General features: G+C 33.4%; 2 protein-coding genes across 2 annotated transcripts; both read right to left on the bottom strand.

The window, feature by feature from the left end:
* Positions 1 to 647: 647 nt before the first annotated feature.
* Positions 648 to 49194, bottom strand: LOC140449602 (lysosomal alpha-mannosidase-like). Its single transcript, XM_072542822.1, has 16 exons — positions 48896 to 49194; positions 47060 to 47141; positions 40273 to 40458; positions 39442 to 39647; positions 32256 to 32392; positions 27617 to 27750; positions 25287 to 25497; positions 24931 to 25136; positions 23680 to 23861; positions 12592 to 12931; positions 7442 to 7633; positions 5891 to 6179; positions 5598 to 5733; positions 4686 to 4801; positions 2211 to 2360; positions 648 to 1038 (listed from the first exon to the last, which is right to left on the bottom strand). Exons 1-16 carry the CDS (start codon positions 49086 to 49088, stop codon positions 739 to 741), a joined length of 3060 nt encoding a protein of 1019 aa, XP_072398923.1. The 5' UTR covers positions 49089 to 49194; the 3' UTR covers positions 648 to 738.
* A 15100-nt stretch (positions 49195 to 64294) lies between these two features.
* Positions 64295 to 136272, bottom strand: LOC140449603 (lysosomal alpha-mannosidase-like). Its single transcript, XM_072542824.1, has 17 exons — positions 136075 to 136272; positions 125941 to 126043; positions 125807 to 125888; positions 122888 to 123073; positions 115239 to 115444; positions 109556 to 109689; positions 106933 to 107066; positions 103756 to 103978; positions 100107 to 100321; positions 97986 to 98185; positions 95875 to 96074; positions 84115 to 84470; positions 79497 to 79779; positions 73637 to 73769; positions 70342 to 70448; positions 69757 to 69918; positions 64295 to 64593 (listed from the first exon to the last, which is right to left on the bottom strand). The coding sequence occupies exons 1-17, from the start codon at positions 136159 to 136161 to the stop codon at positions 64438 to 64440; spliced, it is 2967 nt and encodes a 988-aa protein (XP_072398925.1). The 5' UTR covers positions 136162 to 136272; the 3' UTR covers positions 64295 to 64437.
* Positions 136273 to 144179: the final 7907 nt, after the last annotated feature.

Here is a 144179-nt window from a genome sequence, read left to right as displayed (position 1 = left end):
GAATCAAAAAAAGTCAGCAACTTAAGACGTAGTTAATAGAAATTTCAAAAGTATAATTCTGTATTGATAAGTAAAAAAGTATTGAGTCAAAAATATAGATTTTGAGTGATGAAGTTTTTTATTAACCTTAAAAAACGATAAGAAGAAATAGAAATCGACTGCTTTTCATCTCTATTTTGAAATTAACTCTCAAATTCAATAACTTTTTATCCGTTCTTTAACGTACTTACCTACTAAAATACTTTTAGTACGGTAATTTGTTTGTTAAAAAAAACCAATCGATATTTTTGACCTATTTGACCGAATTGATGTATAAGTTATATTAAATTTTACAGAAAAAATACAATTCATACAAAACAGATTCTACTTTAAAAAATGATTAGTACGTTTCTCAGTGTAACTATAATTTGACTATAGTTTTGAACGACTTTCTCATTACTTTTCTTCGTGTACTAAGTAGTTTATCTGTCAATGTCACTCCGAAATTTCTGTCCTCCGAACATCAAAGGTTCCGACAAAGCTTTCGCTTCTGGTTGGGGTGGTGTATTCTGTGCTGTAACCATTAATGTTTTGTAAACCCTATTTACAAACTGTCAAATATGACATTCTTACCTAATTATGAACTTAATAATTAAATAAAAATACTGTTTAGATTTAAGTATCTATGTATTAACTATAGTACAGCTAATAACCCAAAGTGGTTGATGCTCTTATTAATATATAAAAAAAATATGGTGCTTACAATAACCGTATTATAATCAAAACAAAACATAATGAAATATGAGGTTTGACATAAAATCCGGAACTTGAAGTATTATCTTTTTCTTTTAATCTAACAATGAAGGTTCGTATCTGCATCGGTGATAGAGATACAGATTTTGGGGTGCCTTCAATGGGCTCTACTCTCTTAACATTTTTGGTTGTGAGATCTGATGTTCTCCAGACATATTTACTTTTCTTTTGGTAGTCTGATAACACTTGGTTCGCAGACAATGTTGTTTCCGCCATGGCTTCTATATCGAAATGTTTGAAAGCTTTCTAAAATAAAAAAAAACGAAATAAATAGTTTTGGATTCCGTGTAAAATAAAGAATCAGTGTTAAAAATTTTGACTACGCTTTTTTGTAAAGTATATATGATGATTTGATATTTTATTTTGAAAAATGATATTTCATTTATTTTTAGTCACATTTTTTTTAAACTGTTTTACTCAATCCTCTTAATTTCTATTAATTTTTTATTTCTTTCAGTTTTTTATTTAGTTCGCTCAGCAAGGTTTTAAAATTACCATGATCTTCTAGACCACTTTAAAAAACATATAATCCAATAGAGAAAAACCCCGTTGTTCTGATTCTAGATAATCATGTATCGCACACAAAGCTTCAAGCAGCAACATGCAAAAGATAATTTCATCCATTTATTGGCAGACCCAAGTCTGCCACATTGCAGTCATAAGACCCAGCCACTCGATAGGGCACTTTTCAAACCATTAAAAGCTTATTATGAGAGCCCCGCTAACAGCTGGACCAGTTTTCGTCCAGGACAGATTCTCTCCATTTACCATGTGGCTGGTCTCTTTTCCACAGCATTTGCAAAAACTGCTACTGTAGATATAGCAAGAAAGGGGTTTCATTCTACAAGAATCTACCCACTAAATACAAATATTTTTCCGGACGTAGATTTTATGCCGGCGGAAGTACAGAGCAAGATTTAGGTGAAGATTCAGACGATGAAGGTCATGTTTTAATTAAGTGTCAGCAAGAAGAAGAAGAACTTGTTACTGATTCGATAGAGCCCCAGCCGACATCTAATAAGGAGCGACTTTTAGAAGAACAAGAAGAAAAGAAGGAAGCAGAAAAAGAGAAGAAGGGAAATGCATTATTGAAGAATCAAAAGATTAAATCTCAAAATGCTAAAGTTTGTGCAGCCAAAAGGAAAGTTTTCGACGAATCATCATCTGTTGAATCAGTAGCACTCTCCTATCAAGAAAGTATTGATTCTTGTGACATTCATTCTATATATAAAGCTATGAAGTTAATTTATAAGGTAAACATTTTTATATTTTTTAATGCTAATCAACCTTTGGAAAAAGACGTAGTCAAAAAGTAAAAATGTAAGAAATCTATTAAGAAACAAAATTAATACATTAAATTATTTGACGGATTTCTTGGAATACAAAAACTAATAAATAACGAAACCAATAATACCTACCGCTATATTTACACTAATAGGTTGGGATAATTCAGTATCATCGTCTTGTTCCATAATATGCTCCAAACGAAGGAGATATGTACCATTTATCCATTGCTCAAAGGTCAAGATATTCACGTTTTCTGGTAGAGATTCATCTAAACCTTCATACTATAATATAACACAACTTGAATGTCACACAGAATGGTAATATTTTAATAATAATATATAACTATAACAGGATAACGATATATATATATATATATATATATATATATATATATATATATATATATATATATATATATATATATTTGAAATTGAAGTTCCCAAAACACCACCTCCAGTTTTTTTTGTTAAGTGCTTTTGAAAAAAAATCTATATTTATAAATAACAAATATATATTCTGTAAAAACATAATTAAAAAAACAGTGAAGTGCTTACGAAAACACTTAATTTTTGTCACTTTGCTTTTTTTCGTCACGCTTCATTCATTTTCACCTGCAGATCGTTGAGATCGTCGAGAACTGTCCGAGAAGGTTTATTTCTTCCTCCCTTTCAGTATATTGTGGAAATAAGCTAGGCAAATTTTGTTAAACAACTCCTGTGCACGACCAGTTACATCGGCGAACATGATTTTTATCGACGAACTCAACGACTTTCTCCCACATTTCCAAGATCTTCTTTATATTTCTTGTAAAGATAACCTCTTCTATCTCTGGCTCCTCTTAAAAAATAATTTTTAGATGAACCACCGAATGTGCATCATGTAATTCCTCGGTTGCTAGCTCCTGAAACTGTTCCTCGACGAGTTCGTTCACATCTCTCTCATCTACCTCCAGTTCCATGGATTTTCCCAGAGAAACAACCTCCTCTACCAATGACACTTAATGTGTCGAATCCTTCGAAGACCCTTTTAGCTACAGCCTCAGGCTGTAGCTTTCTTTCATGCAGAGGTTAAGATCCTCGTTGTGATACACAGCCACGCCTGATCAATAATTCTTAGGCATATCACGTCCTTCCAGAACTCTCGAAGGGTAAGTTTGTGTCCTCCATCACCTTAAAGCAGCACCGAAAAATGTGCTTATTGTTTAACTTTTTAAGATTAAAAATCACCTGCTGATTCATGACCTGCAGGATAGGAGTGGTGTTGGATGGTAGGCAGAGAACCTTTATAAACTTGAACTCTTCAATTAAATTATCATCGAGATTTGGAAAGTAAGCATTGTCGAGGATGAGCAGAGGTTTTCCTGTAGATATTTTTTAACAGCAGGGCCAAACACGTGGTTTATCCGCTATGCAGAGAATTTTATGTTGACCTACGCCGTCGAATTTGTCCTTCAAATTTTAAAATCTTATGTGACTTAAAGACTCGGGGATTTTCCGAATCGTATACAAGCAGAGATTCTAGGCTCGATTTTGCAGTCGGCACTGGCATTAATGGACAGTGCTAGAGTTAATCTGTCCTTCATAAATTTACGAACTGACATCGTCTTCTCCTCTGCCGTTATGTAAGTCTTATTTAGCACCCTTTTCCAGAAAACCCTGTCTCGCCATAGTTAAAGACTTTGTGGGAGATATGTCCTTTGGCGTCTATCAGTTCGACGAGTCTCTCGATTCTTCGTTTTTGAAAGTGAGTGGGATCTGCTTCAGCAAATCAGCGTAAATTGCTCATACCTTCTAACATATGACGCTTTATGTTAAGGTTCCACCTTGAAGCTAATTTTCTGTCACACACGCTTAGTAGTTTCTTTTCCTACACGCTCAGTAGTTGCTCCATATTTTTATCGAGAGAGATCCAGAGAGGTATCACCTTTATTAATTCCTCCTGTTTAAGCACAGTACATATTATTGATGTACTACGCCCGAACATCCTCGCTAAGTCAACTACTCGCACACCTTGCTCATGTTTTTCTATAATTTTACGCTAAAATTCAATAGTTATCATCTTCTTCTTTTGACCTTCGGCTATAAAAATAAATGTGATAAAGTTTTGTAAATGTACAAAAAGCAAAAAACGCGAACTTAACTTATCAAAATTTCTTCGAAAACGAGGGAAACAAATACACAGACTGAGGTGCGATAAGCTGTTAAACATTGTAAGCTACCTCAATATACTGGGCGCATGTTGTGGTCGTGTGCAGCGGTGTAGTGTGAGATTTCTCGTATCTCAAATCTTGCTTTCATATCAAAGCAAAATATCGCTCGCTTTTCGGCTCGTATCTCAAAACACTTGTTTATTAGGGCAGTCGTATATCGAAATATATTAGTAACAGTAATTTCCAAAATTTTCTTCAGCTCTATCTAATTGATTGTTTACTGAAAATATTTTTATATTATCTATAACTAAATTTAATTTAATATACACTCATTCCATGTATCTGGAATGTCTGAATACTCTGCTTGGGAAGATAAGAATCGCATCGCTAAATTCGGAAAGAAGCATAATAAATATATGTTTATGCTAATGTACACTAATAAAAGATTGTTGCTTACCACCAATTCAGATTTCTGTAGATCTGTATAGGAGATGTTTTTTGCAGATAAGCCAATCCATGGTTGAATCAATTTTTGTTGTGCAATAATACGTTCAAGGCTTGCAGTAGATTTACCTGTAACGGAGAAAAAGATTCTCAAATAGCGTCTGAGCCTATGACAATGAATAAAACGATGTAGAAAAGAAGTAGAAGCCAACTTCATCGAAGAAAAAATTAAGTAACAAAGTTCACATTTCTTGGCTTTAACATTCTTTTGGTATATGGTACCATTTTTACATAGTAACATGATAAATGCTTTTAATATTCCATATCCCACTTTAAATAGGCTTTACACATTTTTTTTTACTTTTGTGTTGGTCCTTGCTCTATTCTCTATTGTTTCTGCCATGAATATGTTTTACTTAAGTAATACAGTAATAAAATTTCTTCATAAAAGATTTTACTTCTTTTCAGTGGTAAGTTTTTTTCTGCTAGATGCCGCTACAATATTTTTTTACCATATCTGGCTACGTGGCTACCCTTACTTATGTTAAGGCGCGAAAGTTACCAGAGTGTGACATGTTGAGTGAAAAGTAAGAGTTAACTGCCTTAAGAGGACTTTAGAACATATGAACTTTCTTGATAATTTACTTCTTCTTCTTAAGGTGCCCCCTCCATTACTGGAGGCTATACCTACAGCAAATTGCACTCTATCTTGAGCTGTTCTTAGTATCGAATATGTGTGCATGCCTATCTAGTCTTTTACATTCTTTAGCCAGGAGAATTTTCGTCTTCCTGGATCTCTGTTTCCTTCTACTTTCCCTTCCATTATCAGTCGTAGAATGTTATATTTTTCTTCTTTGTAAATATGTTCTAGATAACACGTTTTGCTGGTTTTTATAATATTTTACTTACTTGATGATTTACTTACCATCTAAATTAGCACGTTTCGCTTTTCCGATAACCAAATAATGTGTACCTCTCACATAAACTCCTTTATCAAATTCTATCTCATTCAGATTTTCATCTACACCTTTATGATCATCATGCAGTATTCTTCTGTGTACCTTAAATATTTTTTATTTAATCTGTATACTAAATATAACTATCTACATATTTACTACGTTCTTAGAAATGAATTTGAACAACGTAAAATCAAGTTTTTTTGCAAATATATTTAACAGTATTTTATCATTTTTTGATAGCATCTACAGTAGATCTTACCATTAGCTCCACTTCATTTTGAGAAAGACTTGACCCACCTTCAGATCGGTCAGTGAGTATAGCAACTTCAATATCTTGATCTTCATCCTTGAGAACAATTCTGGAGGTTACTGGATAGTAGTTACTGGATACTGTTTCCACCTCAGGATTGTAAGTATAATCAGACCGCTTATCTTTAACTCTTTTGATGAGTTCTCTTCCATTAGAATCAGTATAAAAGACATTTTTGTTGTTAAATTTGCTGTTTATTGTATATCTTGAGATGAACTCCTTTCCTTTCTTGTCATCACTAAAATTGATTATTTATTATTAGTCATGTTAATAAATCTTATAATAATACCCATTACCTGCTCAAGGTCTAATCTAAAGAAGGATGTGCAGAACATGTTTTCTGCAAAATTAAAAAAGACTACACTGGTTACCATCTGCCAGTAAAAATTGCGAATATTTTCCAAAGCAGTAATAATCACTCCCAAAAAGTACATACCAAGAAACTATCGAAATAAATATCTTTTTGGTTAGTTGCGTAACAGCAAAAACTATAGAAACACTTTCTGGAACGAGAAGACTATCAAGAGATAGAAGACAAACTGCTCCATAAGCTGGACGGATAGTACAACAACAGTAAAACAACAAAAATGGACCATAACAGTAAAAAGTCCGAACTTTAAAATATTAATCAAATAAGCGCAGAGATACCACAGTAGAAATTGGGCTGCGAGGAGAATCATATAACAAAAAATAACATGGCGATTAACCCAAAACACCATCAATCGACATTTAGAGCACTCAAAGACAAGCCACAATATAAAGGTTAAACCAAAGGTCAAAGCCTTAAACACAGAAGCCACAAAGCTACAGAAAGCTGGACAACTTTGATGATAGCAAAAAAAAAACAGAGAAAATCCTTACAAATGATTTAAATACAGTGTGAATATACTTCCGCGAATGAAGGCTTTAACCAAACGTCACTTCCACGTAAGTAACAATTCAACAAATCATATGTGCAAGCCACATTTCTGAGCCACATCTCACCACATAAATCATAATGCATGACCTTTCTCAAGGGTATAAAAAAGATCTATGACAGTATAACCTACGAATCCGTTAAAATCATAGATTCTGCCAGTTACAGCGAACTTTCACCAAAATCAGCAGGAGACTTCAATTTAACGACTGTAAGAACCTTAGAATCGAAAAAACAACAAAAAAGCAGCATACCTCGTTTTTTAGAAAATAACCAGGATTCTACCCTCCATGCAACATATTAACTATGCTAAAGAGAATAAGAGTCAAATGTGGTATATATCGTCACATTATGGCCTGATGAAAGTGTGGTATCATTCACGATAGCTTTCAACATAAATTATGAATTTTTAACATCTGGTTTCTCCACATTCTTGTTGGGTAGAGAAAGAAAGTGGAACTGGGCATTTTATTGGTTGTGATCTAAGTTCCTAAGGAAAAAGGTATTAAAGAGCATAACCATGAGCTGGCGAAGGCAGGTTTGCTATTCCCGAAGTAGATCTGTCCTAAATTATTATTACTTACATATTAATGTTACCAACGATCCAATCAAACTCAATATAGCTCTCATTTTTATAGTGTCTTATAATTTGAAGAATTTCAGCGTCCTTGGTAGTCCATACTTGATGCACTTCATCAACAACTTTACCAGATTTTTGGAAGGTAACGTCTATTTTTGCGGGCGAAACTTCATTAGCAGTACCTGGTGCAACAGGCCTAAAATTAAAGAACAATTTATTTAAATAAAACTCCAATCAAATCGAAAATTTTGGTAAGTTAAAAGACTTACTCCTTATTTTACTCTCTCTCTCTCTCTTTCTTTATAAAATAATGAGTATGACCAATTAATTTCTTAATTTATTTACAGTTGTATTTGCTATTTTTCGCTAATTTATTTACAAACAAAATATCGCCTTTTTTCTTCATTATTATTTATCTAATATCATTTAACCAGCGACCTCTTAAGTTTTATACAAAACAACCACTATGCACAGTAGGGATGGGAAAAACCTACCGGTTTTAACCGAAAACCGGTTTTTTTACTTCGCAATAACCGGTTTTATCGGTTGTTTTTTTGTCCCGGTTATAACCGGCTTTTTATTTTTAAAGTATAAACCGGTTATTAGGTTTTTACGGTGATTAGGATTAGGTTAGGTATTATTTTGGATTCCAATCATATTTATTATTTTCAAGTAATTATTCCAAACAAAACCATAATAAGTTTTATTATAATATTTCGTTGAAAAGGTATTAGTAATCATAATATTTACATAAGAAGTGATCTGGTACATCATCTATTTTTCACACTTGACTCTTGACATTGAAAGTGGGTGAATGGCTGTTTCTGATTATCAAAAATATTGTTCTGACTATAAATATCGAATTACCGATTACGAATACGAATCTCCAAGGATTTCCCTACGTTTTCAAAACGATACACCCATACAGGAAGTATTAAATGAGTTAAAATAAACCTATTATACAAATATACAAACGTGTTAAAAGTAATACATGATATTTGTTTTTTGATGGTAGTAAAAATAGAAGATGAATTGCATTATTCAATTTATTTTCAAGTAAAATATTTATGTTAATATTATTTTTTTTAAATCCCATTTGAAAGAGTCTTGGAAATTTTTTTATAAGTTGAAATGGTTGGGGTGGGAAATTTTTTGGGTTTGGGGGAGAGGAAAATGGGTGGGTATTTTAGAGGATTATATTTTTAAATGGTAAATTAAATTTGCATCATTAATTGAATACAATAATTGCATATTATATTCTACTCTCATTATATTCATTGACAATAGAACCTGAATTATACTAATCACTGAAATTGTAAGCATTTTATCGCCTTTCAAGGAGGCCACAAAGGAGATCTCGGGTTCCCAGTACATTACTGCTAGCCTTGTTATCCCCCTTATGTCTATTATCGAAAGATTTTTAAAAAACCTCAAGCCAAACCTTAGTACAGCTCAAACGTTATGCCAAAATCTTATAACTAGCCTTCAAGAGAGGGGCACTAAGCTTTTACGAAATACCCTGCTTTGCCATGCTAGAATCACGCATCCGAGGTTCAAAAAACTATATCTGAATCCGTATATAGTGGAGACAGTCACATCCAATTTAGGCTCGGAAGTTAGGACGTACCTTACCGAAATCGGAAAACTTTCTCCTTCCTGCTCCTTCCAGAATGAAGAAGTAAAAGTGCGTTTAAAATCAAACCCTCTTTGGTCTTCACACGATCTGGAGTTTCAGTTCAAGTTCTCAGGATACACAGTTCACTTTTTCAAATGAACTGACTCTATATCTGCAGCGGCTTTTGCTGCCAAGTGATCAGTTTTCATTCTGGGATCAGAACAGAACCTGTATGCCAGGCTTGGCTTTTATAGCTAAAAAATACATGTCGTTGGTCGGAAGTTCGGTGGCATCAGAGAGACTGGTGTCATCATTGAATGATATTGTGTCAGCTGAGAGAAGCCGCTTAACCGACCAACATATATATGAACGAGTTTTTCTCAATAGGCTTCATGAAAAAGACTGGCTAACATAATGCTAAATCCATTTCATATAATATAACCTATTTGTAACCTTCTAACCTATACTTTTTTACTTAAAATATTACTTCATATTCTTTTATGTATATATTAATCTTACGTTATAGTATATTTAATATTAATCACTAAATATATATTAATAATAAAATAATAAATAAATATAATAATTAATAGAATAAAATGGTTTTATTAAAAATTGTGTTTTATTTATATTGATATTGATGTTTTTTCGATAGTACTAATTTTGATCATATTGATATCGAGTCGAATGATGTATCGCAAACTAAAGTGCATTGTAAATGTAACTTTGTAACTATTGGATTAAAAAAACCGAAAACCGGTTTTTGGAAAAACCGGTTTTTTTGGCCGGTTATAACCGCCAGGTTAAACCGTAATAAAAAAAACAGGTATAACCGAAAACCGGTGTTTTGTCAAAAACCGCCATCCCTAATGCACAGTTCTATTTAAAAGCTATTTTTCATTTCTAATTTTTTTCCATTACAAATTGTCGCCCATTAACAGTTGTAAGTTTTGTAATATCTCCAACTCCTGGAGTTTGTAAACGGATAGAACATAGTACGTTTGTTTTTGATATTTTGTATTTCATTGTTATTATTTATAGTTGTATACTGTTTATGGTGAGACAACAATAAATATTAAATTTTTTTCCTAAACCATTTCGTTTATTTCTTTTAAAAAAGTTTCTAACCCCTTTTTGTGTTTTTAGGAAGGAAGAGCCTTTTCTTTCATCAAGCAGGAAGATTCTTCAAAGCGGCGCCCTTATTTTAAGTAGCTTAAGAACCTTCTTGTGTTTTGTTTGTCCAGGAGACATATGTAAGTACCCCTTTTGTTTCATTTTTGGTAGTTACCCCATTTCAGTCCCCTCGTTATTCATTTATCCACGACCCAGGTCTCTAAATTAACCCTGAGTAGCCGTATGCAACATTTCATTTAATTTGCTTGCTCTATCTCCACCCAACTAATTTCTGTCCCAAATTTTCAACCCCCTATAATATTACCCTATGTGGTAGGCTAAATAATCGTTACGCGTACTCATTTAGATTTTCAGGGTTTGGAAGAGAAAATATTTGAGCTGTGTTAGTTTTATTTCGAAGATTGTTTATTATGGACCAAGTTTCTCTTGCAAAATCTTTGGATTTTCCCAAACCATTTTGATAGTACATTTTTTTAGCTGTTTTGATAAGTTTTAGATAGGTTTCTCTATACTTGGAGAAATATTTAGTGACAAAGACGTTGGTAGTAAATTTCTTGATGTATAGTAGTGAACGCATATTCTTATGCGTTCTCTGATATGCGGATACCTTTGGTAATCCAGGGTTTGTTAAGTTTTGACTTAATTGTACTTAAAGCAAATGCCTTATCGAAAATACAGAAAAGCCTATCTAAAAAATCACTGAAATTAGAATCCACGTCCGTAGAGGGAAAGTGCCACCCAGCAGTTTGGAATTTTGCACAAATTTTGGAATTTACGAAATTTCTAAGCGGAAAAAATCCTACCTAAACGTTGGGGTTTCGGATATGGTTTGTTAAGAGTGCTAAACTTATATATGTATATACTACTTCATGATAAGATAGTCCTGCATTAATAATTGTAGAGCTCACATCAAGGGGTGAGAAATTTAAGAGAATATAATCAATTATGGTACGATTGGGTAGCACAAGCACCAGAGTAATTAGTCAACGCATAGAATTTTTCTGTTTTTATTGGGCAGGTCGTTTAACAAAGTTAACAGGTTCTGAAAAAATAGTTAAATGAAAAAATCAGGATATTTATAAATGCAGAAAATGTATAAATTAAGATTCTTAACTTTGACGATCATTCCTAGAAATTGTGGTATATTTTTCTACAAAAAAAAGGCTCGTTGACTTTAAACCAGGTAAACTCAGCTATCGAGGGAAATCCTAATTCCTCTAAAAACAAAAATAGTTCATCTGTTTTATATCTTATAAAACGAATATTAATCAGAACCATGCTAAAGTTGTCATCACTAAAATAATTTGAGGTTTCTAGTCCCACAGAACATGTCATATTATTTTAAATTTCGTTTTGGAAAGGCAACGAAATAATAATTTCGGTGACCTTTCCTTAATTTTTGCAGATGAGTAATTCTTTTCGAAGTAAGAAAGGACCTATAAGCAGCAAGATCAGCTTCCACCTCAGTTAGTTCAATTATAAAAACATCTTTAAATTCTAGAAGGACTTTTCTTAGATCCTTAGTCTAATTGGGAAGTCCTTAGGAAGCCAAAAAGAGTTTAACGTTTGTGTTGGTGAATGCTTCGTAACATGCTGAAGCAAGTTGGTCGTGTAGAAAAGCAAGATGTAGCTTAATGGCTTTCAATATATCCGATTCCCTTAATCTTGCTTAAAGATAACAACTCTTCGAGTTATTGGTTAGTCTAACTCTTGGTGGGATTAAAGGATCCAATCGACGGATCCAAAGTATCTTTGTTAATGAAGTTGTGTATATTTTTGTATTTTTCGTTTTACTTTTGTTGTTGCGCTCAATGGTAATTGGATTTTCAAAGATAACGGGGCATCTGATGTTCTTCGAACTCATATTTGACTCAAATAAGGGCGTGTGTTCGGAATATAAAGATTCTATAGACCAATAAATGTTTACACCAGGTGGCCAAACCTTCTCCTGATTTTTCTCCATATATTTAGTGACTTTATTATGTATACCTGGTAACAGCACTGATGATGGACTTGTTAGTCCGAAAACGTTCTGTGATTAATTTAAATATCTGATGATCCGCTAAAGTATCTCAAGAAATTAGGTCTGAACTAAAAATTGATAGAAGGTAAGAAGGGAGTGGACCGATGCAAAATGTTGTAACTTCATAACCGATTGGTAATATCCAATTTCCATTGTGAAGATAACACTCCATGACAAAGAATATTGTTGCCTTAACTTACGTTAGAAACACTTTTTTTATATTTATTTTATATTCAATTTAAATTCTTTGTAAAAGACTCAAGGTTTGAATATTTGATCACATTTATTTAAATAATTATTTATCTTTCTGGAATATTGTTTAAGAACAGCTCAAAAAGTTAATATTGTGAAATAGATTTGTTAAAACTGGAAAATATTTTACCTGAAAATGTATGCACCAGACGCCACACCAGAAGAATTTGTACCATCTTCACTCACGTAATAGTAAAAGTTTTGTGTAATGTCTAAGTTTAAACCATTTAAGATGACAGATTGTAAAGTATTATTATCGTCCATTACAATTGCTGTAATATCGTCGAAATCACTTTCCTCTTCTTGGGTGAAATCCCTTGTTTTGTTCGTTTTTTGTATATGATATAATTTGAAGCCCATTGGTGGAATATCTTTAGCAGCAAATACTAACTCAAAAGCACTAGGTGTTTCTCCTTTTATTTTGACGTGACTAAAGTTGCTGATCGTAGGAATAAGATCATATAATTCACCTAGAAGATATAATTTTAAAAAATTTTACTAAATTTTTCAAAGCCAGAACAACTAATAACATTCAAATAAAATATAATAACCTGATACCTAAGATAAAAATTAACGATTTAACAGAACACCACATAAAACGATATACAGTGAACGGCTAAATTATGGAATATTATCAATATTTCGAGAACCGTCGAGTTTTTAAGGAAATCCCGAAACAGGTCGATTTATGTTATAACTAGACTTCGGCAAATATGCAAATAAAAATGTAGAAAATATGCGCATAAATATGCACGTGTTTACCCGAAAATATGCAAATATTTTACAAAATATGCATACAAATAAATAAAAAAATCGTAAAATAGTAACAATTTTATTTAAAAAAAAAAAGTGTACACAACTAAATATTTCCTTCTATTCATTAAGATTTACATTTATTTTAAGTAACTACATCATTTTTAAGTATGAATAAACTTATTTAGAATTATGGTAACAATAAATGACCAAGTGGTGTTCAAAATTTTCTAACAAAAACTTGTGGCTTCTGTCTGAGTACATATATTTATATATGGAAAAACTTCGTTCAACATCAACTGATGTAACGGGAGCATTTTTCAAACTAACCAAAACATTTGGTTCTAAATTAATTGTTTCCGAAATATTTCCAGCTAGAACACTGACTACTTCAGAAAGAATATGGTAACCTTTATTTTTTTCCATAGTAGCTTCAAATTTTTTTAAAATATCTTTTCCAATATTACCTCTAACGTTCCGACAACATGACGCAAATTCTTTTATTAATGCTGTACTTTCGAACAATGACAGTTTTGGTGATTCTAACTGAGTAATTGTTTTTTGAACAAAACTAAAATTTGATTTTATAAATGAAAGTTCTTGTTGAAGCAAGTTACTCTGAAAAGTTTGTTAAGAGTCCAAAAGAGATTGGGAACTTTCATCTGTTAACGTATCAATTATGTTCTTTATTTTAACAAAATGATCTGCATAAAAATTAGCTGCTTCTAACCATGTTCCCCATCGCGTTAAAATAGGTTGTGGTGGAAGAGGAATGTTAGGTAGCATTTCTTTATAAAGTTGAATTCTTATAGGAGATTTAAGAAATACTTTTTTGACACTGGATATCATGGTATTTACAAGAGGAAACTTTTTTCGTATTTCCTCTGCAACTCTGTTTAATCCATGCGCTACACAAGTAACATGTATTAAATCTGGGAAAAATATTTTTAAATTTTATCCTGCTTTCACCATATAAGGAGCAGCATCCGATAAAATAAGCAGTAATTTATTAGAAGGAATAGTTGTCGGAAGAAAAAAAGTTGCTAATGTTTCTTGTATAAAACGCGAAATTGTTAAAGCATTTGTTTTCTCAAGTTGCTGGCATGAAATAAGATGAGATTTTGGTAAGGTATCTTCTTTAAGAACACCAATCAATAAATGAGCAATATACTTTCCTGAGGAATCAGTGGTTTCGTCTACAGATATGTAAAAATAATTATCTGCAATTTCTTCCTTAATATTAATTAACACCGACGAGTATAGCCCGTTCACATTATTTCTTCTTAGAGACCGATCACTTGGAACATTAAGTTTGCAATATTTTTGTAGAAACGAACTAAAATTTACATTTGCTAATTTTGAAAGCGGTATGTTTGCAGACACTAATGCGCGACACAAGTCTTCATTAAAAGTTTCTTGCTCATCTAATTTTTTTGAAGTAGATTGGAAACATTTAGCCATTGAAGTTTGATGTTTTCCTCCTATTTTTCCTTTTTTTGCAATGTGTGAAGCAGTTCTCACATGTTGGTCTATCTGAAATTTCTTCTCACATGCTATCTATAAATAAAAATAAAAACCTTTATTTTAACCCAACCTTTAAAATATAGAAATATACAAGGTGTTAATCAAATAACTGGTTTGGAAAAAAAAACACTCGCTAAGTGTTTTAAATGCAGTATTAATCCACAAATTAGTTTTTGTTACTAACCATTAGTACATCATATAACTTATTTTAAAATTCAACAAAAGTTTTTTTTTTGTTAATTCAATTACAATAAAAATAATTGTCTTTTAGAATAGCTGACTTCATAAAAAAAAGTAAAGGTGAAAAATTTTTCTAAATACACACCATTGTATTGTACCATGGACAATTTTTTCTCACTAAAGGAAGCTATTTTTCATTTAAAAACAACCTACGAGTACTAAATTTCAAGTAAATACGTTTATTGGTTTTAAAGTTATTGTTGTTATTAACTAAAAGAATTTAATTTTTTTTAATTTTAACACCCTGTATCTCGAAAAGTAAATAAGTTTGACCCCTCATTAACTATATCGTTTTGTTCAATTTTTCGAGAAGTATCTACAGTCAAACGTTGTAAGTGTCATTTGGAAACACCCTGTATGTATGAAATATTAGATATTTAATAGAAAATATTAGATACTTACAATTTTGCCACAGACTGAACAGTAGATTTTTCCCATATCCATAGACAGCTCTTTATAAGGTTTAATCCAAGTTGAAGCACTGGTTGTTTTAGGCATTATAAAATCACAATCTTCCTTTTTGTTACGCACAACGAGTGTTTCGGCTTTGAATATCAAAACAAAAATGATTTACAAATCTGAGCATCAAATTAGAAATGTTTAGGTACCTAATTCAATAAACTGGGAGATTTTGGAAAATCCCTAAATTAGGAACAAAACTATTAGCCGTTTACCTGCTGTTAAGATACAATAAATTGTAGATAGATTTGGGGATTAGATCATAAAATGCAAATGAGCGAACCCTTAGCGATTATCCAATAACTGAATGCCTCAGTGACCGAGACTTTCTAAGAATGTTGAGGGCTACTTAAATTGATCTTTGAAATTGTAAATGTTTTGTACCTGTAGAGATTACGTACTTAGATCATTTCTTGATTAAAATGACTACAAAATTTTATACAAGAATTGAAATAAATTGGTATGTTTAAAAATTTTCAAATACAGTATAAAAATCTGAACTTTTATGCACTTTATGCAAACTTTTATACAAATATGCCAAAATATGAAATATTTGCATAAAATATGCACAATATGCAAAATATGCAATATGCATATTTGCCGAAGTCTAGTTATAACATACATGGAGTAGGGATGACGTCACCGGTGTGGGTGTAGTGACATAACCGTTAATTTTTTTAAATAGAAATCGGTATAATGAGACACCTCATTTGAAGGAGAATTTAATTCTCTATTTAACGACATTACATTTTTAACTAAAATATTTTTTAAGGTTACAAAAACAATTTTTTTTAATTTAAATTCAACTAAATTACAACTAATGATTTAATTCATAATGTACTTTAAAGTAACCAAATTATGCATGACAATTATTTTAAATTAAATGTTCGAAATGCCATCCATCGGTTCCTGCCATGACTTTCTGAAGTAAATACTTAAAAAAATCAAAAATAAGTAAAAATAATAATGGACACAAAAGTTATCTCATAAACACTGAAACTTTTTGTCAAATATTAATTCAAGCAATTAATAGTTTTTTTTACTAAAGACACAGAAGTGTACTTACATTAAAATCTGGTCAGTAAGACCAATTATTAATTTGTTTCTAACTTAAATTACTAATGAAATCTTAAAATTAGGTGTCTACTCACTAGTATATTTCCTATTATTTCTAATAACTAGCATTAAATTTAGCATGCATACTCGCACAACACTTTACTCTGCTTTTCACTCACTCATTTAACAGTTCAAACGGCTTTGTTCTTTTGAGCCTTCTCTCTAGGTTCGTATTGTCGAGGAGCTGGATAGCCTCGACGTTTACATGATAATGGAGTCGTTGTTCATGGCTCCCTGCAGATTTCTTGATTATCTGATTGACGTCTTCCATCTTGAGGTCCCGGTGAAGGTCGTTGTTCCTAACGTACCAAGACGCATCTACGATGTTCCTCAGCACTTTATTCTGGAATATCTGGATTACTTTGATGTTACTAGGCTTGGCACAGCCCCAGAGTTGGCAGCCATAGGTCCATACTGGTCTCAGTATTTGTTTATAGATTAGGAGTTTATTATTTATGGATAGAGAGGAATGTCTTCCCATCAACCAATATATTTTCATGTAGCGGATGCCTAGTTCTTCTCTTTTCTTCTTCACGTGAGCTTTCCAGCGAAGTTTCGCATCAAGAGTGATCCCCAAGTACTTTGCTGATGTTGCAATAGGCACTTGGACATCATTTATTCTAATTGGAATATTATTAATTCCCTTATTGGTAAAATTTATATGGACTGATTTATTCTCATTCAGTTTAATTTTCCATTTTTTGGTCCATTCATGGATTTTATTTATTGAATTTTGTAGTTTTTCTGTAGCTTCTTCGGCGGTGTCACTTACCGCTAAGACAGCAGTGTCATCTGCGAAGGTAGCTATTGTGTCGTCTTCTAGTTCAGGTATATCACACGTGTATATTAGGTATAGGACTGGACCCAATACACTCCCTTGTAGAACACCTGCTTCAATATCCTTGAGATCAGTGTATGCATCTTCTTGTTTAACTCTAAAATGTCTGTTCGCTAGATAATAAGCAATTAATAGTGTCATAAGTACTGTAATATTTGTTGACGTAAATGTTTTGATTTTGTGAATTGTCATCAGTTATCAATTGTAATTTTTTACTTTTAAATACTAAATTATGGCTCACCTAAATGAAACACAACGCATAGAAATATTAATTCTTAGCGGATGCAGAGATAAAAAAGAACGCAGAACGAGGTATGCAATTTATTCAACGCAAAATATCCAGACAGACCCATCAGACAGTCAACGGTAAGTAAAATAGTATTCCAAACGCTGGGCGTCCTAAAATTGAAGACAATGTAAAACTTGATATTTTATTAAATGTACATGACAATCCTCGCAGTAGTTCAACACAAATGGGTGAATATGCTGGAGTTTAACAAACGATCGGTATTACGTATTAAAAAAAATACCATCCCTGCAAAATTTAACTACATCAGGAATTAAACGACGATTATCCCGATCGCCGGCTTCAATTTTCTGAAATTATGCAGGATTTATGTATCCTCAATCCACATTTCATCAATCAAAGTCTTTTTTCCGATGAAGCCACATTTTTTATATATGGTTCCGTGAATCGTCAAAATTGCAGATATTGGAGTCAAGAAAACCCACATTGGATGAGTGAGTCACACACGCAATATCCTCAGAAAGTAAATGTATGGACAGGGATCATTAATGACAGAATCATTGGCCCTTTTTTCTTTGAAGAGGATCTAACAGGAAAACGTTATTTAACTTTTTTGAGCAATCAACTTACACCTGTCCTTGCAAACATGTATCCAAATGCCAATAATCCAAATTTACCTAGTGAAAATATCTGGTTTCAACAAGATGGAGCCCCTTCGGATTACGCACGTGAAGTACGTCAATTTTTAAATCATTATTTTCCCAGGAGTTAGATCGGAAGACGAGGTTTTATAGACTGGTCTGCAAGCTCGCCAGATCTAACACCTCTAGACTTTTTCCTGTGGGGTGACATAAAATCAAAAGTTTATGTCAATAGACCCCAAAACTTACAGGACTTGAAAGATAGAATTAGGCATGAAATGAGTCTAATTTCTCCAGAAGTCATCCGCAATGTACTTGATGAATATGTCCGTAGATTCGCCTATTGTCAAGAAACCGATGAATGGCATTTCGAATATTTAATTTAAAATAATTATTATGCATAATTTGATTACTTTAAAGTACATTATTAATTAAATCATTAGTTGTAATTTAGTTAAATTTAAATTAAAATCAATTGTTTTTGTATCCTTAAAAAAATATTTTAGTTAAAAATGTAATGTTATTAAATAGAGAATCAAATTCTCGTTTAAATGAGGTGTCGCATTATACCGATTTCTATTTAAAAAAATTAACGATTACGTACTACACCTACACCGGTGACATCATCCCTACTCCATGTACGTTATAACTGTCACCTCGGGGGAACAAATAAAGGTCTAAACACCTTCTGATATCCCCGGGTGCTCTGTAAAGGGCTTCGAATATACTGTCGAGAGCTCCTCTACTTAAGTCCATTTTCGGGTTATGGACTTGGAAAATATTTATCTTCAGTGTCTTGCCTTGAAAAAGGCAAGATATTTCTTACATGACAATTTCTTCGTCGAAAATAAAAACACCAAGTTAAGTTGAAACAATTCTTAGCCACAGAGTATGGAAAACAAATGCAGGAAGCAGAGCCCCGAGAGCACTAAGCTCTCGGAGAGCCCGTGAGGGTCTGACCTGAAAATCGCCAATATTTACATTCGCTGTTTGAGCGATAAATAGGGATTTCCAGGTCAAGAGCCAATGGGAAAATTCGAGGTGGGGCGATGCGCATCGAAACTGCTAGTCCATAGACTATGGCATTCGATGACATCCCCCCTCCTCTAGAGACTCTGCGGCTGGAAAAAAATATTTATTGATTAAAAAATACAAATGTGAAAATACACAAGAAAATATGCATAAAATGTTCAAAAAGAAATTCACACAACACTGCACTACTTACAGGGGGAGATCGGTGGTGATGACGCATCTCAAGCTCCTACAGGTCCATCCTCGGTCGGTGTGCCAACTCCTCCAACGGGCTCGTCTTCTTCTCGGTCGTCCGGGTCCCATCTGCCATATACAACGGGGTTTCGTAGAGTACCAGTGTGCCGAAGCCTACGTGGTCGTCCAACCACTTTCGGTAGGGGGGCGATGACTGGGTCTACTCCGGGACTTCCATCGGCATCTGGGGCTTCTAACTTTGAATAAGCCTGGCTCGTCAAAGGTGTCTGCACGTCGAAGGTGTCAGGTTTGCAGAAGACCTCGATGTCGGAGTGTTATAGTATTGCTTTATAACACTACGTGGTTCTCCCCATTCTTCTCTTGACTTTAACCTATGTTGAAGTCAATGGTGTGTTGCCTTCTGTGAATTCGAGCTGTCGAGAGCTCCTCTACTTAAGTCCATTTTCGGGTTATGGACTTAAAAAATATTTATCTTTAAGGATCTTGCCTTGAAAAAGGCAAGATATTTCTTACATGACAATTTCTTCGTCGAAAATAAAAACACCAAGTTAAGTTGAAACAATTCTCAGCCACAGAGTATGGAAAATAAATGCAGGAAGCAGAGCCCCGAGAGCACTAAGCTCTCGGAGAGCTCGTGAGGGACTGACCTGGCTGACCTGAAAATCGCCAATATTTATATGCGCTGTTCGAGCGATAAATAGGGATTTCCAGGTCAAGAGCCAATGGGAAAATTCGAGGCGGGGCGATGCGCATCGAAATGCGCACTAGTCCACAGACTATGGCATTCGATGACATAACATGGGTATTTTATAACAAAAATCGACCTCTTTCGGGATTTCCCTCAAAACTCGACGGTTCTCGAAATAATGATAATATTCCATAATTTAGCCGTTCACTTCCTGTGACCGTTCATTTAGCCTGTCTATTTTAATTGTGTCGAACGCTTTATGAAAATCTATGAAAGTGTAATAAAAGAGGGATTGAAGCTAAGGGATGCTTAGCACTGTCACCACTGTAATATCCCCTGTGTTTAAAGGATATTTAGCTGTCCGAGCGAATTTGAGGCATACTGGTCCACTAATTCGAATAGGTCGTGTTTTTGCCCCCGCGGATTTACAAGAGGGTAGGAAAAAAACAGAATAAGTGCTAAAGGGCCCTGTAAAGAGTCAGAGGTTATTGGCTTGCGTTAGAAGCCGGGAAGATGTACAAAGCAAAAATGTGTTCTCTTTTTGTCTCTATCTAACGGTAAAAAAAACAAGCCACTTCCAACTTACTATGTATTTAACTAAACGTAAATTTACAACTACTTCACAAGATGTACAAGAAAGCTAGTATTGGTTATCAAATTTTGCGAAGGGAGACGAGAAGAGATTTTACTAAGGGAGTTTAAAAGGCGGACAACCTACTATTAATTGTTTCCCCCAAATGGTTAGTATATATTGTTCGTTACCTTAGCGTACTTAGGCCCTAGCTAACGAATACGCCTTGTAGTCCAAACTGGAACTCAGGAACAGTCTGGATGAACTCTGGAATTCACTGTACGTTATGGCGGTACTGAGCGAGACGAAAATTCGTATTTTCGACTCTCTACCTTCCGTCGGACACGATATCGCGATAATTGAGCTGAACACACCGTAACGCTGCCCAAGTAACGCCCTAGGTAGCCCCGCCGCGCTGACTGCCGAGCGCCAGTCGCCGAGCACTACTCTCTAGCTCGGTTGCCAGAACGCTACTGCCTGGCTCGGTCGTTAAAACATTACTGCCTCGCACTGACTGATTTCTTTTGTTTTTATGTACTGCCAACGTGTACCCTAAACTACTTTGTCACAGTCCGAAGTAAAGCTTTGTTTCTACGTTTTCGCTGATTATGCCATCTACTCCATGTGTTAAACTGGATCATGGCATGTGAAACCTCCTACTCAGCTCAATTCTTATCGCTGTTTAACAATTCGTATTTTGTATTATTTTCCAACGAAGGTCTAAAGTGTCGTAATTTTTAAACATTCCGAGCTTGTGTCAAAACTAGGTCAAATTGTTATTCTTTGTTTAATTTGAAATGTATACGTCAAACTGTGTCGAATTAATTCTTTATTTAATTTGGAGTATGCAAAGATTGTTTAAATAATTTTAATTATTCTTTTCTAGGCTAACTGATTAACGATTGCGTTTGGGGGGTGGGGTTGTTTCCCTTGGGTATGTAGCTGATATATTACAAAAGTGAGGACAAGAGGTTTGTTGTATTCTATAGATTTTTCAATGAGCTTCTTTACTGCTTGCTCTCTCGGTTGGTAGAAATCTAATTTTTCCTCCAACCTTGATGTCACTAACCTAGTGAAGAGCTTGTATATATAGTTCAACAGGCTAATAGGTCTATAATTTTTTAGGTCAGTTCTATCTCCTTTTTTATGCAAAAGGATGGTTACAGCATTGTTCCATTCTTTAAGCACCTCTCTTTGCTACAAACATGGATTAAACATTTTTCTTAATTGATTTAATAGCACATCTCCTCCATTTACGAAAGCTTCTATTACAATTCCATCCTCCCCTGGATCTTCGTTATTTTTCATTTTTCTTAACGCTTGTCGAATCTCATCTACCTTTATTTCTGGCATTAGTTCGGAACTTTGATTCATGATCTTCTTTGAAATAGCTGGTTGTATTCCTATTTGATCTTCTCGTCTACTTCCCTATAATTCGTCGTAAAACTCTTCGACGACCTGTATTTTCTCGTCTTTACGTGATATTATTTCATTTTGCTTGTTTCTTAATTTATGAATTTCGCATTTTCCATTAGTTAGCTTTTACGTAGGACTTTTAGGCTGATATTTTCTTGTATAGTACGTTTAATATTATCGGTTTTAAATTTCCTTAAATCTCTCCTGATTGCATTCGAAACAGTTTTATTCATTTCTATTAGAGTGATACTATCTGATTTTCTTTTAGAACAGTGTACTCGGTAACTTTCTTGTAAGGCGTTTATGGTGCAATTATTCAAGTCGTTAAGATCGTTCTCGGAGATTTCATGCAGTAGTAGCTTATTATTGATATGTGCCTGATATTAGTTGATATCTAATGGGGATGTCCAGATACTAAGCCCTATTCATTCTACAAATTCCCAATCGTCAATAGAACCACGTGTAAGCCAAACAGGGTCGTACTGATTTACGACCTATGTATCATATGATTTTTAAAAATATTTACTTTTGAAACTGTTAGTGTAAGAATTTCTTGAAATTTAATCATTATATCACAATTAAACTAAACTCTAAAAAATAACACGACCAGTAAATAACTTAACAATAACTATAACATAAATATAACACAATATATTAACTTAAAAATCAACACGATACAATTAGAATTTAAAATGATCACAAGTTGGGATCTGTAACATGAGAATCTATCTCTCTTACGGTAATAAATTATATTTTATAGCCTCTTGACGAATGAGACGGCGAATATCAACACGTGCTCATGTTTACTGATGGGAATTTGGTAAACGAATAAACTATATGAGATTTATTTTAAATCATTATGTTTCCTTCTCTTTTGTGTTGATTTGGACTTTCGCTCGTATCATTCTGTAGTCACTGCTTGTGGTGAACTTATTAAACTAAATTTTTATTGGTACCACAAAAATGTAATTACAGTTAACCTAATTCAACTAACCAAAAATGAGTCGGAATGCACTTCGGAAATTGAAACGTCAATAAACTTATTTTAACCTTCAATTGTCGCTTATTCCCATTAAAATAGTAATTACTATAAACTATTGTATACTATGAACTTCTTTACACTATAGATTACAGTAGAGTTTACAAAAAATAGGAATAAAGAAATTAAATTAGATCGGAAAAATGCGAAACCTAACGTTCTTTAATGAAAGAAATTTAAACTTACTTATATGTCAATATATGACAGAAGATTAATTTAATTGCATACTCCAAGTTAAACTTTTTGCTTAATTCGTCATAGTTGGGAGATTGAACTTAAGCAAAAAAAAGTAAATATTTTTAGTTGGTACAATGAAACTCAACGGACGACTTAAGTAAAAACTATGTTTCTCAAGACCAAATTTTCACTTAAATCATTAAGTTGGTAGAACTAGATATTAATCATATATATATAAACCATTTTAAATTATATTTACAATGATTTCAACAATACACATACCTCCATTTATCGTATAATCGCCATCCTCGACTGGTAATCTTATATAATGTGTTACACTCCATCCCAGAGGATTGTAAACTGCTACAACAAATGTATTTGATTCTTGAGATACTTTACAGATGCTAACATTTGTTAATAAACAAGAAGCCAGTTCCAGTTTAAGATCCGTGTTCAGAAGTTCGCTAAAATAATAACACCATTACTGAATTTTAAATTGAGTCTAAACCTATGGAAACAAAAAAAAAACAAGAAAGCTTACTCAGAACTAAACGAAACAAAATTTTGGTTATAATAGAAATATTGACCGAAATTATTAAGGCTGGAGGAAGAAAGTTGTGCAAACACATATATCAGCACTAGGAATAGTAAACTATTATATTTTATATTTATATTGATTGTAAATATCTCGGCTCAAAATTTAAATTAGGATTACATTTTTTTTAAGATTATAACCTTAAAATTATAACATTAAAATGAAGAAAGCAGGCTCATTTTCTAAGCGATGTTGCAAAAAGTATAGGTTAATCTTTAACTTCAACACAATTGATTACTTGAATTAATTATTAGAGAATATTTTTGTTATAGTTTGGAAATGCCATTGTTGAAAACAGATAGTACTCGTAAACCCAGCTAATTTGACAGATTAGCTGGGTTTACCATATGGATTATGATAACCAGATTCGGGCTCTGACTTCCATCTACCATCTGATGATGAGTCTTCTACAACTAGAGAACAATTCAAAGAAGATGGAATTGTGGATCAAGTAGAGGTAAAACACGTAAGAAAATAAGTCAGTTTGGAAGAGATCCAAGTCTAAGTTGAAAAAAAAATTCAGAAAAATCATATTTCGTGGTAGATGTGTGTATAAGAAACAATTTTTCCATCCTTTTATTTGCGTCGCTGGAGTTCATGTAAACCATTTTAAAGTTTGTTTATGTTTCACAGATGCGTTTTCCCAGGCATTTCTTTTAATCAAAGCCGCCTTGGGATTTCTGTGCGTCAAAGAAATAGGAATTTAACCGTATATGTTTTGTTTATACCAAGTGAAGCGAAGGATTTTTAAGAATTAGCTCATTCTCGCTGTAGTCGCTGTTAGGAGCAGTTGACTTCAGCTTTTGTCCAAATTGTTCATCAAATTTGAAATGTTTCTTAGTTTTTCGTCTTATGTTATTATTCTTATTCGTCTTTTTGAAAATATTTAATGAAGATTTTAATCTTCATAAAAATCTGCATAAAAAAATTATACTTACTCAAATACTTCTCCCATTTCTTTTTCAACTTCAGTAATTGCTCTATGTATTCCTCGAACATAGTCGTTTGCGACGTGTTGCTTCTCCGTTCCAGTTATAGCATCATGGTGTTGCATAACTCCCATTATTTCTCTTAAGTGCCTTAGATTTTCGTCATAATTTCTCGATGTGTTGTAGGAATTTTGAGCAAATAACTGTTTTGTGGCCTGAAAAATGTATGGTTTATACTTATGACTTAGACCTTGCGGCTGAGGTTTCATTTTATTATTGAATAAATAGCAATCAATGGTATATGTAGTGACTTTATTATTATACATTGGTTGTTGTATTGTCACATAGAACAATATATTACTTACCTGTAGAATATTATGCCCAACCCTTTCAAATCTTTTCGAATTTGGCCTTGAAGAATAGTATCCTGTCCAGAAAGAATTATTACTGTCACTATAAGGAAAGAAGTCATCTGTTTTTAGTATAAGATCCTTATCTAAGACATCATTCACTGCTTTAAGATAACAAGATGGGGTAGAGTATATAACGTTGAGATTTGTGTCGTTCTGGAAAGCTCTAAGAAATTTAAAAAAATATATTACTATATAACAAAAATAAACAAAATTTATATTTATATACAGTGGACCTCCAGTTATTTCTTTTCCGATATTTTTATCATTTTATGTCAAAAATAACTACAGTAATTTCGGGTGACTTTGGCCCGCCAGGGTGACTTTGGCTCATTTTGGGAAAAAGATATTTCAGTAACTAGTGCATATGTACAATATATTATCATGTAAATTTCATTATACCGCACCATCAGTACCATATTAACTTTAGGAAAATTTTAATAAATCACGGTAATACTGGTTATAATAAGAAAAAAATGAATTTTTAAAATATAGCCGTTTTACGTAAGATTTCTTGACAGTAAAAATTGGTTGGCAACCAATAATACTTCCAAGAGTAAGAATAATTGCATAGTTGCACATTGAATACCTGTGAATTCTTACCCGCCTGGCGTCAGTATTTCAGTCTAAACGTAGATGCTAATAAGGTCGGTTGTTATTTGCAAAGTGGTACAGAATTTAACGGTTTTCGGGTGACTTTGGCCCAGTTTGTTGAATGTTGGATTTTGGTCATTCGTTGGTTCTATATTAAATTAAAATAAGTAAATGCTGATTTTAAATTTGAATTTAGCCTTGTAACAACTGCAGAGTTTGTTAACTGTATAGAACTAACGACTTTTTTTTAGATGCCCTCAAATTACAAACGTGTTGCTGGTAGTAAAAATTATGTATGGAAATTACACGGCAGACACAGTAGAAAGAGCTCTAGAAGCTATTAGAAATGGAGTCCTATCTCAAAGAAAAGCTGCAATAGAATTCGGAGTGCCAGTAAGTACTTTAAAACTTGCTGAAAAAAGTTTGTGGCAATGGCCCGAAGTCCCCGTAAGAAAATCCTACCACCTGGGTAAAATTGATTTCACAGAGCCATTGGAACTTGGACATAACCGATATTTCTTTCCAGATTTAAAAACAAGCTTGTAAATTGTTTTATTGTCCATTTTTTGATTAAAAATGATGTTCTTTGTAAACCTAGGGTCCTATGTAGAGTTTCATTTTAGTTTTAGTTTTTTTGTTTGAAATTTAAATAAATATTTTTTTTCTAATAAAATGTTTATTTATTATTCATCTTGTAGGGTGACTTAAGCCCAAACACTAATAATCACAGAGAATTAATGTAAAATGTAGCTTGAGACAAAGTCACCCGACACCAGCGGGTGACTTTGCACACCACATTTTTACTTTTTTGTAATAAAGTAAGCGCTCCGTTGTGTTTTACTCAAATACAAATAAATTAAGAAACATACTTTTATGTATTTAGAATACTGAAATCTACGTTCAAACTTCGAAAGTGAGTCAAAGTCACCCGAAATTACGGTACTACAAATTTGTGTTGGTCAACAATTTTAAGTGGAACTCTGTTTAGATAAGTAAGAGTAGGATGACTATTTCTTTTAAAGAGTCAATTGTGCATACGTTTTTCATTTATAATAACTTTAAAAGATCTGTTAGTTCAAAAATCATACATAAATGATAAAGTTTTAAAAAAGTTTTTTAATAACGGAGGCTTTACTTTGGAGATAGTACCAAAGGCGCTATGTATATCCAAAGCTACAAAGACAATATCGCTCTTATTTTTTATTGCTTGAGAAACTTCTGATTAAAGAAGAACCAGATTATGCTCTAATTTTTAACTGCACCTAGAAGATTATGCTGCTCCATGTGCCAAAGCAGACGTTTGGTTATCATCATCTCTAATAATTTACAAAGCGTTTATGTTAGTGAGTTTGATCTGAAAGATTTAGTAAAGTTTGATAAGCAATCAGTTTTTTAATGATTGATTATCGTTAAAGGGCAGGTAAATCTTGGTTACAGCATGTTATAAAGGTCAAGGTTTTTAGATAGTGTTGCTTGGTGAAGATTTTTAGAAAAACTTGCCAAAACATTGGTTTACCTTTTTACTACTACGGCCAAAAAAGTAAGTGGCAGAAAAAAGACATTTTTAAAAAGTGGCTTAAAATATAATGGAAAAAGTAAAATTTTCTTCAAAAAAAAGGTGATGAAGATAGTTTTTTCAGAATGTGCATATTATTACGTCTAACTTCAGAATTATAAAAAGTGCTACTTACTTGATAAATCTATCCATATTGATGTAGTTTTTTTCGGCGCTCTCATAATGAAAGTCTCCTCCCATAGGAATAATGATATTTTTAGTGGGAAAATATTTTTCGTATGTTTGTATTAGGTTAGTGAACTTTTCTTTCTAAAATGATAACAAAATTTCCTTTAAAATGTAGAAAAATTAAAGAGAAAGGGACGAATAACCCAAATTTATAAAAATTTGTTATTTCGACATGTAGATAAACATAAAGAAGTGAATTATATTCACATATGGTTTTTTTGTGCGTGTTAACAGTGATACGGACCTACACATAGTGATATTAAATACTTTTTATTGTAAATGGTTAAATTTAGAATATCAGATAGTATTATAATTCTTCTTCTTCTTTGCAGCATGCAAAATATCAGTAATATTTATACCTGTCCAGTTCTTTATGTTCCGCAGCCACGACATTTGTTTGCGACCTACTCCTCTCTTGCCTTCAATCTCTCCCTGGATGATTAGTTGAGGGATTGCGTATTTTTTTCCTCTCAGAATATGGCCGAGGGATCTAATTTTTCGTACCTTGATCAAATTGAGTAGTTCTCTCTCAGGATTTGCTTTTCTTAAGGCTTCCTCGTTTCTCGCCCTATCTGTCCATGGTATGCAGAACATTATTCGCAACGTCCACATTTCGAAGGCCTCCAACTTATTAATGGAAGGTAATCTTAACGTCCATATTTCCTTGCCATATAACAATATGGACCATACATAGCATTTAACCATCCTGTAGCGGAGATGGAAGGAAAAATTGTGGTTACATAGTAGCGGTTTAAATGTTAAATAGTATTATATTTAATATTCGTTAGATCATCATCATGATCATTCTGACTTTACAACCCTTCGTGGGTCCTAGTCTCCTCAAGAATTTTTCTCCAGTCGTCTCTATCCATTGCCTTTCTCCGCCAAGCATGTATTCCCATATTTCTCATGTCTTCATCGATGTAATCAAGGAACCTTGTTCTGGGTCTTCCTCTTCTTCTCTGACCAATTGTTCTATCAAGGAGCGTTTTTCTTGCTGGGTCATTTTGTTTCATCCTCGTTACATGCCCTATCCACCTCATACGTCCTATCTTAATATGTTTTACGATATCTGGTTCCTGGTATATTTCTGGTATATTCTATAAAGTTCTAAACTTAGTTTTGATAAATTTACCAACTGATTTGATATTCCTAGCTCTTTCATTGCTTTGAACATTTCTCTTTTATTTACAGTCGAAGGCTACTTTGTAATCTATAAATATGTGATGACTCTTAATGCCATGTTCCAGTGTTTTTTCTAAAATTTGTTTCAATGTTGCTATTTGATAAATCGTCGATTTACCACCTCCGAAACCAGCCTGGTATTTTCCTACTATCTGTTCTACATATGGTGCGTTATGGTGACATAGTAATGTGAAAAATATTTTATATGCTGCATTTAGAAGCGTAATTCCTCAGTGGTTAGAGCATTCAAAGATATCTCCTTTTTTGTGTATGGTGCAAAGTATTCCAATATTCCAATCATTGAGGAGGGATTTCTGTGTCTTTATTTCTTTTATAAGCTGCTGTAGGTGGTTGGTGGTTCCTTTTCCCCCTCGTCTGTTCCTCTTACCTCATCACTTTCGTCTTCCAGGTTTTCTTCTTCTTCCTCTATATTAACTGCCTAGTTATAGTATTATATAAACAATTTTATTTTGTTAGCAAAAATCATGGAGAAATCTGCCTACCAATTCTTCAACTGTTTGAATAAACCAAATATAAATACTCTGGGAAAGTTGTAGAAAGCTAATTATTAAGGTCAATTGTTATTTTTTTTTTATCGAACACAAAATTGAGAAAGTTAAAAATTAATTTTGAGCTGCAATTTAAGTTTAAAATAAGTTTATTTTTGTCGTTTTAATTTCCACTTTGGAAATCGTTCTCTTCTTCTTCTTCACGCCACTAGGATTACTCCTGTTTGTCTGCCTCTTATTCTGTTTCAGTCGTTGTTGACTGTACATTATCTTTCCACCTTTTTGGCGGCCTTCCAACGGATCTTCTACTATACGGCTTGTTGTTTTTACAGATGTTCGCTAATCTATCTGGTCCCATTCGGTTTACATGTTCGTTCCATTTTTTTTTCTTATTTTTATCCACCTCTTAAATGATATGCCCGCTATTGATCTTAATTCTTTCATTTCGATATTGTTGATTTGTTGTTTCGTCTTTCTTGTATCGGTCCTTGACTCCGCTGCATATGTTAGGATTGGTCTTACTGTTGTCTTGTATACTTTCATTTTGCTTTCCATGGTCAGATATTTGTTTCTCCATATGGTTTCTCGGAGGCAACCACTTACTCTTGTCGCTTTTGATGCTTGCCTTGTGGTCTCTGTTCTTATATCCCTGTCACTAGTAATCTCTACTCCTAGGTAATTGAATTTCATTACTTGTTCTACAATTTTGCCGTCTATTTCAAGTTTGCATCTACGCGGCTCTTAACTGATCACTATACATTTAGTTTTTTCTACTGATATTCTCATATTAAGTTTGTTTGCTGTGATATTGAAGGTGTGGAGCTGCCTTTGCAGGTTATCTTCGTTATCAGCAATTAGTACTGCATCATCGGCATAGCATAGTATCGTGATTTTATGCGCTCCCATGTGGTATCCGTGTCGTTTTCTTACTTCGTGAATTATTTGATTCATCACCATATTGAATAACAATGGGCTGAGCGAGTCGCCTTGGCGGATTCCTCCTTTTAGTTCTATGCATTCTGTTTCCCCTGTTGGCATTGTAACCCTGGTCTTGTTGTTCTTGTTAATTTCATTAATTGTCCTTATTATCTGATGGTCTATTTGTTCAGCTTGTAATAAATTTAAGATGTCATTTCACTTTACGCTGTCAAAAGCACTTTTTAAATCTACAAAGCACATGTATACTGGTTTACCATATTCAATAGATTTCTCTATTATTTGTCGGATAATAAAAATTACGTCTATTGTGCTGCGGTTCTTTCGGAAGCCTTGTTGTTTATCTGCCATGTTCGCTTTTTCCTCGATTTTATCTTTTATGACTGCCGTTAACAATTTTAATGTACTATTCATCAGACTAATGCCTCTATAATTTTCAGGATTTCTCGAGTCTCCCTTTTTAAGTATCGGTAGCAGGAGACTTTCCTTCAATTCCGCTGGTACTACTCCGGTATTTATTATATCGACTAATAATTTTAGGAGTCATTAGCTTGGTGTTGTTCCTCCATATTTTAGCAGTTCATTGTTTATCTTATCAGGACCAGGTGTTTTTCTGTTTATTAATTTTTTTATTCGTTCTTGTAGCTCTTCTTCTGATATTAGTACTCTATCGTGAGTTTCGTTAATGATTATTTCTCTGTTCTCTCCTTCTCCTTCTCCATATAATTTCGTGAAATGCTCAGTCCATTGTTCCTCCGTAATGTTATCTATGCATACAAATTTATTCATTTCTGTTTTTTGTCTCCTTATCATCTTCCACACCTTTTTCTGGGATCCATAGAGGTCGTATTCCATATCTTTGGTAAATTTCTCCCAGTGTTCTTTTTTGATGTTATATATTTTTTGGTTTACTCTATTCCTGATTCTCACGTAGTCTTCTCGTGCCTTCGATGTCTTCACTCCTTTGTATGTTAGGAAAGCTTGTTTCTTTTCATTTGCTAGTGCTTTTACCCTTTCGTCGTATCATGGTGTTTTGTATTCCCATTTATTTCTGTTAACTTTTCTTTTACCTAAAGCTTCTTCCGCTGCTTTCATCGGAAATCGTTCTCAAAATACAAAAACAGTAATATATGCTGGACGAAGGAGCATATTCCCGATCTGAGGCCGTAGTGGGAATGTAAGTTCAGAAAATTAGACTACTTTCTGACGCAGTTTTTGACCAGACATGGTAGTTTTGGCACCTTCACAAATAGAATACGCAAATCTGCCTCGGCAGACTATACTGTTTGTGGTATACTGGATGCTCCCGTCCACATTTTTAACTGCCAGAGATGGGCAAATGAGAGGGGAGACTTCGAGAGGCGAATAGGTTTCGAGCTGGATGTCTTCTGGCCTAGTATCCTACTCGGCCGAAAGATGCCAGGGTGTCTTGTTCTCTGACGTTAGATGTCTAAAAAAGTTTTCCACCACCGTTGTCTGCCAGAATTCAATAGATACCTTTTTAGAATCTTACTGAAATCTGGCAATACGGCAATTAAAAAAAATTAAAATTCTCGAAACCTGAGAAGTAATTTAGTGCTGGTAGTTGTGAATGGTGTAAAAGTAAATTTTTATTTTGTAAGTAAGAGTTTAAAAAAGTGATAGCAGTTCTGGTCTATGAATGCTTATTGCGGGAAGTTGCAGTAGTTAAGTTTTGCAGTGTTTGTTGTAAGTACAAATAAGTTATTATTCATCGAGAGAATCATAGACAAGGAGGTTTGTGGTAGCCAAAAGAGATTGTTAGGACGATTGATCTAGGTTCCATGTCAGCGCAACAAAAGAAATGAGTTTAGCTAGAGTTTTTGAGAAACGAATATCAGGTACATTTAAGAATTGAAAGTTAACCTTTTTTGTTAGAACAATGTTGCATAGGCAACAGACAAATTTTAGAATATTTTGTATAAAAAGTATATTTACTATAACATCGATGTTGTAATCAGCACTTTTTGAGTTATCATCTATTGTATCATCTGTACATTTGTAATCCCAACAAAATCCATCCGGCGGGAAATACAAGCTGGTTGGAAATATGCTTCCAAATATGGTGCTCTCATCTAAAAATTAAAAGAAATTAATAACACTAAATAATATATCAATATTAATTTTAAGAATCTCAGATGCTTAAAAGCTATTCGTTTATATACCTACTTAATAATACATTACAAGCGACATAAAGATATTTTTTTATTATTTATCCAAAATGTGTAATCTGTTCAGCTATAAGCAATAAGGAAACACATGATATGAAATGTTTTAGGTCCTATCTTTTATGGTATTATGAATTGGTTACTAACGAAATTATAAACAACTAAATATCTCACCACTAATGCATTTTTAAAATCGATCACTAAACAGATCGACTAAATGACATAATAATCATAATCATCACTCTTTTTGGAGTAAAAAAGGTTTTAATAAGCTTTTCCAAAAATAACAAAACTACTTATAGCCTGCTTTATATAAAAAATACATTACACAAAAGTCAACAGATACATCGTAAAATAAAAAAAAGCTAAAATTCTGATCTTGAAAGGCCCTAGATTGAGTCCAAATCTGACTTTTGTAATGGACAGTAAAATGATACATAGATAGAGCTAAATATAAAGAACTGCTTACAAAGGCGCTCCTAAAGGCAACAAGCGCGTACTGGACTACCACGACTTTCATACAGGTCATCGGTTACGCTCCCCGTTTATCTCCTAACTAAAGAAAGAATAACTCTATACAACAGAGAGAAGTCATCTACCGGATTGGGAGGCACAAATTAAGGCGAATGGCTCCTTTAAGTCGTACACGTATAGAATAAAGAAGACCACAAATGGTTTGTGTATAGATGAATTAGACTCAAATGCAAAGAAGATCTCGAATATACCCAATTTAGTTTTAGAAATGGTATTGGAACTAGGGGGGCACTTTTTGCGCTAAATATCCTATTTTAAAAATGCCGTGATCAAAAAAGGTCTAATTGCATGCTTCGTTGACTTCAAAAAGGCAGTCGATAAAGTACAACATGTAAAATTAATGCAGATGCTAAAAATATAGAAATGGATAACAAAGATATTCGTGTCGTTAAAAATCTGTACTGGAATCAAACACTGTTGCTATTTTAAAAAAGTTACAGCTTTAACTGTTAACTCGAAGGCTACTGTAGGGAGAAAATGGCTAAGGAATTTTTTAAAGCGTAACAAGACTATTTATTTTCGAATGCCACAAGGTGTATCTGCTGCCAGACTCAAAGAATTTACTAAAGAAAATCTTAAGAAATTTTATGATATTCTGGAACCAGAACTAAAAAAGATCAAATTTAAACCAAGCAGGATTTATAATGTTGAGGAGTCCGAGATAACCGCTGTTCAGCACAAGCATACTAAAGTTATGGGCTTAAAAGGAAAAAAACAAATTAGAGCGTTAACAACTTCGGAAAGATTTTCACTTATGACGCTTGTCATATGTATGAATGCAAAATGGGCATTACATTCCCCCAATGATGATCTTTCTGATAAAAAGCAGAATTGATGGATGGAGTCCCTCTTGGAGCAATTGGAAGATGTCATCGTTCTGGGTGGATTCAATCCTACTTATTTACGCAGTGGATAGATCATTTTATTTCCTATACTAAGCCATCCGCCCAAGATCCTGTCATTTTAATTTTAGACGGTCACTACTCGCGCACAAGAAACTTGGATGTCATTAATAAGGCTCGATAAAATAATGGTATTGTAATATGCCTACCTCCACACTTAACTCATAAGATACATTTAGATGTAGCCTTTATGGGACCTTTAAAGACATATTATTGCCAACAAATCGAAAACTGATTAAGAAATAATTCTTGTAGAACAATTTCCCCGTACCAGATTGCCATTGATATAGATTTGTGACCAAGATTTTGCAATCCATAAAAAGTTAGAAACTTCTCTTGTTGATGACAATAGTAAAAACGAAAATAAATCTCAAAATACTATTGAGAAGCCCAAACACATTATCATTCTACAGGACGTTGCTGTTTAACCTGGTGGAATAACTACCAAGATTGATGAAATAAGCAATTTTGTAAAACCAACTGAATTAAAACCTTTGCCTGTTTTACCTGGTCCATCAGAAATTAAACTAACGGATGATGGTGCAGCTGCTTTAATTAGTGGATCGCCTTATAAAAAAGCTATTGAAGAAGCACTATCGCCTAAAACTGCAAGCGGTGTTAAGAAAGTGGTAAACTTTGACTCTAATATATGCAGAAAATTAAAGAAAATGAAAGAAAACATAAACGCTGATACTAATTTATGCAAAGAAACCAAGCAAAAAATTAAATCCAAAAACAAAAGAAAAACGGACGCCTTTTCTTCAGATTCATCAGAGTCTGAGCAAGAAATACCGTTTGTTGATTCTGAAGATGACATGGATCAAGAAGAAGAGGATGTGGAATGCATCTACTGCCTTAATTTTTTTTGCATGTAAAAGCTGGACAACAATGGATTTGCTGCTGCAAATGCTACAGATAGTGTCATAAAGGTTGCGGTGGAGCTGAAGGCAACATTCATTTTATTTGCGAATTTTATATGAATGGATAGTCACTATTAACTTGTATTAATTAGTTTTGTACCTTTCAGAATAATAAATATCATTTACTGAAATAAAATTGTTATCTTGTAATTACCAAAATAACAAATATGTTGTTTACATTGGTACATGTACATGAAATAAGCTTTTTCCCTAATATCGAATACCCTATCCAATATTAGGCGACTATTTTGTAAACTGTCGAATTTGGGTTTTTTTTATTAACATTTTATTATCGCCTACAGATATCTTTTAGAGTTATTTCAATCCTACCAAAACATAATACATAATTATACCAATAAATTACCAAGAACAATACAAAATTAGAATTAGTTTTTTGTAAAAAGTAGGTAGCGGTTGAAAAACGTGTATAAAATATTAGGCCACTTTCCTCTACTCTCTCAAAGTGAAGATGACTTAAAACGTATGCTAGATCAATTTAATATAACTGCTAGATAATTGAACATGACAATTTGACAAAAAAAATCTCAAAATGCAGAGTTAGCACAATAAAAATTCCAACAAGCAGAAATTCCACCTGGCGACCTCTAAGATGGACTAGGTCTCAGAGACATGGTGAAATCTACTAAGAACCCTATCACTCTTAATATCCTAGCTCCCCGCTCCTCTAGCATGAAGCCAAAAGGAAAAAAAGAGAAGAATTCGGTTAAAATGAAAACCTACTGGCAGAGGAATAAATCTCAGTCATGGAAAAGATCAAAAACATTTAGTGGTTCTTAGTAAATCTATGAAAAACTTCATATACCTACATGTCAAATATATTTAAAATAAAACATGGACTTTTGATTTTGGGGGATTAACTCAATAAAAACTGTTTTTTGAAAAAAGTGATCAGAGGTAAAAACATTTTAAAAATAATGTGTTAAACTAATGATGCCACAAAATTCATTTGATTTGAATGTACTCAAAAGTTTGGGGGGATTTAGGGCTGCACACCCCCTTAAAATTTTTCTGTGCGCTTAGATTTTGTTGTTTCTTTTGTATGAAAAATGCTTCCAGAACAAGAAAGTAACGTGTCCATTTTTATTACAAAATGTCAAGTAGTTTAGGAGATAATGCAAAAAACAATTTTTATTATGTAACTTCAAAGGACTGTAACTTTTTTTGTGTACACTTTTGTACTAAGGTAAGCTGGATTCAATCAATTTATTTTTGTCCCCGGAATGCGTGATCTAATTTTTGACATACCTTTTTGAAACACCCTGTATATTGTTACTTAATGTATTTTGTTTGTGACCCGACGATATATCTTTTATAAGAAAAAAAAATCAAAGTTACAACTCTTGTAGCACTTAGTTTTATTAAGTAGTAAAATTATTTTTGACCATTTTTCATAATTTTCTATAGCTATAAATAAGTTACACCTCTTGAAGGCACATTCTTTTGATTGGTTTACCGGTTTATCAAATAATATTTTAGCTTACTCACACACCTTTAAAAAACAAGACATTCAGCAGGTAGTCGTTAGTGGTGTGACTAGTAACACATTATTACAAATTATTGGTTCACCAATAAACTGTAAAAATTTAAAACTAGTTTCACTGTCCCAAATTTAATGGACTAATAGCAAGTTCTGGGTGTTATCGATATGCTTGTTTTGGACGAATCACATTGACAATTACTTATAAATACCAGTTACCAATGAACTGTAAGAATTTAAAATTTATTGATGAGGCGAGTAAAAAACCTGTCTCAAATTTATTTGACTAATAGCAAGTTTTGGGTGTTATCCATAGGATTGATTTGGACGAATCACGTTAGCAGTTACTTATTTTGGAATTATTTTACTTTAAATAGGAAATTAGAAATTTTTTTCATCTTAGAGGGTCAATGTCATATTAAAATAAAACAAAATATGTTTATTAAAAAAATATTACGTTAAAAGTTACACTAAAAAATATTTACATTCAAATATTTTTTATAAATGCATCACTCGTAACTACATAACGTTTTTTTATTAAACTTTATTAACAATCTACTCGTTATATTCTGAGTATTCAATAAATAGTCTAATAAGGATAGTGTGTGGTTGTTACCGGCAAGTGCCGATTGACCTTCATTCAACCCTGACGCAAATTAAAGTAGTTTTGTAATTTTCCTGATACTTCTATTGGATGTTTGTCCAATGCTCTTATTGTAGTCTTCTTCTTCTTTGTGTGCCGTGCTTGTATTCAAGCGTTAGCTATCTTCATATTGACAAGCTGATAAAATGATTCTCGGTCGGCAGCTAGATGAAACAGTTCCTCGACCGTTCGACCTGTCCATTGTCTAATGTTACGCAGCCAGGACAGTTGTTTTCTTCCGACCCAACGTTTTCCTTCGATTTTGCCCTGAATGATTAACCAGAGTAAGCGATATTTAGGTCCTCTCATTATATGACCGAAGTATTGGACCTTTCTCATTTTGATGATGTTGATCAATTCTCGCTCTTTGTGCACGGTCTCTAGCACGCGTTCGTTAGATATGTGTGCTGTTCACGGGATTCTGAGCATGCGACGGTAACACCATAACTCAAACGCTTCTAATTTGTTAAGATTTTTTATTTTTGTTGTCCAGGTTTCACATCCATAGAACAAAGTGGACCAGACGTAGCACTTCAATACTCTTAGACGTGTGGTCAACAACAGACTTCTACTGCATAATACAGAACGCCAGTTAATAAAGTGTTATTGCAGTCTAGTAAGCGAAAATTGCCTGATCACTTTGTTGCTGGGATATCAGGTAGCTTAAATTAGATGCAAGTATGGATATAAAGACAAATGTATAGTTATAACAGTAATTTTAGATTATTATAAAATAAAATTATAAAATTAGATGCAAGTATGGATATAAAGACAAATGTATAGTTATAACAGTAATTTTACCAAAATGTAAATTGAATGAAACAATATGGAGGAATAAAATATCAACAAAGACAATTTCTTGACAGTTAAACATAGGAAAATGTCTTATGTGGGACATAGAATGAGGGGAAATCGATATAGAATATTACAGCTGATCCTTAAAGGCAAAACAGAAGACCGTAGAAGTGTGGAAAGAAAACAGGTTTCTTGGTTGAAAAACATTCGTGAATGGACTAAGGTATCAAATGTAGGACAATTATTTTATTGGGCAGAAGCCTTTGCAATGGTGATCGCCAACGTCGGAAAACTCTGATATCGCCACGTAAAGAAGAAGATCAAATGTTGCGTCATAGACGACGTAAAACACTGAATTTTTGCTTGCACTAATTTCCAAAGAAAACGGAATAGCTTAATAGCAAGGCTAGCAGCGATTATACCCAACAATTTGATACAAAAAGCGATGCAGAACCAAGAAGCCTACGATTTTACCGTCGACCAGATTATGTAAATAATACGGAAAAATAAGACGCTATAAAGAGCGAGATAGGAACAGGGTGAATGGAGCAATGGAGCTTTTTACTAAACCATATCTTTGTTTCTTTACAATATTGTCTCTGCATGTTATTTTAAGTGGTTCTTATGGCTTTTAGGTAAGAATCTTTTTTCCAGTTATTCTTTCGAATTTCCAGACTGCACCAGGCATCAACGTTTAGTTAACCGATTGAACTTATTCGGGGGTGCCTTTTCCGAAAAAAGGGTGGTTTTAGTTGGTAGAGTGGTCAGTGAAGTATGTGGCGCATATAATCCATACTCTGGATGCTACTCCCTAGCCTGTGTTTCTGTATGGACCGAATCTAACAGTACTAGTCATCTTTCCTAGTCGATTTAGAACCTGACTATCTCTATTAAAAGAAAGTATTGCAGGAGAACAAAATATTGTGCAAGCGCTACAGTTTTCTTTTTCTTCTTCTTTTTATATAAACATGACTCTGTCTGTTTTTCAATGTGCCTCCAGTAAGTTGTCATTCCATGGTCTCTTGCCGTCTTTACTACTTTATTTGTTGTCATTCGGCTTATATGATCGTTCCATTCTACTCTTCTATTTCTTACCCAGTTTTTGATGTTCTACACCTTGCATCTATGTCGTATATCTGTACTTCTAGCTCTGTCCCATAGTGTCTTACCATCAATATATTTCTAAGTGTTTTCATCTCTGCTGTTTCTAACATCCTTTTTGTTCTCTCTGTGTCAGGTCTTGTTTCTGCCGCGTATGTCATTATTGGTCTGATGACTGTTTCGTAAATTCTGCCTTTCGTTTCTTTCCCGATATTTTTATTTCTCCATATTGTTTCGTTTAGGCAGCCTCCGGCTCTGTTTGCTCTATTCACTTGATCTTCCACTTCGGTTTCGAGCTTTCCGTAGCTAGATAATGTGATGCCTAGATATTACAGCTACAGTTTTCGGCTCTACTAATTATACAGAGAACCTGCTATTGCCACATTTATACATATACCCAAGGTCGTTTGGAAAAACAAAAAGAGGTGAACAGAACGTCTTAAATATAAAAAAAAAACCTAGTACCTAAGTAAATATCAGAGGGTAGAGTGACCATTTAGTGGAAACAAACTTGAACGAAGGAACCCTTATTTTTAATAAAAATTTCTAATACTGCGACTTACCTAGATTTGCGCTTCCTTGCCAAGCAAAATCCAAAGCAGATTTACTCATTCTGTTGGTTTTATCATCATGATCAAGTCTGGCAAACATAATGCCGTCATATCCCATTTGCGATAACAAAGAAGCTTGTTCTCTACTGTGACCAAATGGATCGATTTGCCATCCAACTGTTGGAATTCCACATTCACCTATGGTTTCATCGATAGTTCTGCAAAAATAATATTGTTTACCTATCAATCATTATCATTTAATGTAAATTTTAAAAGTTAATTTCCGAGTAAACGTTTGCAATCTGCGATCTAAAAGATCTTTTGTATGCACCTTAAATCAATGTTTTAGACAAAACCATTTTAAGAAAGCTATTATTTACTTTGTAGATATGTTTATTCTCTAATAAGGATCCAAGTAATTTGTGACATACGTATTAATTTTTTTAGATTCAGATTGAACAGTATACAGGAGAACGGGTCTCCCTGGCGCAGTCCGATATTTCTTTTAAAAGGTTCAGTCAGTTCCCCTGAATTCGTACCCTACATTTAGCGTTTTCAAGAGTTTGGTTAAAATTTGTTTCTGGCTAGTTTTTCAACTGCATATTACTGGTTCACTTTACTCATTTTACATAGATGACATCTGACTATCACGTGCACTAAATAGTGCCAAAATTTATAATAATTTAGCAAACATTTTAAATTAATTTGGTAATATTTTATAACTATCAAAATCAAATACCGTATCCTATTTCACTATTTTATAAACCCGATTTACTAAAAATTATAGTAAAACATCAATAATTTTAGATATCAATAACTTTGAACAGAGGGATAATTCCTTACCTAAGTCCCCAAGTAAATTGATCTATGGTAGACTGATAGTTGGAGCATGCTTCATCGTTCATTGACCATGCTCCATTCACCATTTCAATTTGACCATTGTCAACCAATCCTTTATATAATTTACGCACATCAGGACTCTGGTGCTTCCACCAGTTCCAAAAATATGCTGTTTCTACTTGTATATACCTAAAAATATAAACTATTATGTATTTCTTTACTACAACATACCATATAAATATTTTAAAGTTTTCAAATTACTGATAACTGGCAAAAAAAAATTACACCTATTCTGGTTTTGTGCCTCTTTTAAAATCTAATAGCCCAGGTAGTGAGGGAGCAGTGGTTAGAAAAAATATTCTCATTCACTCAAAATAGTCCCCTTATAACAAAAATGTGTGTTGTCCATAGAAAATGATGATAAAACATTGTTTAAACATTTTTTTAGATTAAATTTTCTTGTCCAGAACAAGAATAACTTTTTTTAGGTTAACTTTCATCGGACGGGCCTCAAAATATTAAAAGTGAAACTGGAACAAACCATGAAGTGGAGATATCCAGGAGTGGCTAGTATACCTGTTGAATACAAAGCACGTGGTGTTCGTGTGTATTAAGGTATAAAATAATACACACGAACACCACGTGCTTTGTGCTCAAAATATTACACAAAAGACGGGCTGGGGTCTGCACGGACCCTATTCTTAAATGGGCAAAGGGAATTTGATTTTTCACAGCCAACTAACTGCTTCCATTAATGTTTATTACAATTCGATAAAACCAAGTTATGCTTTAAAGGTACTTTTCTTTTTTGATAATAAAGATATTGACGATTTGTTTACGAAAATGTTAAAAAAATTAAGCTTTTTCGAAATATTAATAAGATAACGTTTGCTTTTAATAAACTTCACAGGGTACTGCAAAATAAGTTGAATAATCAAATTTATTCTTACACCCCGTATATGGTAAAACGTAGACATTTCCCAGAAAACATTAATAGAGTAATTACTTGTTAATAGGTTTGCAGTGCGAACAAAAAATTATCGAAATCCATTTAAGGATTCAAAATAAAAATAGCTACCTCAACTTTGGTAAAGTTCAGGTAGCGCCTTAATTTTGGGGAGTAGGAAATCACGTAGTACTTTTGTAACGATATATTTTGCCTACCACACGGGGCATTAATACAACGGGTAGAAAATTGGGGGAAGAAACTACTGTGGGTGGAGAAGGGCAAGCAAAATAATCGAAACATATGCGAACGGCACTCAGGTTTTGGTAGGAGAGCTGGGGTCGTGGATAAGTAAAAGACAAGGGGGTTTGGATTGGGGCAACTACAGAAAAATGAAATAAAAGGTCATAAACCTCTTGAGACAAACAGAATGAAAATAAACCGGAAACACCTCAAGAAATTTAATATAGGGCGCCACTTGAGGTGCCTAATTATAGCTATTAAAACCAGCTAGTTGTAACTGGAGATATAATTATTAAACATAAAAAACCATATCTTTTCCAAATGGAAACTCAACAAAAAGGTTAATTAAAAAAAATAAACAAATGTTGAGAAACAAAATTTGACATTTATTTTTGTGTCACCACAAACAGTTACAAAACATAGAGAACACAAGAATGCTCAAAAAAGACAATACAAAATATTACCACAATAGTCGCAAAATACAAAAAACCTACATGCATTCTACTAATTTACAAATTCAGGAGATGCTACAAAAACTTACTAATGATACTGACGTATAAACTGTGGTAAATATAAAAATTTTTGGAAATTGGATTTAAAATGAAATGAATGGATGGATTTAAAATGAAAGCAACTATTACGTTTTATTTCAAAGAAATCTATTTTCTTTGTTATATAGTAAAATAGTCTATTTTACTATAGAAATTAAACACAAAATGTTACCTTTAATTCACATAAAATTTTGCACCGAAACTTCTGAGGATTAAACGGGATACTGGACATTACTAATATTTCTGTGAACTATCTGGACACGATTGAAGAAAAACTGGATCTATTTGAGGTTAAAAGTTGAAACTGGCACATTCAAATACAAAACTGCTCCAGGAACAAAACGAGATTGAAATGGGGCACTTATACACATCTTGTAAACGGGAACCATCTTATTTACTTTTCAGATGTTCAAACCAATCTTCATAACATCGAAAAAAGTGGTTACTCTTCTAAATCTGACATATTACGTACGAGTAAAATTCCACTTACTTTAAACAAATTGACTGACCTCTGTAACTACACATTGAACTGCTACATACTAAAAAACTTCACTAATTCCAATAAAAAAAAAAACAATAAGGAAAAACCATTACGAACTAGATAAAAATTCGGACCAACACCGAAACCACTGCCTCTAACAGTGGCTCCACTGAGAGTGACGAAATTATCTTAAAAAATTGATGGCATAAACTAGAATAGGCAAAACGCTTAAAATAAACAAAACACAACGAAAATTAAGACGTAGATTAATTTGAAAACGCAATATCGGGCGGTTTGAACAAAGAAATATCGAAGAATTTGCGCCTGTGACATAAACAAACAATAAAACGATTTATTATCGACGGCGGCGACCTAAAAAGAACGAAAGATTATAAATTGAAGGATACGAACTAAGAAACTAAGAAAAAATTCTTCGTTATTATAATGCATATATAAGGGGATTTCAATTAACACATATACGGGGATTCCAATAAATTTCAAATGCTACACTTTGAACATACTTTTCTTTATTGATAATGGGGATATCGAGAATATTTTTTCACTAAAATGTGGAGAAAGAATGAAGCGATCTCGAAATATTAATAACATGTAGCGTTTGTTTCTAATACATTCCACAAGGCGTTGCAAAATTAGATGAAAAAACACAACTTTATTTTTACATCCCGTATATAGGCAAAACGTTGTCATTTCTTAAAAAACAATAATATAGTAATTAATTAGAAATGTACCTATAATGTGAAAATAAAGATGATTCTAGGTATACCACATTCAGAGTTATAATGTGTTTTATCGATTTTGCTTATTTATTTCTTAATCCATAACTTTAGAATAACCCTGTATATATTTTTGATATTTCGTACATACATATTTTATTTAGAACCCAAACGAAGCATTAACTAAGAAAAATCCAGGACCGAATCAACAAAAAAAATATAAACACATTGTGACCTTAAAACAAGACCCTGTTTATTGAAATTTTCAAAATCCGTTTACATATAATCCAAAGAGAGCACAAAAAACAGTTTTTTGTGCTCTTTTCGGATTATATGTAAAAAAAACAAAAAAAAGTTTACAGGTGCAGTTATTCATTAAAAAACGGAACATTAAGAAAGTTATATTATATTGTAACGAAACAGCCCATCTCCGATACGTCATATTTCGTGGATATATCAAGAAGACTAAGGATAAATCAAGAAAACTCAAAAGCGCCCTTTCGATGCGCTTTCGATGAGACGAATTAGAGGTGGGCTACTCCAGAATATTCTCGTATATAATACTTTTGGTATACAGGATGTCCCATAATTAATTGGACATTAGCTAATGGGTGATAGCTGACATCAAAATAAAGCGTTTAAGCTCAAATTGCTTACGAAAAATGTTGCTAGTTTTCGTTCTATAGGGAGATTCATTAATATTTTTTTATATTATTTTTATGGATATATTGAAAACTATTCAACCGATTTAAGTGAAATGTGGTATCTTGCTATTATTTAGTATGCTTAATAAGAAAATGATATTAGTTTTACCATTGACACTAGGTGGCGCCACCTACTGTAACATTGGTATTCTTGTTTCAAATCAAAAAAGTATACCGTTTTCTAAATAAACGTATTTTGTTTTTCGCAAAACAAGCAGGTACCTAGGTATGCTGTGAACTTAATGGCAAAGTCAAGGCGTAAGTACGAATTTGTTTACTATTTGTTGTCAAAGTGCAGTGCGAGTCTATTATTAAAAAAGAATATTATTATGTGTGTACTTTGTACGCAGGTAAGAAGTTATACTTCTATTATATGACTTCAACGAAATTAATATATTTTAAACAGTTTATTTGTGTTTTATTTAAATATTAAACTAATTTTAATACTTACAAGTTTCCTAAAAATTTTCTTAAATAATACCGAAAATAAAAAAAAGTAAGCAAGGCAATAACATGACATGTTATTCCAGTTTTCGAGCGACAACTGGTGTAGCCATGTGTGCTATGGCCGTAAAATTCATACTAAAGTGAATTATTTTGACAGATTATATCTACAAATAATATTAAGGTTGCCTTTTAATCTTCTTATCATCATATTTTAATATCTATTATCCTATATCCGACGAAGACAAATTCAAAGACACAAAAATTATAAAATATATTTTTTCACACTTTATTTGCACTGATACATACGTAAATTCAAAGATTTAGCAACTAGCACATTTTTATAAAAATTCACTCTCAACATTTTTCCCAATTGCACCTAAAGAAGTATAACTTCAAAAACATGAACTAACATTCAATTCTACACAAAAAAGGTACCTAGTCTTCTTTCACATAAAAAAAGTACACCGTTTTCGAAATAAACGTATTTTGTTAATGATGCATGTCTCTATTTAATTGTTTGCAAAACAAGTATGCTTTGAACTTAATGACAACTTCAAGACGTAACTACGAATTTATTTATTATTAGTTGTCAAAGGTAACTACGAATTTATTTATTATTAGTTGTCAAAGTGCAGTGCGAGTCATTATTTGTCGAAGTGATATTAAGTTTTTTATAAACCACTTAAGATAAAGGAAAAATGCCACGTCATAGTGAATTTTCTAATGTAGAAATGCGCGATATGATCTGTTTGTATGCCCAGGAAAATGTTTGTTCTCGTAAAGCAGCTGAACTCTATTTCGAACTTTATCCCAATAGAAAGCAACCAAACCATAAAACTATTAAATCATTGTTCGACAGATTAGGCGAAACAGGGTCATTTCATCCCAAAAACAGGAATGCTGGAAGACCGAGAGTAATTGATGCGGATATGGACGATGAAATTGTTGTGCGTGTTGCAGAAGATCCAGAAACCAGTACAAGGCTTGTTTCTGCGGCCACTGGTATAAGCAAATCTACGGTGTCAAGAATAATACGGACAGAAAATCTGTATCCGTATCGTTTTACTCCAGTACAGAATCTTTTACCACAGGATTTTCCAGCAAGGTTCCATTTTAGTCAGTTTATGATGGGGCGGCATTTAGACGATCCAATGTTTTATAATAAAATTCTATTTACCGATGAAGCCACATTTACTAGAAGGGGTGTATTTAACTGGCGCAATAGCCATACCTACGCGACAGAAAATCCTCATGCATTTTAAGAACATCATTTTCAACACGAGTTTTCCATAAATATCTGGTGTGGCATATTTGGGGATTGTATTGTAGGACCATTCGAATTACCAACTAGGCTTGACGGAGGAACGTATCTAAATTTTTTGAGAAAAGATTTACCAACTCTTTTAGAAGACATACCTCTAAATTTGAGACGGAACTCTTGGTACATGCATGATGGTGCACCACCACATTATAGCCTAGAAGTTAGAAATTATCTAGATGAAATTTATCTTCAAAGGTGGATTGGTAGAGGTAGTGTATACCCATGGCCAGCACGCAGTCCCGAACTAAATCCCCTAGACTTTCACTTGTGGGGCTACCTAAAGTCACTTGTTTATAAAAAAAAATAAATAACCGTCAAGAGTTATGGCAAAATATTGTAGAGGGAGTTAACGTAATTAGGGCCCAAAGAAACTCATTATTTAAAATAAGATAAAACTTACACAAAAGATTTAGATTATGTAGTTTATCTAATGGTGCACATTTTGAACACTTATTGTAATTTTTTTTCGTTTCGTTTTGAATTATTCACTTTGTTAATTGTTTTATATTCACTTCATTGTTTAATTTAATTTCTGATTTTTTTTTAATTTGTTACTGAGTCAAAGGTTTAATAAAAATAATTGTATCAATCATATGCATTTTGTTAGCAAAAATTATCTACTACTAATACATTTAATATTCACTTTTATTTAAGACCTTTTGAATAATGTTTGAATTTACATAAGTTTCTGTAAAATTTTTTTATTTTATGCACGTCTCTAAAAATACGTTTATTTCGAAAACGGTGTACTTTTTTGATTTGAAAAAAGAATACCTTTTTTGTGTAGAATTAAATGTTATTTAATGTTTTTTTCCTAGAATGTTTATACAGGGCGGGAAAAAAAATTATGGCCCCATTAATGAACCAATGTTATAGTAGGTGGCGCCACCTAGTGTCATTGGTAAAACTAATATCATTTTCATATTAAGCCTACTAAATAATAGCAAGATACCAAATTTTACTTAAATCGGTTGAATAGTTTTCAATATATCCCTAAAAATAATATAAAAAAATATTAATGAATCACCCTGTAGAACGAAAACTAGCAACATTTTGCCTAAGCAATTTGAGCTTAAACGCTTTATTTTGATGTTAGCTATCACCCATTAGCTAATGTCCAATTAATTATGGGACACCCTGTATATATGTAACGATGTTAGGAGTAGAGTTAGTTGATAAGAGAGTACCAAACTGTAAACTATAAATAAATATATTTATATAAATTCGAACCGCTCGTTTTATTTAATCTCGCTACAAGATCTTATTATAAACTTATATTATAAGTAAAGTATTATATTATAATAAGTAAATAGACCAAATATTATTAAAAAATATAAATATATAGCATTTATTTAATACTTACCTTCTATCCTCATTGTCAAGAAGTGCTTCAAACACTGATGTTATAATATACTGTACACCAGCTTGCTGAATGGATGTATTCACTAAAACATTATTGATAGTCAATCAGTATAGTATTAGTTATTACTTAAATAAATATATACTCCAGGTATCTCGTATTATTATATTCACAGTTTGGTAACGTAATCTAGGTTTCATTAATTAAGGTGGCTAGCTCAAACGGTAGAATGTCTGACTTTCACGCTAAGTGCAAAGGTTCGGTCTCGTTAAATAAAAGAGTACCTTAATTTTCAACATCGAATAGTAATACTCCATGTGGTAGGGAAAATATATTTATTACAAGTGTTCAGGAAAAAAGAGTTTAACTCAGTTAAAAAGCATTATCAACCAAAGAACTAATAAAAATCATCCAAAGTTTCGACGAGGAAACCCATTATGGAGCACAAAAAAGTTGTTTTACCTTTACACATTTGAACTTTCTTGAAAAGCCAATGAGGCCGTAAAGTGCAAGATTTAACTTTTTTAAAAGGATTTTGATGTTATGGAAGAATTTACGGGCCGAATACAACAGTATTTTTTCCAAAACAAATCAAAGCGGTTCGAAAAGTTTGGCAAATCAGAAGTTAATCGAAAATCTTAGAACAAAAAATGAAGCTGGACCTTCAAGTTCCCAAATGCTACTGGTCAATAGTACACAAAATCATGCTTTGGTAATAAAGAATAAGCAAACTACTATAGTTTATAATAATTGTTCATTTAATATTGTTAACAAATGAATAAAGATTATGTTTCGTTGATATGGTGCATTAATTGTCTCGTGAAATAGTCTAGTCGAATATCGTTCGAGAGAAAATTATTTACCGGCAAACTTTTCTTCTGGTTTTAGTCAAGATTGTTGCATTTTGGCAATTTTTGCTTATGGAATTTGGACAAAATCACTTGATTGACGTCTCGTGATTTAACTGTCAAAGTATAATTCGCGAAAATTGCTAGATAACAAACTTTGCCAACAACAAACCGTTTGCCTTTGGCAACAAAACAAAATTTTCTCTGTTATGATATTATATACGAAAGTATTTTGTACAATTATACTGGTTAGCAATAAATATAATAGCTCACAAGTTCACATATTTTGCATCTTGATGTTTGACATACTCTTGCGACTGTGATCGCTTCTAATTACGTAATCACTATTAATTCCTTCCGAAGTGCTCCCAACGTTTGAGGAGGATGTTTTAAATTAACAAGTCTCCGACCCATCATGTCCTACATCTGTTTAATTGGGTATGGGCCTGGGAAACTCAGGAGTCAGGGCAAAATATCGACTTCAGTATGCTAGAGAAGTTCATTGTGACTATTACAAGAAAGGTAGGAGGGAACTGAAGCTAGGATATAAGATGAGGTTTCAGAATTTTTTCTACGTTTCGCTGAGCTGTTTTTTTTCCACTGACAAAGATTAGACGCGACCTTGAACCTTGATCGATGGCACTTCACACCATAACCACATAACAGTGCGGTGCACGTGCCGTTCGACAAAAAACTGTGGATTTTGTCTTTCACTACGTCGCTTTCTTCATCACTAAAGACAACCCCATTTTATTCCTGGTGCCAAGCCAATAGTTATCTCACTATTCAAGACAATTACGTCGATCTTCAGAGGTAAGTGGTAGTATCCAGAGTGACCGAAAAAAAGAACGGCTAAAAGTGCAAATTTGACTATACGTTTAAAGCATTTCATACTTCGTGAATACGACAATGCAGAATTTGGAGAATGGATAATGTATGATGGTTAATCGATAATGTAAATGTACTAGATACACAAAAATGATTTACTTACTTCCATAATAGTACTGATCAACTGTCTTTAACCAACCTACGTCATCATGAGAATGTGGTATTAGATGGACATTTATTTTATCCTTAGCCACAGGGTGGCACTTTACACAGCCAACTTGATATCCATCATTTTTTAGTGTTCCTGATAAGACACCAGAGACTGTTAAAACCAGAAATAGGACTAAATACCTCATCGTAGTTTTTGTCAAGTGTTTTCTTTAATAATTGTAATTCTACAATGATTTTAGTATAAAACCAAATATTAAAGTAATCGGAGCTATTGTTTTTTTATCTGATTATTGAAATAACTAACAGATTATATGTTGATCAATATGTATAGCAAATCAGAACTTAATTTATTGTTTGATAAAAATATTTACTGTATTTCAAATTGCATTTGATTATTACAGGGTGATCAATTTTTGTAAAGTTACTAAAACAGACGTTATAAAAGAATAGGAAATAAAACTGAAATATTGTTGACTATCAAAAGAAGAAACCTTGAGTACTTAGGACACGTGATGGGAGGGCTGAAAATACTCATTATTTCAACCTATTATGCAAGGCAAAATTCAAGGAAAGCGAAATGTGGGAAGATGAAGAATATCGTGGCTTGAGAACTTAAGGGAGTGGTTTGAATGCAGTACTGCAGAACTATTTACACTAAATTTCAATAGGCGATGCAGGGTGTGTAAACAAAGATAAAATTGTATTTTAATTATTAAATATATATAAAATGTATCTTCTCGTTCCTATAATAACAATGTAACAGTGTACTATTAGGATCACCTTATTAATTTTTCTCCTTTCTCGATTATTTGTTGTTATTGCATAGTATATAAATTATTGTAATCACTGAATATATGTTAGTGAAAAAATAATTATCTTCATCATCATAAGTGGCTCAACAATCCGTTGTGGATCTTGGCCTCCTCACAAAGAAGTCGCCACTCCTGTCGATTCCTGGCAACTGCCCCTCATCTTCTGACCCTTAGAATCTGTAGGTCTTCTTCCACATCATCAATTCATCTCCTTCGGATATGCAAGTACCGATTGTCCAAAAATATTTAAAAACTAAATGAAATAACCATCTCTATTTTTCTGAAAAAATTGCTACTCGACGTCGTAGGCAACTAATACAGGCTCGGAACGGATTTACTATTTTTATATTGAAGTTATGTATTTTGAATGCTGCGAAAAACATTAAGAGTGATAGAGAAGAAAGAAGGAAACAATGAATATCAGACAACACGTGGACTAAAATACAGGAGAGGAAGTGCTTAAAAGCCACAGGACTGAACAGTGAAAGTGATAAAGAGGCCTATAAAGCGCTGAACGGTCAAATAAAACGACTCTGCAAAAAGGACAAGAACACACACTTGAACAAAATCTGCATGGAAATAGAAGGGCATAAAACCAAAACTGAGACCAGAGACATGTTTAAAAAAATAAAGCAGATAACACGTTCCTTGCTATCAAAGATGATAACGGAACTCTACTCACTTCTAAAAAAGATATTTTACACAGATGGAAAGAATACTGTGGACGACTGATGATGGAGGAAAGCACAGACGCCCCATCACAACAAGAAGATGCCAGTTTGACGACGGAACCTGACGTACTCAAAAGTGAAAGCAGGAATTATGAGGCAAAAAAGTCAGAAAGCTGCCGGTCCAGATAACATACCTATTGAAATGATTTGGGCTCTAGATGACGTTGGAGTGGATATAATACATCAAATTTGTCAAAGAGTGTGGGAGACAGGTAAATGGCCTGAGGACTGGACACAATCACTATATATTCCCATACATAAAAAGGGAGCGAAAGATTTATGTAGCAACTATCGCACAATTGCTCTAATTGCGCATTGCAGTAAGATACTCTTACACATAATTCTCGAGAGGATAAAGCCCTTTTTACTACTTAACATTGCGGAGGAACAAGCAGGTTTCGTCCCCGGACGTGGTACTAGAGAACAAATTTTAAACGTACGGCAAATTATAGAAAAATCCAGAGAATTCAACATCACAACATATTTGTGCTTCATAGATCATAGTAAAGCTTTCGATTTGGTCAACTGGAGTAAAATGTGGCAGGTTTTGTCTGAAATGGGAGTACCCAATCATCTGATACTGCTAATTAAAAGCCTGCACAATAACAATTATGCCAGAGTTAGAATAAATGGGGAACTAACCGATAGTTTCAGGGTCACAAAGGGCGTGAGACAAGGCTGCATACTAAGCCCAATTCTATTTAACATCTATGGTGAATGGATAATGCGGAAAGCTACTGAGGACTGGAACGGTGGCATCACCATTGGCGGGAAGAAGATTTGAAACTTGAGATATGCAGATGATACTACTATCCTCGCTAGTTCTGAAGCTGAATTGATTCACCTGCTACAACGGATAGAAGACGTAAGCTTAACGATGGGCCTTAAAATAAACAGAGATAAAACGAGAATCATGATAATTGACAGAGCTAACAACAATCAAAATCATCTGGTCATGATAAACAATATCGCTGTTGTAGATAAATTTGTGTATCTGGGCTCATCTGGGCTGAGGAAGACAAAAAGAACATAGATGTATTTGGGATGTACTGCTGGAGACGAATGCTGAGATTACCATGGGTGGCCCGAAAAACAAATGAATCCATACTGGACCAGCTAAACATAAAGAAAAGACTAAGAACACAAATATCAGAACAAATAATAAGCTATTTTGGATATGTGCTTCGAAGAAATGGTCTTGAAAAACTTACCATCCAGGGAAAAGTAGAAGGCAAAAGAAATTGAGGTAGATCTCCCACACGATACATGGACCATATTGTTGCTACCATTTGCGCTCCATTGTCAGAATGTGCTAGAATGGCAGAAGATAGAAAAACGTGGAGGAACATTGGGAAATTTAGCTTATAGCTTCATGATAACACGATACCTGCACCAGGTTAACGACTAAGAAGAAGAAGAAGATTTTGAATGGATTTTTAGTAATATTTATGTCGTTTTGACGATTAAACGACAATTTATGTTTATGCTGTTAATATTGAACTAATATTATTTGTTGTGCTTGTTAAAACTACTTAAGTATTTATGTGCTCATTTTTATCTGTATGTTCATGCTCTCTTCATACATATTTTGATTATTGAAATCGGTCTTATAAAACAACTTTCCAATGTGTTCTTATTGGACTTGTAGGAAAACACATGTTCTCAGTAGATCAGGGTCTTTATTAACATTTTTTTTCTACTTACAAAAGGAGGATTAGATGACAATTTCTTATCGAACAGCGTTTTGAAGTTTTTGAAATCTGCAAGTTCCATATTGTGCACTTTGTATTTACCTGATATTTGCCTAACTAGTTGTTGCCAGTCCCATGGTGTTAAAATGGCCAAATTGGAGAGTTTCTTTCTTTTTCTTTAGATTAAAGCATGAACAGTGTCTGCTTCCATATGTGTGTGCCTTTCAGTAAAAACTTTTGAGTGATCAATATTTTTGCTGGAATGATATAGGTATATAAATGATGATAGTGTCATATTATCCAGTTCATCATAATAATGTTTAAAAGTAGCCGAGATCTCGATCTCTGCACCAACTCAAACGAATTATGAATTACTTAGTGAGTCCTTCGACTATTGAAACATTAAAAAGGTTAGTAAAAAACTAGACTCGATAAAACGAAAGAAGGAATATTTATAAGTGAAATAAAAACTTAAATCAGTTGCCAATAATGATTTTCTGCGTAACAAAGCATTCAGTAGCAAAGTCACTCATTTTTATAAATTCTTCACAATCATTTAAAAACAACAGGTTTTTATTTTTGTACTTCGTTTCAAATATACATTACGATTGTCATTGAAATTTGATTACAACTTTTTAAATACAAGGTGTTTCATTAAAAAAAATCAGTATAGTTTTATGGAAGACCCTGTGTATTTTGTAAATACCTTGTTTTGTATCTCCTATAATAACAGAAATAACGGAATTTGTTGATCCACCCTGTATAGAAAAAAATATGTAGCAACTAGATAGCAATAGCAACTTTAGAATTATAATTAGATTACATGAAAAACAGAATTAAAATATGGGTGTTATCAGTAGACAGATTATCATTAAAAGTATTACAAGAAATAATATACCTACTAGAATAAAAATAATAACTGATAAAATATATTAAAAATAGTGGTAGCATTGTATTTTTTTGATTATTTATATTTTTTTGCTGTAGTTCAAATGTTATTTCACACACGTCTTATCGTCTTACATCTTTTGTTTCATGGTATTCCTCTTCTACTCCTTCAAAGCACTTGACCCTTTTTCTCCTTCTTCTTTAACCCCTTCCGCTCCAGTCCATTTTTTGAGGTAGCGAAATTTTGGTGTATACCAGCAGAAGTTTTTTAATGAAAATACATTTTACGATAGTTATGATGTATAATAGAAGAGATATTCACCTATGGAAGCCAGAAAAATGTTTGGAGCAATTTGAATGTTTATGACAATTTATAGTGTTACCAGAATATCCACATAAGGATATTTGGGAGTACCAGTATATCCTTGCTTGGATATCAATTGTACTACCAAAATATCCACATCTTGATATCATTAAAATGTATCTATGTATTTAATTTATAAACTCACCTCAAATATTAAAAAATTAACATACATAAAAAGACAGTGAATAATTTAATTCAATTGAGAACAAAGGCAAAATAAAAGAACATTATTTTTATCACTTATGAAAACTTTCAAAATGTTCCGCTGAGCAAAGTCTAGGTTTGTCCGGACAAGCAATGCCACATGTTCTCGTTAGTTTACGCATTAACGTCTTTTACAAATTACAGAAAATTTTCGTAGAGCCCTCTTTTTTCCAATTTCTGTTGAAAAATCGGTCATTGCATGCAAGAGTTTTCCAGATGTAGTAGGTTGATTTTGTTAATCGTTCATTTCTTGATATCTTTTACTATATTTCAGAAGTATCTCCGGCAGAAGAGTTTTGTATATTTATAAATTGAAACTTATTTTTGATGGGCTTGGCTGTAACATAATCTGGAGTTCAATAGCATAAGATGTAAAAAGTGCAAACCTATTTTGGTATACCACGTCTAGGATTTCCGCAAAGGAGTGTACGGTTCAACATCTTGGTCCACTGCATCAACTGATCCCTTATTTTGATTGAAGAATTCAATAGGTTTCAGTTTGTTGTAATAGAAACATTTCATCTTACAAAATATCGTTCTCTTACGCAAAATCCTGCAGTATGTTTACTGGTAAGCAGATGAACGTCTTTCTTGTCCTTGTAGCGAACTAGAAGGAGCATATCCTTGCGAACAAAACATGATTATTGCCTATCTAATGGAACCAATGTTAATTCTCTTGGAACGCCCCTATTTGGTCAAATAGTGCTTGTAAGGAAAGTCTTTTGTGTCAATAGAAACTTGCAAATACGAACAGATGTATATCTATTATAATGTATAATGTATAAAATGTACGATATGTCTATTACGAAAACTAGTCCTGGATCCACTGAGTTTTGACAATTATCTCTAATAAGAGCTATAAAAATGCCTAGTCCGCGGTGCATTACTTTTAACAAGTTCTGGTGGTGAAAATCTAAAGCATTTAAGAATTGCCAAAAAGTAATTTCGGCTCATAAAAGATTTATGAAAAACTGGAGGCCAGCGCATCTGTACTCCAATAATCTGAAATTTGCGGACACTTGGTCAATCCACTGAGAAAATATAGCGCTATAAATACATACATTTCTTCTGTTGTCACTAGTTTATGGATAAAACCAAAAACTTTCATAGCAGTGTGTGGATTATCATTAAAATATTTATCAGCTTTTTAATCGGTCCATTCGAATAGTTTTTTAACAATACTGTTATTTTCCATAGAGTCAAGGAACTAGAACAGAAAAGTCCAAAATCGATCACCACAACACAGTGGCGCACCCAGAATTTGTCTTAGGGGGGGGTTTTGAAATTTTTTTATGCTACCTCCATGTTGAGTCCCTACAATTTGGGTTTTAGTTTAATTTAAAGTACTAAAGATAGCAGTTCCAAAGATTCAGGTATCTATTATCCTACCTACCAACTAAAACCACCCTCTCTTACTTATGCGCAGTTGACTGTCGCACGTACCGTACTCCGAAAGTGGGATGGCCACTGTAAGGCTGACGACATTTTTGGAACACTCCCTTCACTTATCTAGATCTTATCTATTGTTCTGAAGCTATTTTATTGTGGCATTTTAAAGTAATTATTATTTTAATGGGAATAAGCCAAAATTGAAGGTTAAAATAAGGTTATTGACGTTTGACATTAATTGAACTTGTAAATACAATACATTTTGAGGACGGCTATCGCCGTATTCCCGTTCTCCTCCGGGAATCCTCCGGTGCAAGGCATGCTCCTCCTCCAAACCTGTCGATTCCATCGCTCTTCTAATTCCTTCATTTCAAGAGCGTCGAGGTCTACCTCTTTTTTTTCTTCCAGGGGGCTTCGATTTGTGAAGTTTTTGGGGCCAACGTTTGTCAGACATTCTCAATTGATGTCCAAACCATTTTGAACCTCTTCTTTCTATTCTGTCAATGACCGTTTCTGTAGCATTCATGTTATTTCTTATAGATTCGTTAGTCTTCCTTTCCTGGCTTGATATTCTAGCACTTCTTCTCAAATAATCCATTTCAGCTGTCAACAATCTTCTCTTCAGGTCTGCATTAATTGTCCATACTTCAGAGCCATAGAACAAAGAACTGATTCAACCATGGTTTGCCCTATTCTTTTTTTGTTCCTTTTGGAAATGTGGTGATCCCACCATAAGGAGTTCAGACATCCTACAATTTTACGTCCCTGATTAATTCGTGTTTAATTTCGGTTTCTCCCAAGCCGTTCTTAGCAATGAGTGGATCTAAATATTTAAATTTTTTCACTTGTTTGATTTCCACGTCCTCGTCTATCAACACTTCAAACCTTGCATCTGAACAGATAATTAAGTGAATATTCTGTTTTCTTCATGCTGACTTGTAACCCCCATTTTAAATATTCTCTCTATAGACACTTTATCATAAATTCTAAATCATAAGAATCTTGAGCTAGGATGACTTGGTCATCCGCAAAGTTTAGGGAGAACAGTACGTCATTTCCTATGGGGATTCCCATTCCCTGGCAGTGGTTTTTCCAATTTTGGAGGGCTGCCTCAATATATAAATTAAACAGTAAGGGTGACATACTGCATCCTTGTTTTAGTCCTTTAGTTTCTTTTATTGGCTCTGATAGTCTATATCCGATTTTTAGGTAAGTAGTGTTATCCCTGTATACTTCTGTGATTATTCCTAAAAGGTATGGACTAATGTCGAGTTGTTGTTAAGCTTGCCACAATTTAAGTATTGGAACTGTATTATACGCCTTTTCTAGGTCGATGAAGGCTAGATGTACTTCTGTACCAACCGCTATTCTTTTTTATATTAATTGTTGGAGTATAAACAAGTTACCAGCCAAGATCAAAGATCAAAAATTCAAACGTCAATAAACTTATTTTAACCTTCAATTGCGACTTATTCCCATTAAAATAGTAATTAGATTTTATCTCTGTCATTAGTCCGGTTGGTATTTCTGTTCTTCTTCTTTCTTTTTAATGACTGCTTGGATGTAATTGTGAACACTATTCCATCCCTCCGTATTTCCCGTCATCTTTACGATCATCTCTTACAGTCACAGGGTTCATACCTATTTCTTTATACATTCTGTTTCTCTCCACTGTACATCTATTACACTCCAGCATTGTGTGAGTAACAGTGTCGGAATATTCGCAGTATAGGCATTTATCTGCATCTGTCTCTCTGAACCTATGAAGATACGCCCTAAAACAGACAATCTACCCAGTCCCTTAGGCTCGGGATCAGCATGTTTGTCCACTGAGCAACATCTTCCTTGTTGTTCCACTCTTCTTGCCATTTTTCCATTGATCTTTCCCTTTTTTTTTTTTATAGCTGTTGTCAAATGCTTTCTTCTCCCATAGAGATGTCTCTTTTCTTTTCTACTGCTCTAACACATGCAGAGGAACACAACCCGTGATAGTCCACAAGGCCGCCGCAGATACAGTCCTGTAGGCGCATGCTACTCGCAACAGACTCGTTCTGCCTAATTTTTTATAAGCCTAATATTAGGTATCTATATCTAAATATAATGAAAAATATTATTAATTATTGCGTATTTATACAATAATTATTGTGTTCTACATATTTAAAGCGGTAATTTAATTATTCAATCAGCGTTTTGAATTTTTTGTATTGTGTGAGAAAGACAAGTTACATTTTTCTACTATTCTTTATATATTGTTTACTTTATATGCCCTGGGGGGGGGTTTAACCCCCCAAAAACCCCCCCCTGGGTGCGCCACAGCTACAACAAGCCAAACCATAGATCAACCAAGAAAGAGATTTAACGAAAATATTTTAATAGAATAACAATATTGAAGAAACACAGCGAACATGCCTAGAATAAATTATAAGAAGAATATCCCAAAACATTCCTAGCCCAAGATTAAATTACACAGGCTCGAGATAGTTGTATTAAACTGTTTTTTCGCTTTACGACTTATTGTAAAGAAATATTGAACTCAATAAGTTTGATGCTCATGAAATAAAAGTTCTTGAACTTACAAGTAGAGCAAAGAGCTTCAGTGAAAACGCGCCGTCGAGTCCTATTTTGTGCTTCACCTTCGTACAAGACTTTCCTCGACTCTCATCTGATCTATAGTTGTTCTATTCAAAGTTTGGTCTGGGCGTGCTCTTTTTATTTTTTTAGTAATTCCACTCTAGGGTAGCCTTTGCAAAACAGTATCTATTTTTACGAAGTATACTACCGATCTAACCCTATTTTCTGTACTTTATTTTGTTCTCCATTCACTTCTGTTCCGTCAGGTGTGGCAGATCTTTGTTTTTAATGAACTGTAGATAAAAATACGAATTATTCTTTGTAAGCATTCGTTAACAGAGATCTGCAGTTTGTCTATAAGGGTTTATGTCAATTTCCAGGATTCACATCCGTAGCGTAGAACAGTAGGTTTATTGGTTTCAGTGGAAAGTGCTTCCAATTGGTTAACCACATCTTGGAACCATTGCACATATCAAACAGACAGATATCATCGACGTACTTTAGATCACTTAGGCACGTGGTTAACGTCCACTGGTATGCCTACGTGTGTGTATATAGCTACATTGAAAAGAAACGGAGAAAGCACGCTACTCTGATTTGTAGCATGTATAAATTCCTTATAACTATCGAATATTCAAAGTATAAAATTTATCTGGTACGCCTCTGGGCCAATTATAAATAATTCGCTAAATCTTTGTTTCTATTTTGTGATGAACAAGAACTGTCGGATGAAATAAATATAAAAAGAGGAGTGAGACAAGGCTGTATATTGTCGCCTTTACTTTTTAACTTATATTCGGAGGAAATATTTAAGGAAGCCTTAATGGAGACAACCGAAGGTATTATTGTGAATGGAGTAACCGTCAAAAATATTAGATATGCCGACGATACCTTAGTGCTTGCTAATTGCGGAGAAAACCTTCAAAATCTAATACACAAAATAAAAAGACTTGTGATCAGTATGGATTAAAACTCAACGTTAAGAAAACTAAATATATGATAGTTAGCAAACAAAATTATATACAGGAGGACGGTATAAAAGTCGGAAATGCCACACTGGACAGAGTAGAGACTCGTGTATCTCGGCAGTAATATCAATAAGAGCTGGAATCCAACCGCAGAAATTAAAAGCCGAGTAGAACAAGCCCAAGCTGCCTTTGTAAAAATGAGAAACGTACTTTGCAGTCACTATCTTAGCATTGACCTTAGAGTTCCGATGACATCTTGCTACATCTTTCCTGTCCTGCTGTATGGAGTGGAAGCGTGGACTCTAACTGAGGCTATCTTTAAACGCTTGACAGCCTTTGAGATGTGGGTATACAGACGACTACTGAAAATAAGCTGGGTCGACAGAGTTAGAAATGAGGAGGTCCTCAGACGGCTGAACCAAACAACACAACTTGTCAATATAATAAAGCAACGCAAGCTGGAATACTTCGGTCACATTATGAGACACCCTGAAAAATATGATCTTTTACATCTGATCATTCAGAGAAAGATCCAAGGTAATCGTGATCCTGGTAGAAGAAGAACATGATGACTGAAAAATCAAAGGCAATGGTATGGAAAATCAACTACGTCGTTATTTAGAGCTGCTGTCAATTAAGTCACGATAGCGAGCTAACATTATATCCAACGATCGATAACGGTCATGGAACTAGAAGAAGAAGTAAAGAAAAAATTCCAAATTCCAGTTATAACTGCGAAGTTAAATATGGTTATATTTATTTGTACGTGTCAGTCCTGAAATTTTAAAAGCTGGGAATGATCAAGGTCATTTACGATGCGATGTGAAGTGTGTTTGAAAATAATTCTGGTTCGCTAGTCCCTTGGATTGATACGAGGGGTGGGGCACGAGAGGAGGAAGGCGGGGACGAAAGCGTCCGGTCGAAGTAAATTCAAGATTCAGGTTTGGAAGAATCTCTGAATAGAAAAGACGCAGGCGATTGTCGGCGTTAAGAACCGGCAAATTTGTTCTGAAAAAGTGATTTATACTCAATGTAATGTGTTAGTTTTGAAAGAGTAATCACTGTTTCTATGTTTCTAAGTATCTAAGAGATTTACGGCGTTTACAACAATTTTGAAGGATAAGCACATGTTGCCATTGTGTCCAGTTGTATTCCAATTTTTAAGAAGCCCGGTGTCTAATTTTGCGTCCCAGTGAACAGCTTTTAGACTCATTTCGTTTGTCCTAAGCCGTTTCAGAATATTTCCGAGTTTGGAGGTGTATTTGTTTGTGTTTGCAGTGTAAGTTCAGTTCCTAACCCCAGAAATTTTAAAGAAATTTTAGTGAAATCCAGGTAACTTTTTTGTGTTGATTTTAAAAGTAAAAATAGACATTTTCTATTAATAATTGCTTTTATGCAAGTTACGATTTGTAATAATTAAAATTATAAATGTTAGGGTGTAACCTAGCTGTCATATTAATTATTCTCAGTTTTAAAATTCAATATTGATATCTGACAGCTAGTTTTATTTTTTGACATTAGTTTGTTTTTGTTTTTTTTTAAGGTTCACCTCTACGCATAGTTTTACTTAAGAAGATATTTTTTCATTTGTAATAATTTATTCTTATTTGTTGTAAGTTCTTCTAGTACCTCCAACTTCTAGAGTTTGTGAACGGATAGAAAATAGTAAGTGTTTTTCTTTGTTATTTTGTATTTATTTTTGTAACTAATAATATAGTATTTTTGTACTAGTTATGGTTGTAACTGTTTGCAGTAAGACAGCAATAAATATTTAATTTTTCCCTAAACCAATTAGTTTATTTCTTTTAAAAAAGTTTCTAACCCCTTTTTATATTTTTTAGGAAGGAAGAGCCTTTGCTTTCATCCAGCAGGAAGATTCTTTAAAGCGGCGTCCTTATTTTAAATAGTTTGAGAACCTTCTTGTGTTTTGTTTGTCCAGGAGACTCATGTAAGTACCTCTTTGTTTCATTTTTGTAGTTGCCCCAATCCAGTCCCCTCGTTATTCCTTTATCCATGACCCCAGCTCTCAAAATAAACCCTGAGTGGCCGTTCGCAAATGTTTCGATTTATTTTGCTGACCCTATCTCTACCCCCGTAATTTCTGTCCCCATTTTTCAGCCCCCTGTAGTAATACCCTAGGTGGTAGGCAAAATAATCGTTACGGTTTCACTCAAGTATGTCAAATCCGTCACTATTGGTCCCAGTGTGTGGCACGCTGTTTTTCGTTTCAGTATATATGATTACTTTATAATAGAGATTATTTTAGCTGCAGAATTTCCCACACAGCATCATGTGTGATGGGAGGCTATTATACACACCATCGAAATTGGCAAAACGCAGGTATAAGGGTGTGTTCCATTTAACCGATTGTTCCATTAAATTATTTAACTGTCTTTCACACTTAATTATAGAACTATAAAATTTTAACGACTTTAAGATATGAGACTAGAAAAAGATAACATTTTTGCATAATTACTAGATCCAATACAAGATGACAAGTGTTATGAACGATAATTGAGTACAAATCTGATAATTGATGGAATTATATCAAGTACTTACATATTAAAATTACGTTTTTTTATATAAGACAACTTGTTGTGATTATTATTTAAATATCAGGTAAATGTTTTTGTATAATGCAGATTGCATATAGACACTTTAAGAGTGCATTGTCTATGAGATAATTTAGTATTACATGTAGAAATTATATCACTATGTTGTATGTTATATTTTTTAATAAATTCAGAGATATGCAAAAATGGCAAAATCGTCTGATATGTGGAAAATTTTTGAAACGTATCGAATATCAGATTTAAGATTACAAAAAGTTAACAAACACTGTTTCTCACAGAAGATGCCAAGAGTTCCCAAAATTTAAATTACACTTGTTCTTTTTCTTTCAGTGCTGTGACCGTTTTGCTACACGGAATAATTGCTCTAGTCCTTGTGCGGCCCAATGTCATCTATTTTGTAATCACTAGGGTTTTTACAGCCTATCCTTTTTTATCCCTAACTTAACCTTGAATAATGAGTAAAAAATGTAATATTTATTGTAATATATATATTCATATGGATGGTCCAGGGAATTGTGACAATTCATCGGTTTTAAAATATTGATATCAACTGAACAAAATTTAAATATTGGCACCATGTGTCATTTACAGGAAGTTATGATTGGTACAATGTAAACTGTTAATTGTATTCACTTTTGGAACAAAATAAAGTAAGTGTTAACTTTACCCTCAACTGGTTCGTTTCGTTTCTAAGTTTTAACAGGTTATGGAGGCCCAGACCATTTTTTCCGTAGGTAAATATATAAACCTTGTATACTAGCAAGTGCTAAGGTTTAAAATGGCAGTGAATTACATGTCTGCGGTGCCAAAGTTGTTAGGCCGCGAAAATTACGATGATTAGGTTTTCGCAGTGCAAAATTATCTTGTTTTACCAGGGTTTCTCCACATCTTTAGACGAAACTGAAACCAAAGTAGACAAACAAGAAGAAGATAAAGGCAAGTTAGTTCTTTTGCCTAATCCATCGTTATAATATATACATTTAATATAAAAAAAAACCGCGAAATAAATTTGGGACGCTCTAAAATTGGAAAGATTGTTGCAGTGGAAGATAGCAGTTCAATGGCAAGGTATGTGAACCAAATAGTTAAAAAATGACAAAAAATTGATTGGAACTGGTTTTAAAATTGACGATGACTGGATAGCTTTACTACATTTGGCGGGATTACCCAATCATTTTTTACCAATGATAACGGCGATCAATCATTAGAAAATTGTGGTTTCTACCGATTCAATCAAAACAAAACTGTTGGACATAGAAAGTTATATTGGTAACACTGATAGTGCGTTTGAAAGTGATAGTATTAATAAAACCAGAACCAGAATAAAAACAGAATGAAAAATTGAATAGTAGATAGACTAAAAGTGACTGGGAAAATTGACATTAAAAACAAAACGGTATAGTTTGTTTTGAAACTTTTGATTCAGTGGGGGAGCAAAACAAAGATAATGTTGAAAACTTAAGATAATGGTAACATTTTTATTGAAGAAGAATATAGCTACTATAAGAAAGATAACTTAAGTGATAAAGACTTTGAAGTGCCTAATTTACCTGAAACATTACAAAAAGTACACAGAAAGTCAGAAAGAGTAAGAAAAAGAAAAGACTTAGGTGAATATGTAACATATATATGTGCGAAGACAAGCGAAATAGATGATTTTCTATTAACAGTCTCGCAGGCAGGATACAGTCCAATCTTTCCGTGACAACAATGCATGGGATGTGGTAGATGTACCGAAAAATAAAAGTTTAATTGATAGTAAGTGTGTGTTTAATTAGTCTGATGTTTTTCTGAAAATTTTACTCAAAATTATAGATCAACGTATATACAGAGAATGCGAAAGAAATCTGAGCGACAATCAATTTGGATTTTGTATTGGGCTTGGTACGAGTAAGGCATTATTTGCCCTCCAGATATTACTACAAAAATGCCGAGATCAACGAAAATACGAATTTCTCTGTTTTATCGACTACAAAAAAGCGTTTGATAGAGTAAAACACACAGAACTCAGAGAAACCCTAACACAACATGGTATAGACCATAACACGGTGGCCCTTATTAAAAACCTACATTGCGATCAAATGGCGTCGATTAAAATAGATAATCGTATGAAAGCGATAATGTCAATAAAAAGAGGAGTTCGCCAGGGCTGTGTACTTTCTCGACTATTGTCTAATATATATTCTTAGAAGATCTTCCAAAATGCCCTCGAAAATATGAAAAAGAAATAAAAATCAACGTAGAATTAAACAACTTAAGTTACACAGACGACATTGTCATTATTGCGGATAGTGTTGAGGATTTGCAACGACTTTTGAATGCCATAATAAGAGTGGGAGATAGCTTGAGGCTAAATATAAACACAAACAAAACAAAACATGCCGTTACATGTGCACCAAATGCCGACATTAATATTCGTATCTACAACAAATAGATAGAAGTTCTATCTGTTCATATAACCCGCACAAAAATTTCAGTATTCTGGTTGCTGGAAAAATTTCTAATAAATTTGTAAAAATGTAAAAACATTCATTTATTCCATATTACTATACGGAGTGGAAACATGGACTCTCGAAATCCCAAGTATGAGACGTATAGAAGCCTTTGAGATGTGAGTTTTTCGAAGGATGCTGAAGATTTCTTGGACAGAGCACGTTACCAACAAGGTGCTGAGAAGAATGGGGACTGAGAGAGAACTTGTAAATATTGTAAAAACCAGAAAAACGAGTATTTTAGGACATATTTACAGAGGAAAAAAATACAACTTCCTACCACTGATAATGGAAGAGAAAAAAAGTCCATGAAGGAGAAAATGCTCCTGGCTGAAAAATGTATGAGACTGGACAGGCATAGACACACATTCAATACTAAGAGCAGCTCAAGATAGAGACCAATTTGCTGTAGTTTTAGCCACCTTCATTAATGGAGAGGGAACCTTAAGAAGAAGCGTGTTTAAGTAAACTGTAATAGTGAAAATGAAGTTGTATATCGTGCAAGATTAGAGGATTTCATTAAAGAGAATATATAGACTATACAGAAGCTTTTGCGTCAATAATAAAAAATTCTTCTTTAAGATTGTTTTTTTAACTTTTCATAAAATTGGGTTTGGATATTACTCTGCAAAGTTTCAGCCAATTTAACTACCGGTATTACATAGGAAAACTTCCAAGGTCCTTTATTCAATAAATGTGACAGTTGGATTTGTTTGTTTTAATTAAAATTGTAATTGATGTTTTAGATATTATTAGACACAAAGTGTAAATGTGGTCGCGGCTTTATTATTAACCCTAAAAATGTATTACAGATTTTTTTGTAGCATAACTGCACAAATAAGACAAATCCATTAGTTTTGATCTAGAGTAATGAGAAAAGTTCTTATTTCCATTGGTTCCAGCACTATGGTATCATTAAAGCTTTCAATGTCTTTGTCATCAATGAATTCATTAGCTCCCAAAGTTAACTCAGATATGGAAGAAATTACAAATGGATCAAACAAGTACTAAAAAATAAAAAATTAATGTAATAATCATTCAGTAAGCTCAGAACTAAATTAGTAAAGGAACAATTTTAAGCAAAATTTTATTTTATTTATCAACTAAGTTTATTTAATTATTCCATTAGAATTTTAATGCTGCTGTTAGAATATACTTTTTATAGAATATTAATTTTAAAGTGAAATTGATGTACTTATAAAGGGTGTTTTTTTAGAGGTGTTACGATAAATATTATGGCTCATAAAACTGTAAATATATTATTTCTAATTCTATTCTATTCTAGTAATTTCGCCGCTCAGTTGAAAGACCTGTTTGCCAACCTGAATTCTGATGAGTCATCCACGATTCAAAATTTCCAGAAGCAGGTCGAACAAAACCAGTCCGAACGACCTTCTATGTCTGCTTCGAGGGAATTCCAGAACTAACGGCTGTTTATACTGGTTAACGGTATAAATACGTGAATTTTGTTGAGAACAGTTAGTCGAAAATAAATTGTTGTATCGAATAAATTGTATAATAAATTAATATAAATTATTGTGTTTTTTAGTGAATTAGAATAAGTGTATAAGACTGTAATAAAGCTGTACAAAAGTGTTAGAACATTTTAATAATAAATAAAGACAATAAATTAGATTTAATAAAAATACCACAGAGGTATGTGTGTACAGCGTTAACAAGCCTTTTAGGCCCATTGCTGGATGAATAATTTCCATCGTTTTCTATTCTTAGCTTCCAATCTCTGATTCCCATCTCTCTGACATCTTCCATCACTACATCTCTCCATTTCTTTGTTGGTCTTCCTCTCTTTTTTTTGCCCTCAGGTACTCTCCAAGCAATATTCTTGACTAGTCTATTACCTTGCATTCTTTCTAGATGGCCGAGCCATTCTAGTCTACGTTTTTTCACCACTTTTGTTATTGTAGGGTTAGCATACAACTGATACACTTCTGCATTAGTTCGTCTTCTCCATTCTTCCTCTACTACTTTTCCACCAAATATTCTGCGAAGTATCTTTCTTTCCCATGCTTCCAATGTGTTCTGTACGGTTTTGTTCATAGTCCATGTCTCGGCAGCGTATAGCATTGTGGGTCTAATTATAGTTTTGTATACTCTTATTTTTGTATTACGAGATATATCTTTGGCCTTAATTATTTTGCTCATGGCTCCAGCACACCTGTTGCTCTTGGTCAGTCTCAGGTTGATTTTAGTTTCTTCCTTACATGTCTGATCAATAAGAGTACCTAAGTACATATATTCATCCACCTTCTCGCATTCTACAACTGATCCATTCTCCACCTCCAATTTAAATGATCCCCTGGTGCTTATTCCTTTTTTGCTCGAGATCTCCATGTACTTCGATTTATTAATATTAACTTTCAGTCCCATTTTAGAGCTTTCCCGAATCAGTCTTTTTGTGATATTTGATAGTTCTTTTCCATTTCTTGCAATGATAACCACATCATCAGCGTATGCTAAGCATTGGTGCTCCTTGTATAAAATAGTTCTGGACCTATTTATACCACTAATCCTTACAATTTTTTCTAGAACTATATTGAATAGCAATGTAAACAACGCGTCTCCTTGGCGAACACCTTTTTTCACTTCGAATTCTTTTGAGACTATACCGTTGCATCTCATAGCACAAATGGTTTGTCTAATTGTCATTTTTACCAATCTTATTATTTTTTCTGGCACTTGGAATTCTTTTAGTGTTTCTATTAACTTGTTTCTGTCTATTGTATCGTAGGCAGCTTTGTAATCAATAAAAAGTACTTGTGCTGAAATGTTATATTCATAGCAATTGGTCAGGATTTGTTTTAGCATAAAAATTTGATCGGTTGTTGATCTTCCTTTCCGAAATCCTCCCTGGTATTCTCCTAGATTCTTCTCTATATATTTCTAATCGTTTTTTAATTAGTATGGCGAGTACTTTATACAATACTTCTAATAAGGATATTCCTCTATAGTTTGTGCATTCAGTTCTATCTCCCTTTTTGTGTATAGGAATTATAATCGACTTATTCCATTCTTGAGGCATTTCTTCGGCATCCCATACTTCTAGTATTAGCTCACCAAGTTTGTTTCACCACAGAGGTATAGAAGTTCAAAATGGAATAAAACAAACGTGATTTTTATAAATTGACATGAAATTGACTTTATTCGAAAGATAATGTTTTGGCATTATAAATGAAGCATGTTTAAAATTCCTTTAAATTATTCCCCTTAGAAAATTAATTTCACGCCCTCTATGTCCATATATATTGTTAAAAGCCTTAAAAATAACCCAACAGCAACGAGCGATTCGCTACGCTTTTTTTAACAATGAAATATTTCGCCAAATGTTCCCTGATCTTTTTATCTATCCTTTCTTAATAGAAATATTTCCTAGTAACAAAGGAGTCAGTGCCTATTGTGAAATCTCCAGTGTACCTTCTCAGAAAAGCAGAAAATTTGGTTTTCGGTAAACGTATAATTCCTGTCGGGAGATAGTGGTTAGGTTACAAAAATGACCCCACTAGCCTTGCTATTTAAATATCAATTTTGCGTGGCACTCTTCGGCCAATACTCCCACCCCTTTTGTATCTTTAGCTTGCCTAAGATCAGAATTTGAATTCATTTTCAAGTTGGTTCCTGTGGCAAGCGGTTTGTTCTCCATCACACGGCGGTAAGTGTATTTTCAATTCACCCTTATCTATATAAAATATCTTTACACAGTAAGTCCTATATTAACTATTTTCTCTTTTGTCAAACAGACGTGTTCCAATTCGAAGGAACGAAGTCACCTCTATTTGCCGATCGTTCATCTCTACCTTCATTCGTCTCTGCTGTTCGACGCCTTCATTTAACTTTACGTTCATTTGTCTTTTCATTTATCTATACTACTTACTACTACCTGTGTTGTTCCTGTCTGGTTGTTTCTCTTTTCGACTACCTGAGTCAATTCGAGGGATTACGGATCGAAGACCGTAATTCGTTGCTGTACCTGCCGTTCAATATCTGTTGCCAGGACCCAGTGTCAAGTGCCTTTATTAAGGACGTAACGCCATTACCTGTGTCCACCTGTTATCTACGGTATTGTGAGTAACTATAAATTTTATTGACTAAAGCTCAACTTCAATACCTAAATAGTAAGAAACTGATTTACAACATTCAGTTCAGTGATTTTGCTTTATGGTTAAGTATAACCGAATGAACTATCGTGGGTATAAATTTACGATATCATATATACGTACAAATTACGAACCATTTGTTTGATATTAAAGTAGGTTATATTTATGATAAATTTTAGGAATAGATTTGAGGTGATCACGTTCAAAAAAATTTAGTAAATGTTTACGTATTCTCAAGGCATAATAATATTTTATTTTGACGAATATTGACAATTATAATATTCCTTGTTTTTTTTTATTCTTGAGAATACTACATTATTCAGTATTATTTTTCAAAAAAGATATTTTGTTGTTGTATTCGATAATAGATTGTGCAATCACTTATCTCGTGCCATTTAACTGTACCGTAATTGTTATAGTGCATTTTTTTATACCTCAATATAACTTTGTTGACGAACTATTTGCTTTTTGTTATATTATGAATTTATATTAATGTGCAAGGTGTATCTCTTCCCTTCTCTTATCTTCTAACTTCCCTTCTCTTATCTTCTAACTTCTCTTCTCTTATCTCCTAACTTCTCGTCTCTGTATCTTCAGTACTTCCCTAACTGATTCTTTATATTTGAGCTGTAATAAGGGCCACGACCAAGATACCTCTACCAGACTGAAGCCCGAGCCTAGTACCGTTCTTTGTGTAACCCCTAACCTCTTATTAATGAGGGTACATTTAAACATAATTTCTGGCATATGACCGCCATGGCCGGCACTAAAGTAGTCTAATCTGGAGGTCCAATTTTCGATCACTTTTTCCAATATTTGTCGCTGTATATCGGCAATAACGCGGCAAATGTTGTCCTCTCCAAGTGGTCAATGATTTCATGCTTATCGGCGTACACTAGCACCTTCACATATCCCCACATAAAATAGTCTAGTAGTGTTAAATCTCACGATCTTGAAGGCCAATTCACAGTCCGAAACGTGAAACTATGCGGTTACCAAACGTATTCTTCCATAAATCAATTGTGGCACGACTGTGTGACTTTTGGGCTATCTTATTAAAATAACCACTCCAGCATATCATGGTTGTTCAATTAGGGAATGAAAAAGACAGTAATTATGCCTCTATAGCGGTCACCATTGACTGTAACATTCTAGCCAGCATCGTTTTTAAAGAAGTACGATCCAATGATTCCACCAGACCATAAAATAAAGCAAATTTCTGGATGTAATGGTTTCTCAACATTCGTTTGAGGATTATTTTAACTCCAAATAGGGCAGTTTTGTATTTTGACTTAGCTATTTAACCAAAAGTGAGCTTTATCGCTAAACAAAAATCGTGAAAAAAAACTCACCCGACTTGCTTGGTGATGATGTACCTTGGTTCCTTGGTTTGAAAAACAAGATCTTTTCGCAAAATCTTCCATGAACTGGATGAATACGTATCTAACTGCTGTACACGATGGCAGATACACTTATTCGCTACTTCCTAAGCAACGCTAACAAGTTCTTCTGTACGCACTGTACGACGTGTCTCTGGATGGATACTATCAGTTAGAGTAACCGTGGAGCAAAAACGTTTTATGGTGAATCGAATTACTTGCTCTAATGGACTATTATGTTGACCAAAAAATGTATGTATTGCGCGATACGTATTTAAAAGGGAACCACAATTTTCAAAATAAATTTGTACAATTTGGAAGCGTTGCTTAGGCGCCAAGTCTATTTATGCTGAAATGCCAAACCGAACTTAACATAAATCACTTGACAGCTGTCAAAATGGCTGCCAGTTAAAAAAGTGTTGCCAACCTACATTACTATACCTCAAAAAACACCCTTTACATGAATATACTATGAAAATACTTAAAAAGTATTTTTGGATTTTTTAACGTGACTATTTTCAGCAAAATTAATTTTATTTTACTATTAAATTCATCTTAATTTTTTTAAATCAATAATTTTCGAGAAAAAAATGACTTGTTTGATGAAGCTTTATTAATCTACATTTAAATCATTCTTACTAAAAATTAATACTTCTAATCTGTTATTTAAAGTTTTTACCTTTAAATCTACTGAAGCCTTTTCTGAGAGCTCTTTATCTTCGCCAATAGCCAAAATGTGTTCCAGTCTCAATAGATATGTATCCTCTTTCCATGGTTCAAAATTTAAAATATTGATATTGTTGGCTAAACCTTTACCTTCATTAATGGTTAATCCATTCCACTAAAACAAATAATTACTCTTACATTATAATGTATATACAAAATATATATATATATATATATATATATATATATATATATATATATATATATATATATATATATATATAGAGAGAGAGAGAGAGAGAGAGAGAGAGAAAAGGAGTACGACCATTAATCCTCCAATATACAAAAAGGATCACTCGGAGAGTGGTGGGTTTTTCCGTCAAAAGGTGGAGAACAAGACAAAGAAGGTGGATACTTCATCTATTTATTCGAAGACGTTTCGCTCTCTACTCAGAAAGCATCATCAGTTCATCTAAAAAGCATAATACGAAAAAAACTAACATCCATAGAGAGGTTAATAAAAAAGTGTTACCTCAAAAAGACACTTTCAGTTGTTGTCTTCAGTTTTTCAGATGTGAAAAAATTCAAGTATATTTACCTGGAATTTTATAATTTTCTGTAGTTTATCAAGAGCCAGATCATCAGATGTAGCGTCAGCTGTTAATACCCAGGGTTGCAACAACTTGTTTAGTGCTAAAATTCTTTCTAAAAAACAGGTATTTTTAATTATAAACTAATAAATTACAAAGACAATCAATATACGCTAATAAATATGCATAAAAATTTTTAAAAAAGAACTGGCTGGTTTGAAAACAAAATCTCCTCAATACTAATGGATACACTGCACGGAAACGAAAGACTACATGAATTGTATTCCAGTAACGTAGCTGGAAGAAGTATTCTTTTTCAGCAAACAAAATCGCAAAAAGAGGTTAAGCTAGACAAGGAGAGCCTTTATATATCAAAAGCCGAAGTAGCTGAGTCATTCAAAGAATATAAAATAATAAAAAACCAAGTCCTGAAAAAACACATATTTTAAAACCCTCAAACTGATGGAAGATACCTAGATCGAACACTTACAAAAGCTATATAAAATTTAAGTCCAAAATTTCATAATTTATGGTGCAACTTAAATGATGATTGGGATCACTATAGAGAAATTCTTGCTAGAATTGAGAAAGCTAGAAGTTTGTTTTAAATAACGAAAGCTTTAACGAATTATTCAACTTTGAATACTGAAAGGTTATTATATTGCAACTCTGTTCATAAACAAAGAAAAATAAAAATGTAACTAACGTATGAGAGTGTGTTGTACCATTGGGCAAATTTTATGTCGTTTGGCTCAAAATGTTTAAAAATTGCTTTATGGCGACCATTGAAGCATACAGAAGTAGACACAACCTTTATCTATAAATGACAAAGTATAGGTCTATGGATTAGTTTCAGTTACCCTTTAAAAAAAAATTTGAAATTTTTTTGACCCTTTGACCTTTGACCTTTTCGTCTAAAGGTACGACACTGTGTGTCGTCCATATTATGTTGTACCTGTGGTCAGAGAACAAATTACCTTCAATTAAGAAGAAACAACACAAACGAATGGAATATTATTTATTACATGAATTACAAGATGACAAACATGATTACTTTACATTGCATGTATCAAATTTAACATTAAAGTACATCATATTTTGTTGTCGTTGTGATGTTCTAACCAAATCTGGTGAAGGCAGTTTTTTTATTATGTCGCCTTCGGAGACACAAGACACTTCCTCATCTGAATAGACAAATTTATTGTTTCCAATAACTGTTTTTATATATTTGACCATGTATTCGTCATCTAAAACCTCAACTATCTTGGCAACGTAGTATACAATATTCTTTGTGCTGGCCAATTTTACGAGAACAAAATCACCTTCTTTTAACTTAGAAGAGCTCAGTATTTCTTCACTTGCCTGTTGCTCTAATAAATAATTTTCTTTTCGTTTGTCAGAGAAGTTTCTAAATCCTCGTTACTTGAATCCTTTGTTATATTTTTCATCTCTTCATAAGATTCATCTGAACTATCACAGAGAACCTTCCTTTTGACTGACTTCCTCTTTCTCCAGGGTGTCTATCAAAATTCTTGTTTTACCATAAGAAGTCTTTCCAGCTACGGCTTTGGGGAATGGGCGCACTACAAACGGATTTTTAAAGTCAGCGTTATTTGCATTGTTGTCATTAGACTGCAGTGGAAGTTTGATGTTGATGGATTTGCGGATAGTTGAAGGCTTGATGAGCAAGATGCCATATTATGATTCTCTTTTGATTCTGGATTTGGACGATCTGTTACATAGGACGACAGATATTCGTGGTCACCAAATATATTTTTATTAACAGGCCATATCCCTGTTTTTTCAATGTTTGCAGGGGTAGATGCTTTTGCAAATTTCTTGCCTACGAGTTCAGCTACGTCATACAAGCTTATAGGACGTCCAGGGTGGGTCATCATCCACTCATTAGCTATGGTGTTGTAGTAGGTTTTGTATGGTCCAAAAACAGTCCCGTCAAGAGGTTGAGTTCTGTATGTGGCGGCAACGTTAATAGCACAATATTATTTTACTTCGCCAAATCAATCACTGAAACTTCAATATGGGTCTCGTGATTATCGAGTATTAGTAGCCCTTTTTCTTGGTCCCTCAGCTTAACGTGAGCTATAAAATGCTGCAAGTAGTGTAGAAAAAGCTTCTCGTTTGACCATCCTGATGGATTTGTGCCTCCAATTGAACCCGGTGGTGCACCACGTAACATGTGGTCCTTGGAAAACACGCGAGGGAATATTAACATGGGCGGCACATGGTTACCGACGGTATTAATCGCAGCAATCAAAGTTATATTGATCCCTCTTTCTCCGGATGTCATACTACCCAGTTGCTTTACACCTTTTAAGACTATTATCTTAGGTGGGGCATAGACTAAAGAACTCCCGGTTTCATCTAAATTATAGATATTGACAGGGAAAATCTTATAGCGTAACGTTACTGTTTTAATATTGTTGAAAAAAGCTTGGATATTTTATTTGTTAGAACTGATTGACCTTGCTAGGCTTGTAGCCTCGTGTTTCCTTAACCACAATAATGGATGCCGATTCATAAAGCGTCTTAGCCATTCTTTGCCTGCAGTTGCATTTCAAGTCCAATTATCTGGTGTCTTTATCGTGTTTTCACGTGCGTATTGAAATGCTAAGATTCTTCCATCTTTTTTTTTGAGTCCATAATGAAGCGACGCTGGCTGTGTCAAGTACTGCTCCAACTGTGACTCTTGTTCAAGTGAAAACACTTTTTTAACATCGTTATTGAAAATTATTTATTGCCTATGCATTAAAAACACAAGTCAGTGCCGATTTTGCCTTACTTTAATGTCTACTTTTAGTGAAATTACAGATAAATTAGAAAAAGTAAAATGTTTTGTCTTGTTGTACCTCTGGTCAGGCCAAAGGTACAACAAACATAATGTCCCAAGGTACAACAAAGTTTACGACTACCAAAACACATTAATTTTGGTGTGTAAGGGTGTGTAAACTTTATGGATTGGTGAACACAAGTTTTAAATAGCAAACATAGTATATTTCTTACCTGGGAAATTATAGATGAAACCAGCCACTATGTAACACACCGACTCTTTATGTTCTCGCTAATTTACTTTTAACACGAAAAATCACATTCCTGACTAAATTCCAAAGTCTTTATATTTATGAAGCAAAACTATTATACCGACCTCAAGTTGTCAATATCAGAACGTTAAAGCAAAAATTCTTTCCAACACGGAGAAAACAACAATTTTAACGACAGTGTCCAGAGGTACAAGCGCCCAAAGGTACAACACTCTCACCTACTTCAATTTGTTTATTAACTTACCAACTTTTGAATCATTAACATAACTCATTGTTAAATAATGGGAACCTCGAGTAACAGCATATTTGCCAAATTCCATTTCCTGAAGCGCCTCCTCAATACCTTTGTGATCATCTTCTAAAGTTCGTCTGTGAAGCTGAAACAAAATTGAATAAATTACTACAAAAAGTATTAACTGCGCCAGAACTGACAGTACAGTCAATCAAGCATTTGGTTACCAATATTTTCCGATGGGATGAATTAACTTGAATTTAGAACTATGAAGCCCGAGAAACAAACGTTATATGAGTGCTTAGGCTTAATAAGTGCTTATAATTTCTGTAGAGAGAAAGAGTGTGCAGAATCAGCCTAAAGATATTTTTGGTTGGTATGGTTTCCCCATCAATAAACTGGTTTTTGCACTAACAAAACACCATAGGAAGCTTGCGGCAAAACTGCCTAACCAACAAAAACATGGCGGATGTAAACATGAGCAGTAACGCATCGGAGCCTTTCGGATTCGATTTTAGCGATATAGATAGCGATTATAATGCCAGTTCTTCAAATATTGAGTCTTCAGGTAAGACAGTAACGATATTCTTCTTCTTCTTAGTCGTTAACCTGATGCATGTATCGTGATATCATGAAGTTATTAGCTAAATTTCCCAATGTTCCTCCACGTTTTTCTATCTTCTGCCATTCTAGCACATTCTGATAATGGAGCCCCAATGGTAGCAACAATATGGTCCGTGTATCGTGTGGGAGATCTACCTCTATTTCGTTTGCCTTCTGCTTTTCCCTGGATGGTAAGTTTTTCAAGACCATTTCTTCGAAGCACATGTCCAAAATAGCTTATTATTTGTTCTGATATTTGTGTTCTTAGTCTTTTCTTTATGTTTAGCTGGTCCAGTATGGATTCATTTGTTCTTCGGGCCACCCATGGTATTCTCAGCATTCGTCTCCAGCAGTACATCTCAAATACATCTATGTTCTTTTTGTCTTTCTCAGTAAGGGTCCAGCATATCCAGCGTAACGATATTATTAATATGTAAACATAAAACAAGCAAGATAATTCTTAAGTACTCATTTATAAACAAATGTGGCTTGGGCTGTTTTGCCGCAAACTTATTTGTAATATTTTTTTTATTGTTCTAGACGAGAAAAATTGATTAAATGGGTTGTCGAACACTAAGAATTAAGACAATGATGAACCAGATGGTAAATCGCACCAACATTCCAGAAAGAGAGTAAGAAATCTTGAGAATCATGCAAAGTATAAAGGAAGATAGCCAGGAATAAAGGAGTAGAATATGTCACGGAAGAACTAAAATGTAAAAATACTAAAGAACTCGTAGTTGGACCATGTTCGTAGAAAATGAAGTATCATTTGAAAATTTCTAATGAATTTCTTTAAAAATTACTCTTTGCTTATCTGGTAAACAAAAAATGCTTTTATTTAAGGTCAAATAAAAGTAGAAGATAAATAGAGAACTTATACCCAAAATCAAAATTCACGTAGGTCTAAAACTCGTGTACCTATATACTTTACCGGATGAAAATAGTTGTGACCAAGGAGTATGTAAGAACTCTTTTAAAGAGACAGTTTTCATTACAGATGGAAAAATGTCATTAGCTTTAGCACGAAAATAAGAACATGGGATACCTCTTTAAGATGCAAGGGGCATACATCCACCCCATAATAAAACCAATATTAAAGACAAGCAGTAATTATGTGGCTTCATTGGACTGTTCCCAGCATACGAATCCCATTACTCCCGACGAGATAATATAAAAAGGAAATATCTTTCAACATCTTTAAACATGTCAATCATGTATCAAGAGTATGAAAAAAAATGCACAGACTTAAGAAAACCCCTCCCGTTGTTTCGCAAAATTTTTAAAACCAAGTTTAATTTGCATTTTCATGGATCACATAAAGATACTTGTCAAAAATGTGACAGTCTTAATACTGAAATAAAATCATCGGATACTTCAGAACAGCGTAAACAGGATGCAAAGTTGAATTGGAATTACACCAACGAAAAGCAGAAGCGGTTAAAAAAAACACAAAGCGAAATATAGTTAAAGCAAAAGAATCACAGAAAAAAATATCAGTTTTAGTCTTTGATCTTTAGAAAACGCGTCCTTCTACTGAGTTAAGTACAGGTGTAGTTTATTATACGAGACAATTATATGTGGACATATAATTTGGGCATTCACGATGAAGTCACAGAAACAGGATACATGTATGTCAGGTCTAAAAATGTCGCATGCCGAGGAGCTCAAGTATAGCTTCATGCTTAATAAACCATCTTGAGGCGCACCTACCTGACCCAACCGAATATATAATTTTATATAGCGATGCTTGTGGAGGCCAGAATCGGAATATAAAGGTGGCTTTAATGCTAAGCAATTACCATCAAAAGTGTAAATCGTCACTCAAAGTTATAGAACAAAGATTTTTTGTATCTGGACATAGTTTTAATTCATGCGATCAAAAATTTGGGTTAATTGAAGAGGGAAGGAACCACCATGATCGAATTTTTGATCCCGATGATTGGGTTTCCATAATTCAATCGGCCAAAAAAAGATATCCAAAATTCCAGGTAAAAAGAAGGAACTCACTGGAGGTTTTTAGTAGTAAGTCCCTTGCGAATAAGATAACAAATAGAAAAGTTACTACAACTGGCGAAAAAGTGAAATGGCTTAAAATTAAACAGATAAAGTATCTTAAAAACGAACCAAAAAAAATTTATCTAAAATATACAGCACTACATATACAAACTTTCTATTACTCGGGAAATAATGATCCGGTTCATCGTAACGGGGTTGGAGTAATTTTAGAAGACAAATATAACAATGCCGTCACAAACTTTGTGCCATGTAAATATTAACATCATTCAAACTTATGCTCCTACGGCCGATAAACCCATAGAAGAGCTAGAAGCGTGGTATGCTGACGTAGAAAAACTTATAAAGATGACCAAAAAACGAGACCTAACATTTATCTTAGGTGACTTTAATGCTAAGTTAGGTAGAAAAGATTTCTGGATTGATCGGAGAATTCGGACTTGGAGCAAGGAACGACAGGGGAGAGAGAATGACAGAATTCTGCCAACAACGCAACATGGTAGCGACAAATACATGGTCTAAATTACACCCTCGCAGATTGTACACTTGGACTTCACCACAACACAATGAAAACAGAGTAATCCGTAAACAAATAGATTACATATTGGTCAACAAAAGATATCACAATGCAATCATCAGTGCAAAAACATATCCTGGAACTGACATCAATTCCGATCATAATCCTGTTGTTGCAAAAGTTCGCGCAAGATGGAAACTAATAAAGAAACAAAAACCTTAACACCAACTATTAGACATCCAATTATTGAAAAACGACACCATACATCAGACAGTAAATAAAGAATTAAACAAAAATTTAGGAAATATTGACCACAATAGAATTAGAGAGTACGATGACATAAACGTTCTGTGGAAAACTATTAAAGAACAAATGAACAATGTAATGGAAAAACATCTAAAAGTAACACCTAGAAATAACAAACAGGAATGGATGATAGAAGAGATTTTACAATTAATGAACAAACGAAGAGAATCTAAAGGAAAAAATGACAAGGACGGAGAATACAAAAGACTAAATAGAATAATTCGAAAAAAAATAACCGAAGCAAAGGAGAAATGGCTGAAAACAAAATGCGTGGAAATTGAAGAACTACAACAAAGGCACGATTTTTTTAATTTACATAAAAAGGTAAAAGAGTTTACATCGACTACCAAGAGAACGACTTTTCACACTATGATGAACACGGATGGCAAACTGTTAGAATCAACGGAAGATAAACTGAAAGAATGGAAAAACTATATTAAAATTCTTTTTCACGACATACGAGAAGAACCAAGATTGGAAAATAACAACGAAGGGCCAACAATTCTGAAATCTGAAATCATAAATGCAATTAATCATTTTAAAACAAATAAAAGCCCAGGTCCAGACGGAATATACCCAGAAACGTTAAAATTAATCAGCGAAGAAAATATCGAAATATTTGTCCTTTTATTCAATCGCATTTATGATACAGGTAAAATACCCCAAGATTGGCTGGAGTCAATATTCATCCCACTACCAAAAAAGCCAAACCCACAACACTGCAATGAGTTCCGTCTGATAAGCCTTATGAGTCATGCAGTTAAAGTCCTACTAAAAATCGTACATAATCGTATCTATAGAAAGTGCGAAACAATCATCGGAGACGATCAGTTTGGAGTCAGAGCCGGCATGGGAACGAGAGAAGCCCTGTTCAGTTTACTAGTTCTCGCCCAGAAATGCTACGACCAACAGAAAGATATATTTATATGCTTTATAGACTTAGAAAAAGCATTTGATAGAGTAAGACACGACCTACTATTAGAACGTTTGCAAGAAGTCGGTTTAGATGGAAAAGACATCAAATTCTTAAAAAACTTGTACTGGAACCAAAACGCCAGAGTTAGGATCGAAGGTTCCACATCCGCAGAAGTAGAAATTAGGAGGGGAGTTAGACAAGGATGTGTTCTGTCGCCTCTGCTGTTTAATCTTTACTCCGAGTTTCTATTTAAAGAAGCATTGGAGGATTCCAAGGATGGAGTCAAGGTGAATGGCGTAAATATCAACAGTATCAGATACGCCGATGATACAGTGTTAATTGCGGATTCCGACTTAGGTCTACAACGACTCATCGACAAGACCAACTCGACCTGTGAGCAATTTGGTATGAAAATAAACATTAAAAAAACCAAAGTGATGTCAATCCGAAAAAACCAAAACCTACCTCAACCTTGCACAATAAATGGGCACATTTTAGAACAGGTCAATAGATTTAAGTACCTGGGATGTTGGATCGATAGCAGCCTAAATCCTGATCTAGAAATAAGATCGAAAATAGAACAGGCCAGAAAATCTTTCGAAAAAATAAAAAAGCTGCTTTGTGATTCTCGAATAAAACTCGAAATTCGACTACGTTTATCAAAATGCTACGTCTGGTCGACTCTTCTATATGCAGTTGAAACGTGGACCCTTAAAACATCAACCGTAAATAAATTGGAGGCCTTTGAAATGTGGATCTACCGGAGAACGCTCAAAATTTCATGGACATCGCATACCTCAAACGAAGAAGTGCTGCATAGAATAGGCAAGGAAAGAGAACTTTTTAACTCAGTAAAAGTTGGAAAAACATCATACCTAGGCCACATACTGAGAAATAATAAGTACCAATATGCCCAACTTATAGTGAAAGGAAAAATCGAGGGAAAGAGAGGCCTAGGAAGGAAAAGACTATCGTGGCTCAGAAACATCCGACAATGGACAGGGCTAAATTTTGAACAGCTAATAAGAACAGCTGAAGATAGAGAAGAGTTTAAAATTGTAGTAGCCAACCTCCATTGAGGAGAGGGCACTTTAAGAAGAAGAAGAATACAGCACTGGACACGGATTTGTTTCATGAGGTTTATTTAAGCAAGAACTGTATCCAAATGTGAGCAATAACAAAAGAAAAGAAAAATGATTTAATGGACTTACTTAAGTTTATTCCACCTGAGTTCCACAGCTTTTATTCTGGATTGAAAGATAGTTCCGATGCATTAGATGAGGGCTTAGAAGAAGCAATTATACATAAAAATTAAAAATATACACTAGAATAAGTTTTTAGCTAATAAGTTGGAGATTTGTTTTCTGTTTATCTTAATTTTTGTTTTGGACAATTTACTTGTTTTAGTTTTGTTTATGCAAATGTGCCTAAACATAGCTTAACACACAAAAGTTTTGTTAATTTTTTTGTGATGTATAATTTTTTGTTTAATTTTTAACTTTATTGGAACTTACCATCAACTCCAGATATCCTACTTTTACATTAGCTCCACCCTGTGCCCGATCTGTTAAAATCGACCACTTAAGATTATTCATATAATCTTTAAGTGTTATAACTGATGTAACCGGATAATAGTTGGAACTGAATGCTTCCTTAGTTAGGTCAGTATAAGGAATATCATTCTTCTGTCTTTCAAGCATTTGTCTTCCGTTAGAATCCGTGTAAAAGTAAAAATTCTCAATACCATCCAAGGAATATTGTGCAATGATTTCTTTTCCGACATTATTCTTAATATCTCTAAAATAAAAATGAGTTTAAAATACATAATACAAATCACAATAGTAGGTATATTTAAAGCTTTTTTACGAATTAAATTCGTTTATAAAATGAGGTTGGCTTTCACTGTAAAAGCCGTATCCAGAAAGACCTATTTTCAAAAGTATCTATTTTGGATATGTCTCCAAATAGCTTTAACAGTAGTGTTAGAACTTCAATCATGCGAGATGCTTAGGGTGTTCCAGGAAAGACGTCGCCAAAATGACCATTAACGGTTATAATTTGGCACATTTCAATCCAACACAAAACAGAGTGGTTTGTAAAATAATGAAAGTTTTAATATACATCAAAGAGGAATGGTCTCCATATGTAACACTCAGTCAATCTCGAGCAGTAAGGTTCAAAAAATATACCAGTCTGTGGGATTTAAGTTTCGATTTTCGTTCATTTTTGTAACATTTAATATAATATAGTAAATAATAATACGTCTATTTTTCCCAGTTAGAATATATAAAAATACCGCGAGTTAACTTAAATCCAAGTTATTAGGAGTTGATGTAGATTAACTCTTATTGTGTTTGATAATAGCTAAAATAGCTTTAAGTGTAGTGTTTGAATAAATCCAGATATTAATTAAACAACGATAGTCCTAACATTGCTTAAAGGCTTTTTCTAAAGAAACAGAGTTTCCAATTGACCAAAGAACATCAAAGAGAACGAATGAGTATCCCTAGATTATTTAAAGAGTTAAGAAGCAGTATCCGAAAGATTTTAGGAAAAATTCCGAACCGCCTGCAAAGAAGAGGAAACCTAATCAGCAAGGACGATGTTCAAAATATCTTATAAATAGAGTCAGGAAAACTAGATACGTGTATAAGACCTGTTAAATTTTCGTGTGTTTAGAACACTGTGTGTTCAACCATTTTCCATCCACTCCTGAATCTAGGTCTCTCCCAATTGCTTCTATCTTTCTCTATCTTGGTCCAATCTAATCCACTGTTTGCCTGCCACAAATCTTATGTCATTTACCCATCTTTTTTGAGGTTTTCCCATGCTTATTGTAGTCGTCCTTGGTCTCCATTCTAGAATTCTCCGTGTCCACCTGTTGTCATTATATCGGGCTACGTGACCTGCCCAGCGCCATTTCATGTTTGTAATTTCTTCCACGATATCCCTAATCTTCGTTCTACGTCTTATCTCGGTGTTTCTAATCTTGTCTCTCAGTGATATTCCAAGCATGATTCGTTCCATTGCTCTTTGCGTTGTTTCTAATTTTCATTTAGCAGAGTTTTGGTAAGGGCTACTGTCTCCAAGCCGTAGGTACAAACTGGTAATATGCATGTGTTGTACACCTTTTTCTTTTTTAAGTTTACAGGAATGGAGGTGTTTTTCAAGATATATGCTAGTTTTCCGAAAGCGCCCCACTCCAGTTGTGTTCTTCTTTTAATTTCAGCATCTTGATTTGGTTTTCCTAGTTTGATCACATGACCTAGATACACATATTGTTCAACATTTTCTATGGTATGATTTTGTATTGTTATATTTGTCTGGTCTCAGTTCAGTATTTTGTTTTACTGTAGGTCATTTTTAAACCTACCGCTCCTGAAACTGCATTTAATTGTTGTAACATATTATTTACTTCCTGGATATTATCGGCTATTAAAACTATGTCATATGCGAATCTCTAGTAGTTTAAGTATGATCCGTCGACGTTAATACCCTTGTTGTTACATTCTAGTTTCTTAAAAATGTCTTCTAGAGCAAGGGTAAATAGATTGGGAGAGTTGGTGTCTCCTTGTCTTACTCCCCATTGTAGTCTTATGGGATTAGTTTTTGTGCTTTCGTTCAGCTTTATCTGCATGGTGGCATTTTTATATATGTTTTTAATTATGTTAGTGTATATTGAATCTATACGTGCATTTTCTAGAGTTTCAAGCACTGCCCATAATTCGATGGAATCGAATGCTTTATGGAACTCAACGAATGCCATATGAATTGGAACATTATACTCGGTGCATTTTTCTATCAGTGTTCTTACGGTGTACAAGTGGTCTATGGTACTAAAATGTTTCCTGAATCCAGCCTGCTCAATAGGTTGATAGAAATCGAGCTTATGTCTTAGGCGGTGTGTTATGATTTTAGTTAGTAATTTATACAGATGTGAGAGCAAGGAAATTGGTCGGTAATTCTCGATGTTTGCTTTGTCCCCTTTCTTGAATAGTAGAATGACTTCGGAGTTGTACCATTCTTGAGGAATCTTTCCTTCATCAATTACTTTATTAAATAAAATATTTAATACCTGTTCCATTTTTCTGCCACCAATTTTCAACATTTCAACTGTAATTTTATCCTCTCCCGGACATTTATTCATTTTTAGTTGATTTAGGGCCATTCTTATTTCATAGTCGGTTATGTCCGGTATTTCTTCGGAGCCGGTGCTAATTATTGTTCCTTTCGTTCGTTTTTAGTTGATTTAGGGCCATTCTTATTTCATAGTCGGTTATGTCCGGTATTTCTTCGGAGCCGGTGCTAATTATTGTTCCTTTAGTACGTCGTTCTTATGGTTGTGTATTTACCGAGTATAATTTAGTGTAGAATTTTTCAATGGCCTCGCTTATTTTCTTTCTATCTCCAACTTGCTAAGAACTGATAACTCAATAATTAATTAAAATTTTATTCTGTTTTTTTTTGATAAGCTAGATACTTCTTCTATTTTAGTTTCTTATTTTCATACTATTAATTTCGACAGAAACGTATTGATTTTCCGGTCAAATACACATTTTTTTTTTCGAAAAAAAAAAATTGTTATTTCATATAATTGGCTATATGTTTAATAGGTAATAAAATTATTTCATATTTCAATAAAGAACCGTAATCGCTCAAAGGTCAAATGTTGCTTAGAGGAAAGAACCTGAACAAAAACTTTTAATTACTATTTAAATGGGAATAAGCCACAATTAAAGGTTAAAATACGTTTATTGACGTTTCAATTTCCACTTCGGAAAGTGTTCTCAAAATACAAACATTAGTAAATTAAACAAATTTTATTTTTTGTTACTTAGTGAAAAATTCTTCTAATAATTTAATTTTATCTGACTCATCTATATTGACAATTCAGACATACATTATACATTTTAAAGTAGACGACTTTAAAATGATATTGCCAATATTGTTGAGTTGCGTTCCTGGGACGACTTTACTTATAAGATAGTTCGTTCGATTATATGAAATAACTTTAACTTGACAATATCCGTCAGAAAAGATCATAACATGTAATTCGTCTTTAAAAAGACAAATACATGCCATGATGACAGTAAAATTCTCCTGTTAGTGATTCCTTAGTAAATTATGAGGGAAAAACCAGGAATAAAACCTCATAATACTATTTCGGCATGGTAAGTATTTGATCTTGCATTTACCTTCAATAAATACCAAATTAGAATAAGTGAACATCAATCCTATATTAAAAATAGAGAATTTGATAGATCTCAAATATGTAAACATGCATGGGATAATGAACATAGGGTTCAATGGAATGATTCAAATATAGTCCTAAAAGAAACGGATGGTAAAAAGAGAAAAATCAAAGAAGCGGCTCTAATTATGCTAAATGAGACCAATTGTGTCGCGAATTCCTCGGCAGAATGTAGTCGGATCTGGTTGCCCATATTGAAAGAGGAAGTTATTAAAAGGAAAATACCAGTATTGGTAAGTCAATAACATATAGAGAATATATCATTTATATTTTTTAAATAACAAACATATAAAATCGGAATTTGGTATTTATTGAAGGTAAACTAAATGCAAGATCAAATACTTACCATGTCGGGATAGTATTATGAGGTTTTTTTTCCTGGTTTTTCCCTCATAATTTACTATGGAATCACTAACAGAAAAATTTTACTGTCATCATGGCATGTATTTGTCTTTTTAAAGACGAATTACATGTTATGATCTTTTCTGACGGATATTCTCAAGTTAAAGTTGATTTCATGTAATCGAATGAACTATCTTATAAGTAAAGTCGTCCCAGGAACGCAACTCAACAATATTGGCAATATCATTTTAAAGTCGTCTACTTTAAAATGTATAATGTATGTCTGAATTGTCAATATAGATAAGTCAGATAAAATTAAATTATTAGAAGGGTGTTTCACTAAGTAACAAAAAACAAAATTTGTTTAATTTACTAATGTTTGTATTTTGAGAACAATTTCCGAAGTGGAAATTGAAACGTCAATAAACGTATTTTAACCTTTAATTGTGGCTTATTCCCATTTAAATAGTAATTAATTTAAAATGCCACAAGAAAATAGCTTCAGAACAATTTCAAAAACTTTTAATTTTAATACTTACACAGTATTGTTATCTAAAGGTCCTATCATCCAATCGAATTCAACATAATCTATACTATCATCATTGGCTTTTTCACTGTGAAGTCTTATGGTTTGTGTCACATATTTTCCGACACGCTGTATAATTTCTTGAACGACTTTGCCTTCGATATAGGAGACTTCATAATACTTCTCATCGAAAACTTTTAGCGGTGGGTTACCAGCTACTTGTCTGAAGACGTAAGCTCCAGAACTGATTCCATCTGCAGAACCGTTGTTACTTCGGTAAAAGAGGAATTCTTGTGTTACTTTTTCTGTTCGATTGTTGATTGTTACGTTATGAGTGCGTGTTATGGGATCAAAACGTAGAGTAGAAGTCTAAAACAAGCAATATCTTTATTAAAATTGATTAACACTACTATTTTATGCATATTATCGTATATTATTTATGTAGGAAGCTATACTGAAATTCTTCAGCTTAGTAAACAGCTGAAGGATATATTTTGGCTAGCGAATGTTAGTGGTAATCCATTTAATGTATAACTAACTATAAAATACAAAAGGCCAACTTTATCCCTAAGGTAAAGGATATAAAGAAAGCCTCATATCAAAGTTATCTACATAATCAAAATAATAATAAAAGAAGGACGAAGATATGGAAAACTGTGAATCGTCAAACTGGTAAAAATAAAAACAATTTTGAGTGGAGCATTACTGACAATAATAAATTATTGTCAGTAAATACAGTCAAACGCACTTTATTAAAACATTTCAATAACTATACCTTTAACGATTTCACAACTATGACAATTAACAACACATTCTTTTTTTTTCTGAGGTCATTTCATCATTTGATATGGAGAATGCTATATCTTCCTTAAACTATACCAGCTCAGTAGGTCTTGATCAAATCCCCACTAAAATAATTAAATACATTTCTTCATATATATCTCCTGTTCTGTCTCACATCATCAACCTATCTGTTAAGGATGGCAAGTTTCCAAGTGAACTTAAAACGGGAGTAGTTAGTCCAATTTTCAAAAAGGGATATCCATGTTTGGTTGATAATTACAGGCCAATCACCGTAACAAGTGTACTCTCTAAGATTATCGAAAAGTGTATTTATAGTAAAATTTTAAATTTTCTGAATAAATATGATATCTTAAATAAATGCCAGCATGGGTTTCTTCCTAACAAATCTACAGAGAGTGCTTCTATTTCATTATTTAATTATATCCACGCTGCTTTGGATCGAAAAAGGTATGTGGGTGCACTATTTTTTGACTTAACTAAGGCTTTTGACTCTATTGACATTGGAATTATACTGCATAAATTAGAAGCCCTTGGTTTTCGGGATCATTTCTTGAACTGGTTAAGGTCATACTTACAACATCGTAAATTCCTAGTAAAAGTCGATAATAAGAAGTCATCTGTTTTTAATCTTGATCAAGGTGTACCGCAAGGCTCCGTATTGGGACCCTTAATATTTCTTTTATATGTCAATGATTTGATAAATTTTTTAACTGCAGACCATACAGTTCTTTATGCAGATGATTCAACAATTGTAGTTGACGAGTCAACTAAAGTCGAACTCATTTCAAAAATAAACTTAGTAGCACAGGAATTTACAACCTGGTGTAAAAGGAACTCTTTAATGGTAAATGCAAAGAAAACTATTTGTATGCAGTTCTACTCGCGCTGTAAACCATCCCATGGTTGTAAAATTACAGTTAGTTCTGAGAAAATACCCTTTAGTGATACAACACTATTTCTTGGTAGCATTCTAGAAAGTAATATGACATGGGATGAAAATGTCACTAAAGTCTGCAAAACAATGAATAAGGGTTACTATGCGATCCTTCAGTTGAAAACCCTATTTAACACCAATCAATTGATAAGTGTGTATTATGCATTGGTTTATTCATATATGGCCTATAATGTTGTCTTATGGGGAAACTCTAGAAACTCTTCTAGAGTTTTTATAACTCAAAAAAGAATTATTAGATTGATATTCAATATTGATAATAGACAATCATGTCGTAAATATTTTATTGAACACAGACTGTTGACTTTTCATGCTTTATATATTTATAAGTGTATTATTCACGTCAAAACTAAATTTCAAAATTTTACCCTCAACTCTGACTTTCATAATTACCCGACAAGACACGGGAGGTTGATAAGCGTGTGTAAACACTCCACAACTCTCTTTGAAACTAGCCCTGATTTTGCAGGATCTAAATTTTACAATTGTTTGCCACTTAATATAAGAAAAGAAAATAATATTCAAAAATTCAAAAATAAATTAAAAGCATGCTTGATCCAATTATGCGTTTACAACCTAAATGATTATTTTGACTTAATAAAAGACTACAGGGAATGAGGACCGACGGGTTCAGAGACGCTCTATATCGCATATCTTTTTTTTTATATTAATCTATATTTTATTGATTTTGTTTTATGTAATTGTCCTATATAACTTGTTGATCATGCTTTATGTACTATATGACTTGTCCTATATCACAATGTGATCTGATGGGATTAATAAAGAATATTCTATTCTATTCTATTCTATTACCAGTCTGGTAACACCTAAATTATATATATTTAAACTTTAACCCTCTATATTAAACCTCCTTAGTCTAGGAAAACCGAGATATTGCAAATTTATTTTTATAAAAATACCAAATTATCAACTATATCTGACATTTTTGCTTATAACTTTTGCTTTATAACTATGTTTTTGCTCGACGTAAAAACATCTAAAGTACTTCATTTTAAAGCTATGATTATAAGCTTTAAAATAAATTGATAAGTTTTAACGAAGTTATGTAAGTTTAGAGTATACAATTTAGTGGTAAAAAAAAACGGGTGTGGCAGTCCAGTGGGACTGCCGGTAGAAGTTATACTTCTATACACGCGTTCGCCGTTAAAAATTTATATAGGAGTAAATCTGCACTTCTTCTTCTTCTGGTTCCTATCCGTTTCGGATGTTGGAAATCATATTGGCAATCATGACCTTGCTCGCTGCGGCTCGAAACATCTCCGTTGAGGTTTTCTTAAACCATGTTCTTAAATTCCGCAGCCATGATATTCTCCTTCTACCGGGTCCACGCTTACCTTTGACTTTACCTTGCAATATAGACTGTAGCAGGGAGTAACGGTGCTGATTTCTCATAACGTGTCCCAGATATTGCAAGTTTATGCGTTTGATCGTAAACACAATCTCTGCTTCCTTCTTCATTTTTTCTAGAACTTCCTTGTTCGTGATCCTTGCTGTCTATGATATTCTCAGCATTCTTCTATAAAGCCACATCTCAAATGCTTCAAGTTTTTTAATAGTGGTGTCTGTAAGCGTCCATGCCTCCGCCCCGTACAACAACACAGAGAAAACATAGCATCTCAAATGTCTCATTTTTGTATCTAGGGATATGTTGTGACTTTTGAAGATGGCGCTCATTTTGTTAAAGACCGTTTTTGCCTTTCCTATGCGGTACTTTATTTCCTGTACATTGCTCCACTGTTCGTTTATAATAGTTCCCAGGTAGCAATACTGTTTTACTCGCTCTATCTGCGTCCCATCAATGTATGGATGAGCCCCATTTATATTCTCCTTGCCTATAATCATTTGTTTCGTTTTGTGGGTATTAATGTTTAGTCCGTACTGTTGACTGTACTCGTTTATTCTGTCCATTAGCCTCTGAAGTTCCTCTAAACTATCTGCTATCACCATAGTGTCGTCGGCATATCTAACATTGTTTACTCTTTCACCATTTAGAAGGATGCCTTCGTCTATTCCGTAAAGAGCCTCGTTAAAAATTTTCCTTAAGTACATATTAAATATCAACGGCGATAGGATACCTCCCTGTCTAACTCCACGTAGTATTTTTATGTGGTCTGTTTCTTCTTCGTTAATTTTCATCTATGCGGTTTGATTCCAGTAGAGTTCTGAAATTATTCTGAGGTCTTTGTCATCCAGGTCTGCTTCTTTTAAAATGTTTATCTGCACAATCATTAAATATGTAATGCTATAGGTAATAGAGAGCAGAAAGAAAAAAAAGAATTAGTTATATAGGTATAGGGGGCATCGTTTACTTTATATAAACATTTGACCTGTAATAAGAGTATAGTAAATGAAGGATTGTATCAATATTTTAATGAAAATATATATTTTTATTTTTATATATGTATAAAAGGAGTTGAATGCAAAAAAAATTACACATACTCTGCAGTAAAATTCATTGTTTATTTTGTTATTAATATAAAAATTACAATATAATAAATACACTGCAACATAATTCAATATAATAATAAAATATAAATTAAAATGTAATATTCATAAGTATTTAAAACTGCCCATATACATTAACTTACTTTACGAAGATAAAAATAAAAAACCAACAACTCGGATTATGTTGTAAATTTTTATTTTATTTTAAAATTTATGTTTTTTGCGTATATTACATATATTTAATAAGATTAACGTGAGGTTTTTAAATATTTTAAAAATAAAAAAGGAAATTCGGTTTCGAACTCACAACCACCAGCGTATAAACCAAACACGTAAAGGATTTGCCAATTAGACATGACACTAACGGATTTCAAAATTGACAGTTCTCGGTAAAACAGTGATTATTTTGAAATACAAAAGCCTAAAATAATTATAAACGTTTAATTTTAAATAATACAAAACATATCACATAAATAGTAATATTAATACATATTATATTATATATAATATTAAATATATATACAAAAGGAACATTTTTATTCTCGAGAGACGAGAGAGAAAATATATCTTCTGTCTCTCTCTTACTCATTATCTTACATATGTAATGGTTTCACGGATTCACTCTGATGCAAATTTCCAACGCCGACCGTGCGTATAGAAGTATAACTTCAAAAACAATTGAACTTGTTTAAAATGATGTTTTAGTGGTATGAAATTAAAACATTTAACCGTTTCAAAAGTTTCAAATTTTTTTTAAAGTTTCAAAAATTTATTATTATTAATATAATATAATAATATAATTATATTAATATAATTTATAGTAAATATTCAAATTAATGTTGCTCACGCCACCGCCGAGTGCGGAAGCATCCAAATTACCTCAATTTTACAACTGCAGTTCATATGAGTTCCAATTCCGACAAAAATCCGAGTGTTTGTAACCTTCCCGCAATTCATCTTCCTTTTCTCTCTCTGAACATCCAACATACAGAACGAGATTTTGTTTGAGTGATCTCTTAACGAGGTAAGCCGAAATATTAATTTTTTCTTTTATATTTTAAATAACTATTTATTTTAGATACTTGGGAGCACTAATAGTTGTCAGAACTATGTGCCAATAAGCCTGATGTTATCTTACTAGTTATGGATTTATGGTATATGTTCTGAAATTTGAATGTATAGTTGGCCGCCATTACATGACACCCTCAACAATTTTTGAATTACCGTTATTTGGTATAAGTGGCTTTTGTGGAATAACCCGTTTGCTTAGCTGCCCAATGGTATAGATTTCTATGGTGAATATATGTTTCTACTGCCAATAGATTCAAAGTTCTGAAATCGCAGCCTGAGTACCTAAAGTAGAAATCCTCAATTCAGAAGAGTGATTTCATAGTTTAAACGCCGAATATCCTCAAATTTAAATGTACACAGCGGCCCTCGAAAACTACCCGTTTTCTCGATTGCAATTTGCGTTTCCTCATAAGAAATTACAGAATATATAAAGTAGTATATTTATTTGTGATTCTCTATAGTAGACTTGACCAGAAGTTGTCGTACAGTGTAGCCAAATCTTGTTCACAAGTAGTAATTATGGTCATACAAAACCTGTATTCTTCCAGGCAGCGATTATTACCGTCATAAAAATACCAAAAAACATGATTTTTTCAATAGTAAAAATTAAGCACAAAATTGTAATGAAATAAATTTTATTTATATGTTCCGTTTCGTTACCTATTTAAATTTATAAAATAAAAATCGATATTTTAAAACATTATTTTTCAATCGTTTGGCAATGTTGGAATTATTAAGGAAACTCTGTTTTACAATTCGGACCCAGACATGCCACAAAACTAGTTTTTATTATTTTTTCGCTGAAGAAATGGTTCATGTAAATTGGCGTTTCTATGGGTAGTGCATGTGTTTTTGTGAGTATATTTTTTTTATCTGATAAGTTTGTAAACTTATTGTTGTCAATCTGTTTTATCAATACTGTATTGTAGTATTGATAAAACGTGTTACTGATAATAAGAGTGTTATAGTTTGTCGTTTTATAGTTAATTTTTAGTTATATTCTTATACAGAATTGTTGAAACTATTGTATATATAGTATATATACAGATTATTGAATTACAATGGACGAAAAACCGAGTTATTCCAAGAGGAGACAGCAAAATTCTGATGTTGATTCCAAAACTGAAAAGCCGCAAAAGAGACCGAAAATGTTAACGTCCAAAGAGAAGGTAATGATACGAAACATTTATGAAGGAATTGTGCAGAAAAATGGCATTAAACGTTAGTCAAGCGGTTGACATTTGTAGCAGTTTAACAAAAGTATCCGTTAGCTGTATTTATCGTGTAAAAAAAGATAAAACTAGAGGTAGTAAAAGCATTGTTTTGAATGACGAGACAAGGAATATTATACGTCGAAAAATTCATTTATTTTATTTTCGGAGTGAAATTCCAACACTGAAAAAAATTTCTCAAGAGCTCGAAAACGATGACTCTTTACCCAAGATATCTCATAATCAGGACCATGCGCGATATGAACTTTCGATATGTAAAACGCAACAGAAAAAGTATGCTATTAGAAAAAACTTAAATTATTCTGTGGAGAAGAAAATATTTAGAAGAAATACGAAAAATTCGCAGCACTGGACGCAAAATATATTATTTGGATAAAACCTGGATTAACGAAGGTCATACAGTTGGAAAAGTTTGGCAAGATTTAAATGTAAAAAGTCAAAGTGAAGCATTTATAGAAGGCTGGTCTACAGGATTAAAAGCTCCATCAGGAAAGGGACGGCGTTTAATCATCACCCATATAGGAAGTGATACAGGGTTCCTTGATGATGGTTTGCTTCAATTTGAGTCGAAAAAAACAGGTGATTATCATGAAGAAATGACTTCCGAAGTATTTGAGCGCTGGTTTAAGAGAATCTTACCAAAATTGGAATTTGGGTCTGTGGTTGTTATGGACAATGCGCCATATCATAGCCGCAGACGGCATGGCGGAAAGGGAGAATTCAAGAATGGCTTACAGAAAAGGGGATTGCATACGAAGAATCAATGCTCAAAATTCAACTACTTGACATTGCACGGTTAAGGAAAAGTGAATATCTTAAATATGTTATGGATGAAACTGCAAAAGATTATGGTGTCAAAGTTCTGCGTCTATCACCTTATCATTGCGAACTTAATCCCATTGAGCTTATCTGGGCGCAAGTGAAAGGAGAGGTAACACGCAATAACACAATGTTCAAATTAAACGAAGTTAAAGAACTTTTGATTCAAGTAATCATCCATGTAACTCCAGAGAAATGGGCTAAATGTATAGGCCACATAATTAAAGAAGAATATCGTATGTGGGAACTTGACACTCATGTCGAAGTTTTACTAGAGCCAATTATAATTACATCAGGTGAAGATAATGACAGCGATAGCAGCACTGCATCTTCAGATTTAGACAGCGAATAATATTGTCTAATAGTTTAGTAGGAACATCAGCATAAAAAACCCAAAAACAAAAAAAAAACGAGAAGAACATAATAAGTATGTATAGTGTTTGTGTTTAAATAGAATAGTACAATGTTTTGTTACATCCAAAATTATTTTTATTTTGTTTTTATAGAATTTTATTTTGTTTTATAGGATTTTATTTTGTTTTTTTTATACTGTTTAAGTGTTTTGTTTATTTTATTTAATGGGACAATATGGCTCTTGGCGAACACCCATTTAAAAAAAAGTAACGCGCCACAAGACATACCTCTCAGGTGGTGTGGAAACTGTCTTAAAATTTGTTTTAAAAACATTTCATTGTGTAACTCTTTAAGGACGGGTCACGTCAAAAGACGTTTTAGCGTAACTTCCGCGACAGCCGGGTGGCATCAGTAAGCTTTCTGCAAAATTACTTGTTTTTTATAGCGTTTTGTTTGTGGTATTCTGTATTTTTAGGAGACTGTATGGAATAAGCCACAAAATATTTATTTATAGGTTTAATTTACTGATGTTTCGATCTCTATATAAAGACATCGTTTTCAAATATACAAGTGATAGTAATATTTATTTTTCTATGGCTTTTTGCTTGCCGTTCTGTAAATTTAGAAATAATGTTGGGAATAAGTAACAATATATTTAATTGAAATGTTTAATTTACTGACGTTTCGATCTCTATACAAAGAAATCGTTTTCAAATATACAAATGATAGCAATATTTATTTTTCTGTGGCTTTTTGCTTGTAGCATTCCGTATTTTTAGGGAGAATGTTGGAAATAAGCCACAATACATTTATTTACATGTTTATTTTACTGACGTTTCAATCTCTATTCCAGAGACCGTTTTTAAAGTTAAGAAAAAAAAAAGAAAATAATATAAGAATATATAAATATATAATAATAAACAAATAAAATAAATATAACTATAATTTATATCTTTGAAAACGGCCTGTGGATATAGAGATGAAAACTTTAGTAAAAACCCGCAGATAAATATATTGTGGCCTATTTTGAACAATAATATTTAAACCATATAATATAATTAACGTTGAAATAAAAGTGAGTGTACGCCACTGGATTTTCATACGTCTTTCCCCACTTCTACGCCTTCAAACGAGGAATCACTCTCCCAAATAGTGAATTTAGAGTTTAGTTGGTAAAATTTATATCCTTTCTAAAAGCCACACAAGCATTTGGATCATTCAGTTTGTAGCAACTTTATTTACAGTGATTAACAGTGAAGATTATCTATGAACTAAATAACCGTAATGTGATTTATTATTGGTCTTTTAATTACATAAGTATCTATATAATATATAAATATCTTAAATATAATGGATTTTTTTTATGTAAACGAATTTCGAAATTTAGAATAAAATAGGATTTTATTTAATTTTAATTTTGCTTTTGCTTTGTATAAGCACTTCTCATTTGTAATTTAATACCTAAACAGAGAATGTTTATTTCTTTTCCGAGATAATCTAACTCTCCTAGAATCTTTTAATAGCTTTTGTTCGTTACAAAATAATAAAGGTTAGCTTTGTTAATAGCTTTGCGGCAACGGCAGATTTGTCGATATGTCCTAAGCATCCAAATAATTTTAATTGAATAGAAGAAGGACCAAAAATCAACAAAACACGGATACCAATATTAAACTCCACAAAAATTCTTCCCGCAAAACACGAAGAAAGAAAAGCTACTATAAACGACGACACGCCCCCTCATGCCGAAACCAGTGGAGGGGAGGCGAGTATAAAATAAAAATATGACCTCCGCAGTACAACGCGGCGTCAGTTTTAGCTTACCGAAGCAGTATCGAAGCTTACCTAAGCAAAGCAGTAACGTGTTGGCGAAACGTCCAGACCTAATCTCAGAAGACAACGGCCTAACAGCCCGACCCCGAACAAACAGTTTAATAAATTCAATTGATTGTTGAGGATACTGTAATTGAGAGTGTGGATACCTACAAATACTGAGGAACATGGATAACATCAAATGCAGACCAAACCAAAGAAATTAAGACACGTAATGAAATAGTATGTGCATCATTCGTTAAACTTGAAAATTTCTTTGTTTTAGGAATATAAGATTAGGACTACGCCTAAGAATGCTTTGGTGATACGTATTTACTAACCTTGTTTATGTCTTGGAAGCATGGACATTCAAACAAGTGCATCTAAGTAAGTTGACCGCCTTTGAATTTAGGTGTTACAGAAGAATCAAACGAATATCATAAACTCAAAGAATGTCAAACGCAGAAGTTACTAGAAGAATAGGAAATGAAGCTGAAATAATATTGACTATCAAAAGAAGAAATCTTGAGTACTTAGGTCATGTTATGAGAGGGCAAAGATTTCTTCTTCGTGATGTGCTTATCGGTTACGAATGTTGGCGATCATCATGGCAATCTTTATCTTATCTGCAGCAGTGCGGAAAAGCTGCATAGATGTTGTATTGAACCAGATTCTGACGTTCTTTAACCAATATGTTCTACTTCTTCCTGGACTTCGTTTTCAAACTATTTTCCTTATAGGATGGCTTGAAGGAACGCATATCTGGATTCATTTCGCATAATATGTCCGAAGAACTGTAACTTTCGGGATTTGATGGTGGTAAGTACCTCTCGGTTCTTATTCATTCTTCTGAGGGCCTCCTCATTTGTGACTCGGTCCACGGGATCTTAAGCATTCCCCGATATAGCCACATCTCAAATGCTTCCAGTTTTATGCATATTCTTCGTTTAAGGTCCACGATTCAACATCATAAAAAAGGACAGAGAAGATACTGGTTATTGCAGCTTATTATGCAAGGCAAAACTCAAGGAAAGCGAAATGAGGGAAAACGAAGAATATCATGGCATAAGAACTTGAGGGAATGGTTTGAATGCAGTAGAGCAGAACTATTTAGAGCAGCACAGCCATGATAATTTCCAACCTTTGATAGAAGATGAAACTTAAAAAAAAAATCAATTTTCTAGTGTTTAAATTCGAATTTTTTAAAATTTTGAAGAAGGACGAAGTTGCATGATGTCACTATTGTAAGAAATACAAGTTTCATCAAGTAGTCAAGCGATCAGTGATCTATCACTATCACTGTCTTACCGGGTCAAGAAATCAAGGACTGCTCCCATTCTGTCTTATGAACTACTACCAGAACTTTTAGGACTTACCGATAGCACGTTTTTTTATCGCCAAGGTCACTATCTCATGTAATATAAAAAAATTGTGGAAAAAATTATGCAATGTGGTTAAAGTGAATCGGCAGGCTGTATTTTTTCATCAAGTTTTTCCTTTAATTCCTTCGTCACAAGAAATGGCCTTCTACTTTGTTCTTCACTGTACATACTTGTTCTTCCTTCGTTAAAGATAATACACCATTTCCTTGCTGAAGAGTTGTTCCTTACAATGTCGATAACGTCCATTTACTAGTCCATAATATTTAAAATCTGCAGTATCGTCTGGATCACAGACGATACTGATCAAGCAAAAGAGATTAGATGTAGAATAGAAATCGCTAGATCAGTCTTTAATAGAATGCGCAAACTCTTTTGCAATCGTGATATCAACATAAAGTTACGAATACGAATGCTGCGGTGTTATGTCTTTTCTACCCTGTTGTATGGAGTAGAGGCTTGGACACTAAAACAGTTGACCACAAAAAACATCGAAGCTTTCGAGATGTGGTGCTATAGGCGCATTCTCAGAATATCATGGATGGACCGCGTCACTAACACGCAAGTACTCCAAACTTTAGACAAAAGATGCGAAATTCTAAATGAGATAAAAACTAGAAAGATGGAATACTTGGGGCACATTGTGAGAGGTGAAAAGTACGAACTTTTAAGAAATATCATGCAGGGCAAAATTAAGGGCAAAAGAAGTGTGGGAAGAAGAAAAATATCGTGGCTTCGTAATCTACGTGAATGGTTCGGGTGTAGTTCGATTGAACTTTTTAGGCGCGCTGCTAACAAAGTCGCAGTGGCCATGATGATTTCCAATCTCCGCTAGGAGTGGCACGAGAAGAAGAAGAATATTTAAAAAAAAAACTAAAAATATTTACCCCACTTTTCAAAAAGACTGGATCACTTCCTGTAATTTTCTGCGGTTCTATAGCTACGGATTTATCATTAACTTTCTCTAAATAGTAAACTTTTAGACCCATTGGTGGGATGTTTATAGCAGCTACAAGTTCATAATCACTTGATGATGGATACTTTATGGGATACTGCATGTGCCTAACAATGTCAAAGTCTACAAAACCTAGAAAAAAAATTAATTTGATTGTTAATTGATATAGTATTAAAAAAGTAAGCTTGGAATTTAAACAACATAATTACTAGGTGAAAGATCAATTAAAGACAAAATGTTGGAAATACCGATAAAATGGTCATCATAACCTAATTATTATTGTCTTAACTCTACTGTCTTTACACTCTATTTACACTACAGGAACACATAAATATTCTTCCAACTTGCAAAAATTCAGCTGCAGATCCCGATACCATCCCCTTCATATTCCTCAAAAAATTTCCCATATCTGCTGTAAAAAATTGCTAAGACTGTACAACATAATTCAAACCAATCAGAAATTTCCAATATTTTGGAGGGAATCTATCCTTCTACTAATCAAGAAACGGGACAAATTCCCAAATAATCCAAATTCCTACTAATTTCTATTTAACTGACATGCACCTTGCTATAAAAACTAATGTTGGAAAATGCTAAAAAAAATTATAAACAAAAGACTTGAAGAGTCTTGAGAACTCAGAGTCTTGAGTTGTGTGAAGTTTGTTTAGTGTTTTTTTTATTATGGATGAAACACGGCTGCTTTCTTTTATTTTTTCAACTATAAAGATACTACGACTGAGGAAAAAGGGGATGAAGAAGGAAAAGACAAGATGGTCAAGAGCGTGGGCTTCTAAAAAGAAGTCAGTATTCCCACGTCTCGTTACTAAAAGAGGCGAACCAGGTGACTGGCGCAATTATTTGCGAATGGACACCTCAGCCTATTGTCAATTGCTAGAGTTGGTAACACCATACATATTGAAATAAGACACCTCATGAGAAAAGCCATTACACCCCATGAAAGACTCACAGCAACTCTCAGATATCTTACAACAGAATGCAGCGTCAAGGACTTGGAGTTCACAATCATAATATCCAAACCAGCGTTAAGCCAAATAATTCCTGAAACCTCTAATGTAATCTACTTGGTTTTAAAACATAACTACTTAAAAACTTTTATAAAATTCAATAAATTCCCCGAGAAAATCGTGGGTGCATTGCCGCAAATCTGACATTATTAGGCTTTTTTTGGGAAAAATGAAACGAACTGCAGTGGAACTATTCGTCAAATAAGTCAAGATCGGACGACTTGTCTGAACATGTATTTTCACGTAACGTTTTATCCTATTAGTTCTCGCAAAACTATGCTTCTCCCATCATTTCTACGATCTGGCCTTGGATTTCATTTCGATTCGACAAGACGTACGTTTTGCTGTTTACATGCCACGTTTTATTGTATAGGATTTGTCCTATCCAACAAAACGTACAATAAGACGTAGCGTGAAAACCGGCCTTTACAAACAGAGATCACAACCGCCTTTCAAAAAAAGCAAGATTTAATAGCGACATCATTTGACATCGAGAGCGACTTCGATACTCTATTACGTTCTGCTGTATTGACCAAATTGACAGAATACATTATAAGTGGAAATACATTATCTTTTATTGAACAGTTTCTTTCTAATCGCCGCTTAATAGTATTAGTTAACGAAAAAGCTTCCTCAACCTACGTTCAAGAAAATGGAGTACCCCGAGGATTATTTCTAAGTTCCACTTTATTTATAATAACTATTAATGATATTTGCGAAAATATTCAAAACCCAGTGAAGTACAACAATTTTATATTGCCGCAGTAAAGATACGTCCACAACTACAAACCTAAGTTTGTATTTGAAACCAAATTCAGTCAAAGAATACGTAGCATATTATTACCTCAATTTACATTAAATGGTACTCCGCCCACAGTAGCTAATAAACACAAGATACTAGGTTTAATTTTTTATTAATTTTGTTGATAATTTTTGATAAATTTGATCATTTAATTCTTTTCATTCAGTTATGTATTACTGCAGCAAAAATATAATAAAGTAATTATAAAAAAATTACCTTCTGGTCCAGTAAGTGTGTAGTTAACGTTATTTACTGGTATTCTCAGGAAATAATCTATGGGCCTTGTCAAAGGGTTATAAACAACAATCAAAGATCTGCTTTTCATCGTATGTTCACAAATGCTTACGTTAGTTAGGAGACATGTTGATAGTGGTAATTTAACATCAACAGCTGATTCATTCACTTTAAGTAGCTTTCTGTAAAGTAAACATCAAAAATGTATAAAGGACAACTATATGACTTTATTTATCCAATTTTCGTAGTTGTAAGACTATACTCTGATTAAGATTGATTATGAACAAATTTTCTTAAACCTAAATTTCTTGTAAGAATGTGAATTATTAACGCAACTCAAGGTACATCAGTGTGTCATTAAAACAGTGATAAAAAAATTGTTACTAGCACCAACCTAAAAATACTTAGTTCAAATATCTTCTTCTTCTTCAGATGCAAATCCACTAATGGATGTTAGCGATCACATTTTCCATTAATTCTCTATTTCTTGCAATATGTATCAGAGATTGTATGTCGTTAATCCCTGTCCATTGCCTTATGTTTCGGAGCCAGGACATTTTCTTGCGTCCCATTCCTCTCTTGCCTTCAATTTTACCCTCGATTATAAGTTGGAGGAACAGGTATTTTTCATTTCGCATGATGTGACCTAGATACGCCGTTTTCCTTTTCTTGATGGTTTCGAAAAGTTGGCGTTCTTGGTTTATTCTTTTAAGGACATCTATATTTGTGATTTTCGCTGTCCATGGTATTTTTAGGATACGGCGATAGAGCCACATTTCGAAAGCTTCTAATCTGTTTATATCCCTCGTTTTGAGTGTCCAGCCCTCTACGCCATATAGCAGCACTGACCACACGTAGCACTTGGTAAACCTTAGTCTCAGTTGAAGATCGAACTCTGAACAAGTCAGTACCTTCTTGAATTTTACGAAAGCTTGTCGAGCTTGCTCAATGCGACATTTTACTTCCCTGTCCGATGCCCAGTCTTCAAAAAGCCACGATCCCAGGTATTTAAATTTACTCACTCTTTCAATGGACTTAGTATTCAGTGTTATGGTGGAGTTTTCAAGTGCATCTAAGTTTCTGGAGATGATCATAAATTTGGTTTTTTTGGTATTAATCTCTAATCCCATTCGCTTACTGTATTCTCTGATTATAGTGACAAGTTGTTGAAGATCGACTATGTTGTCACAAATTAAGACACCATCATCAGCATATCGTATGTTGTTGATCAATACTCCATTCACTTTGATTCCCATCTTTGCATCCTCCAAAGACTCTTGAAATATGGCTTCCGAATAGATATTAAATAAAAGAGGGAAAAGCACACATCCCTGTCGAACGCCCCTACGTATATGTATGAGTTTGGATATAGAATTGTCTATTTTTAACTGTGCCGTTTGATGCCGTGAAGGAACACATCCTTCTTCTGATCGTAACAATTTTGGAACAGCACCTGTGTTGCTACTATTGCTTCTCGTATTCCTAAACCTTGCCTAAACCCGAACTCGGAGTCACTGATGTCCCATTCACATTTTTTGTATCACAAGATTCTATACACTAAATATTTCAATTAGTTCTCTGTGCTTATATATTTGTTCCTCCATGTAAAGTTCTTTCTCTAATTAGTACTACTAAACAAATTGTAAAAAAATATAAGAGAATTGAAGAGAGAGAGAACAGAATATGGAGAGGGGAGATCAGAAAAACATAGTATTACACCTATTACTTCAATAGAAACATGTCTGCATGAGAAACATAGCTGCAGAAAGAAGTCCCTTACTGCAGTATGTTATGCTTATGATTCTGAATAGTATCATTTTCCAAATCCCTCACTGCTGAAGTATTTAGAAATATTATAAATGTTTCTTGACAAAAATCATTTAAAAATCTGCGGCAAATTGACTAGTTTCCATGCCAAACACAATATTATTTTTATCATTAATGATTCTAAGCAACTTATTCTGGACTGTATAATTTGTAAATTACTGCCAGTTGTCTATATGGAACTCAAAACGTCAAAATAAACTAAAATTTAGTCAATTCCCATTAAAAATTAATAGTAAATTATTTATTTCTTTCCTAATTATAAATACCAATACTCACCTTAATATATTCGCAACATTTTCTTCATTAGTTTTTATAGCATCTCTTAGCATTCTAGAATAATCCTGCGCCACTCGTTCTTTTTGTGTACCAGTAATAGCGTTGTGGTCTTGTACAGTAGCAACTGCCTCTCTCAGACTTCTCAAATTTTCTTCGGCTTTCGACCCATTTATAATTTTTCTCATTTTGGCAAATGAATTGATTTGTTGGGCTGCCTTTAAAAAGATTAATTTCTGTAGAAAATTTAATTAAAGAAATATATACGATATACGGGTAACACATAGACAGCCAATGTCCATTTTTAACCCAGATATTACTACCGTCCTTTTAAAAGGCAGTGTAAATTATGCGTAATTTAGGTTAGTACAGCTACCAACTGATAGATGGCTCTAGATGGAGTGTTTTCAAGAGCCAGCATTCGACAAGTTTTAACGATTTTAGTGCGCGCACATGCTGTAATTGTTAGGTTATCTGTGTAAATTGCCAGGTTTTGGACTACAAAATGGATGCTTATAATTGGAGGTAAGTCTAGAATTAAAAAACTCTTATTTCACGGCATTGGCATGTGGATCATTGTATAATAGGGACTTATGTACGTATATTCTTGGCTCGAATAGTTGTCACGTTGTTTCAAAGGCTCGCCGCTTGGGATTTCATTTTGTTCTTTTAAAAGGACGGTAGTAATTAGTACTACCAACGTGCGTATTGTTTCAGGAGGCCTCTCAAATTGCATGAGCTATTAGAAGAGCTTGATTCTGATGAAATCCCAGTCCCTCCAGATGGTTTGATCATATTTCCCCCAGAAAATGCCAATGATGATGTCACCGATTGCGACTCCGGCGATGAAGAACTAACTACAATAAAAAATTTACCGGGTAGTCAGTTGAGAAACGATGTAGAACTTGTTTTTGACAACGCGACTGAATTACCACAAGATTATGTGAATTCCAGCCTACCAGAAGAAGATTCGGACGATGACAATATACCATTGGCTTTGTTTCTTTCCAAGGAAAAGCTGCCCCATCAATTAGAGAAGAGAATATCTGCACACTGGATTCAAGGAGACTTGTATCAACACCCTGATTGTACTTACTGGAAAACTCAATTTGGACCGAAAATGACTCAGTCGCCGATGGAAATTTTCAATTTGTTTTTTGATGATGAAGTCATCAATTTGGTTACCGAATACACTAACATCTACGCAGGACAAAGAAATCTTTTGAACGACATTACTCAAAATGAGATTCGATGTTTTATAGGCGTTCTTGTATTGAGTGGTTATGTGGTTGTGACGAATAGGTACATGTACTGGGAAAATCGTGACAATTCGCACTACGCAATGGTGGTAGCTGCTATATCTAGGGATAGATTTTCCCACATAATGAAAGTTTTGCATGTTTGCAATAACTTGTCATTAGATAAATTTGATAGATTTGCCAAGTTCGACGTAATAAACAAAAAATTTATACAATTTTCCCCTTTAGAACAACATCACAGCATAGATGAGGCAATGGTTCCGTATTTTGGTCGCCGTCCCACAAAACAATTCATCAAGGGAAAACCAATCCGTTGGGTGTACAAAATGTGGGTAGGAGCCCTTCGTCTATGATACATAGTTTGGTTTTCTCCTTACCAAGGTAATTCCACTACAATACCTGAACAATATAAAGTCCTTGGATTGGGTGCATCAGTAGTTCTATCCTATGCAGATAGATTGAATGAAGTATGGCCTCAAAGGCGATTCCATCTTATTTTTGATAATTATTTTACTTCTATTCATTTACTGCATGAGCTAAAACAAAGAGGCATATTTGGTACAGGCACTGTAAGGGAAAATCGCACCATGAAATGCCCTTTACCCTGTTCATCTATTATGAAAAAAACTGAACGTGGTAAATACGAGTATCGTCTTGATAAAAATACAGGAATAGTGGTTTGCCGCTGGCATAATAATAATATCGTTTCTATTGCTTCCAATTTTGTACCAGTAATGCCTTGCTTCTCTGTAAAGAGATTTTCACAAGCAGAGAAAAAACATATTCAAGTTCCTCAACCAAATATTGTTAGAATATACAATAACTTCATGGGTGGCGTTGATCGCAGTGACCAGAACATCAGTTTATATCGAGTGTCCATAAGAGGAAAGAAATGGTATTTTCCCCTTTTTGCTCATTGCGTTGATATGGCTATTCAAAATGCGTGGCAGATTCACAAAACTCAAGACGGTAAACTGGATCAACTTGAATTTAGAAGATCTATTGCAACTAATATTTTGGAAACTTTTAAAAAAGAAACAAAACGCGGACCTTCTAAGCGGAATTCGAATTCGGTAGCCAATTCAAGATATGACGGTATTAACCACTTGGTTCTTTATCAAGAAAAGCAATCGCGATGTGGATATTGTCACAAAAAAGTCCAGTTTTTGTGTGAAAAGTGCAAAATACCTTTACATCCAAAATTTTGTTTTAAATCCTTTCATTCTTTGTAAATTGATACTAATAAAATATATATGATATCTGGTACCGTATATTACTACCGTCCTTTTAAAAGAACATGTCAAAACTTGACAGGTATCGTCATAAAAAATATATGATTGTGTTTTTTGGTTCCATATGCTATAATTTCCATGAAAATTCGAAATTAATTCAAAATGTTAACAATAAAAGTTTCAGTAATATCTGGGTTAACTTTCCATCATGGTGTCTCAGAAAAACACTTTACGACTCGGTAGTTAAGTATTGTAAAAAGTGTCAAAAAGTTGCACAAAGTGGATTTTTTATGTACGAAATGTGGAACGTGTGGAATGTGGAAAATATATTAAATATATCGACGATGAAACAATTATATGTGATTATAAGTGATCCGGCAAACGAAATCTTGGATAAAGAGACTGACGATGAGAATCCGAGGCTAACTGAAATCAGGTACTTAAAGAAAATTATTAATCAGAATGAAATAATAATATCAACTCAACAAATTACGATAAATTTACTGAAAGAACAACTGGATTTTTTTAAATATAATGCAATTAACCGACCAGTCGCCATCTACTCAACAAAATATGAATTTAATAAACCATTCTAATAGAGACCTAAATTTTGAACGACCGAAACAGTCTAGCAGTACAGAATATGCAAAAAACAAAAAAACTACACCCGAAAAAAAATTTCCTTAATGAAACTTCAGCTATTGATAAAGATAAGGGGTTCCTCATCAAAAACTGTGTTGAAAAATGTTACCAATACAATAAAAACAAGTTGTTTCCTTAATCGAAAATAATAAACAATTACCAGCTGATATTTTAACAATACAAACGGAGGCAAAATGTTCAGATAATATTAATTTAACAAACGATGAAAATTTGGAAAACTATTAGGCATAAAAATGGAATGGACGTATATTTATAGGTAATAATGAGAACTCTAAAATCAGTGGTGTTCCAAAATTTAGTCATCTCCATGTGACTAGATTAGACCAACATACAACGGCAGAAAAACTTAAGAAGATGTTTTCAAAACACGTCGTTAACGGCTAAGCATCCCAACATATATATTCATCTTTTAAAGTCAGTAGGTTTTTTTATGAAGCACACAACACATTGCCAATAAAATACCTTACCATTGTCGTTTTGCAAAGAGCAAATTCTTACCTTTAAAATATTACTACTAGTTCGTTCAAGTTTCTTTAGGGCAGGCCTTGATGTGTACAGTCCTGACCAGTAGCTGTGCTGGTTCTCGTTATATGGAAAGAAGTCTTCAGTTGTCATATGTTCCAAGAGAACTCCTGACTGCTCTATTTCTTTTACGTAACAAGACGGTGTCGAGTAAAATATGTTGTAGGTTTGATTATATACGGGATGATTCTGAAATCCCCTAAAAATTTGAAAAATATTATCAGTGTTTGTAGGTCTATAAATTAAACTTGGACTTGGATTTAGAACTCGAACCGATGCTGGATATGATATACTGAAATTGGCAATATCATTAGATAAGGCAATTTTGTTAACATATTTCAGGAGAATCGCCTTAGTAAAAAAACCAATAATTGTGTTTCCGAATACAATTGGAATATGAAAGAATATTTTGTCATATGTTGGAAACCTACTCTACTTAAAAAGTAATGTCACTAACATGGATAACTATCAACCAATAAGCCTTCTTTCATAATTCTTAAAAATATTCGAAAAAACAATATATTCCAGAATACAAAACTTTTTTACTTCAAACAACTTAGAAGTTCTCAGCATGGGTTTCTTGCAGGGGATTTATGTAGACATCTACCTACGGTTTTATATCAAAAATTTTAGAAAAACTAGAGGCAAAGATAAAAACACTGGGTGCTTTTGTGGACCTATCTAAGACTTTCGATAGCCTAGATCATGTTCTCTTATTACAAAAATTACATCGTTATGGAATACAGGGACCGGCATTAAAATGGATAAAATTGTTTCTTACAGATAGGTCACAAAAAGTATGCTTAGAGAATTAGGGATGTAAGGTTTACTCTGAACCGGTCAATTTAAAATTAGGCATACCGCAAGGGATCAACTTGGGGCCTTTTCTCTTTTTGGTATATATAAACAACCTTTTAAATGCAGTAGTTAGTAGTTTCTCAAACCTTGTAAATTTCGCTAATGACTTAAATGCGCTTTTCTAAAAAAAAAACATTAGGAATATTCCTCACAATGGCAGAGTAAACTCTAAGCAACGCTGAACACTGCTTTAGTGGAATTAGACTGATAAAACAGTACTTTAGGACCATCCAGTCACGAGAACAGTTCCCAGTTCCCAGATTTGATTTATAATTAATAATTAAAGTAATTAATTAATTAAGTTAATTAATAACAGTCAGCTTAATGGCTTAATCATATCATAAGCAAGAAAAGCAGAACATAATAATATATATTTTGTAATCTGTGATTAATAATCACTATCACTGACTCATTAAATGCTCTATTGGGTGTAAAACAAATATACCGTACAAATCCAATATTTAGGGCTATAAAAAATAAGATAAATGTAATTCAATTAACTCGAAAAGAAGTAGCATTTATCTGGGTACCGTCGCATGTAGGAATAGCTGGAAATGAGAAAGTGGACAACCTAGAAAACACAAGTCGAATAAACTCACAATACACAACCAAAACAATAAATTACCCATATTCCGATCTCAAAAACGTAATTAAAGACCACTGTTTGAACATATGGCAAGACTACTGGAAAGATTCAGGAACCAAACTATATGAGATTTATCCCCTTGTGAAGACCATCTTGAATAATCCATCCAATAGAAGGGATCAAGTAACAATTAACCGACTAAAGCTGCGGCCACAACGGCGCACCGCACATCGCATAGTACAACGCACAGCACCACACCCCGCACCTAGCTTAGCCTTTGCTTTGAACATTAGTGGCCGTATTGACGCACCGTGCATCGCACATTTATTTGGTAATAATAATGAAAATATACAGGTTCCCCCTGGAAGGCTCAATAATAAAGCAAAATGGATACGAGAAAACTTTAACTTATTTCCGTAGTCATTAAAATATAATTTATTATACAATTTTATTGTTTTATTTACCTGTTGTTTCACATTCCTCTGTTACTTCTTTCCACAGTTTTGATAAAACCAAACTATTGTGGTGGCTTTTGCTTTTTTGTTTCAAATTGGTTCACGAATAAACACACAACTAATAATTAATTTGTCTTTATCCATCCCTAGAATAATCAATGTGCGAAGTGCGAAGATCAGAAAATACTAAGCTCAATTTACGTAGGCGAGGCGTTGGTACCCAGCCATGTGCGAAGGAAGGAGCGGTGCGTCGTTGTGGCCACGCACATTTACGGCAATGCTTGTATTTCCTTCTCTTCAGCGAGGCTATTGTCAAGGCTAGGTGCGGTGCGATGTGCTGTGCGCCGTTGTGGACGCCACTTAAGAATTGGACACACTGCACTGACCCATAGATTCTTAATCAACAAAGAACCTTCTCCAACCTGCAGAAACTGTTCTCTCCCATTAACGGTGAAGCATATTCTGATTGACTGCCAGTACCACGAAGAAACAAGAAGAAAATATGGAATCTCAGATGACATCAAAACCACTTTAACCATAAACACTGACCATGTAATAAATCATTTAAAAGATTTACGTTTATATACATTTATTTAATGTAAATAAAATGAACTCTTGTGTACGTTACTCCACTAATAACCCTTCGTGGTTGATGTGGATTACATGTTTTTTCTAAATAAAAAAAAATGTGACGTTATTTGCTCAATTATGTTAAAAAATTTATGCAAATAAAAATTTACTCTACTCTACTCTAAAAAACTGAATTTTGCACATTCTCACATATATTAGGATTATGTTTTATTTGTTAGTATTCCATGATTAAAACATTATAATTTGCATGAACAGTTTTTGCAGCTTTTATAAACCATCCTGTATTATTTATCGTCATCTGCCCATCTAACTTTCCACTATTCTCTATTAGATCGTTGTTTAAACAGTAAAAGTCAGCTATCTTAGGCACTTAGGTTTTTAGTGCATTCTTTTAAAAATTTTTACTTCATTTTGATTGATTATAATGATATTTCTTAATTTATCAGAAAAAAGTTTAAAGATTACATTTGTTTACCAGACAAAATTGAGCTAGTACAATCGTTAGAATAAACAAATTTGCTCAGATTGCAACTAAGTATTTGTATTATTTCATTATTTTTTCGATTAAATCATGATAAGTAGAAAAATATTATAATAACTGCATAAACATACAAAAATATCTCCTGATTAATCAAGAAATTGACAAAGTAATTATTTACTTACTTTATGAGTTTGTCAATATTTATATAATTGATTTCAGCAGCTTGATACTGTAAATCTCCTCCCATGGGATATAGAATATTTTTTGTTCGGAAATATTTAGCATAGTGGTCTATATTTTGTGCGAATTCATCTACCTAAAATTCAAAATAAAAAAAAAATTACAAATTCTATTGCGCAATAGAATCATGATGGGATATTTCGTTAGACCATTATCCCATTCTAATTAACCTAGACTCTAAAGTCATATTTAGAAGTAAGCCTCTAGTCCTAACCAATAACCAAATAAACTGGAACATATTGCGATGCACTTACAGAACAAATATTAATGAACTTGCCAGTCAAAACAGAAATACAAATTGAAAACGCTGTACAATATCTTACTATTTCCATAGTAGGCGGAATGGAGTACTACTCTTGAACAGACAATGGAAGTAAAGTATAAATTGTTCTCTAAGTGTAAAAAGCTTGACTGAAGAGAAAAGAAAACTAGGGAGAAAGGGTCAAAACACACACGCACCTATTGACAGAGCAAACTTAAATAGAATTTCCAGAAGACTTAGCAATCTTGTAAAAGAAGAAAAAAAAATAAGGGGATCCAAACTTATCTAGAAAATCTGACGCCATTCATAGATACAAACTATTCTTTATGGAAAGCAACAAGAAAATTAAAAGTGCCACAAGGCGCCATACCTCCTTTACAAAATGCCAAAGGTAAATGGACAAGAACAGACACAGAGAAATCCAAGACAGTCACAGAACATCTTTCGAAAGTATATAGTCCATTTAGCAGAGTAGTGCCTGTAAGACAAGAAGAACCACTTCATTTTTTTATTGACGCTCCATATCAAATGGAATTACCAATCCTCAATGAAACATTAAAAAAGCAAAACAGATAATAAAAAATGAGATAAAATCCAATAAGGCGCCGGGATACGATCTCATTACTTGTAAGGTCCTTCAAGAACTAACCCATAATGGCTACAGAATAATTACTATGATCTTCAATGATATGTTAAGTGATGAGTGTGTTGCTTTTGTGAGTCCATTTCAAATAGGTAAAAGAAAAAAATTAGACTTACTCACAATCAATTTAATTTTACTACCCAAAACGACCGCTTTCGCTTTCTGAAATTTGCAAAGCATCTTCAGGTCAAGCGGTACAAAGTAAATTATATGCTGAAATTATAAAAAGCCCATAGTAGGGTGCTATCTTATAAAGATATAGATCAAAAAAGTTATAGTAATTATGCCAATATTACATCATCATCTTTGGCTCGACAATCCTCTGTGGATCTTGGCCTGCTCTAATATTGGCCAATATTACATGTCTGTGTTTATTAATATGCATAAAATTGATTTAGCAGACAAAGTGACAACCCACAAATTGGTAAGAGATAATCTATTGAATTGTAATAAATTAGAAATAAACAAAATACTACTTATATGCCGGTACAAGAATTTTTATATAATGATTGGTGATACATAGTATTGCTGATAATGGGTGATCTTCAGTCAATGTTGTAACTGTCTGACAATTAACGAGGAAGTTTCTTGAGGGGAGAGATGTTAACAGATGATATACGAGTAAGGTATATGTTATTGTTTGTTGAATGAAAGAGTGATGTTTTATATTATTTAAATTATTAAAGTTATTTATATTTATTAAAGACATAAATTTTTGAAATGTGTATTAAATTATTGAAATTTTTACAGAAAGAGGACATTTGTTAACACTTGTTAAAAAATTCTATTGGAACGAAACCTAGAAGAAAAAGTAAATTTATCCAGCTTATACAATCAAATACCTGTTGGTAGTCAATGAAGCATATAATCATAGGTACTTAAAATTTCTCTACAAACCTCGCTTGTTTCTGAGGTATTTGGTAATGTAGATGAGTTTTTTATCTGTTTTTGATGATATGCAACAAGATTTTACTAGCATGTGTTATATAATACCATACTCAAACAAAAACTGGATAATTTAGAAAAAAAACAAGCATAAAATATCAACCCCATCGAAATAAAACATTTGAGAGAACTGCTCAGAAAAACCAAAAAAGACGGAATAAGAAATAAAGATATCAGACCAATGACAAAACTCAAACCTATTACTGAGTACATCAAACAGAACCAAATGTTAGGTTCAAATTAATAGAAACGGTTTAATTCATATTAACAGAACTAAACTCGAAAGGATTATAAGGTCAATATTGGGAAAAAATTGGAAGTAGAAGGAGAAAGATAAAGGTAAGACTCGAAAATAAATCAATAGGTTAGATCAAAAAAATAAAAAGGAATAAAGGGAAAACTATTGAAGAAGTAAAGACGATGCAAAAATAGAATTACATAGAAAAAAATAGGTATAAGAATAATTGGAGACCCAATCAGATGCTTGAAAATGCAATAGAATATAAGAAAAAAAGAATACTATATATAAATAAAAATAATGAAAGCATTTTTATTTATTATTCTATATAAGATCAAAAAGATATCTGTTTAGTTAATTGTCCAAATGATCCAGGGAAAGATATACTTATATGTACCAAAAACAGTTATTTAAATGCTATCAGCATGTAGATACATAATATGTATCTCATTTATCTGTTTTAAGATTTTTACTAACCTTTTTATCCAAATTATAATCAAAACTGTCTGGATCATCGTTAATAGCATCTGAACTGCATTGGACATAATCCCAACAAAAACCACTTGGAGCATAATAGCTGCCCATGATACTGGTGAAAATATTGCTCTTCTCTGAAATTATGAAAACATTTTTTTAATAATAAGTTGCATTAATGTTGCATAATGTTGTCTTCACGTTTTACTGGCAATAATTTTTAGGTTTTGTGATTCTTAGAGACGCGATTTTTGTCATATTTGCAATCAGTTATGTAGTAATCATTATGATAAGTATGCAAAATAAATACAAAAATATAAAAATAAAACTGTAAAAAACAATAATACGCCCAGTCCGAACATAAGGGTCAGAGACCTGGACGCTAACAAAAAGTTTTGAAAACATGTTAAGATATTTCGAAAGAAAAGTACTAAGGCGAATCTATGGAGAAGTGAATGACAATAAAGTGTGAAGAAGATGATACAACTTTGAACTTTATAGAATATACTAGAAACCAGACATCGTAAAACATATAAAGATAGAACGTCTGAGGAGGATAGGGCATATAATGCGGATTGAACGAAATGACCCAGCTGGAAAAACGCTCCTTCATAGACCCATTGGTCAGAGAAGAAGAGGAAGACCCAGAACAAGGTTCCTTGATAACATCGATGAAGACATGAAAAATATGGGTGGTAAAGCCAAAATGATAATGATGTAAAATAAATATTTTATAAAAGTTTGTGTAAATTATGTTTATAGTGGGCAGCTCATACCTTGGAAAGACGTTATCTCAGTTTATGTATTTAAATTTTTTTTTAACGTAGCACCTTCTAGCGGTTTCGAGGTTTTTGAATTCCGTCACACATTCACAGATATCTGAACATTTATAGACAAGTATAAACAGTTTAGCTGGCAAATCGCCAGCTACGACAAAGAACAGGAGTAGCTGATGCAGTAGAGAGAGTATCAACACTGAAATGGATCTGGGCAGGTCACGTGGCTCGAATGACAGATAATAGATGGACAAAGCGGATACTGGAATGGAGACCAAGAGATGATGCATACCGAAGCAGAGGTCATCCACCAACACGTTGGACTGACGATCTAAAACGTTGTCATAGGAATTGGATGCAAGAGGCACAAGGTCGAAATAGATGGAAAATTATGAGGGAGATCTATGTCCAGCAGTGGATAAGCGAAGAGTGAATGATGATGATGATAAACAGTTTATATGTTAACCCTTCATTATGCGCGCAACCTTCCCGAACGCCATTACTCGTAGGTCCAATGAACCTATGATTCACCATTTAATTACTAGCTGATTTTTTTTAATATTTTCGTTATTATTTTAATATTACAACATAAATAAATATATTTTATAAGGAAGTAAATAACTAAACAGATTATAAATGCGTAATACTCTCCATATATGGAGAAAACAAAAAAAAAACGACTATTTATGGAATTAATAAAAAGTTATTTAATAATTGAAAAATAACATAGACACGTGTTTATTAATATTTATTAAAACATCCCTCGCTATTTTTTTTCTTTGCGTTGTTTCCTTGTTTGTTTGTAACAAGATGCACAGTGTTTTATTTTACTTCTGTTTAAACTATTTGCTGCTTGATCCCTTTCACGTGTCTCCTCTTGTTCAAGTTTATGAGGTTTTGAAAGAGTTTGAAGTTTACTCGGCTAAACTTTTTGTCAAATTTTTTAAAAAGATCCGTCTCGTAATATACTCGTTATACAGTGTGTAAAAGCCAAATGGAATAAATTCATTATTTAGGTTACTGTACATATTTATAAAAAATCCCGAAACAAGTCAAATTTAAATTATAACTTGACATTGTTTAACGTAAAAATGCAACCTCTACCTTCAACCCCCTTAGAATGACAGGTACAACCCCCAATTTTTAAAATAGGAAGTATAAGCTTGTGATATATCGTTTGAAAGGTCTTTTCATTCTCCATTCAAAAATGTTGTCGCTTTCAAGTTTATTAAGATTAATTAAGATAAAATAAATTAAAATCATATGGTTACCGAAATTCGCTAAAATATACTCAAAACTTATTTCCCGTTTAGGTCTTGATAATGAGAAAGTAAACAACAACCATAGCAATGTGGTTTTTAGATGGTAACCATTAAAAAACTTTAAAGAATTTCCGTGACAACGTTATTTTAACACGCATTAGTAAATTGTTGTATTTAAGTCAGTATTTTAATTTAAGTAAAAAGTTCGTTCAATTCAATTCTGAAAAATGGTTAGATTAACGGAAATCCATAAAATAACAGTTTTACAAATGAACAAACACCCGAACACAACAGGAGGTAACTCGAATATTTCATGAGAAATTTCCTAATTTACCGCCTATATCCCAAGGAACAATAAGTAAAATAGAGAAGCAGTTTCGCGAGTTTGGTCATGTAAGGCAGATAAAAAAAGCAGCTGCCAATGCACTGAGTGATGAACTCAAATTAGATGTGTTGCTTGAGTTTCAGGAAAATCCACATACATCGAGTAGACAGGCATCCACTACATTCAATGCTAGCCATACATCGATAGTAAACATATTAAAAGAAAATAAATTGCATCCCTATAAGATGATACCTACTCAGGAGCTCATGGAAGACGATTTTGATAGGAGAACTTTTTTTTGTGAGCAAATGATGGACATGTTGGATAACAATATTATCCAATTAGAAGACGTTATGTTTTCTGATGAGTGTACTTTTTCACTTAACGGTCATGCTAATCGGCAAAATTGCCGCTACTGGGCCACGGAAAATCCTCACTGGATGAGAGACGAACACACTCAATACCCTCAAAAGGTTAATGTTTGGGCAGGGATTGTAGAAAACAATATCATTGGTCCCTTTTTCATTGGGGGCAACTTGAATGGCAACAATTATTTGGCACTACTTCAAAATTGTGTCATTCCAACGTTGGCAAATTTATATCCTGATCCAGGAAACCCTCAAGTTCCAGCGAATACGATATGGTTTCAGCAGAATGGAGCACCACCACATTACCAACTTAATGTCCGGCAGTACCTCGATACAATATTTCCCAATCGGTGGAGAGGGAGGCGAGGATCGATTGAATGGCCAGCGCGATCACCTGATCTTACATTATTAGATTTCTTTTTATGGGGATATGTGAAGAGCCATGTGTACAAAACTAAACCTTCTGATTTAAATTACTTAAAAGAACGAATAACGCTTGCGATTAGGTCGATCACGCCTGTTATGTTAAATAATGTTAGAAGAGAGTTTTATTTGAGATTAGGATGTTACCAAGACGTTCGCGGTGAACATTTTGAACATCTACTTCATTAACATTCATAGTTATTTTTCGTGTTCTACATTTTATTACATTTTGCATTACATTTTAGTTTTTGATTGTATTGTTACGAATTTCGGTAACCACATGATTTTAATTTATTTTATCTTAATTAATCTTAATAAACTTGAAAGCGACAACATTTTTGAATGGATAATGAAAAGACCTTTCAAACGATATATCACAAGCCTATACTTCCTATTTTAAAAATTGGATGTTGTAGGTAGGGGTTGAAGGTAGGGACTTAAAAAAGAAAAACATATACATAATGATCCATTTAAAATAAGAAAGTTCATTAGATTTTTAGCAAAAAGAGTGATTTGACCACAATGTAAATACCACCATAACATTGGCGGCATCGCAAGAGCCTTACGTACCAAAATTTATAAAATCCTGCACAGCATTTTCGAAATAATTAAGGCGTTCCATACTTTAAGTTCACCCTGTAGTTTGAAAATAAAAAAAAATAAAAACATTGTATTAAAAGTTTAAAAAGGTGTTGTAAAAATATTTGTAGGTACTTTAGAACATATTCTGCTATGATTTTAAGATGTGACATTTTTACACTCTAAAATTGTAGCATTTGTAAATTTCTTAAAATCCCCTCGTATATGTATTAAATTGAAATTCCCTTATATTCCCTTAAATTCCATTATAATAACGAAGAATTTTTTCAATGTTTCTTAGTTCGTATCTTTCAATTTAAAACCCAAATAATCTTTCGTTCTTTTTACGTCGCCTAAGTCGATAATAAATCATTTTATTGTTTGTTTATGTCACAGGCGCAAATTCTTCGATATTTCTTTGTTTAAACCGCCCGATATTGCGTTTTCAAATTAGGAATTTACGTCTTGAATTTCCGTTGTGTCTTGTTTATGTGTTTTAAACCCAAAGTGCTTTGTTTATTCCAACTTATGCGATCAATTTTTTAAGATAATTTCGTCACTTTCGTTGAAGCCGCGGTGAAGAGCGGTGATCTCCAGCGTCATGTCCAAATTCATCCATCGAATTTGTGGTTTTCTGTTTTTGCCCCCTTTTAATGGAAATATGTAGCAGTGAAAAGTAGTTTTGTACCAGTTAATGTTTTGAGTAAGGATTGGAAGAATCGTCGTTTCCATCCTCGTTTTGTTTCTCCCTGGTTGTCATCCAAGGCTTTTTGGCAGTTTGGAGATGGATTTGTTCGTGTGTTCGTTACGCAGTGAGTGGAGCCCAGGTCTACCCCCAGTTAGTTGCAGTTATGGTTCCAGAACATTCAAAGTGTGATTTGGTGAATTAAGGTAACTTTTGTTTCAAATTTTAAAGTAAAGACAAACATTTTTTCTAACAATAATTGCTTTCATAAAAATTTAAAAAATAGTAATATTTAATATTGTAAATTTTGAGTTTTGTCTTTAGCTGTTATTTTATTTGTTTTCAGTTTTTAAAATTTAATGTTTATGACAGCTAGCTTTATTATTTTCGATATGTATTTGTTTTGTTTGTTTAAAAAAAAAGGTTAATCTCTGTGCGGTAAGATTTGCAAGTTTTTGTAGTATCTCCAACTCCTGGAGTTTGTAATATGTATGACATGTAAGTTTTTTCTGTATTTTCTTTTTTTTGAATTGTGACTATTAATATAGTGTTTTTATATTATCTATTTTGTAACTGTTTGTGGCAAGACACAATAAATGTTCAATTTTGTTTTCTTAACATTTTGTTTATTCTTTTTTAACTAACCCTTTTTGAGTTTAATAAGAAAAAGGTATGTTTTACATTTCTGATAAGTATTTCCCTAGTTACAACTAGTTTTTGTAATAGTTATAATTCGGCACCTTGAAGTGGCGCTCTTTATAAATTACTAGAGGTGTTTCCTGTTTCTTTTTGTTTTATTTGTCCCAAGAGATTTATGACTCTTTGTTTCATATTTTTGTAGTTGCCCAATCCAACCTCCTTGTCATTTACTTATCCACGACCCCAGCTCTCCTAACAAACCCTGAGTGCCGTTCGCACAAGTAGCGTTTATTTTGTTTGCCCTATTTCTACCCCAGTAGTTTATGTCCCCAATCTTCTACCCCTATGTTCTTACCCTGAGGTAGGCAAAAATATTTCGTTACAAAATCACTATTATTTCGCTCATTCGATTTTTGAATCGGATGGCGGCACTATTTTTTCTTCTAAAATGGCTTCTAGACTGTGTCCCCAAATTTCAAAATCAATGTTTTTGCCATCAAAAAAGTGGATATTTTCAGTGGAATTCGACATATATATAATACCTACTACCCAATACTTATTTCAATATTTTTTATTAATCATAAAAGTTTAAGTTCCTAATAAAAAATTTAAAGAAACAAATAATTTACCAAAATTATCGTTGGTGGTCCACATAAATTCAAGGTTATGGCTTATGTTCAAAGTGGCTCTTATGTCGTCACTAATATGAGTAAAGAAGATACCGTTGTAATCCATTTGCTGAAATATGGAAGCCTGCTCCCTGCTATGACCGAATGTACCTATCTGCCAACCAATTTTGGGACGACCGCATTCGCCCAAAGTGTCATTAAGTATTCTGAAATGTTACAAATACCTAAGATTTACTAAACTAACTATACTACTATGAAAAAACTGGAGAACATTATTTGTAACAACGGCTATAATATACAGCTGGTTCCTAAAAAAACTGATACGACTCTTAAAGCGTATTTTGTAGAAAATTGAGCAGTGCATTTTGACTAATAAATACTTATTATTTACATACTGTCACTGTCACTGTCAAATCTTAAAATTTGTCAGATAACTTATTCTGTTAACATCAAAAAATGGCTCCACATGCTAGCAAAGAATTAAAAGCAAGAATTGTAACGAAATTAGAAGATGGTTGGTCACTATCTGCCGTAGCGAACCATTTTAACGAAAACAGAACAACAGTTTTTAATATTAATAAAAGATGGAGAGAACAAGAAACTCTTGAAAGAAATCAAGGTTCTGGAAGACCAAAAATATCTACCACTCATGAAGATCGTAAGCTTTTGGAGAGATTAGAAGAGAATCCCTTTGAAGATAGGAAAACTGCAAGAATTATGTCACACTTTCCGGGAAGAAAGACGACAACTTGGTGCAAAATTAAAGCATCGCATCTTAGGTACCTAACTGCAACAAAAAAGAAACTCTTATACCACAACAGAAGCAATCAAGACTTATATTTGTTTTAACCCTAGAACCACAAGATGGGGTCGCCGGTGACCCCACCGCACTAATTTTTTTGACATGCATGCGATTCTGATGAATGCTGATGACTTGTAAATGGTGATGTGTGTTTTTATGTACGTTCACATTTAGTCGTGTTTGCAGAGCATTTCCGGTTTTTGGCCCCACCTTGTGGTTAACGTAACAAGTTTTTATCAGTAAGTTGTTTCTAAGTATTAATATTAATATAGCGTCTTATAGATTGATACAGTACTGCCAAGACAAAGATCTAGTCAGAACGAATACTTGGTATAAGTTATCACCCAGGAGGCTTTACACATGGAAGTCGCCTTTAGAGGACATGAGGGCATTATAAGGAACCAAATAGATAATGTGACAATAAATAGAAGGTACAGAAATGCTATTACTAAGGTATCTGCATTACCTGGAGACATAGAATCCGACCATAATCCCTTAGTAGCAAATAATAAACTGAGGCTCGCTATAGCTAAAAGAAAACACCAGAAGGTATCAGTAAACATTAGAAAACTCAAAAACAATGAAACAAGTGACGCATACATAGAGGAAATAAACAATAGGTTCTCTAATATGGCAAATGAGGATGATGTTACCATAAAAGAATCATTTGGTGAGGTGAACAACACTTTTCTACTCGAGAGTAAAACAACTACCAAGAATGAGTGGATGACAGAAGAAATATTAGACAGGTGTAAGATTAGACAGGACCAAGTACGGTACCGAAATATACACAGTCAAATTCGTAAAGAAATTATAGCGGCGAAGGAGATCTGGATGACTACACTTTGCACCGAGGCTGGAAACCTATATAAACTCGGCGACAGCTTCAATCTTCACAAGAAAATTAAGGAAATTGCTGGTGTCTTTAAGAAAAAAGTCACTGGTATACATGACCAAAATGAACTAATAACGGATCCTAGCGATATACTTAATACTTGGAAATTGTACACAGCCAATTTGTTCAATGATGACAGAACACAAAAACCACCACAACTGAAAGACCATTTGTATGGCCCAAGTATTTTAAAAGCTGAAATTGTACACGCTATCAAACTATTAAAAAGTAACAAAACCCCAGGACCAGATGATATGTACGCAGAAACCATCAAGTTACTCAATGAAGAAACCTAGACATTATTGTCAAGCTCTTTAACGACATTTACGATACGGGCTTGATTCCAAAAGATTGGCTTTGCTCTACATTTATCGCCCTACCAAAAACACCACGTGCAAACTTCTGCAAGAACCACCGACTAATAAGCCTAATGAGTCACTTTTTAAAACTTTTCCTGTACACTAGATTGTTTAAGAAATGTGAAGAGGTCAGTGGATGGAGTCAGTTTGGTTTCAAAAATGGACTTGGCACGAGAGAACGATCTTTGGTATGCAAACATTAATACAGAATTGTTTAGATGAAAGAAAGGACGTTTTTGTCTGTTTCATCGATTATGAAAAAGCATTTGATAATGTAAAACACGAATTGATGATAAAATACCTACAAGAGTTGGGATTGGACGACAAGGATGAATTATCTCCAATCTGTATTGGAACCAGACAGCAACAGTACGTCTTCAAAATTTCAACGAAACAGAAGATTTCTCCATTAAAAAAGGAGTAAGGCAAGATTGTATACTGTTTCCAATGCTGTTCAATTTATAAGTAGAAAAAGCCTTCGCAGAAGCAGCGGCAGTCTAATAAGGGTATTAAAGTTAACGGCATATTTATTAATAACATCAGGTATGCCGATGATACAGTCATAGTGGCAGATAACATCGAAGATCTTCAATGCCTTTTAAATGAAGCTAGGGGTTTGAAAATAAATATCAAGAAGATAAAAACAATGATTATAAGTAGAAATGATTACCCCAACGCAAAGATATATGTCTCTGGAGAAGAAATCGAACATGGTCAGCCAATTTAAATACTTGTGTTGTTTGCTGAACGACGGTTGGGATCCCGAGAATGAAATAAAGAGCAGAGTTGAACAAGCCAGAAATGCTTTTTTGAGACTTCGTAAGTTTCTGACTGATCGCAAATTGGGCCTCATCCTCCGATACAAGATGCTTAAGTGTTACGTGGGGCCTGTTCTCTTGTACGGAATGGAAGCATGGACGTTAAAGGCCAGTTCCATTAACAAACTTAAAGTGTTTGAAATGTAGTGCCTGCGTCGAATGCTTAGAATATCATGGACGGACAGGGTCAGCAATGAGGAAGTACTCAGAAGAGCGGGCTTACAGGATAGGGAACTTTTTAGTTATGTAAAAAGTAAGAAGACTGCATACTTAGAACACATATTACGAGGAGAAAGATATACTTTTCAGCAAATGATACTCTAAGGGAAGATGGAGGGTAGGAGAGGTCTGGGACGTAAAAAAATGTCATGGCTGCGCAATATTGGACAATGGACAGGAATCCACAGCTATGAAATGATTCACAATGCTGCTAAAAACAGAATTATTTAATCCTGACTATTTAACATCTCACCTGACAAGACGATGTACGGTGGATGCCTACGCAGAAATGCACGGCACCTTAAGAAGAAGAAGCGTCTTATTAGTTTTTTTAATAACAGCACCCTTATGGATCCAAATAAACGTTCTCTGACATAAGTAGAATTATGGAAAGCCCTTTATGAGGCAAAAATTAGTGGTAAAGAAAAATGTTCTTCTGGTGAAAGTGAAGATGGAGATTATGTATTACCGGACTACCATTTTGAAGATATATTTGATTTGACAGAATTGCAACAGGAGGATGATGTTGATTTGTATCAAAACGCCATAGACCAAGATTTAAAAGGAGACAATTGCCCCAAATTATTAGGTCGCAATAATTATATTTGGTATACACAACCCATAATTAGTAAGAACCAGTACTTCCAAAAAAAATATTGATCTTCATCTCTCCGGTCCAAGTAGGGAAGCTACACATACAACTAACATAAGACAATTATGGCAACTGTTTTTTTTTCTGGCTCGCTGAAATAATTTTGAATATCACAAATAAAGAGAAAGAAATTATCAAAACAAAATTTACCGTAGAACAATACTAGACTCATGAAACGAACAAAAGTGAGTTGTTAGCACTTTTTGGCTTATTATATTTTGCTGGAGTTTTAAAATTTTTCAGTAATTGATATGAGGTCTGAAAAATTTGGGATTCCCATATTTAGATGCATTATGTCCAAAAACAGTTTTGAACTTCTTTTAATGTGTTTACGCTTCGACAATAAAACCACTCCTCGTGCAGAACGTAAGGCTTTAGATAAGTTTGCACCTAACAGAGAAATATGGGATATATTCATTCAAGGTTGTCAAAAAAATTATACTACTTCAGAGTATCTAACAATAGACCAGCAACTGCTGGGCTTTAGAGGCAGGTGTCCTTTTAAAATTGTTATTCCCAGCGAGCCTAATAAGTATGGTTTAAAACCTGTAATGATGTGCGGTACAAAAACAAGCTATATGTGCTGCTATGCCATATATTGGTAAAGAGCAGGAAGATCCGCAGAAAGGTTCAATTCCTACCCAGTATATTTTAAAGCTAACTAAAAAAATTCAAGGTGCATTAGTACAAGATCATATGCAACAAAGAATGAATAATATACGGCTTCCGTAGAAAGATAAGAAAATCTATTTCTGATTATTTGGGATATCCAGCCAAAATACCCACTATAAATCCTCAGAAACGAAATCGTCGATGTAATTATTGTCCAAGAAGTAACCATAGAAAAGGACACTATATTTTTATTTATTGTGAAAAAAATGTGTATAATGAACACCAATTTAGTATTTGTGGAGATTGTAAATAATATAAAAATAAACTATTCAATTCCTAACTTCTTTTTAAATTGACTTTTGACATTTTAAAAAGTATTTGTCAAATATCAGTGCTTTTATATTTTGACTTACTCTCTATATTAGTTTTGCTTATTGTTATCTAACAATACATTTTCTGATTAGAAATCAAATCATTTAGTAAATTTTTGGCAAATAACTTTAAAAAACATTTCATCATCATCATTGGTGCTACAGCCCTATAAAAGAGCCTCGACCTTCCCAAGTCTATTACGCCAGTCAGTTCTATCCATTGCCAACTGTTGCCAGTTTGCTGCGCCTATTTGTCTACCATCCTCATCTAAACCATCCCTCCATCTGAGTTTTGGTCTACCCCTTTTTCTACTTCCCACAGGTTGTGACATAAGGATTCTTCTAGGAGGGTTGTTCTGCTGTGATCTTGCTAGATGTCCTGCCCATCTTAGTCTTCCTATTTTTATAAAGGATACTACGTCTTTACCACCAAATATATGTTTATATCTGTGATATATCTCGTAGTTGTACCTCCTTCTCCAAACACCATTTTCACAGATGCCACCAAATATTCTTCTCAGGATCCTTTGTTCAAATATAAGCAGGAGATTTTCATCTGCCTTGGAAATGGTCCATGCCTCCGACCCATATGTCAACACTGGTTGTATAAGGGTTTTGTATAGGGTTATTTTTGTTTTTTGGCTTAAGTTTCTGCTTCTCATATATCTACTCAGTCCAAAATAGCATTTGTTTGCTAGGATTATTCTTCGCTTGATTTCTTCCGTCATGACGTTCTCCTTGGTGATCAGGGAGTCTAAGTATGTGAATTTGTCCACCACTTCAAAGGTAGAATTATCAACCGTGAATTGGTGGCCGATGTTTCTGGCTCTATTGTTGGGTGTTGATGCCATTATCTTAGTTTTATTTTCAATTACTTGCAGGCCCATATTTTTTGAGGCGTGTGACAAGGTGGTATACATTTCTTCTAGCTTGCGTGTTGTGCGGGCAACTAGATCAACATTATCTGCATATGCCAAAATTTGGGATGATTTATTAAAAATGTTTCCTCTGCTGTCTATTTGGGCATCCCTGACCGCCTTTTCCAAAGCTATGTTGAAAAGGAGACACGCCAGCGCATCTCCCTGTCGCAGCCCAACATGCGTTTCAAATGCCTGTGATTGTTCGCCCTGTATTTCGACTTTGCAAACAACTTTGGGCATTGTAGCCTTAACCAATCTTATCAGTTTATCGGGGATGTGGAATTGATCCATGGCTTCATACAATTTATTTCTTAGGACACTATCATAGGCCGATTTAAAATCTACGAAAAGATGGTATGTGTCGATATTAAATTCATTGGTTTTTTCCAGTATTTGCCTAAGCACAAAGATCTGATCTGTTGTTGATCGACCAGGCCTAAAACCACTTTGATATTCGCCAAGAAGCCCCTCTGAATATTCACTCAGGCGACCATATAAAATACTCGAAAATATTTTGTATGCTGTATTAAGGAGGGTTATTCCCCTATAGTTTCTACATTCTAATTCATCGCCCTTTTTGTGTAGCGGGCAAACGATCCCAATACACCACTCTTCTGGGATTTGTTCCTCATTTCAGGCTCTCAGTATGATTTTATATATATGATTAGTCAGAGTAGCACCTCCACATTTCATAAGTTCCGCGGGTATACCATCACTTCCTGGAGATTTATTATTTTTTAGGTGTTTTATTGCATCCCGTACTTCCTGAATTGATGGAGGCTCCAATGGTGTATTGTTGTTTGCTCCTGGGGGCGGTTGATTTGGATCTTTTTCTTCGATAGTAAGCAGTTCTTTATAGTGTTTCACCCACCTTTTCAATACTTCTTCTTTTGTATTGAGTATATGCCCCTCCTTATCCTTACATAGTCCGATTCTTGGTTTAAATTCTTTTCTTGCTTTATTTAGATTTTTATAGAATTTTCTTGTTTGATTTTCCTTTTTTAATGCCTTAAAAAACATTTAAATGTCTTTTATTTTAAAAAATATTTTCGGGTCGCCGGTGACTCCACCTTGTGAAAATCGTTCCACCAATTTCACCTTGTGGTTCTAGGATTAAACCATCAACTATAAAATCAGGACTTTTAGACAGGGTAATATTTACACATGAGAAAATTTTTCAATCAAAAGAGCAGAATTGGGGTGTATAGACCAGATAATAATAGATGTAATCCTCTTTATATTGATAGATATCGAGGAACTGGTCATTTTAGCGCCAATGTATGAGAATAGATTTCATCTAGAGGAATGGGAATGGTATGGCGTATTGACGGCAGGTTTGTTGGGCAGACTCATCTGAATATTCTGGAAGACATCATGTTTCCCAGTGTAGAACAGTTGTATCCAGAAAGTAAGTTTATCCTCTAACAAGATAATTGCTCTGTTCACACTGCAAATATAAAAAACCAGTGGCTCCAGAATAACAACATCGAAACCTTACCATGGCCCAGCTGCAGTCCAGATTTAAACCCAGTCAAAAATGTGTGCTGGCTTGTTATAAAACGGTGGTATCAGCGTAATTCATCAATAAATCAAAATGCTGAAGAGCTGTGGCATGGTACACAACAGGTTTGGGAAGTACTCTCTGAAGAAGACAATTTCATAGTTCCTTTCATGCAGATGGACCAAAGACTTCAAGCTGTTATCTGCTGAGCTCTGTAAAAACTATAATTTATAGACTCTTTATAAAATGGAGGAATTCAAAATAATATCAAAATTTAGACTTTTATAATAATTATTATAATTTATTAATTAACATATGTAATCAATTGTTTGTTGTTTGTTTATTTTACTATTTGTCTATCATGATAAATATAATACACTGTCAGACCATTTAAATACACTGCTCAAAATGATCAAATCTTATTGAGAGTCGTATCAGTTTTTTTAAGAACCAGCTGTACATTAACACTTTGATATTAAAAAATGATTTAAAATAGTTACCTAAGACCCCAAGTTAACTGATTAATCGTAGACTGATAGTTTACACAAGCTTCATCATTCATTGACCATCCTCCGCCAACCATTTCAATTCTGCCAGCGTCTACAAATTTCTTGAAAATCTGTCTCTTGTTTTCAGGTTGTATTTGCCACCATTTCCAAAAATATGCTGTCTCAGCTTGTATAAATCTGAAACAATTTTTTTACTTTGTTGTTTAAGCTGTTGTACTGTTGCCGATCTTAAATGTCCTTTATTCTTAGCCATTTATTATACATATCTTTTTTCATCTCCACAAGATTTTCTATTCATTTGTTACACAACTTATTTCTTTCATTTCCCCATGCAATAGGAAGACGATCAGTATCAATACCACGAAAACGATGGATGACAACTTACTAAAAGCAGATTGAAAAACGAGTTGTATCTACATAAAAAGAACAAGAAGAAGACCATTCATTTCTATTCTTTTATTCTTTTTCTAATTGGTGAGGAGTAGAAAATATTGTTTAATTTTAAATTAACAAACAAATAAGCAATCTTATAAGATATATACTGAGACATGAACTCCTTATAGTCATGGGAGATTTCAACGCTAAAATAGGTAACGCTAAAGAAGGGCAACATATTGGTTCTTATCGATTAAGAGAGGAAAATCAACCAGGAGAAACAATGAGCTTAATCGTGCTAAACACATTTTACAAGCTACAACCTAGACGTCTGTATACGTGGAAATCACCTAGAGACAATGGAGAAGACGTTATTATAAGAAACCAAATAGACTTGTTAACAAAAGATATTGAAATAGTTTCAACGGTGTTAAAACCTACCCAAGCGCTGATATTCAATCTGACTGCAATCCTTTAGTGGGCGTGTATAGAACCAAGTTAAAGAAAACACGAGAAAAAACTGTAAAGAAACATGACGTGAGAAAACTGAAATGTAGTCAAGTAAAAGAAATAGTTAGCAAAGCAATAAAAAGAAAATTCAAATAAATCGATAATACAACGGAAAGCACAGAAGAAAAGATAGAATCCCTTAATAAAACGATAAACGGCATTAAACAGAATTTTATGAAGAACGAAGAAGGTAAGAATAAGAAATAGATGACAACAGAGATTCTGGAGCTGATGGAAGAAAGAAGAAAAAAATAAGAACAATAACTCTATGTATTAATCATTACAACGAGATATACAAAGAAAGAAAATTACAGGCAAATGTAAAAACAGAAGAGTAAGTAAACTTGTAAATGACAACGGAGAGGTAATCATGGACAAAGAGAGTATTAATAATACCTGGAAAAATTACACACGAAATTTATTTTTTGGCGAGAGGGAGAACCAGTCCACAATACCTACGGAAACAGGCCACCTATAATAGTGGCAGAAATAAGAGCAACCATAATATCACTAAAAGAAGGGAGAGCTCCAGGACCAGACGGAGTATAGTCTAAATTTCTTAAAATTATTGATGATGAATCTTTAAGAATACTATGTAAAATCTTAAATAATATCTATGACACAGGCAATATTTAAAAAGATTGGCTAGTTTTAAAATTTATTACGTTACCAAAGAAACAGGGAGCGAAAAAGTGCGCAGGCACAGCTGTCAGACTGCGACCATTGGCAAATTTTTATAAAAGTTCACTTTGCTGCATTTAGATAGCATTTTATTACTGGTTATACAAAATATGTGCTCCATATGGACATGTCATGCATATTTGAGTTGCCAGAAGTGACCAATCACGACGCAGATTATCACTCTGGCCAGCCAATCACAAACAGTTTTATTAACTGCATTGTCACTGGCCTCCTGGGGGAAGATCGCTGCTAAATTGCAAATACAAAGTGTATAAAAAGGCAGAACATCTTCCAATCGTGATCTATTTGTCTTACACTAATATAATAGCATTACCCAAGATTGAACCTTTGTGAAGACTTCGGTTTAAAGAAAAGTCCAAACGCTATAACAGTGTTTAATAGTAAACCTCACGAAAGAAACTGTCGACTTGGAGTGAGAACATTCCCTGCCTGGGCGAGCATCGATCTTTGAGATAGGAGACAGTTTGACTTATACGTATCTCAGATCGCGCCGAACTGGCACAGTGTTCCACTGGACCACCGATGGTTAGGAGTAAATAAAAGGCCCAAGTGGACTTAGAATGGCTCCTCACTCGGTGGCCGAGCCCGAAGTCCCGCTTCACCGTTAGAAACCTTCTCGACGAAAATAATTAACGTTTTTACAGGACATAAGTTTCCGCGGGAGGTAATGTGCGAGGCGTAGCACCAACATCAGAGTCGCCACTCCGACGGTGTTCTTACATACCTTGTGGGGTGTGTGCCCGACCCCACGTCGAAACGTAAAGGGTTGGTATTTGTAAAATCTACAGCATACACCGTAATTAGAATACTCGTGGAGTAACTTCACGTAAAGTGTGGTACGGGTACACGCCATTGCCACGAGATAGAGGATGGAGTCGAGAAACCTTCGATTCTCCTCTAGAGCGGCGGTCGCAGATCATCCAAATACGGAGAATACCTAAGGAGATGTAATCTCTAACGGTTAGGTATAAAACTAAGTATTGTTCTATATATGACCCACTATGCGGTAAGGGATTAACTTAATGGCGAGTACAATTATATTAATTTGTATTACAATTGTGAGAATTAAAATAGAGTCAGTTTTTAACTTGTAACCAATGATTTTTTTTATTTTCTTTGTTTTAATATTTTCATTTATAAAGAATAGCCACTATGGCAGATCTGTCTTTTTCTACAAACGTAAGATGGCGATTTGAAAAATATCTGTACGTGATAGTGACAATCCGATGGCAGCTTGAGAATGAACTCGGCAAACGAATTCTAAAACACCTTTTATCGCTTAAAACCGCAGCACTGTGTTATGAGTTAACATATATAGCTTACCTACGATCTTCATTTTGCGTTAGAGCTTGCAAAACAGAATCTAGAACATATTGAACGCCTCCATTTTGTATATCATTGTGTTCTGAAAACAAAAATTAAATTTTTATCTTGCTTTTATTTAAAATTATACTTACCTCCATAAAAATAGTCCTCAGCTGTTTTTAGCCAACCTAGATCATCATGAGAATGTGCAATCAAATGAACATTTATTTTGGAGGAATTTGTTGTGGCACATGCCTAAAAATAGATAAATTATTAAACAAAAAAATTATTTCGTATGCTTTTGCCTTCACAATCAAGAATTCTGAAAATATCGTGGAGAGAACACATCACAAACAAAGAGGTTCTAAGAAGGATGAATAAAGAAATAGAAGTTTTAAATATAATTAAAACAAGAAAATTGGAATATCTCGGACATATTACACGTGGAGAGAAATACACCTTGCTCCAACTGATTGTGCAGGGAAAGATCCAAGGAAAGAGAAGCATAAGGAGGCGTAGAATGTCATGGCTGCGCAACCTGAGAGAGTGGTACGGATGTACATCAAATGAACTTTTCAGAGCAGCCGTTTCAGCAGATTTCCGCCGCGGAGATGACACTTGAAGAAGAAGATCAAGTTTAGTAGGTATAACCCTTTCGGGTCTGACAGGACGTATGTATCCCAGTCATGAAATAATCAAGTCTGTTGGACTAAATTTGAACCGTTTTACATGAATTTTTATCCTAACCGACCTTTTATGAACTTAATAACAATTTTAAAAGAATAATTTGTATAAGCGGCAACATTGCGAACCGTTTTTGCGCTGTATTTTTCCGTTATGTTGATCTGCGGAATGTGTTTATGAAGTTTTGTTGAAGATTACCACAGGGAAAGTTGTGCGCTGTTACTGTTGTTGCGAATTTGTTTTTGTGAGCGAAGCTACCTACAAAAAAAGGTAACTATATTCAATAAAACTAGTATTTTGTGTTGTGGCTGAAATATGTCCCAACAGACATTTATGGTCGGCTATATATGTCCCAACAGTCTTGTTTTCTTCTAGATGAGTAGAAAGATATTGACGCAGAAAGAGCTAGAGGAGGAAACAGAAGCCATTTTTGCCAGCGATACAGAATAAGAAGTCGATCCGTTTGACACTAGTAGCTCCGATGATGAAGACTACAATCCATCAGGATTCGAAGCAGAAGTAGAACGAGAGCGTTACAAAATAAATTCAAGTTCCGAGGGCAGTAAAATGGATAAAGAGAATCAGAAGTGACGAAAGTGAACAAGAGAGCAGTAGTGACGAAAATGATGAAGAAGGCGAAGGTACGTAGCAAACAGGTATTTGGTTTCGTGGCGACCGAATACGCTTTCTTCGACTTTTCATAAAAATACGCCAGAAGTATTTTTTCACTCACGCCCTTGATATTCTTAATGCTTTTTCATTTTTGCATACCTTGCTCCACTGCATTTACATCGTATATCTGTACTTCTAGCTCTGTCCCATAGTGTCTTACCTTCAATTTTTCTAAGTGTTTTCATCTCTGCTGTTTTCAACATCCTTTTGTCTTCTCTGTGTTAGATCTTGTTTCTGCCGCGTATGTCATTATTGATCTTTTATTTAGGCAGCCTGCGGTTCTGTTTGCTCTATTCACTTGATCTTCCACTTCGGTTTCGAGCTTTCCGTAGCTAGATAATGTTATGCCTAGATATTTAAACTCCATCACTTGTTCTATTATCTGACCTTCCAGCTCCAAGATACATCTTAGTAAATTTGCTGTTGTAACCATGCATTTTGTCTATTTGTTGCATACCAGATTATTTTAAGTTGTTTTTCTCCCATTTGGTATTCTTTTTTAGTTCTTACATTTTTTATTATTTCATCCATAATCAGGTTGAATAATAGAGGACTCAGGAAATCTCCCTGTCTTATCTCATTATCAGCTTCAATAGGGTTGGTTAGTTCTTCTTCTACTTTTACTTTCATTGTGTTGTTTTGGTAGATATTTTCGATCGTTTTGACTATTCCTAGAGGTATCTCTCTTGTGTACAGTAAGTGGATAACGTCTTTTAATTTGACCCGGTCAAATGCTGCGTTTTTTATTCATATTTCAAATGCCTTATATTTGTTGCCACAACTCAAAATTAAAATTTCATGTCGTAGGTTTTCAAGACTATTCTCTGAAAATGAAAATTTAAAAAAATGGCAAAAATCGCGCCACGTTTATTTATTTAACACTTTTATACGTTGACTTACGCTGGGCTACAAGATAATACATTGAAACATCACATGTGAGTCTTGGTCGACGCTATGGCTTTCAATCTAAATTTTGTCGTTGATTACAAAGCTACACCAAATTTAACTTAAAGATGCAGTAATAGTAAACAAACCAATACACGTTATCAACATTATGAATATTACGAGGAGCACTCCCAAATCACGATTTACAATGTATAAACGTACATAATATCCACCTCATAAACTATATAAATAGACATTGTATACGAAACTCAAGTATTTACAACATACCATATCATTTAGTAGTCCTTGTACGCGGAAGAATTGCTATAACTTAGTTGGACCACTGTCGTTCTAGTGATAATATTTTAACCAGGGCGTGCGTCAGGGAATTATAGTGCTTGAATTTATTCATTTATAATAAATGTTATCATTTATATTTTATGATCAGAAGAATAACAAAGATAAAATTAAATTAATAAATGTTAGAATGAGGTTTTCCAACAATATAATATGCGAATTCGTTATTGTAATGCATTGAATTAATAAAATTAAATTAAATATGTAAAAATTGTTTTAAAATTAAATGTAATATCTAATGGCGGTTTCCCACCAAACGGACAAAATAAAAACAAAACACAAACTCGTGTCCAATAAAACAAAATAGCAACTTTTCACAAACTTTACTAAAGACTGGCGTGTTTTCAAACAGTTCGTTTTGTTTTTCGAGTCCCGAGTTTGACGTCTGGGCGGGGCTTCGAAAACCTTTCTAAACATTTCTACACTAAATTTAAGATAGAGCTGCAGTAAGTATAAATAAACCGTCAACAGTATGAATGTTACGAGGGACACTCCCACATCATGATTTTAACGATGTATAAACCTATATTTTCCTGTATTATGAAATACATAGTCATTGTACGCGAAAGGATTTAATTTAACTTAGTTGGGTCACTGCTACCTGGGTCTTTAATGTCTTACCTAGAGCGTGCTGGATTTACGTACTTGAATTTATTCATATAAATTTTTTGTTCACAGAAATAACAGAACTGAAAATAACTGAATAAACATGTTAGAATCAGGTTTTCCAACAACATAATAATGTGAATCCGTTATTGTAATGCACGGAATTAAAATACAATTACATTAAATTTGTAAAAATGTTTTAAAATTAAACGTAATATTTAAGGTTGAAACGGAGTTGCCACTCGTGAACTGAGTTCTTAATGGCACTCCATTCGTTGGTTTAAGGAAAACGAAATTTCAAAGCAAAAACCTATGCAAAGGTCAGAAAAATCTTGAATATCCGCTTTCTTTAACTCGGTTGTCGATATTTATTAAACGGGGAATATATAACGAATATATTAAGGCGAAAAAAACATGGCGACTACCAAAATGGCACTACACAGGATCTTGATTATATAGAACGTATAGTAACGTACGAGATATCATAGGGCACTATGAATGAAAATAAATTTACTATAGAAAAATTTTGATTTATTGACTTAAGGAATGCCTCTGGCTGAGTTCAAAATAAACAACTGATCGAATCCTAACATGCGACATAGCAAATGAAAAGGGACGATATAACGAATCTATTAAGATATGTAATTGATTTTCTATCTTAATATATTCGTTATATCCTTCCCTTTCATTTTCTATATCGCGTGATAGGATTTGATCAGTTGTTTATTTTGTACTCAGCCAGAAGCCTTCTTAGTCAATAAATCAAAATTTGGCATACGGTTTTCGTAAAACTTAAAAAACTTCGTTTTCCTTAAAAACGAATGGGGTGCGATTAAGAGCTCAGTTCATGACTGGCAGCCCCGTTTAAACCGGAAGCTCTTAGATATTGATACTCATAATTTCAACGCAATTTAAGAAGTTTTTACTTCTGGCGGCACTTCTCCAAGTGCAATACCTTATTTTTTTTTAACACAAAATTTTCGTTTATGAAAACATTTTAAGTTAAGGTATATCTGTATTCAAATTTACGAAATTTATGTAAAATGAGATTTCAATTTCTGGTAACATTTGTAATCTGGATCACGTGAGTTTTATTGTTTTTCAAATAAAAACTGAAAACATAATAATAAGTTACTACTTTTGATGCGAACTAACACACAATTTTCTTTAAAAAATAAGTGTGTTTGATGTTTCGATTTCGATCGTTTAAGTGTCAAAACAACGTTGCAATTACTGCTTTATTATTTTTGTCAAACCATAAGTTTCTTTTTATTTTACAGTAGTGAAGCTAATTTTGAATTTCCTTGAAAATAATACTAACATTGCATATTTTATCTTCATTGTTCATAGTAAACAAATCTTTAATTGTACATACTGTTTTATTAATTTGATAAGAAATAGGAAATATGAAAGCAAAACCGCACGCCTATGGAGTCTTACGTAGCATAGCCTGGTTTTGTTTACTTTTACTGCACGTCGAATTTGAATGAGGGTAGTCATAAATTTTTCCTTTAAGATGTTAGTTTTAAAAGCAATGGTTTTTGACACTTTATAGAGCGTTTCAAAACTCCACTGTCACCAAGTAAAAATGGTCTAAATAGAAATAACATGTTCGGGAGATATAAGAATTGGACGAAGAGTTAAACAGGGATACGTCCTCTCCTCACAACATCAGTTACACGAACGACACCATCGTAATACCAAACAACGTATCAGAGCTATAAAATATACTAAATTCCATGGTCCGATACAGCAAAATGTTTAGCTTACATCGAAACGTTTCCAAAGGTAAAATACCAGTATATTCAAAGACGTCAACAGATACCTCATGTCAAGAGGTTAAACATACAAACCAGAGAACAACCGAACACAGAGAAGCGACAGTCCTTTGAAGTTACGTGGCCAAGCCGCCAATGACAGCTAACAACCAGAAAATTAATAGTCAGTGGGCATATCACACAATATAAATTCTTAAGAGCGTAGGCGCAAAATTTCGGGCCAATTTTTTTTAATGCATTCATTTTTTTCGAATCCTGAAAAAACTAATAAGTATTTTTGAAAAATTTAAACGCAGAATTAAAGACTACATTATTACTGAGGGCCGAAAGTTCCTGAAAACTTCTATAATGTTTATTTTAATAAGTTACAGGGGTGAAAAAAAAAAAGAGAAAATTTAGTGTGATTTTTAATTTCAAATATCTCATTCAAAAAAACTTTTTGTTTATTCTATGGGACTTTCGACCCTCGGTAATAATGTAATATTTCATTCTGTGTTTAAATTTTTCAAAAATATTTGTTAGTTTTCTCAGGATTCGAAAAAAATGATTGTATTTAAAAAGCATTGGCCCGAAATTTTGCGCCTACGCTCTTAAGCGAAACGAAAAAAAAAGAAATTACTAAAAGTCCTAAAATTACAACAGAACAAGACTTCAAAATTGCAAAAACATGGTTGCAAATAAACAAACTTACATTAAATTATGAAAAAACTAAATAGGTACTCATCTACTTTTTGCTATATACAAAAGTTGTCTGCCAATTTTTAATTCGTTAAATATAAATAACAAAGATCATTGAAGGTACTGCGTCATGCGCCAATGTTTTTCTTCTATTTCCTTTTACAATAACATTATCTTTAAAATGCAGTTCACAAATCCTATAATTATTATAAAGTGAATCCATTTTAAATAACAAATCTTCTCGTCTGCAAGCTTCTATCCACACTTTGGCACTACAAATTTTTAACAGAACAAATTTTAAACAAAGAACTTTGTATTTATAAATAATACTTTATTACTTACAACTATAAGAGTATTAGTATATTCTAAGTATATTGTAAGTTATGAAATATTTAACTTTTGTCAATATCTAATCTGAATAAATTTACAGTTTTCTCCTAAGTCACAAAAATGTCACTAAATATTGAGATATGCAACAAATAAAGTTTTAATATTTATTATTTGTAATTCCCATTTAAAACTCCTAAATATTTTATGTACTTCGATCCATATATTTGATCTTTTTTATTTATATTTAACGAATTAAAAATTGGCAGACAACTTTTGTATATAGCAAAAAGTAGATGAGTACCTATTTAGTTTTTTCATAATTTAATGTAAGATTGTTTATTTGCAACCATGTTTTTGCAATTTTGAAGTCTTGTTCTGTTGTAATTTTAAGATTTTCCCAATTATCGGTCGAATTATGTTTCCAACAATTTTTAGTTTGAGCATTTTAGTAATTTCTTTGTTTCGTTTAAGAGCGTAGGCGCAAAATTTCGGGCCAATGCATATTAACATTTTTTTGGAATCCTGAGAAAACTAACAAATATTTTTGAAAAATTTAAACACAGAATGAAAGATTATATTATTACCGAGGGCCGAAAGTCCCTTAAAATCAACAAAAAGTTTTTTTGAATTAGATATTTGAAATTAAAAATCACACTAAATTTTCTCTTTTTTTTTTTCACCCCTGTATCTTATTAAAATAAACATTATAGAAGTTTTCGGGGACTTTTGGCCCTCAGTAATAATGTGGTCTTTCATTCTGCGTTTAAATTTTTCAAAAATACTTATTAGTTTTTTCAAGATTCGAAAAAAAATGAATACATTTAAAAAACATTTGCCCGAAATTTTGCGCCTACGCTCTTAAATAAAATATTCTCGTGTATAAAACCCTCTATATATTTTTATTTCCTAAAAATACTATATTCGTATTGTTGTCTTCGAGCGCGCTGACACCCGGCCACCATCTGTTGATTTTATGAACTGAGCCTTCGGAGACTTGCGTCTTTCAATAAAAGAAATAGCACTGACACCAAATTTAATGTTTTCATTTTGAACTATCCCTTGGCAGACCAAAGTTTATTTTTTATAGCTCGGACAGACACGTCGGCGTCGGCTTACTGTTCGAAAGTCAAACCAATACTATTATGTAATAACAAATAATAATTACAAAGCAATAGTAATTACCTGTTATTATTCTTAGGAAATCTAAATAAACTTATTCATTTTCCTGTCACAGATGAACATCCGCGAATCGCACAAATATATCCAGACATTTTAAATATAAATTAAACTTTTAACTATAAACTATAACTATAAACTATAACTATAAACTTATATATTTAACTATAACTATAACCTTTTAACTATAAATACATTATATAAATGGTCAAATGCACTTGTTGTGTCGAGTATTTACCATAGACGCCTACGGACTATCGAAAACAACCAGAATTAAAGAATAAGCACGTGTTTTTGACAGTTAAACAACCAGAATCGGGCATGCGTATACAAAAATGGTACACGCTTTTGGACCCTTGTGTCGCTTCTATGTGTGTTCGGTTATTCTATGTACAAACTACGTCGACCCTTCCGCATTCGTGATTAAATGACCTGAGGATGTGGTTTGATCACTCATCTGCCAACCATAGCTAATCTACGAAGAAAAACGGCATAATAAGATCTTTTTTGATGTTACTTCCAGAAGCCAGAAGAAATCTTTCTGTTATAAAAAAGTTGAATAATTTTCTTTACCTAGGGCACCGGTTTTCTTGGTTAAATTTGTTGGAATAATATTCATAATATCAGGACCAAGTGCAATTGATATAGTGTCCTCCCTAAAGTAATGACAAGAGAAATAAGAAGAAATGAGTAAATAAGATGCTTAAAATAATTAAATCATCAATGTTTTGTTTCTTATAAAGTGCGAAGTGTTCAATCACAAATTAGTCCATTAACTTAAAATCTCACATTAATTTTGATTTCCTGAACTTTTATAGTTTGAATCGATTAGTTATTATAACATATTATAATAACATATTATACATACTATACTATACATATTACAACATATTATATTATAACAGATAATTACAACATATCTATTAGTAGCTTAATTACAGTCTGTTCAACTTCCTGCAAACTATAGATTGCCTAATATTGAGGAAATGATTAAAATTATTTCCTAGGTTTAAATTATATTTGCTAGCTTTCAAAATTCAAAGGTTTTTGTTCTATGCATAGTGCAATACACTTATTTGTTAAATCTGTAGCATTTCAAATCACCTTGTGCATGTTAAAACACCGAAATGTTTTCTCAATGCTTTTGCGTCATTGGGATTGATAATATAAACATTTATGGTTTGCCTATAACAATTTTAATGCTATGTTTTTGATCATGAAGCCGCTTTAAGATATATTGTGCATCAAATAAACAAATTTTTCCATTTACGTTTGGTTTATACCGAGTTGGGCGATAATGTCACTCTGCAATGGATCACCGAAGCGTTCACTTCATTGTTTCTAGTCCGGATTTTTTTTAATGGTTTTTTGTTTTTCGTTTTTGTCATGAAAATATAGTGTATTGTGGCAGTACAATATGAAGTTTAAGTGAAAGTTGGTTTTAGACCTTGAAGGGCAAAGATGCAGCGTGAGTAATCTGAAAAACCGGCAAATTGTTTATTGTTGAGAGGTGAATCTAATCAAATGCAAATGTGGCAGTTTTGTTAAATTAATCAAAGATTTGTTGTATGTGTTGTGTCCCATAAAGGAGATTTGTAAGCAGCGTTACAACGATTTAAGAGGTCGAAAACATGGTTTCAAGGAGTGTTTGAAAAGCCAAGCTTATCAACCCAATGCCCGAATCCAGTGCTTAACTTCAAAGAATCGTCTATTTGTTTTTTCTGGTCATTTCAGACCAATCTGCAGCTTGAGTAAGACGCATTTGTGTTTGTTTGCAGTGTTTTGGATCCAGTTCCAACACCAAAACTTTTAAAGGAAATACACAAGCCAGTGATATCAGGTACTTTTTTTGTTAAACCTTTTTCAAAGTTGAAATAGACATTTTTCATTAATAATTGCTTTCATGATAAGTTAAAAATTTGTAATAAATAAAAATTATAAGTTTTATGGATTGGCTAATTGTCATATTAATTATTCTTATCTTATTCTTCTTGTAAATGCAAATAATTTTAAAAATTTAATCAATATTTCAAAAAGTTTAAAGTTTTAATATTTAATTTTGACATATGACAGTTAGTATTATCTTCTTCGGACGTTTGGCATAGAAAAGTTGGTGGTTGAAAGCAAGGTTGATGGTAAAAGAACTGGAGGAAGATCGCCACTCCGATGGTCAGACCAAATAAACTGCGCTACCGGTTACTCTCTGTCTGAGGCAGCACACCGCGCTCAGGAGAGAGAAGAATGGATAACAACCATTCGTTAAATACCATAACGTCACCACATCCTTACGAAGAATAAATGATAGAGGAGGAGGAGTTGTTGGAACCGCTACAAAATATCACCCAACCATAATTTAAATTCCTATAGTGTCCCCAACGTCTAGAGTTTGTTGTAAACCGATAGCACTATTGTAAGTTATTTTTGATTTTTGTTAATTTTATTTGTATTAACTGTTTATGGTGAAGTTATATTAAAATATATGATGTTTCTGTCTAAATCAAGTGTATTATTATTTCCTTTAAAAAGATTCTAACCCTTTTTTATTTTTTAAAAAAGAAAAGCCGTTCTTTCCATCCAGCAGAAAGATTCTTGTAAACGGCGTCCAAATTTAAATACTTTAGGAACCTTCTTGTGTTGTGTTGTACAGGAAATCCGTGTAAGTACTTTTTGATTTCTCTTTTTCTAGTTACCCCTTTCCAGTGTCTCTGTTATTCACCTACTTACGACCCAGCTCTCCAACCAAACCAAGAGTAGCCCTTCGCAAACGTTTCGGTTTGTTTGCTTACCTTATCTCCAGCCTAGTAATTTCTGTCCCCAGTTTTCAACCCTCTATAAGTGATACCCAATGTGGTAGGCAAGTATAACCACTATAAATCGTAGCATTTTAGTGAGATTATAAATATAGCTTCAGGACTAGTTAGCTGTCAATAAAACTATATTTGACTCCACGACTTTATCATTTTACATATTTCATCATCATCTATCGAGAAGAATCAAACACAGGGCATTCGAAACTATAATTACATTAGAACTGTTCACGTAGTTTATAACTTATGGATGAAAGGAAAGAAAAAATATTAAAATAAATTGATACAATCATAATATATTCGTTTATCTTACCTTTAGAGCACATGATTCGAAGTATTTCGCATTTGTTAATGTTAAACATAATACAAGTAAAATAAATATAGATATTTTTGTTAGCATCTTAAAACAAAGTTTGCTTGAACTATGAAATAAACAACTATACCGTACAATAACGGACTAATTAGTGTTTTAAGATAAACTGATAAATAATTATGAAATCAAATCGCACCTGTTGAAATAATAACGATAGTATGGTTTATAATGATAGAATTTATTGTTTCTTTTTTAATTTCATAGATATGCATATTAATTGAAGTAGTTATCTTAAAAATTAAAATAAAATTAAAATGTAAAAATTCCTTTGCTTTATTATCATGTTTTTTACATACAAACTTAATAGTCATTACTTCATTATATTTAATTATCCTTATCTATATTATATTCCTCTGTGCCTTACAGACCTCTAGAGATCGAAGAAATGCCGAAAGATCTTAATCTCAATGAAAGAAAAATCTGAATCTGTTCTTTCACGTGGTAGAAAACGGAATTTTCAATTATACTCTGACAAGAAATTGGGGAGAGTGACTTATAAATGTAACGCAGGTGGTCACATGGCACTCTTTTAGGGTTTTAGGGCATCTCTAGGTTCGGAAAGACTGACACAGACAAATGCCTGTACTGCGAACACTCGGACAGTGTGATAATACGATGTTAGAGTGTAACATATGGATAGTATAAAGAAACAGAATGAAAAGATAGACAGGTGTGAATTCTGTTACAGTGAGAGAAATGATTAAGAGTATTCTTCTTCTTCTTCTCTTCGTCTAGCCATTCACGTCCACATCTGAACATAAGCCTCTTCAAGTCTTCCTTTCCATTGTTTTTTATTGTACGCTACTTGTAGCCAATTTTTCCCGGCAGTCCTTTTCAGATCATCTGTCCATCTCATAGGAGGTCTGCCTCTGGGTCTTTTGTGTTGGTATGGTCTCCAAGTTAAAATTGATCTGTGCCATTTGTTTAGATCGCTCCTAGCTACATGTCCAGCGTATTCCCATTTCAACTTTAATGATTTTTGCACCACATCGGTGACTTTGGTTTTCTGTCGTATCCATGTGTTTGTTTTCTTGTCCTTAAGTGATATACCTAGCATTGCTCTTTCCATCGCGTGTTGAGTGACTCTAAGTATATTCATATTCTTTTTTGTGATTGTCCATGTTTGTGCCGCATAAGTTAATATCGGAATAATGCATGCATCAAAAACTTTAGATCTAAGATGTAATTGAATTTGTTGATTTCTGAGTATATAGTTCAGTTTACCGAATGCTGCCCAAGCTAACTTTCTTCTTCTTTTTATTTCTTCAGTTTGAATTTCCCTATTTAGTATTATTTTTTGTCCTAAGTATATATTCTTCAACTTTTTCTATAACTTTATCGTTTATTATTGTCACGGTGTCTTCGGAGTGCATGACTTTTGTTTTATTTAAAGTCATTTTCAGTCCTATTTTAGAAGATTCGGTATGTAGTTCTAAAAGCATGGTTTGCATTCCTTGTAGGTCAGTAGCTATCAGGATTATGTCATCTGCAAATCGTAGATTACTGAGGTAGCGGCCATTGATGTTTATTCCCTTATATTTCCAATTTAGGTTTTTAAAAACGTCCTCCAAAACTAAGGTGAACAGTTTGGGTGATAAAGTATCTCCCTGTTTGACTCCCCTGTTTAATGGTACAGGGTCCGTGTGTTCATTTTCATTTAGGTAGTATGTAGCTGTAGCTTGGTTCATAGTTTCTTTTATTAAGTAAATATATCTGCTGTCTATTCTACAATTTTGCATTGCGTTTATTACGGCCGTGTGTTCTATGGTATCGAAAGCTTTTTCGTAGTCTACAAATGCTAGGAAAACTGGAAACTTGTATTCGTTACATTTTTCTATTAATATTTTTGTGGTTAACAGGTGATCGGAAGTTGAATAGCCTTTTCTAAAACCTGCCTGTTCATATGGTTGGTATTCGTCTAATTTCCTTGTTAGTCGAGTAGTTTTGACTTTGGTGAGTATTTTAAACAGATGTGACAGTAGGCTGATGGGTCTGTAGTTTTTCAATTTTCGACTATCACCTTTCTTGTGTAATAAGATTACTTTAGAGTTGTTCCAGCTCTTAGGGACTTTGCCCTGATGTAAACAACTGTCCACAAGCTTAGTTACAATTGCAATTAGTTCCTTACCTCCTTCTAATATCATATCTGTGGTAATACTATCTTCTCCTGCAGCTTAATTTCTCTTCATGTTTTCCAATGCTGTAGTTACCTCTGAAATTGTTACTTTTGGCATTATTTCTGATCCAACATTTTTTATTAATTTCCGTGTTGGTCTCATCTCATCATCTTTGTTGATGTGTTCTGTAAAGTTCTGTGTAAAATTCTTCTATTCGTGTCAGTATGTTTTCTCTAGTTGTGATTTCATTTTCGTCGTTTCCCATTAATGATCATCTGACGTCGTTCTAGTGTCGGTCTGAGGCATTTCATACTCTTATTTTTTTTCAATAGTTGTTGTTATTAATTTTTCGTTTTCTATTCTTTTTTGTTGTTTGATTCCTTTTCTAATCTGTCTATTAAGTTCTCTATATTCGTCGGTTCCCCTTTTGTTAGATTTATTTAAGATCTTTCTTCTTTTTATTTGTTGTAATATTTCTTTGTCTAATTCATTGTATGTTGTTTTTGGTTTTTTCAGTTGCAGAAGGCTTTTATTCACTGTTTCGGTAATAAGGTTATTCAAATCATCAATATCATTGGAATTTATCTGCTGCATGCTAACTTGATTTAATGCATGCGCTATCTTTTTATTAAATTCACTATTTTTGATTTCTTCAGATGTCCATTTGTATCTTTTTTCATGTATTCTTTTTCTTTCTAGTTTTTTGTTAATTATTAGTTTTGTTCTTATTAGTCTATGATCGCTTCCTAGGTCAAACTGATTTAATACTGATACGTCTTCTACTAGGTTTCTATTCTTCGTTAAGATATAATCTATTTCATTCTTTGTCTTTTTATCGGGGCTCATCCATGTCCATTTTCTTCTTGGTTTTTTATTGAAAAAGGAGTTCATTGAGTACATGTTATGTTCATTCATGAAATTGAGAAGCATTTCTCCTCTATCGTTTCTTTTTCCGTAGCCATAGTTATCAATTAAATGTTCGTAATCTTCCTCTTTTTTGCCCAATTTAGCATTAAAATCTCCTAATAGTATTTCGTAATTTGCTTTATTTGTATCTATAGCTGTTCTTATTTCATCATAAAATATTTCTACTTCTTCATCGTCGTGGCTTTTGGTCGGAGCGTACACTTGGTTCACTTTCAGAGTGGTTCTTTTATTAATCCTGATGATGAGATATGCTACTCTGTCTGATATGGGCTTGAATTCTTCGATACACTGTGTGAGGCTTTGTTTTACCAAGAATCCCACTCCCGTGTATTCGCCACCTTTATGCATAAAATTTGTGCCATTTTTTAGTATTATATACTCATCACTTTTTCTTCTGGTCTCGCATATACCAAGGATATTCCATTTTATATCCTTTAGTTCACTTTCTATTTCTGGGAATCTATTGTCGTCCGTCAGTGTTCGAATATTGTAGTTGTTATTAAGAGTATAATTGAAAGTAAAGCAGGTTGGACTAGTGTACCCAACTATTATATTCGTGCAGTGATCAAGAAAAAAGAAGAGGTAGAAAGACAGCTACACCAACGCCTGAGGTAAGTGGGAAACACGCTTTAATTTAAAGGTAGAAAAGTGAATAAGACTGTATAAGTCAGACTGTGGGGACAGAGGAAATGCCCTGTTGGAAGTGATGCTGTACTAGAAGCAATAAGAGTCTTTAACGTATTATCTGGAAGGTTTCTCTCAAAAAAAAATTACCCCAGTTTTTAGGACCAAAAAAAGGAACACAGGGAAAAGGGACAGAGAGCCCTCTTGCTGATAGTCTGTGGATAAATGAAGGTAGTGCTTCGAAAGTACTATAGAGAGGAAGGTCTGGTTTAGCAGGTAGGCGTTCGACGTAGACTCGGCGATGAGAGGTTTTAAATTACCTGGAGAACTACCGCCGGGAGTAGGAAGAACGAATCCTGTACTAAGGTCAGTCAGGCGACGTCCTAGACTGAGATGTCTTTTGAAGATTCCAGACCCACTCTCTATAAACACGAAAAAGAGGTGCTAAAGGTAGGCAAAAGAGCCCTAACTTTTCCTCTAGTCTCAGTGCTACGTTTGTTTTAATAAAAAGTATTAAAAATTAATGACTAATACTTGTGGCAGGCTCAAATCGTTGGCGGTAACTTTTACCAGACGCTTGTAAACTTCTTTTCTTGATTTTTATATATGATACACAGGGAACTACTACATTATTTTTTGTAAGCAGCCAGACAGTGTCTTGGGAGATTTGATATTTGCAGTCCAAGATAAACGTGGTTTCATCAATAGGAATATTGGTAAATAAAAAAAAACAAAACAAACAAAAACTAATAGTTGTAAGAATAGGGCGAGATGTTTTGCCAATTTCTGGTCTTAGGGGGACATTAGGCTTAAAGGCTTATAGATTTTTGGTAGGCCGTATATACCTGGCCTTGTAAATTCACTTAAACAAATTAAAAAAGATATAACTATTATTATGGGTGACTTGAATGCGAAAATTGGTAAAGGGAAAAGCGGTGATTTAATTGCTGATTTTGGTCTAGGGAAGAGAAATGAGAGGGGAGAAAGATTAAAACTATTGTAGAAGAAGAAGAATAATTTTCAATACTAAATACGTTCTTCAAACTACCACCAAGCCGTTTGTATGCTTGTGTCTCTCCGCAAGATCAACCAGGAAACATAATGACGAATCAAATTGATTACATAATGGTGAACAAGAGATTCCATAATGGATGTCTATCAATTAAAAGTTATCCCAGTGCTGACGTATCATCAGATCATATTCCTGTTATTGATAAATTTAGGTTTAGATTTAAAAAGGTTACAAAAAAGAATAGTAACAAAAACTGTGATATGAAAAGACTAAAAGACAAGGAAACAAAGGAGGCAGTCGCACGGATTCGTTCAGAAAAGCTAAATAACATGGAGCAAACATATGAACCAGAAGAATCCTTACAGAATATATGTGAAACCTTTAACAAGATCAGAGAAGAACATCTAATAGAAAATAAAGAGAAGAGTAAAAGTTGAATGAATGACAATATAATACAATTCATGGAAGAAAGAAGAAAATCAAAAAATGACAAAAGAATGTACAAAAATATTCAGAGACAAATAAGAATCTAAATATGAAAGGCCAAAGAAAATTATTTATCCGTATCTTGCAATGAATTCCGGACCATCAGCTTAATGAGCCCCATTTTAAAGTTATTTCTAAAAATCATACACCAAAGGATATGTAGACTATGCGAAGAAAAAATCAGCCGTACACAGTTTGGTTTTCGAAAGGCAGTGGGTACGAGAGAGGCTCTCTTTAGCATATACGTGCTATTCCAACGATGCAGTGATGTAAATTGCGATATTTATGCATGCCTCATTGATTATCATAAAGGATTTTATACAGTAAAACACGACAAGCTAATGGAGATATTAACAACTGTTAACACCTGTGATCTACGAATTATTATCAATCTTTACTGGAATCAAACATCGTCTATCCGTACAGAGGCAGAAGAAACCGATGATACCAAAATCAAACGTGGTGTCCGACAGGGATGTATACTATCACCCTTGCTGTTTAACATATACTCTCATGAAATCTTTCAAGAAGCAGTAGAAGATGTTGAAGTCGGAATTCGAATTAACGGAGAATGTATCAATAACATTAGATACGCGGATGACACGGTGGTATTCGCTGACAGTTATGAACCCCTTAAAGAGTTAATGAATAGAATCACAGAAGTGAGTCAGAGATATGGATTAGACCAATATCCCTTTTATACCACCTTCATAAGCTATTAATTAAAGAGATTACAAACCGTTTAACCAAAAAACTGGACTTGTACTAACCGGCAGAACAGGCTGGTTTCAGGAAAGGATTTAGTACATTCATTACCTTTAGGACCACCTGCATACTGGTTATATTGGTCTATAGTTTTCGATGTTTGTGTTGTCACTTTTTTTGAAGATCATAAAATCGTTCTTTAAAGTTGCACCATATTATCATATTGATCATTTTGCCCTTCAGTATAGGCATTTGTTGAACAGAATTTTTACTGCCTCTTCGACGATTTTTTATCCAAATTTTATTATCTCTGTCGTAATTTGGATATCTCTTGCAAACTTACTATTTTTTATTTGTTTGTGCTGCTTTTATTTCATTATCGATGACTTCAGGAATCGCTCTTGATTCAACGTTTAAGATACTTTACATGTTTATGTTGTTCCATACTCGACCTATATAATGTAGTGTAGAAATTTTCATTGTCCTATATTTTTCTTGTCTTGTACCAATATATTTTGTTATTTTATTTTTTTTTATTTAAACATAGAGGACCCACATCCACCACCAAGGGTTATTAGTGGAGGGACATACACAGTAGTACATTTTGATAAATTAAAGCTTATTATAAATGTTTATGTCCTTTAGAAACTGCAATAAATCCGAGATATTTGTCGTAAGCGCACTTCTCAGGTTTTCACTAATTCCTCGGCATGTTCTCTGAGGTTAGAACTGCAGGCAGTCGATTATCAGATGCTCCACGGTGAGTTGAGTAGAGCAGTAGGTACAAATCGGAGCTGGTTCTTTATTTAGAAGGTGTTGGTGTGTTAATATTGTATGGCCCATTCGAAGACGATTTACGATTACTTGATCTCTTCTTTTTCCTTATTGTGGTAGGATGGCGTCTACTCAAGGCTTTATTGTTTTCAATTTAGAGTCTGTTGCGTCCCAGGTTGCTTGCCATAAATTTATTATATGATTCATGGACTGTCGTTTATGGTCGGTGTGGGGATATTTAGTAATTTCTGAACATTTTCATTTCTGATGGATTTTAATGCCAATTGATCAACTTCCTCATTGCCTTTAATGCCAATGTGTGAAGGTATCCAAATAAATGTAACCTTTTTATTTATATGGTGTAGTGCATTAAGTTCTTTCTTATATTTTGTGCAAGAGGATGGCTAGGGAAAAGTTGATTAATTCCATGAATTGCGCTGAGTGAATCTGTGATGATTAAAATATTATTTTCAGTCGTTGAAGAGCAGTTTTTGTTAGCTCTTAATATCGCTGTGGTTTCTTCGGTGTAAATGCTGCAGTGCTGTGGAATTCTAATGGCATATTTGTAATTTTTATTTGTGAAGGCCGCGGCATGGCCATTTTCAGTTTTTGATGCATCTGTGTATATTATGTGGTGGTTTGGATACTTCTCCATAATTTCTTTGAATGCATTAATGATAAGGTTAGGATTTGTGGTATTTTTTGAGTACTATGTTAAAGTTAAATCGGTAATAGGTAAGGGGGTAAGCCATGGAGGGAAGTCTAATTTTGTGGTTATGGATAATTTGAATTCATTGCAATTGAATCCTTTTTGATTGATTCTTTCCCTAAAGAGTTTGTCTTTATATTGTTTGTTTCTATACAAATTGGATGTAGGTGCGTTAATAATCTCAGACTATAATGGGTGCTTTTTATTGTAAGATATTGTTGCTGCATAATTTAAACTAAGTAGATGTCATCTTAGATGTATGTAGAGGGGATTCTCTTGATATTACTTGTATATTTTATTTTTATTTTTGTTATTTGCTCTGTCTATTGCTACCTGCGTTTGAAGTACCTTCAATTTACAGTTCTTTTTAATGACTTTTGCTAGAAGTTTGGTATTGTATAGTTGCCGATAGGGTATAATTGGCTGTTTTGTTTTCTTATGAGCTCTTTAAGGTCTCATGATGAACGGTATAATAGTTTTCGCCTTTCTTTGATTAGGCATAGGGTATTGAAGATAAACTTTTAAGTTTCTTGCAACTTTTGTTCTTTTAATCGTTTTTCTTTCTTATTTTTTCTGTTATCTGATTTATTTCCATATGCTCTAGTTTTTCTGATAAGCTTTTGTAAAGAGCGTCCTAACATTATGTCAGTTTTTGGTGTAATAGTTCCCCAGTAGGGTATCGGTTAATATT

This window comes from Diabrotica undecimpunctata, chromosome 9 (genome assembly GCF_040954645.1).
Source record: "Diabrotica undecimpunctata isolate CICGRU chromosome 9, icDiaUnde3, whole genome shotgun sequence".
Classification (NCBI taxonomy): domain Eukaryota; kingdom Metazoa; phylum Arthropoda; class Insecta; order Coleoptera; family Chrysomelidae; genus Diabrotica; species Diabrotica undecimpunctata.
The sequence above is the reverse complement of the archived record's forward strand: the minus strand, read 5'-3'. Positions and strand labels throughout refer to the sequence as shown.

Bases quoted from the DNA above. Each gene is read 5' to 3' on its own strand.
- LOC140449602 (XM_072542822.1), bottom strand. From the start codon at position 49,088: ATGAGGTATTTAGTCCTATTTCTGGTTTTAACAGTCTCTGGTGTCTTA. The intron at 23,862-24,930 runs GTAAGTATAATT...TTATTATTTTAG, and splicing joins GAAATGGGAGAAGTATTTGA to CGAACTTCTGAACACGGATC. The intron at 1,039-2,210 runs GTAGGTATTATT...TTTTTATTTTAG, and splicing joins CTATTAGTGTAAATATAGCG to AAAGCTTTCAAACATTTCGA.
- LOC140449603 (XM_072542824.1), bottom strand. From the start codon at position 136,161: ATGCTAACAAAAATATCTATATTTATTTTACTTGTATTATGTTTAACA. The intron at 103,979-106,932 runs GTAAGTAAATAA...TCAAATTTTTAG, and splicing joins AATATTGACAAACTCATAAA to GGGATTTCAGAATCATCCCG. The intron at 98,186-100,106 runs GTGAGTATTGGT...TTTACTTTACAG, and splicing joins AATGTTGCGAATATATTAAG to AAAGCTACTTAAAGTGAATG.